Source organism: Barbus barbus (assembly GCF_936440315.1).
Source record: "Barbus barbus genome assembly, chromosome: 32".
NCBI lineage: Eukaryota > Metazoa > Chordata > Actinopteri > Cypriniformes > Cyprinidae > Barbus > Barbus barbus.
The window spans coordinates 7,585,375-7,705,305 of NC_136760.1; the positions used below are offsets into that span (position 1 = coordinate 7,585,375).

The 119,931-nt window shown below is 37.2% G+C and overlaps 8 protein-coding genes across 16 annotated transcripts; 4 read left to right on the forward strand and 4 right to left on the reverse strand.

Moving 5' to 3' along the window:
- Positions 1-1,309: 1,309 nt before the first annotated feature.
- Positions 1,310-10,564, forward strand: LOC306851906 (vacuolar fusion protein CCZ1 homolog). Of its 3 annotated transcripts, none has more exons than XM_079388407.1 (17): positions 1,310-1,401; positions 1,988-2,063; positions 2,167-2,263; positions 2,478-2,575; positions 2,660-2,753; positions 2,895-2,975; positions 3,548-3,595; positions 3,715-3,798; positions 5,025-5,200; positions 5,968-6,049; positions 7,065-7,126; positions 7,770-7,881; positions 8,319-8,352; positions 8,489-8,606; positions 9,182-9,340; positions 9,573-9,700; positions 9,863-10,564. In XM_079388407.1, exons 2-17 carry the CDS (start codon positions 2,050-2,052, stop codon positions 9,916-9,918), a joined length of 1,443 nt encoding a protein of 480 aa, XP_079244533.1. In that variant the 5' UTR covers positions 1,310-1,401; positions 1,988-2,049; the 3' UTR covers positions 9,919-10,564. The 3 variants fall into 3 exon arrangements, with proteins under 3 accessions (XP_079244533.1, XP_079244535.1, XP_079244534.1); XM_079388409.1 differs by having other exon boundaries at positions 1,326-1,524; positions 9,863-10,355; XM_079388408.1 differs by having other exon boundaries at positions 1,331-1,444; positions 9,863-10,355.
- Positions 10,565-11,064: 500 nt separating this feature from the next.
- LOC306851899 (disks large-associated protein 5-like) lies at positions 11,065-19,221 on the forward strand. Of its 2 annotated transcripts, none has more exons than XM_079388393.1 (20): positions 11,065-11,175; positions 11,847-12,067; positions 12,141-12,322; positions 12,407-12,463; positions 13,053-13,086; positions 13,197-13,277; positions 13,455-13,529; positions 13,606-13,683; positions 13,825-13,853; positions 13,987-14,162; positions 14,250-14,489; positions 14,740-14,828; positions 15,023-15,183; positions 15,276-15,374; positions 15,462-15,702; positions 16,357-17,080; positions 17,157-17,205; positions 18,222-18,396; positions 18,501-18,538; positions 18,903-19,221. In XM_079388393.1, the coding sequence occupies exons 2-20, from the start codon at positions 11,848-11,850 to the stop codon at positions 19,005-19,007; spliced, it is 2,853 nt and encodes a 950-aa protein (XP_079244519.1). In that variant the 5' UTR covers positions 11,065-11,175; position 11,847; the 3' UTR covers positions 19,008-19,221. The 2 variants fall into 2 exon arrangements, with proteins under 2 accessions (XP_079244519.1, XP_079244520.1); XM_079388394.1 differs by having other exon boundaries at positions 16,357-17,062.
- LOC306851901 (radial spoke head 10 homolog B-like) lies at positions 19,029-25,028 on the reverse strand. Its single transcript, XM_079388396.1, has 18 exons — positions 24,733-25,028; positions 24,578-24,653; positions 24,052-24,120; positions 23,731-23,904; positions 23,569-23,654; positions 23,324-23,444; positions 23,043-23,219; positions 22,856-22,976; positions 22,462-22,589; positions 22,187-22,376; positions 21,987-22,080; positions 21,837-21,916; positions 21,523-21,668; positions 21,333-21,440; positions 21,138-21,266; positions 20,833-20,887; positions 19,662-19,812; positions 19,029-19,411 (listed from the first exon to the last, which is right to left on the reverse strand). Exons 1-18 carry the CDS (start codon positions 24,963-24,965, stop codon positions 19,315-19,317), a joined length of 2,235 nt encoding a protein of 744 aa, XP_079244522.1. The 5' UTR covers positions 24,966-25,028; the 3' UTR covers positions 19,029-19,314.
- A 148-nt stretch (positions 25,029-25,176) lies between these two features.
- On the reverse strand, positions 25,177-31,216 carry LOC306851900 (mismatch repair endonuclease PMS2-like). The gene is made up of 15 exons (XM_079388395.1): positions 30,660-31,216; positions 30,357-30,496; positions 30,188-30,274; positions 29,471-29,573; positions 29,126-29,309; positions 28,878-29,045; positions 28,634-28,731; positions 28,389-28,488; positions 28,197-28,281; positions 27,668-27,820; positions 26,751-27,585; positions 26,496-26,663; positions 26,308-26,408; positions 26,047-26,216; positions 25,177-25,877 (listed from the first exon to the last, which is right to left on the reverse strand). The coding sequence occupies exons 1-15, from the start codon at positions 30,671-30,673 to the stop codon at positions 25,734-25,736; spliced, it is 2,550 nt and encodes an 849-aa protein (XP_079244521.1). The 5' UTR covers positions 30,674-31,216; the 3' UTR covers positions 25,177-25,733.
- Positions 30,948-38,846, forward strand: LOC306851902 (eukaryotic translation initiation factor 2-alpha kinase 1-like). 6 transcript variants are annotated; one of them, XM_079388401.1, is made up of 17 exons: positions 30,950-31,334; positions 31,652-31,807; positions 32,098-32,218; positions 32,342-32,509; positions 32,700-32,836; positions 32,944-32,981; positions 33,541-33,640; positions 33,731-33,811; positions 33,915-34,011; positions 34,132-34,192; positions 34,272-34,626; positions 34,732-34,825; positions 36,828-36,934; positions 37,625-37,754; positions 37,973-38,052; positions 38,176-38,409; positions 38,546-38,846. In XM_079388401.1, exons 3-17 carry the CDS (start codon positions 32,164-32,166, stop codon positions 38,663-38,665), a joined length of 1,857 nt encoding a protein of 618 aa, XP_079244527.1. In that variant the 5' UTR covers positions 30,950-31,334; positions 31,652-31,807; positions 32,098-32,163; the 3' UTR covers positions 38,666-38,846. The 6 variants fall into 6 exon arrangements, with proteins under 6 accessions (XP_079244524.1, XP_079244527.1, XP_079244525.1 ...); XM_079388398.1 differs by lacking the exon at positions 32,098-32,218 and having other exon boundaries at positions 30,948-31,334; XM_079388399.1 differs by lacking the exon at positions 32,098-32,218 and having other exon boundaries at positions 30,955-31,334; positions 31,729-31,807.
- A 2,481-nt stretch (positions 38,847-41,327) lies between these two features.
- LOC306851898 (ubiquitin carboxyl-terminal hydrolase 42-like) lies at positions 41,328-50,749 on the forward strand (the record flags this gene model as incomplete). Its single annotated transcript, XM_079388392.1, is given in 19 exon segments — positions 41,328-41,367; positions 41,370-41,558; positions 41,680-41,889; positions 41,977-42,087; positions 42,381-42,480; positions 42,624-42,691; positions 42,910-42,980; positions 43,068-43,150; positions 43,414-43,525; positions 43,771-43,911; positions 43,989-44,089; positions 44,177-44,330; positions 44,436-45,074; positions 45,191-45,270; positions 46,937-47,845; positions 48,095-48,351; positions 48,978-49,144; positions 49,395-49,445; positions 49,534-50,749. Coding segments are annotated over 18 exon segments (3,453 nt in total). The 3' UTR covers positions 49,416-49,445; positions 49,534-50,749.
- A 3,506-nt stretch (positions 50,750-54,255) lies between these two features.
- On the reverse strand, positions 54,256-58,270 carry LOC306852358 (cytohesin-3-like; the record flags this gene model as incomplete). The annotated part of the gene is made up of 4 exons (XM_079389102.1): positions 54,256-55,475; positions 56,511-56,665; positions 56,804-56,875; positions 58,226-58,270. 4 exons carry the CDS (start codon positions 58,268-58,270, stop codon positions 55,403-55,405), a joined length of 345 nt encoding a protein of 114 aa, XP_079245228.1. The 3' UTR covers positions 54,256-55,402.
- A 676-nt stretch (positions 58,271-58,946) lies between these two features.
- LOC306852359 (cytohesin-3-like) lies at positions 58,947-96,005 on the reverse strand (the record flags this gene model as incomplete). Its single annotated transcript, XM_079389103.1, has 11 exons — positions 58,947-58,988; positions 65,023-65,099; positions 65,488-65,599; positions 65,702-65,850; positions 66,768-66,880; positions 68,088-68,168; positions 69,140-69,258; positions 69,373-69,439; positions 69,551-69,615; positions 69,849-69,931; positions 95,867-96,005. 11 exons carry the CDS (start codon positions 96,003-96,005, stop codon positions 58,947-58,949), a joined length of 1,047 nt encoding a protein of 348 aa, XP_079245229.1.
- Between the last annotated feature and the right edge of the window lie 23,926 nt (positions 96,006-119,931).

Consider the following 119,931-nt stretch of genomic DNA (forward strand, 5'->3'; position numbering starts at 1 on the left):
CACATGTTTAAATATAGCAACGTTAGCATTGTTTCACAAGCAACTTTCAGTTTTCAAGCCAATATCTGTAACCACTGAGCTGGTGTGTTACTAAACTGATCCAACATGTAAAATTATTGCTGAGGTATTCTAACACATTCTGCAGTTGGATGGATATTCCACATCAACAAAAAAGTATAAAAATATGATACAGATTTATCATGAAAGACCATTTTGATATTACAAGAGAAAGAACGTATACAAAGAAGGTTCAGTAATGAATTATGATAACCAATCTATGGAAATCAATGAAAAACAATTCATTATCTTCAGTGAACTCAATCAATACAGTATAGGGTCATGACAATAGTCATGATACTTTCCAAGAATCAGCTCTAGAGGGTTGTAAGTTTCAGCATTTTGACTCATAATTTCGATGGCCTTGTCTGACTAACCATGATATTAATCAGGTTAATCTCAAATTTAAATTTGAACTTAAATCATACAAATATTGCAAACCATAACAATACCCAACACAGTCGAAAGTCAATTAATATATGTCTTGACAATATATTATTTAGACAAAATTTTGAAAAAATGAAGAGGATACTTGCAATAATGTGTTCAAAATATTGACCACAGAAAAAAACAACATCATGCTGGCCACATGATGATGTGGTAAATCATTTTTGATTGTTCAGTCAGTGACATAGCTGACAGAATTTTTGCAGACATAAGAAAAATATTAGTATTTCCTTAATTTCCAGAAAATTACATTTAAACTCAGCTTAAAAAATCTGCTTGAAATAATGTTAACTGGAGTATTTTCCTCGTTATCTCAGTGGCAAAAAAACTGCCCAGATTTACCTGAATTTACCCCTAAACATAATATGATTTATTAATTGTTTATTGTTTATTTAATATTTTGAGCTTAACACCCAAAAAAGGAACAGGCAAATTAAAGGAAATTAAATAATGCACAAATTATTTGTGTGAGCCAACAATATGATTTTCCTTAAATATTATGAAAAAAATATGATTACCATCAATGGACATGAAACGCACCCTAAACGATGTAATCATTCTGTATTGGTTTTGAAAACAGAATGCTTGCTTGATAATTAATCGACTGAAATGGTGTGAAAAAAACTTTTTTGTGTGTGTGAGGATTGGGTAGTAGTAAAGTAGTAAATACTATGCTTACCTGATTTAAAAAATCCCTTCAAAGTGCTTTTTTAAATTTTCTTTTAACGTAAAACGTTGTGAATCATGAGGTAAATACTGAGTGACAGGACTAATCGTGAAACGGAACTGTGGATGAAATTTACCCGATCGCATCCAACTGTAACACAGGCGACTGTCAGTGTCAAGAGCAGGAAGTACATCTTTTCCATTGATCTCAGCTCTGTTTTTCCTCATGAGGTAACAAATCAAGCACTTTGTTTCTGTTGTTATGCTGTAACAGGTAAGCACCAGTTGGTTGAACACTCTTTGAAACATGGCATGAAAACAGTCAGATTAACGCTGTAGCTAACCAGCTAGCATGTAAGTAATAGGCTAATTTTTCTGACTACCGTCACTGTTTTTATGGAAAGTGAAATGCTTTTGGTTCCTTTTTTTGTTTATTTGCCTCAGTTATCAAATTCACGTTTCTAGCTATATAAGTTAGCTCATGTACATAATTATGTACCTTTTTTGTCTTGTTCACTAGTCTAAGAAACTGCTTTCCATCAGCAGTTTATATGAAAAGTATAAAAGAAGGAAGTTACAGTTTATTCGCTAACCTAATAAACTAAGTGTTAACCTAAACAATTAAATTACATAATTTTAACAAATGCATTAAATTTAACTGGTGTCCATAATGTAAAACGTAAACATTGTAGCTTTTACAGTTTCTATATATAATCTAAAATTAGTTAAGTGATTTAGTAGGTATACTTTTATTATCTAAAGTTTCTGTTTCTGTTTATTCTTGAAAATGTTTTCACCGTGTTTATTCTGTGTACAGATCAAAGGCATGCACGCCAAAGTCAATGAAAAAAGAGGGAACCGTAGACACAGACCACACTAATGCTGATGATCAGGTATTTTTATCAAATACCTGGGGTCTAAATATGATTTATTTTTAAATCAGACGTGATGTGTTAATTCTCTGCTTTTTATTCCCATTTTATACCATCTCATAAGCCCAAGAATGGCATCTGCAATGCAAGAGAAACAGTACATGCCATCGTTGCTCAGTTTTTTCATCTATAACCCTAAGTTTGGAACACGTGAGGGCGAGGTAAATCCTCTTTATTTAGAAAATGTTAACAACTAGTGTAATTGTTTTGCAAAAAAAAAAAAAAAAAAAAATCTCCACACCAAATGTATAAAATGTCTACAAAATCTGTCTGGGCATGATAATAATCTGCAAGGTGAACTAATGCTGGCAGAAGTCATGTTTTGGTTACTGTATGTTAATCATATGTTTATAGATCTGTTATTGTATTTTGTAGGAGGAAAAGAAAATCTTGTTTTACCATCCCATTGAAATAGAGAAGAATGAAAAGATTCGCAATGTTGGACTCTGTGAGGCCATCGTTCAGTTCACCAGGTTAGCACTTTACTAATGATGGGATAAAAAAAAATAAAAAAACATAGAGAGACAGGCATAAATGAGAGATTTTCTTATTTACAGAACCTTCTGTCCAACAAAACCAGCCAAATCCCTCCACACTCAGAAGAACCGACAGTTTTTCCATGAGCCAGAGGAGAGCTACTGGATGGTCATGGTACGTCTATGCATCAGTAATGTTTTGTAGAGATTTATTTTCAATCCAAATGTTAAACAAAAGAAGACAGAATAAAAACGAACTAGCCTGACACAGTGATGCTAATGTATATATTAAGCACCTCTGAATTCCTCTCTCAAGGTTGTACGGAATCCAATGGTTGAAAAACCCAACAAAGATGGTAAACCACCCACTGTAGAATACCAAGAGGAAGAGATTATTGTAAGTAATGTATGAAATGATAGTTGAAAATATTTAATATATATATATATATTTTTACATGATACACACCCTACAGAAAAAAAGAAAGATAATATTCAGGCTGGGGTGCATTTCCGTTCAAATGTTTAAGCTCCATAAGATACTTTTATTCAGCAAGGATCCATAAAACTGATTAAAATTGACAGTAAAGACAATATTAAAAAAAAAAATAGTTGCAAGTAAATGATGTTTTGTGTCTACTCTTTAATAATAATAATACTTGTTTTTTGAACACCATATCAGCATATTAGAATGATTCATGTGACACTAAAGACTGGAGTAATGGCTGCTGGAAATTCATCTTAGCCATCACAGAAATATAAATGACATTTTTCTAAATATTATACATATATATAAAAAAATATATAAAAATGATTAAAGAAATGTAAATTATATATATTAAAAAATACTGTTTTTACTATATTATTAATCAAATAAATGCAGAGTATAAGATAATTATTTAAAATAATCTTATCAACCCCAAACTTTTGATTGGTTGTGTAGACTAAGTTGTTCCCCTCTTTGTGTTCTAGGATTCAGTTTATGGGTCTGTATTACAACAGTGCTACAGTATGTATAAGGTAAACACTGTTTATATTTATCAGTTTTCTCATTTTTAATAATTATTATTTCCTCATTATTTTTACAAACAGCTGATGCTTCTAACTGTTTTTTTTTTCTCATTGTTGTTGATCTTTAGCTCTTCAACGGCACATTCAGCAGGGCATTTGAGGCTGGTGGAGTGGAACTGCTTACCCAAAAGCTTGAAAAGTTCTTTTACAGGGTAAATAAAGTATTAATTAAGAGAACTCAATCCTTTAATCAGATAAAAGGTAGACAGTGTATACCTTTGGTCTGTTTGATACATGCTTATGCACGTTTTAAAAGAAACAACCATTAATTTTAGGCTTTGAATATTGCTTTTCTTTATAGTCATACTGTTGCCCTGCTATGAGAGCTTCTTCACTTGACTTTTTAAGACGTCACTGATAATCTGACCACTTGAAATTAAAGTCCCACAGTTAAGGACTAAGATAAATTGCAAAGATATTTCATAGTTCAAAACTGTAGAGATATGTGGTGTTCTTCTTTATTTCTGTTTTTATATTCCACATATATGTGTAAATTGAATCCAAATGGCCAATGTGAGACATATATGAAAAGGAGGCCTGACAATCTTATTTGTCCGTGTTTGCCTTATTGGTTCTTCGGTTCAGATTTCCTTTCTGAGGGCATCATGCTTACTCGCCTGTTTGAATAATTCAGCTTAGGTCAAGGGAAACCCTTCACGTCTCCCCCTCCCTAACCTGAGCTGTGCCCTGATGCTCTCAGTGAAAGTGCAATTTGTGGCTTTGGTTAAATGTCACTGACTGCTGGGCAAAGTCACACCAGGGCTGCATCTCAGCACATCAAGTTGTCAAATTACATTACGTCAGCCTTATCAGGGAAGCTTTGGTAATTTCATCCATGTTTGAGGTAGGGCTGTGTAATTAATCGAATTTGATAATCATGCGCATCTAGTCAGTAAAACCGGTTTCTTGATTAGTAGTTAATCGCCATCACCTGCTTTCAAATGGAGCGGGAATTACTACACAGAACCGTAGTTCACTGACAAACTAGGCAATTTGGTGTTCATAATCGAAGGCGATTCGTCTGCGATTATGAACACGACATTGCCTATCTTGTCGGTGAACTACGGTTCTGTGTAGTAATTCCCGCTCCATTTGAAAGCAGGTGATGGCGATTTACTGCCAATCACTGAACCGGCTTTACTGACGAGATGCGCATGATAATCGAATTCAATTTAATTGCACACCCCTAGTTTGAGGGGATAGTGTTGTTGTACAGTTTTTTTCTAGACCGTTCTTGATCAGCAAAATGTCAGTCCTGATATTAATCTGCACTTATTTATACTCTGTTATTTTTTTATCTGATAATTGAGAAGATTTTTTTCAAATATATCTTTTAAAATTACATTTTTTCAAGTTGTTGTTGTATGCTTTGTTTTAGTACCTGCAGACACTTCATCTCCAGTCATGTGACCTGCTGGATGTCTTCGGGGGAATCAGCTTTTTCCCTCTTGATAAGATGACCTACCTGAAGATCCAGTCTTTTGTCAATAGAGTAGAAGAGAACCTGAGTCTTGTCAAATACACAGCCTTTCTCTACAACGACCAGCTGATCTGGTGAATGTCAATCTATACACGCCTCTGAATAGTTTAAAGGGATATTTCACCCCAAAATTTTAAATTCTGTCATTTTTAACTTACAAACCTATAAGTCTTTATTTTGTTTGTGGACAGAGAAAGAAACTATTTAGCAGAATATTCATGCTGCTCTTTTCCATACAGTAAAAGTGAATTTTGATGAGTGGCTGTCAAGCTCAAAAATTGTTTAATATTAATTTATGTTAATGATAATTAATGATTGTGTATTCAGATCACACATTTAAGAATTCCTGTATGTTGATTATAGCTTTAAATTATATTTTGTTGCATTATCATTTTGAAGGAATTTTCACTAATACTGCAAATGCATGATATGAATGAGGGTTTACCTTAAATAACTGCGTGCCATAGAGGACATGAAGTCTGAGAGATGAGACTGCAGGGACTCAATAAAGCGGCACAGCCAAAGCTTCTTAATCACAAACTGTCTGGCACAGGGATCCAGATAGACTTTAAATATGACTTTTAATCCTCTTTGTTGAATTCACAACATGACTTTCATATCTTGTTTTCAAAAATTGCTTTCACAGAAGTGCCTGTGTTTATGCCTGTTGAATGTTGTTTGAATGATTACTTGTTTAAATTAAAGTTTCGCATTGATAACACATTACAGCTACCAAGTTTTGACATGTAAACAATTCACATTATTATTGAAACACTTTCTTGTATTTGAATGAGCAAGTTTGTCTGAGTTTTAGTCTTATGTTCTGTGCTGTATTTTGTAGGAGTGGTCTAGAGCAGGATGACATGCGTATTCTGTACAAATACCTGACGACCTCACTGTTCCCGCGGCACGCTGAACCTGAGGTGAGACAGAGACTGAGCACTACTACATTGTACTGTTATATTGTTAATGTGTAAGCCTTAGATACATAATAGATAGAATTAGCTATTTGAATCATTTCCCTTTTTACCCTAGTCTACCACTTTTTATACAGGGGTTCTTTTCAGTGTGTCAAATTGGCCCCATTAAAATCTTAATATAAATTTTAAAGCATTTTAATTCCCTATCTGTCTTTAATTGTTACATTTTTAATTCTCAAACATCATCTGTGTCAATTAATTGCTATACGTTTTGTTATACACTGCCATTCAAAACTTTTTGTAAAAACTTTTTTTTATTTTGTAAAAATGTAAAAAAGCAAAATAGTTTTTTGGAAAAAAAGTCTCTGCACCAAGAATGCATACTGTGTATTTAATGAAATATACAGTAAAACAGTTATGTTCAATAATATGAAATATTATTTAAATTTAAATGACATTTTATGAAGTTTTCTATTTAAACATTTTAAAATATAATTTATTCCTGTGATCACGTGATCCTTCAGAAACAGTTCTAATATGCTGATTTGTGCTCAAGAAACTTATCAATGTTGAAAATAGTTTGCTTATTCAATATTTTTGTGCAAACTGTGATACTTTATTTCTTTGATTTAAATTCAAAAGCATTTATCAGAATTTATTTACAAGCCTGGTTGCTACAGCAAAGCCAGCTTCTAATGTTTATAGTCTCTGACCTACTAATACAATTTTTTGTGTTTTGTGTAACTGTACGTATACAGTTACTAACAGTATGTGTGACTTGATTTAGCTATTTTAAGATGGTGTGTACATTCTGTGCAAATTTGATTTTCATACCAGTGAATTTCAGTTAAATGTATAGTAGGATACAATCATTTTGAGGTGAGACACAGTGTAACTGATGTCATGTCATAATTCAGTGTGTGATTTTTTTTTGGAATGTGCTCCAAAGATTTGTGCCATCTACAGCTGTATTTATGAATGAATGATCTGTATGTTTGTGTGTGCAAACATTCGGCAGCTTGCAGGAAGAGACTCTCCGCTCAGGACAGAGGTGGCTGGGAATCTGTTGCACTATGGGAGGCAAGTATCCAGATATTTCCTGCTTTAAACTCAGGGCTGGAACAGCGGGCTCTTGGCCTTCTGCCTGCCTGCTTGGGCTCAGTGCTTCAGGGACACAAGCAGCCAAGCGCAGCTCTAAGACAACACAGATCAACCAACACTGCTAAATATCAGATTGCACAAGGGTAATTTAATTGCTTTAGTGGCAAAGAGAAAACAATAAGCCTAACAGACTTCGCAATAACCTGGCTGGTTGTTCGACGAGTGGATGATGGCACAAAGGGGTTACGTTGGACTGATTCCAGTAAGATTTATAGATTATTCTGTGAGATCGATCAAGGAGAGACTGATAAATAATTTGGAGAGCTTCTTTGTTGGTATGTGTTCAGTGTGTAATGTGGGTAATGGGAGCATACTCTTCTGAGGGTCGTCTGTGGGCCACCCCATGGAGGTTAGCAGGACAGCGTAGCTGGTAGCAAGCTGTTAGGACTGAGAACTTGGCACCTTATTCAGAGGCATGGGAGATGATCACAGATTGTTCATCATCTGAAAAAGATATTTGTGGACCGTGGATTTTGGTGCCTTCTTAAGAAGTCAGTGAATATTTGTATTATGCATGAAAAGTCCAAAGTTGTACTAACATCATGTTATATTATGGAAACAGATTTTTAACAGGACCAGCAAATCTTAAAGATCCAGATGCAAAATTCAGATTTCCCAGGATATTTGTGAACACAGAGGACAGTTACGAGGAGCTACATTTGATTGTTTATAAGGTGAGAGAAAGAGTCAAACTCAGTGTTATTCTTTATGCATTTTAATCTATAAGCTTAACATGATATTAATTATCTAACATTCATGTTTTTAATTATTTATCATTAATGAATGAATAAAGTATATTGTTAATAATAATAATTTAATTTAGTACATCTGTGCAAATGGAAACTAACACTAATTCAAATAAGATACAACATTTGCTTATTTATTTAGTTGCTCATTCTTATTAAAAGTGATGTGTGTGATTTATAAATTAAAATACTTAAATATTGAAGCAGTGACTCCAAAGTTGTGGGTTTTCTGTAAGAATCTGTTAAACAATAAGTGCTCAATTATGGTTAATCGTTTTGTTTCTAGACAAATAAAAGTAGATTTTTGATTGAAATAAAGCATATCTGCTGATTTCATATTTTTATAAATGTTATTCCTTACCCAGGCTATGAGTGCAGCTGTATGCTTCATGGTAAATGGTAAGTGTCTGCTTTTAAGTAATTGTAACTAATTTTTGTTCTTGTTTTGTTAACAGTTGATTTAGTAATCATATTATCAGGAAATCGGTCAAATGTTAACTTTTCTTTCAAACCCTGCTTCCCCTTGTGCACGTAGTGGCAGTGGATTTGAATCGTGAGTTTTGTGAACAACTAGACAGCCTGGTTGGTCCCCAACTCACCCTGTTGGCCTCTGACATATGTGAGCAGTACAACATCAACCGAAGGATATCAGGGTCAGTATTACTCCAGAGCTTCACTTCAACTGCTGAATGAAGAAAATCTAATGTTTGCAGAAAAAAACTCAGTGTCAAGTCATGAAATAATATCATAAATGCATTGTAAGTGATTTTTTTGCCACGCTTAGGCACTGAATTAGCCCTTGACTATTTTATTTGTGGTACAGCACTTTTAAACTATTTATATTTATGTTGAGCTGTCACTGCAACTATCAAGTTAGTCCTGCTTCACTGCTCGTAAATGCATCGATCTTAAATGACTGGGTCATCCTGTATATTGACAAGGCTTTCACTTACCTGCATGCCGAATACAAGTGTCCACTGTATCATCTCTCTTCGAGTAGCAGTTACCAGAGCTTATTCATTAATCATATCTAAACAGTGTGTTCTTATCATACCTGAGCTCTATGTGGTGTGCAGTATTGTTTTGTGTGGTACAATCCCTCATATCAACTTACATGCCACTTATCACACTTTAAAGACACATAACTGCTTTTATTCTTCCATGCATGTTACATTGGGCGGGAAGACTATACCTCAGCTTCACTAATTCTCTCAAAATGTTGTTGTAGGCCAGAGAAGGAGCCTCAGTTTAAGTTCATCTATTTCAACCACATGAACTTGGCTGAGAAAAGCACCATCCACATGCGCAAGACGACCAGCGTGTCCCTCACATCTGTCCATCTGGACCTCATGAAAATCCTTGGAGACATCAACTGCGATTTTGCAAGGTAAGCAATCCCACTGATCTACTGTATTTGGAATAAATGTATATGTAGGACCAGAAATGAGCATCATTTCCCAAACAATGTTTATTTTCTGGTGAAATAGAAAATTGAATTATTAAATTATTATGGAGTAATAATTGCATGCATTATCCGTCATTACATGCACACGAGAATTAGTGTGCATATAATGATGGAAGTTAGTGGATGAGACTTGGTGTCTGTGCATGTTTTGTAGGGTTGATGAGGACGAGGAAATCATTGTTAAAGCGATGACCGATTACTGGGTTGTTGGAAAGAAGTCTGATCAGAGGGAGCTGTACGTCATTTTGAACCAGAAGAATGCCAACCTCATTGAAGTGAATGGTATGTAAAAATGAGCTGACCAACACTGAGGTGATCTAATGGTGTGAAGTTATTAAAATCTACTTGTTAACTTTTGATCACAGTTGTTTAGTTCATTTACATGTAGCGTTATAAAAACATTTCTGTTGATCTAAACTCACCAAGATTCTGTTTGTGTTACAGAGGAAGTGAAAAGGCTGTGTGCAACACAATTCAATAATATTTTTTTCTTGGACTAAAGAGATATGATGGGCATGGACTACTTCACTACACTAAAACTGTCAACTGTTCAGGTTTTACTGACAGCATCAGTGTAATGCAATAATTGTATTATAAAAAATGATTTTTCACATCATGCTATTTTTTAGATTTTTATTTAATCTATACAGAAATGTGGTTGCTTCCTTGTAATTAATTTATAAAATCTGAATTTTACTGCAATTACCTCTTTTCATTTGTTTGTATGTACATGTTTAATTGTCCATCAGCTATCCTCTCTTTTGTGTTTCATTCCCATTGTTCAGATTTGTTTTATCACATACAGATACAATTAAGTTGACATTTAGGATATAAATCTGTCAAGCTATATTTTTCTCTTATTTTAAATGTTGTCATGTCATCAGTATCGTGGTTTAACATACATTATTTCACAATAAATTCCAGTTTTCATTAAATGAAGGTTGCTGTTCTCGTTCAACTACACTTCACTCTTAAAATTATATGATCTTGAATAACTTTGCTATCATGCTCCACTTTTAATATGGATTTCAAGCCACTGACTGTCTCATGCTGATCAAATTATGACAAGTTGTGTGAAATGTATCTGATTCAGATTTTCCTTACATATTGAATTAATGTATTGCCGCCTTTATATAGCCTTTAAGGAAAAAAATAAACAAAACAACTTAATACTTATAATTCAGAGCTACAACCATTAATGTGAATGTTCCAGAATGAAAATGATTAACCTTACATGGCTTGGGGAGAATAATATGCTAATTGCATCATAAAGTATGATTATATCCGCTGGACATCTGGTCAGGGTGATCCACCTTGACTTTTATCCTCAGTAAGAGGCTTATCTTTCTGAACACAACCATTCAAAATATTACCGGACAGAGCAGCATGTAGCTTATATGATTTATGTATTTAAGTTTGGAGTGATCGGATTAGTTGTTTGTAGCTGTGCCTAAAATAGAAATATATTTTGAAATGTCTTAGACAGCTGATGAACAGTCACCAGCGTCACGGTGACCATGTTAGGATTTGTAAGTGGGCGGTGCATAAGGCGTCACCCGAATTTAACCAATCAACGGAAGGTTCTGCAGAGCAGAGCAGCCAATCAGGAGAACGGTATTCACTTTTCAAAACCTGCCCGCCATCTTGCATGCCGTACGCGTTGGGCAGGTAAACGTTACAGAATATAAATATTGCGAATCATTTTGTGGCTGGATATAGCATTTTTTCAGACTTCCGTGACCCACCTTAATATAAAGGTAAGGAATATCTCCTATTATTTCAAACAGATGGATAGAAAATAAACTCTGTGTGTTAAATGTGGCCTCAACGCGCATAAAATGTCATTGTGTAACTTACAAGTGCAAAAGACGTAAAGCGTCTGGTTTAGTATAATTGCGATAATATGTTGCTTTGTTGATTCAGGCATAATCAAATTTGAATTTTTTTATTATAAATGTAATATGAATAGCACACATCAGTTTGAAGGATTTGGTTAGGAATTTACTTTTTACAAGTGATATCAACAAAATTACAACTCTTTAAGTCCAACCTTCTCCTGTAAGAAATCAAGATTTATTTATTTTGTTTGTTCAACTAAAACCAACCCGTTCTGTGACTGCTCAGAGAAAAAGATTTACATGAAGTCAGCATGAAATAAATAAAAGAACACAAAAGGTTACAGAGACATTATCCATGTTTTTACCAGGTCACCAAAAAAGAAGTCTGATTGGAAACACAGACTTGATATGATATGAAAGCGTTTAATCTCCTTCTACCTGTTGATAAACTGACCTAACTAAGCAAAATTATATAGTTTTACAGAGTTGAATTATTACATTAAAATAGACCTAACCTTAAGCCTATTTATAGAAAAGCGGTGACCTCTCTGCTTTAAATAATCATGTTCATGTTGTAAAAACTCTTATAGGATGGACTCTCGCTTCGCTCACCTGTACAAGCGGGACAGCAGTGTGTCTATGATCCGGCTGAAGATGTCCAGACGCCGGTCTCAATCTCAGAAAGAGAACCGAGAGAAGATCCAGAACCTGCGCAGACACCTGGGCAATCTGCCGGAGATCGAGCTCTCGATGGATGCATCCAGCCTCATGGCCACCCAAGACAGAGCACCAAAAACAAAGGCAGCTAATGGTCAGCATCATAGTTATTTTTGTTTGATTTTGTTTTGGCATGGCCTTTTTTTTCAAGTAGTTGTACTTAACAGATATAAATGCTGCTGCTGAGGAGAGAAAGAAGATGCTCGCTCGTTACAAAGAAAACAAGATGTTGCAGAAGGAGAAGGAGAAGCGGGACAAAGAGAAGAAAGGCGTGTTTAAGGTCAGCCTGTATAAGCCACAGCCGCTCGGGTATCTGCCTTCAAACACTGTTGCACAAAGCAGAGGCAAGGTGAGTGATGGGAATAACTGTTAGAAAAATCTCAGACTTTAATAAAGAGTTTCTAATTTCCCATCTCATTCCTCATCATGACAGATCACCGAAACGAACCAGTCCACACGAGTGACACGCTCAATGATGCAGAATCAAAAGGTATCATTTAAGAGCTGAAGTGTCTAATTTCTGCGTCACTGCCATCACCAAATAAAATGACAGAAATAATGTCTGGTTTCCAACATTATCAACATCAAACAATGTCCTAAATATGGGAAAAATGCACACATCAGCTTATCTTTGTATATTACCTTTCAAAAGTTTTTTTTTTTTTTTTTTATTTTTTTTTTTAGAAATGCATACTTTTATTTAGCAAAGACTTTGTAATGTTACCAAAATTATTTTCTATTCAACAAAGAATCCTGGGGGGGAAATCACTGTTTCCACAAAAAATATTACAGCTGTAGCACAAGTGTTTTCAAAATTGATCATAATAAGGAATGTTTCTTGATAACCCAAACAACTGGTTAGAATGATTTCTGCAGGAACATGTGACATTGGAGTAACGGCTGCTGATAATTCATTTAAATGTTTCAAAAACATAAAAAAAAATGTACCAACCCCAAACTTCTGAACCATATGTGTTTTGTCGTCATGTAAATATGTGCTACAGCATTTTCTTGTGTAACTTCTTTATTCATGGTTTTAAATCATGTAAACTTTATTATGTACCTCTGTTAAATTACAGCCAGCAGCAAACAGACATGCTGTTCAGAAGAAAGGTTTGTTGTGCTTAACTTCTCATGTTTTTGTATTGCCTAATGCGAATCATACAAATCAACAAACTGTGGTGCCTTCATGTTGTTGATGAACAATCTTTGTGTTTGTACAGTTGAAAATGTATTGACCACCAGAGCTTCAGCCAAGACTAACTCAAAAGCTGTGAATACCACCAAAACCAGAGCAGCTACAGGTAAAATTTCCTTAATTTTAGGAAGATGTAAAAGATGCAGTTGGATGTAGTTAGAGGTTAATGTTTTCATTTCAAAGTTCAATGAGAGCTTTTTTTACTGACTCCTACCTTTTGAACAGTAGTATACTCTTGAATTAGGACCCCATACAGAGCATGATTGTGCATGAACTTTTACAGTTGAACCATCTGTGAGAGCGCCAATCACCCGATCAGCTGCTAAAACACCAGCAGCTGTGGTTAAACCGGTTACTAGTGAGTTTTATTATAACATTTTAAGCCTTGCTGTACTTGTGTTGCATGCACAAAAGCCACATTCTCTGTGATTTAGATTCAAGGACTGCAAAAACAAGATCAACTGTTAAATGTCCTGCAGCACCCTCTTCAGGCAAAGGGAAAGACGTACAAGGTAAGAAAGATACAGCTATTTTCTTCTGATATTGTACATTTATATTGCCATAGTGTTGCTCAGAAGGCAATGTTGGATTATTCTAGCTTTATTTGATAAATGTGTCATTAATCAGTAGATCTCTATCTCTATCTTTCTCAGGCAAAACAAAGGCAATTATTGAAAATAAGGTGAGGTGACTTGTCGTGTCTTCTTGGCTTTTACATTTTTTTTTGAAAATTGCAAATTACATTTTATATATATATATATATATATATATATATATATATATATATATTTATATATATATATTTTTTTTTTTAGACTGCTGAGAAAAAGGACACTGCAGTTGATTCTTTGAGACCTGAGAAAGAGGAACCCAAAGCTGCTGCCCCCTCATTTGCCCCTCAGGGGTTCGTGTTCCAGCCTCCTGTTGGCCTAAGGTCGTTCGAGCCTGCACCCCTCTCTCCACGTTCAGCTGGCGCCTTCCTCTCACCGAGGTACCTTTAGAATTTACTCCAACAAACTACTTGATAATTCTATACTTTAAGTTGGTTTGAAATACTGTTTGTTTTTCTTTTTAATAGCTTTCTTTCTGATGGCAATGTGGAGCCCACCTTTCCCTCTCCCCCAAAACCTGCTCTTTCTGCTTCTTCCCTCTCCTCCCCTCCACCACCTCTGTCAACCCCTCCATCAAATCATCCTGCCAACCCTCCCTCAGTGTCCTCTCCCCCTCTTGCCCCGTCCTGTCCTCAGCCGTCCAGCTCTACGGCACCATCACCTCCCTTGTCCCCCTTGGAGCCTCAGCATGATGTTGCCTATTTCAGGTGAGGCAGATCTCTACTATTCTTAATGGAACAGAGTTGTTAGTATGGTATAGTACTTTATCATGATACATTTTTCTCAGTATTCTTAAACAGAAAGTAAAAAAAAAACAGCATTTATTTGAAATAGAAGTCTTTTGTAACATACATGCCGTTACTGTCACTTTTGATCAGTGCTTGCTGAATAAGTGACAGTTCCTTTCTTTCAAAAAATCGTTCAATCTTTAAACAGTAGTGTATGTTGTTTCATTAGGGCAATGATAGCCAGCGAGACTGAGCATTTGACTGGACTCTCTGAGCTGTGGAAGTCACGATTTGATGATACTTCTATCCCGGAGGAGAGTAAGTCTTTTGTTTTGACCAGTGTTTAATTTGAATCTGTCTTAATTCAAGACTAACATGGTATTCTAACCAGGTTTCCCAGAAAGGCTAATTTATTTTTATTTATTTTCTGCCAATACTGAAAGTGACGCAATCTCATCTAATCGGCATGTTTGATGTTTACAGTTATTTAGAGTAAATATATTTCTGTGCAGTGCGAGACCAGATGCGTACGGTTGTGGGCCAGGCCAGATTGTTGATGAAAGAGCGATTTGGTCAGTTCAGCGGGCTGGTGGATGACTGTGACTTGGGCCGTGGAGAAAAAATAACAACGTGTACTGACTTGCAGGGCTTCTGGGACATGGTGTACTTTCAGGTGTGCTGATGTTACGTTTTAAAAGTGCTCAAATTCTTTCCAAGCCTTGTTTTAATGATGCATTTTATTTTAATTTAATTTATTTTTAATAGGTGGAAGATGTTAACAAGAAATTTAATGCCTTGAAAGAGGCAGAAGCAAGGGAGTGGAAAGAGGAAGTCAGGCCTGTTGCCAGAAAAAAAGTGGCCAAAGTAAACAACATTATCAGCACCATTTTAATGTAGCATTTTAAAGAGGTGAATTGTGTAACTCTCATATCCTGTACTTTTATCCTACAGAAGCCTCCTGTTGTGGGAGGGAAGGCTGGAACAGGTGCCGGTGCTGCAGCTAAGAGTCGACTGGCTGCTGTAAAGGCCGCCATGAGAGCCAAGCAGGCTGAACAGAACGTCACCAAGACTCCAGACAACATCCAGGATGACTCAAGCTCTGTTCCTGCAGCCCCTGCCATCACACTGCCTGCACAGACTGTGGTGTTTAATGGAGGCTTCTTCCAGGTGGAAAGTCCAGTCAAGCCATCAGGTAAGATCGAAATACTTGGGATGAGATCTAATAACTGGCCCCTGCAAGTTTCAGAGTAAAGCTATGTGGTGTTTTTTTTGTTTTGTTTTTTTTATATATATACACATGTGACCAGCTGATCATCCAGTGTTTTAAGTAACTCAGAGCAGCTTGAACTCAAACAAGTGCTGTGGTTTAATTAAAACCTCAAAAGCTCTATAATTTAATCTTTCAAAGGCAGCCATAAATAGTAAATTTTACTGTTCTGTAAAATAAAATGTTACTAGTAGTATTGTTATTAAATACTTTGTTACAGTATAATGGTATTGTTGCAATATTATTTTATTTCTTTTAATTATTTTAATAATACTAATTATTATTATTATTATTATTGTATAGTCATGTTCAACTAGATAAGGAAAAAAAACAAATGTTTCTTTTTTTGTCCTTTTGATCACATTTCTCATTACTGCCTCCAGCTATAAAACTACAGGATTAAACTAGTCCAGGCCTACTAGAGTTATAGTAATATAATATTTATACTTAAATATTCCTTTTTTTTTTTTTAAGTTTAACTTGTTTAATTGCTTAACTTAATTAGCCTTTTAAACTAATTCAGTATCCTTTTTTTAATGTTGTCTTTGTTTTTAATATAGATAATTCTCTTGTTTTTAGGTGCTGTTAGAAGATCATGTCGAACCAGTGCAGTTTCTTCACCCTGTGTTTCTAAGTTCAGCACTCCAGGCAGGCAGTGCAGATCTACTGCAGTTTCTCACACTTCCTCTCTACTCAGCATGTCTGCCACACCTCCTCCAACCCATCAACCTGATGTATTGCCTGTTTCCACTCCTCTACGAAGTGCTGAGACCCTCCCACAGTCACCCAGAACTCCTCAAATTGGTCCTGACCACAACCGAAGTATTTCGCCGGACACCGAGACCTGCTGCAACAGCCGTATTAATTTTGATTTAAGCTCTACTTGTACCCAACACACCCAACCAGATATCAGTAATGGACCAGAAAACAGTCCAGTAGCCAAAACGCATGGCTCACCCAGCCAGTGTGAGCTAGCTGTTGATTCTTCAGAACCTCAGCATGAAGACTGCATTCCAGAGTCTATGCTCAGTCCTTCTTCCCAAGAGGAACCACAAGAGAACATCTCTTGTGAAGTCTCTGAAGAGAGATTGCATGTCCAGCCTGGAGCAGATGCTGATCTAGATACTCCATCCCAGGGCTCATCTCATAGCTCTTCAGAACCAGTGGAAGCAGAACCCAGTGTCTGTGCACCTGCTTCCCCTACCCCGATGCCCTCCACACCAACCAAAGATTTCACAGTTTCTACAGCTCTCTGTAATGAGGTCTTCGTTCTGGCCAGTAATGGGTGCGCTACACTTCACGTGTATGTTAGTTGTAGTATGAATTATGTCACGTTTTGTTGTTCATAATCTTATATACTCTTTCCTCTGTCCATACAGATCTCCAACCAGTATGGATGTTGAAATGACTGGAAATCAAGATGCTGAGGTAATTATCTACAAAATCTAACTCTAGATGCACAATATTTGCTACCAAATGGGTAATTAATTGATGTCATTTAAAGTTGATCTTTTAAAACCCCTAATAATTTAATAACACTCTTAAATGTAAACTGCACTGTACATTTTAATATTGTGGTGCCTACATTTTAAATCAATTGCACCATTTAAATGATTGATTGTCAGAGTCTCTGTTGCTGTTCATCCCAGAATGGATATAAATATTAGGGGTCGACCGATATGTGACCCTGGACCGCAAAACCAGTCAGAAGTAGCACAAATATATTTGTAGCAATCTTTAGGATATTAAGTAAAGATTATGTTCCATGAAGATATTTTGTAAATTTCCTACCATAAATATCAACTTAATTTGATTAATAATATGCATAGTAAAGAACTTAATTTGGACAACTTTAAATCAGATTCCAGATTTTCAAATAGTTGTATCTAAATATTATATTGTCCTATCCTTATTTATTCAGCTTTCAGATAATGTATAAATCTCAATTTAAAAAAATGGACCCTTATGACTGGTTTTGTGGCGCAGGGTCACATTTGATTTTTAGGGCCGATACTGAATATTACAGATCAAGTAGCCTGATAACTGAGATTTTGCATATACGTATGCATGTAATAATTTTCAAAATTAAGAATAACAAGGACAAACTCTAGAAATGGTTTTAAAGCTGACAAACTCTAGAAATGGTTTTAAATTATTTTATCAGCAAATCTGTTTTGAAAATGACGATAACCATAAAAATGTGTAATATCGGCACTGATAATCGGTCAAGTCCTTATAGCCACACAGAGGTACAGAGTCGAAGCACAAGCAAAACATTGTTCCTCTGCAAGAAGCATATGGGTTTAACCAGTAGAGGGCCACATTTTCATGGTGTAGCTTTAACCTATATTATATATTCCTAAATCCTACTCTTATCTAAAGTGAGGTTTTTTTTTACTTTGATTTGATAGTTTGAGAATCATCATCTGATGCATTTTTCCCAGGGTGCTACTGGTTTGGACATTGAGCGTTACCTGCAGCCAACAGTGAAATACAGCATGTCTCCTGCACAGAGTCCTGCAGCAAAGAGGTTCTCTCTTGGGCCAGTGGATATTGAGATGGAGAGTCCGGGGACTCAGGCAGAGGAGCGCCCACATGATGTCTTGGCAACACCTACAGGTAGTTTATGTCCCTGTCATCACTTCACAATGTTCTTAATGCTCACATGTGGTTTATTGGGGGCACGTGGGCACTCACACTTCTTTCTTGCACTCCTGTCTCAGCTTTTCACGGAATGATGTTCTCACCCCAGATCAGTCAGGTGAGTTAAATCTTTTCTTTATGAACTCTCAATTCCCTCTTTGTCTTTCAGCAGGGTTCCCTACAGTTTTCCAGTCATGGAAATTCACAAACATAGAGCAATTTTGATCCAATAAAATATCTTGCAGCTGTTAATTAATTTTATTAATAGGAACTAGTTTCATTTAACTACGAATGAGATTCTATTAATTTCCTTAAACTTTTTTTTTCAGGCCTAGAAACCACAATTTTAAAATTATCAGGTGTTTCTAGGTTTTTCTATGACTGTGGGAACTCTTTCAACCACTATATCACAACTTATTAAATTTCACAATTTTAACTGTAGTATTTTGTGTCTATAAACATCTTGTTCTCTGGTGTTTCAGATGTCGGAGAATCTGTTGCTGTTCTCCCCAGAACGGAAGGAGAAAGTGAGACAGTCAGTTTGTGAACATGACCTGATCACATTCACACCTCCCACGTACAAATAAAAGCACATCCACTCACTGTTTGGATGTGGATCATTTTATTTAGTTTTTTTTTTGTACTTGAATTAGATGGGTTTTTTTTGTTTGTTGTTGAATTGGAGTCCTTTCATACGCAATTTGTTTGCTACTTTTTGTACTTTATAATGAGCATATTTAGATACAACAATATTTCTATGCAGTTCTGACCTCAGAAAATGTATTTTTAAGGCTTTTAATTAAATAAGAAAACAATATACCATTCTGTGGATTTACTACTTTTTCTTACTACCACTGGTGACTGACTGTTTTGAAATGACAGATGTGGTGGAGGTCATGGGGTAGAAGGCGAGCAATTAACAGCATTGTTTGGAACCTCTCCGTTACCATCTTTCTTTTGTTTTTCCTCAGCCTCCAGCTCTTCTATAAATCTGAAAAAAGGCATTTTGTTAATAATGATTAAATGGGCTTCAGAAGGCCAGTCCACATTACACTGACAGACACAGACAGCCGACATGTCTCAGACATTCCACGAGCCAATAAATACCGATTTAGTATGTTTAATCTGCAAAAACATGTTTAGACCAACACACTGATCAGACGAATGTTTGTCAGCATCTGTCGGTGCAGTGTGAATTAGAACTTTTCTTGGAATCAGGGAAAGCACAAATTTTGAAATACCTTGCATTGTCAGCCTCTGCAAGAGAAATTCTCTTCTTTTGTCTCAGCCTGAATCTCTCCTCCTGTAGCTCCACACTGCGCTCATATGCAGGGAAAAATATCTGAGTGAAGAACTGCTGTGTTTTCTGCATCCAGTCCTTCAGTTTTGTCTCTGAGGATATGAAATTAGCCCACTATTAGTCATAAATCCGAGATGGAGAAATGTACTGTTTGTGGACGAAGTATATGAAGTACTAATATCAGTATAACTATACAGTAATCTGAGACTATCTAGACCAGGGGTGTCCAAACTCGGTCCTGTAGGGCCGGTGTCCTGCTGAGTTTAGCTCCAACACTAATTAAACACACCTGAAGCAGCTAATCAAGCTCTTACTAGGTATACTAGAAACATCCATGCAGGTGTGTTGAGGCAAGTTGGAGCTAAACACTGCAGGACACCGGCCCTCCAGGACTAAGTTTGGACAGCCCTGATCTAGACCTATAGTAATGTAGTTACTTTACACATGATAATGGATTGATCAATATAGTGTAGTGGTTCTCAACCTTTTTCAGTGCAAGGCCCCCTAGTTTTATTTTCAAAATGTTTTTTTTTTTTTTTTCACTCCCCCTACAGTTTCAATATAATTGTTTTGGACATATAAAGTAATAATAAAAAAAAATATATATATATATATAAAAATACCTTAAAGGCTCTACAAATGAGCATGTAAAGCAAATATCTTTAAAAGAAATTCCGTGTGGAGCATGCCCCCGAATGTTCTCACCTACTCTTTAACCAATGAATTTATATCACTCTTCTAGTAGTTCATGATTTACTAGGATTTTTTTTTTTCAAACTCAAAGATATTTGAACTCGATTTCTGATAAATATTTCAGAGTTTCACACTAATATAAATTTGCATGACTTTTCCAGGTCTAGAAATTACACTTTTAAAAAAATTTTAAAATCTCATAAATCCAAGTTTTCAAAGCCAGTGAGAACCCTAGTTCTTCAAAGGAAACAACAGTTGTTGAGGGGGTTAATGAAAAAAAATGTAATGCTTGTTTTGTTATTTTTGATCATTTAAAATCATCTTGAGGCCCCTTTGGATGTTTGCTGAGGCCTCCTAGTTGAGAAGCACTGATACAGTAACAATACTGACCATCAAGAATTGCATTTGTGAAGTCAAACCTTTGAAAGCAAGCACAGGACTTTGGCTTCGCTCGGTCTGTTCAGATAGGGATGACTGAAACATTTCAAAAGATGAGAACACCTTAATGGAGACAGTCTGGTTAGCTTTAAACTCAAGCTTGAGATAATGATCCACTTAATGTGAGACTGAGTCATATCTACAAATCTCAAAAGACTTTGTACTGTCAACATGGGAGAAAATGCTAGAAAGGGATGATTTCTTTCTTAGAAGTAATAAGAAAAAATCTATTTAAATGATGTAACTATAATTAGTGAACAAGAACAGCAGGACAGGTGGCACAGACCTGAAGTGAACTCAGAACAGTGTCATCCTGATGATTTGTGTCAATCTGGCTCTCAACATCAGTTTGGATTCTCTGGCCTTTCACCTCAGCACAGCCCAACAATGCCTCAAAAAACTCCAGAAAGCTCATCTACAACCAAATTCATTTATCAAGTCAAATCAAAATATCATCAACCAAATACCATCAGCTACTGACCTCCAGGTCCAGGTTGCTGTAGGTTCCATCATAAATTGCAGGACTGTCCACAGAGAGGATCTCTAACACTTTAGACACAGTTAGCTCACTGCCATACAGATAGAGGTCCTGTGAACAGGACTCTGCATAAGAATCATGTATGAATAATTCTTAGTAAGCTGAAACTAGATTAGAGTAGGAGGCCTGTTACCTTAAGCATCCAGACAAACTGCCTTACAGTCAAGATTGTGTCAGACTGGATTGAACTGGCTTTACACAGAGCCTGGTAAATTTCCCAACATCTGTCTGAGTAGTTATATGCAACCGCAGCATGGACAGGATGGCAGAACAGAGGCCCTAAAAAAAAGTGTGTGTATATATATATATATATATATATATATATATATAATAAAATTAACCATTGTAATAAAAAAATAATATGTTAAGTATTAATTATAAAATTTATTAGAGTTTATAAATAATTTTATACAGAAAATGAATTCTCTACGATCTTTGTCTCTCTACCTTTTACGTGTTTTGCATTGGGAATGATGTTCTGCTTCATGAGCTTCGAAAAACATGCTGCGAGTATGTTGTTAGAGGATCTAAAATATGACAAAAAAATTGTGACTTGAAAGCATAAAAAAAACTTTATTATGGTATGAATGTACTCACTCAATATCTTTGTGGCAAATATGATATGCTACAATGATAATATAGCTGATACACTCTCTTGGTAGAATGGCAGCAAAAGGAGAATGAACCTCATCTAAATTCAGACAATGACAACAAGCAGAACGTTTAATTATGTGTAATAGATTTTGTGACAAGAGAAAAGCATCATCACTTAACATTCTTATGCTCAAAGGCGTTACCGTTGATAAGACGATCCATTTGCGCTAATGTGATTCCATGCTGGTGAACTTTACAGTCCATGAGAAAGCGAGAGAACTGCAGGTGGGTCAGTGGGAATATTTTGTCAGAAGACTGTTCATGTCCAAGGCAGCTGTAGAAGTTGTATATTTCCCTTAACAAACCAATGTGTCTCACTACCGCAAATTCCACCTAAACAGATGTAAATAAAATAGTAGTTACACACAGATTTGGCCCTGGATTTACCTTAGGATTCATCTCAAAATAGGACAAAAACCTGTTTAAGTTCTTGATCTCTGTGGGCCTTGGGTAATCTATGTAACAGGGCTTGAATGTTCAAAATCATGTCAGATCCAAGCGGCGATGAGCTTGTGCTCGACTGTGAAGCTCTGTTTGATGAATCATCTAATGTACAGAGATAAACACTGTTAGATTAAAGACGGACATAAAAAACTAAAACTCTGCCATCCTGTATGTAGGGGATATTGCACTGTCAGCCAGCCATTTTTGGAAACTAAACTCTGTCAAAATAATCAAGACTAGTGTGAACCAGTCGTCTCATGACATCCTGATGAATTTTGTTGTAAGAATGACTGACTGTACATTATCTACTAACAAAATAAATGGACATTAATTATTCCATTGTGTTTAATACATTACATATTACTTACTCTCGTCTGGAAAAGGAGTCGTAATTCCACTTAGGCCAGGAGTGAAGGCAGGAAATTCAGCCATGCAGTCCTTAATAAACTCCCCTTCATATACCCGTCCGTTTTCAAACGTGTACCTTCCCTGCAAAAGACCATCTGCAGTGTTGGAATCACAAAACCATCTCAGATCATTTGAAAGGTGGTTTACCTGTCCATGTTTTTTGTCATGTTTCCACTTTCCACAATACACAGCCCCACTGGCATAACAGAACTGTCCTTGACCATGACGCATGCCTTGAACGAATTCTCCTGTGTACTCGTTCATACGTGGGTACTGAGAGCACGGAACTCTTTTACGGAACCACGTGTGTGTTCCTTTTCCATCCTACATTAAATAAGAAACTTCTGCTAGAGTTTCCGTACAAAATTATATGAAATCAGACATAATACAGGCAATGACCCTTAAAAAATGGGCAAAGTTAAACAGACCTGGATGCCTTTTACCCACTGCCCACTATATTGCTGCTCCAACTGAACCCATCTCATTGTTCCCTCTCCATGCCGAACATTGTTCCTCCATTGTCCCTCATATACATTTCCAGACGGGTAACTTTAGTGAAACAAAAAAATGTAGTTCGTAAGGAGATATCGAGCAGAGCTTAATAATAAACTTAATTTGAAAGTATTTTTTAAATGAAAAAAATTATAAAGAAATGTGCATTAATATCACATACCACCGCGTTCCCCAGCCCTCTCTGCAATTGTTCGCCCATTCTCCTTTGTACCATGCTGTGGCTGCTTGGTTATAGTACATTACCCCCTGTAACCATTACAGGACACCAGTTTAATAATATTTATTATAAAAGTTGTGACAATGGATGTGTGTACGTACATACCTGACCCTGTCTTTTGCCCAGATACCACTGACCTCTGTACACGATAGAGGTTTTGGCACATTTATACACTCCGACACCATGACGGACACCTTTGTGTACCTGTCCCTCATAAGTGCTGCCATCCAGCCAGGTGTAAGTCCCATGTCCCATGAGAACATTTAATTTGAAATCACCCTGCCAAATGCAACAGGAGGGAATTTTTGTAATTATTGGCGAAACTCCAGAAAGTGTATGTGTAAGTAAAAAACACTGGGGTATTATGTGACTTGTTTAAAAATGTACATGAAGATGAAGCACAACTTGCGATAACTTTTTACGTACCTGATACTTTAAACCATCTGACCAGATATATTCACCATGGCCATGCATTAACCCGTGTGAAAAACTACCCTGAAGATTGCAAAATGTTAGAAATCAGTTGACAAAATACTTCTTTCAAGCAGACATTTGAAGGAACCAATGACAAGAAAGTGTATTTTATCAGCAAGAATGAAATACAAAAAAGTTATTTTTCCTCATTTCTAAATGTTTTTTTTTTCTACAATTACAATGTACTTAGATATTAAACAGTTGCTATTCATAGTTTATCTTTGTTATAAAAAGTGATATACAAATAAATTATAATGTAGGCTAATTGAAATTTTCCATTATAGTGTAAACTTCAGGGGGTTAATAGAGAATGTATAAAAGTATACAACTTACATTTTCAGACATTTCTATTTACACATTTTAAATCGTCTAACTAAGATCTGTTGAGTAATATATAATGTAAAGTTAGTAATTTAAGTCAATGAAAGTTATCATTTTACTTAGATTAGGTTTATACTGGGGTCCCAGGGTCAGTCACCTTGTAAATGTGGCCACCTTGAAAATAAGCGACACCTTCTCCATGAAACATGTCTCCGCTCTTATCACCCTCATATCTGGGAACAAGGGACCAAACAATTTAAACACTATTAGTCAACAAATTGTTATAATTTTTGCAAGAATGCGTGTTTTCACCTTTCCACGATTATATGAAGAAGAATGGGAACTTTACGGCACTGATCGTGCTCGTGGTTCTGTTGATGGTCAATCGTAGGTAGAGATGCGGAGCACACAGTGGAACTCGCTGAGTTTTGCACATCGTCAGGCTCTGACAGCAAACTGGACGTGGAGGACTCTCCTAACACTTTACTTAACGTTGGTTCTGGTGTAGATCTGTTAGAACTTTTTATTTTGTATCCTTTAGCCATCGTTGGTGGTGCAGAGAGGTAGAAGTATTCGCTAATACACCGACTAGCTGGAATCCCAGTGGAGTGTACATAGTAACAAGCTATCGGTTGCTAGGGAATGGTAAGTACGGCAAGTAAGACTTGCCAAAATAATTAAGAGGGCATGTTAAATACAAATATTAAAATATAACCTGGAAAAATAAATATTTATCATAATAGTTTTTATTTTTTTGAAAGCCAGCTTTTGTACAAGCACATTTAAAGGGACAGTTCACTCAAAAATGAAAATGTTAATATTTACACACCTTTTTGTCGTTCCAGTTACTTGGTGTGGAACAAGGAAACGAATATTTTCAAGAATGTTGTTCAAAATTAAAACATAATTTATTTCTCAAAAGTCTTATATTCCACCAAAATAAAAAGTCACAGGTTTTGAAGGACACAATGGTGTGTAATCCATGACAACTTTAATTTTTATACTAAAACTAATCCCTTTGATGAAATTATTCAATCATTATTAATATTCTGTAAAACACATGCACTAGGAGGTTATGGATTTGAAACTTTAAAATCTACCCACTTTAAAGAAATAATAAATACATAGTGAAACATGACATTACAGTTATGCAATTACAACAAACACTAGTGCAAACACGTAATGAAAGACTTACTTTATTATTAAACAAAATACAAATAATAAAATGCTTTATTAAAACAACAGTGTTTGATAGACAATATAACATTTGAAAAAAATAATAATAATAAATACTGCAAAAACAAGAAGTTGCTTCAGTCCTGAGAAACCATATCCAGATTAGCAAGGTGTCTCATGGTAGGTCTACCATGTGGACAATTCCAGGGCTGTTCAATTTCCCCCATGTGGAGCACAAGTTTCTTCATTTCACTGGTGTTCAGGGCAGTGCCAACCATCACCTGGGTAAACAGACACGCATTTACAAACCGTACAAGACAACAACACAAACATGCAACAGCTCAATCACACATTCTGTTAAACCTTGCAGGTATTTATTTGGTAAAACTGATAAATAGCAGACAGGCAAGTTAGGTTATTTTGACAGGAAGAAAAACCTACTGCACTCACCGATTTGCGACATGCTCTGGATGCAAACATCTGCCTAACTCGAGAAGGTCGACACATGATTCCAGGACTGTCGCTAAGCATGAAGATGAGTTCTTCAATGTCACTTGGGCCAAAGGACCAATTCTTGCTTGTAGGTAAAGACACCAGCTTTACCCTCTGCATAACCTGAGCTGAAAAACAGAACACCATCCCACGTCAATCTGGGGGAAAAAGGTGCCATATAAGATACTGTATGAAACACTACTATAGTAGATAACTCACCATCCTCATCAATGAGGAAGTCAAAACCATTCTTTCTGAAGATTTCAAGGTTTTCCATGAGCACAGTTTCACTGATAGCTGGGAGGTGGAGACTTTGTGGACTGCATATTAAGAAAGAAAAAAAATAAGTTAGCTTTAAAATAAATACCTGCTTCCAGTTTCACTTATCTCAGCAGAGTGTGACTTACACTATGAGTCGCTGTCCCTTTAAGACCGTATTCTGTTGTAGCTTCTCAAAATTGTACTTTTCGTCTGTGGCATGCTGGTCAATTATGAAAAGGTCGGATTTCAGCTTGGTGATAATAAAACCCAAGTTGAACTGACCAATGATTTCCATATCCTTGAACATATCTTTGCTGCAAGAAAAAGTTGAAATCTTGTAAATGGCATATAAACCACTTGATTTTGGTAATTTAAGAGATCAATCTAAACATCAGTGTAACCTTATTTCTTTCTTAAGCTCATCCTCAGCACTCTGGTTTTCACCAGGGTTAATATTCGCCCTGAACCGTCTATATTTTGGCTCTTGATCATTGTTCTCTGTCTTCTGAGCCTTTAGCCTCTGCATCCTTTTAGAAAGTTCCTGTAGAGAAAACTGCAAAAGCAATGTTTTCTTCTGAATGCTGACAGGTGAATCCAATTGCAGAGAAGCATTCTTGTGTTTGGAATCCACCAAACAGCTTCGTGCTAGAGGTTCAGCTTCATGTCGAGCTCTTTTAGCTTCAGGACTGGAAATTCTGTCCTGGTATTGTTCTGACTTTGTCTCTGGCTCCAAAGGTTTATAACTCCAGAACTTCTCACCTACAGGTTCATCAAGAGTCTCAGCTTTAACATCAGTTTCATTTATATTAGGGTGTAAAACTGAATCAGAATTGTTTTCATATAGAATCTCTGGATCATCTTCAGCTGAATTTTGGTTTGTAGCTACAGAATCTTCAGCAACACTATCAAAGGTACTTTTATATTTTGCTAGACAAACAGTTGAATTTTTTATGGAAGAAAGGGCAGAGAAACTTGGAGAGGACTTCATAATGTCTGTCATTTTTTTAGAGCAGCTCACAAAGGAAAACATCTTCTTCTGAGAAGGACCAGCACAAGCAGCTTTATGACTAGACTGCTTTGAGCCAGTTCCAGGAAACTGATGTTTAGAAAATGCTTCTTTAAGTCCAGCTAGATTGATGGAGGTCTTTGGGGGTCCATCATCTGGAAGTGCTTCAGAGACAGAACCTATATCCCGATCTTCTGAACCACCACTTGTCTCGGTTAGTCTGCACAGGTCTTGAATGAAAAACAGCATCAACGTCTGTAATAACACTTCAAGACAACATATGATATGTCTTAAAAAGTCTGAAGTACTTACTGGTAATTGCTGGAGTAATGTGATTGAGACTGATTTTATTGACACCGGCCTCAAACATAGCAATGAGTGAGCTTTTCAGAATTGCCAGCAAGAGTTTTTCCTCTTGTAGAAGGATCTGACGTTTGTCTGGAGTTACATTCACATCGACACAGTCTAATGTGAAACACAGAATCAAAACAAAGGGATACATTTTTTGAAAAGTATTTTTTACACAGTTTTTATTATATACTCTACCTTTAAAAAGTTTGGGGTTGGTATAATGTTTATGTTTTTGAAGTAAGTTTCTGTTTTTCACCCTGACTGCATTTATTTGATAAAATAGTAAAAATAGTAAAATTGTGAAATATTATTAAAATTTAAAATAACTGCTTTCTATTTTGATTAAAAAAAATCTGTGATCGCAAATCAGAATTTTCAGCAGCCATTACTGCCCAAGAAAACAGCTGTTTACATCTTTTATGAATCTGTGATATATATATATCTTTTATATATTATAATTGAATTTCTTTATTGTTCTGTCAAGTCTTACCTGAAGCAACAGTGATGTTTAGAGCGACAAAAGGGTATTGATGCCGATTGTACATGTGATAAACCTCATTTACAAGCTTAGAGACCTGCAAATTTTACAAAATAAATGAAAAATAAATGAAAAATGAGGATGTCATACTTATTCCATATAATTATGGACACAATAAAGCATACTTAAATAAAAAGACCACACCTTTACTGGATCACAGGGTCTTTTATTGATAAAGAAGAACTGTCTATCAGTAGCACTTCGACCAACACCATGATCAGCTTGTGACACAAATCCATCAATGCTAGAATTTAATAATATCAATAACCATCAATTTACACAGAAATATTCCAAGTTATAAAATGGTTTTCATTACCTTATTTGCAAAAATTGGTAATAAGTGAATCTTAAGTGGACAAACAAATGAATGTTTACACAGAAAAACTCACCTGAAAAGGTCTTTAGGAACATCTACCCCACCGAGGCCATAGTCTTCCTTAATTGATTCATCGGGAGATATTTGTTGGAAGGGAATCAAACTTTGTACCTGTGAACAAGTCAAATATAAATAATGATAAATAATAATACATGTACTTTAATATGATAATATAACAAAGTGTGTTCTGTTTGTCAATTTTGGCATCAGAATTTATCTTCTTAAATTATCCACTACAAAGAATAGGTCATTCTCACCTGTTTAGGTCCAAACACAGCTCCAATGTTGTCTCTCATGCTGTTACTGTCACTGGTGCATAATACTGTGGTGCGCTTGCCTTGTCCCATCTGGTTGGTGCATGTAATACGCACACCAGTGGAAATGATGCAGTAGGACTGCAAGACGAAAATCATCTTGGAATATTCCTGTGAAGAAACTCTAGTTACTTAAACTCTAGTCTTTAACATGTGTACAATCCCATGTTCCCAAGTATCTCCCAGCTGACCTTTTTGATGTTGCGTTGGAACTCCTTGTGTCGAACAGGCAATGTGGAGAAGAGCTTCTGCAGATTGACAGTAGTGCCATGCTGACGGGGATGTGGCACACGCTGAGTGAGACAACCATCATGGTCATACACCAGCCGAGCACCGATCTGAGCGCTCTCATGGCAGGTCACAACACTAAGATCACTGCAATCAAATAAAACAGGGTAAATTAACAAAGCACTAATAAAGAGATTAATAAAACAAGATATCAAAGCATGAACAACTGTGATATCATTACTACAATATTATTATCATAATACTTATACTGTAAGATTTAAGAGGACAAATCCAATGTAAAGTGTTACCTAAGAGCACAAAGTGAGCTCAGAGCTTCACCACGGAACCCAAATGTCTCCACATGTATCAAGTCAGAAAAATCTCTTAGTTTAGAGGTATGATGTTTTAAAGCTGCAGAAGTTGAAAGGACACAAATAAGTTACTACCGGTCAAAAGTTAAAAATCATTTAGATTTTATTATGTTTTGGAAAGAAGTCTCTCATGCTCACCAAGGCTGAATTTATTTGATAAAAAATACAGTAATAAAAACAATAATATTGTAAAATTGTATTGCAATCTAAAAGAACTGTTTTCTATTTTAATATATTTAAACCATAAGTTATGCCTGTGATGGCAAAGCTGAATTTTCTGCAGCCACTACTCCAGATCGTCAGTTTCACCGGATCCTTCAGAAATCATTCAGGTTTCCACAAAAATATTAAGCAGCAAAAACTGTTTTCAGCATTGATAATAATAATAATAAGAAGAAGAACAAATGTTTCTTCAGCACCAAATCTGTATATTAGAATGATTTCTGAAGGATCGTGTGACACTGAATACTGGAGTAATGGCTGCTGGAAATTCAGCTTTGCCATCACAGGAATTAATTAATACATTTTAAAATATATTAAAAATCTAAATAAATTCAGCCTTGGTCAGCATAAGAAACGTCTTTCAAAAACATTTTGACTGGAAGTGTAAGCATACCACAGTCTATTATCTCTGATGTTCAAAAGACAACTTACTTAGCCCCTCAAAGTTTTGCTCCTCAACGCCTTTTCCGTTGTCGGAAACTTCCACCAACTCTATTCCATTGTCTTTAAGCTTGACATCTGTATGAAAACAAAACACTTGACCAAATGTAGCATAACCTCAAATGCAGTGTTTCCTCATGCCGTCATCCCTTGAGCTCACCGACATGAGTGGCACCAGCATCGATGCTGTTCTCCACCAGCTCTTTCACAGCTGTGGCCAGACTCAGCACCACCTGTCCAGAGCAGATCTGATGCACAGACTGTTTGTCTATTGCCTTTATAGCTCCAGCAGAACCTATGCTAGGAATGTAAAAGACAGAATATGAAAGGAAACAGTAGTAACAGTACTACTGTACAATACTATAGTAAACAGTACGTCCAACATAGCAGATCATCTCACTAGTCTATTCTTTAGTTTTTTCTCGTTGTTATAATGTAGCAAACTACTGAAAATAATACTTACCTTGAGTCTGACATTTTTTCTGGAGCAATATATATGGTATCAGTCACAGAAGCTTAACTTGAGAGTTGCATTGTGGGTGTTTTGATAGCTTTTGCTCCCTGCGGTATTCAGGTCAAACAAGGAGCGGTAATATAATGTGTTTTCATTGCTCAGTGTGACAAACCAATGCTTCGACAAGGGAGTAGTTCTGATAAACTATACACTTCAGTGTTACTATTTCACATTGAATAGCTCTCTGCCGCTCTGTGGACGTTTCCCGCGGTGTGACGCATAACGTCAGGTCACCACGTGTTTTGCGTCGCACGTGTTCAACAGTGTACAGATTACTGTTTACGGTTTCGCCTTTTCGTTTTATTACTGTGTACAAGAAGCAAGTTTTAATTTTTACCAAATGCGTATTATTTTTTCTTTGAAGTCTCTGCTCGGAATGACATTTTCCACACATAGCTTGATATTCTCATTGTTTATTGATCGGTTAATTTTATTGACGTATCAGATTGTGAAGCATTGTAATAAAACTAAAGCACCGATTTTAATGTTGTATTTTGAAACGTTTCATCATCCTGCGCGTTGTTGGCTGAGTAGGGACTGTGTAAAAAGTTCTTATGTAGTATTAGCCAAAAGTGACACAACAACATTGTTAATATAATTTTCTTTTAACCTGTGTTGTTTATGGTGAGAAAAACATGTAAAACTACAATCAATATATACAATGATTATTGCTGATTAATGTTTAGATGCATAATGTCATGAGTTGTTCATCACATCATTAAATTATAGTAATTTAGAGATACTTCCTAACTCCTGTCCGTAGAAACATGGCAGGTTACTGTCGGTTTACAGTGGTATTTTTATTCGGCCAGTTTTAAATCTTGTAAGTGAGGTTTGCCAAATTAAAAGGGCTGGGTTTTTATTATTTATTTTTTTACTTTGGCTCTTCTGAATGGCATGAACAGAAGTGTCTTAGCAAAACGTCATGTTTCACACTACAGAGAGAGTCATGGCAGAAGAAAGTTCGAGTAGCAGTGTAGTTTCTACTGTTAACAGCCGTAGCTTTCATATCCGACAGGGCCTTTCCACTCAAGACAGAGCACCAAGAGGAGGGATATTCGGCCTGACAGATACGGAGGAGGACGTCCAGTTTGATAGTGAGTCCACTGCAATATATTATTGTGCAGCCCCTTTCATTCATGAGCGTAGTCATGGCTAGAATTTGGTTTTGTAAGCCAAGTATGAAGGTAATTTACTCTTTATCATGTGGACAATCTGTAAAAGTAGTATGTCCAAATAACTAAATTGAATTAATGCAGTTTTAAGATGTCCCTCCTCCTCCCTAATATTTCTTCCGTGGGACTTCTTAGGGGTGTGGGGGGTAACTTGAAAATGTTTTAAGCTGATAAGTTACTTAGACCTTACCCACCCCTACTGTACACTCTAGATGGAGCATTGGTATATTTCTATTTGCTCAGCTGTTAAGTGAGCACCGTAAATGCTTGGTATCTAAATGGAGTCAGAGGAAAATGACATTATGGCTTTAATTGCCAAAGTTATTGCAGAAGGTAAGTACTCTCTATTTCAAGTCGTTTTAGACTCAGTTTGGTTAGCTTTTGAGGATTTGATATTCAAAAATAGTCAAACATATAGGCTAGTATTCACCTTTTTTATTTGTCATATAAATGTAGCCTCGGACTCGGACAATAACTGTGAAGTGCTGCTGGCGGGGAGACAGTATCCATTGATCCAGGAATTTGCTTCTGTCATTCCCAACCAACTGCTGCTGGGATCTCTACTGGAACACTTGTGCTTTGTTTACGAGCATGATCCTACACGCTCACGCATGCTGTTTAAGGGTAGGTTGAGACTGATACTGATTTTTCTGTTATTTGTCTTACAGTTTTTTACATTTGCTTTTTTTGCAAAACTCTAAACACATTCTCTCGTAGATTAAGTCCTCCTACACACAGTGATGGTTTCAAGAAATGTGTTTTAGCAATTCAGAAAAACTGTAAATTTTGTTTTTTTGAACACCTTCTGTTTCAGTGATAGGCCAGCGTTTAGCTGCCATGAACCTCCTGTCTCCACTGGCTATCAGTAATGAGTTTAGTACGGTCCGACTACAGCACAACCGGGCATTCACAGAGCTCCTACATGCGACTAGCTCATCACTCTTCCCCCAGGTAATCCAACAGAATTCATCATCGATTTCATTTTTTTAATGAGTTCTATCCAGCTGTTGCTTTCATGAACAAAAACAAAAGACCTGTTTATCTTTTGGACTCTGCAGGAACATAGATACTTGAGTACAGAAGGCCAGAACCTAAGGTGAAACCTTTACACTTGTAGCAGCTCCACTTACATTGCTTTGTAATACAGTACTGTTCAAAGGCTTTGGGTCAAGTAGGATCTGTTTTTTTTTTTTTTTTATGTTTTTGAAGGAATCTCTTATAGTCACAAAAACTGCATTTATTTGTAAATTAATATGTTTTAAAATGTAATTTAATCCTGTGAAGGCAAAGCTGCATTTTCAGCAGCCATTACTGTAGTCTTCTATATCACATGATCCTTTAGAAATCACTCTAATATGCTCATTTGGTGCTCAAAAAATATATCAATGTTAAAAAAAAAATCAAATGTGCTTCATAATATTTTTGTGTACATTTAAATTTTTGTTTAATTATTATTTTTTAAGTTCAAAAGAACAGCATTTATTTAAAATAGAAATTATAATTTGTAACATCATAAATGTTTTTACTTTCACTTTTGATCAACTTAATGCATGTATAAATATGTTGAATAAAAGTCTTACTGACCCAAAACTTTTGAATGATAGTGTACAGTACATTAACATTTAAAATAACTGGGATATACTTATGTTTTCTAGAACCAAAGATGGTCTTTTCCAAGCACAGACATCCCGTTACCTTAGTGAATTTGAAGAAATTGCAACACTGGGTAAAGGATCCTATGGCAAAGTGTTTAAGGTAAGATGATGTTATGATCATATTGTACTCCAAATATACTAAATATATGACTTTGAAAGGTGCATACTGAAAACAGTAACACTGTTTTAGGTCACAAACAAGCTCGATGGTCAGGAATATGCAGTGAAAAAAATTCTCATCAAGAAAGTAACAAGAGATGACTGCATGAAGGTAAAATATGTCAGATTCAGTTATAATAATAGCAATTTACCCACCAAATCTGTATGATTTAGAAATAATATACCTTATCGCATCTGTTTTTATCTCCTTGCAGGTTCTTAGAGAGGTTAAAGTGCTCTCCAGCCTTCAGCATCCCAATATTGTTGGATATCACACAGCATGGATGGAGCATGTTCAGCCTGCAGTGAAAAGTAAGTAGCTGTATTGATGTGCAGATATAGCCATTTGAATCATCCTTTGCTTTTATTCAGTATTTTCTGAAGCATAAAAAAATGATACAAGCATGTACAGTTTTCTGTTTTTCTCACTAGATCCAAAATCCCTTGTTTCACAAACATTTCCAGGATTAGAGAAACCTTTACAGAAAGATGGGTAAGATGGTTTGAAAATTTTCTCCCCAACTAATGGTAACATGTTTAAAATAGCATATTGAAAATGTGTCTTGCTTCAGGTGCACACAGGAAAACACTGACAGCAGCAGTGGGTCGTCCATTGTTTTTGAGCATTCTGAACAAGCAGAAGCCAAAGAAAATCAGGTTGCATTAGAGAGCCTCTCAGTGAAACCCTCAACTTCAAAAGAAGAGATGGGAAATGCTGTTTGCCCAAAAAATGTCCGCAACCCACAAAACTTTGTTCCATGTGTGTTTCTGGGAAAGCCTCGTGCTACGGTGAACAAATGCTCTGCAGCTAAATGGGACAGCTCAACACTCTCAGAGGATGACCTCAGTCAAAACAGACTGGAATTGAACAATAACTCTTATATTGATACAGATGCTCCTGAATGGTCCGAAACGCAGGCACACGAGGTATGTGGTTCGTTAAACCCTGAATGTAACAATTAATCTAAATGAGGAATAATTCTTTTGTAATCTTTTATGTTTTTCATCAGTTTTTCTTGTTCCTGTCTATAGGTTCAGTTCCACTTAATGCTTTATATACAAATGCAGCTGTGTGAGCAATCTTTGAAAGACTGGATACAGGAAAGAAACTCGAGGATGTCAGTAGGTAAGATCACTTTATTCATATGAGTTTACATTTAGTCATTTAGCAGATGCTTTTATCCAAAGGGACTTACAAATGAGGACAATAGAAGCAATCAAAACCAACAAAACAGCAATAAAATGCAAGTGCTATGACAAGTCTTGGTTAGCCCAATGCAGTACACGTAACAAGGTTTTATATATATATATATCAAGTCAAGCTGAGCTTTATTGTCATTCCGCTACATGTGGGGACATACAGTGGAACGAAATGTCGTGTCTCGCAGGACCACGGTGCTACATAAATACAGACATACAACAATGAAGTAAAAAACACTATAAACCTATACACTACTAACCTACTGACAGATTTAACTATAAGTATACTATGTATAAGTATTTACCCTATACAAACTAAAAGAATAAAGGATAAAAAATACAACTATATGAATGCTTCACATAAATATTACCCTATACAAACTAAAAAATAGAAGATAAAAAATACAAACTATACGAATGCTTCACAAATACTGTACATGTGCAAAGAGATATATATATATGTATATATGTGTAAATATATATATATATATATATATATATATATATATATATATATATATATATATATATATATATATATTGTGACGAGTCGGCTGCCACGCCGCCCTTCACCAGGCTCCCGATGGGAGTGGGTGTGTGAGAGAGGAGGGGCGCTGAAACAGCCAAGGCTGGCGGCGTGTGATGAGGCGCAGCTGATCAGAATAGAGCCTCATCACCGCCGCCGTTTAAATGCCGAGCGCGCCTCTCCTCGGGAGACCGGTCTCTTCCCCGTGCATGCACGCTGGTGTCCTCGTGGGTCCAGGAAGGGAGCGTTGAGAGGATTCCCGCACCGCCAAAGACGCAAGCTGCCAGACCCGCAGTCCGGATAGAGCTGAGCACCCGTGAGACGGCTGACGGGCCAGGACACCGGGCCGTCGAATCCCTCGGAAGTGCCGAGGACGGACGTTGGACGAAGCCGCTTAGGAGAAGCCGCCGCCACTCGACCCGAGAGGGGAGGGCGTGCCGCCACCGGACTCCGCCCCTTCCCTGGACCCTTCCCTTCCGAACACTGCCTCTCTTCACGAACCCCGCAGCACGACGAGGACACCAGATCCCCTGTTTATTTTGGACACTTTTACCCCCTTTTGGACACTTTCTTTGATTATTTTGTTTAATAAAAACCTCTCCGAGGCCTGACGCCACACCCACTGTGTCTGTCCTATGCTCCTCCCGCCACAATATATACACAAACACACCCCCATTCATATATATATATATATATATATATATATATATATATATATATATATATGCATGCATACTAAGAAAACAAGTAGGTGGTGTTAGAGTTTATTTATTTTTAAGAAAAACAGGAATTAGAATAGAGAGTGCAAGTGATTGAGGGTCAAATAAAGATGGAAGAGATGGCTAAGGACTGAGGCTGCTCGGATTGAGTTGGGTTGGTCATTCCACCAGGAGGGAAGAGTTAATGAAAAAGTCTGTGAAAGTGATTTAGTGCCTCTTTGGGATGGCACAATAATGTGTCGTTCACTTCCAGAACACAAGCTTCTAGGGCACATAAGTCTGAAGTAGTGAATTAAAGTAAAGGGCTGCAGAGCCAGTGGTGGTTTTGTAGGCAAACATTAATGCCTTGAAATTTATGTGAGCAGATATTGAGTTATTGAGCTATATGAGTTACTATAGTTTACAGGAGTTTGCACTTCTTTCTTTAAATGCCATTAAATAGGTATTTTTTTGGAAGTATGTCTTATAAATTGCTTAGATTCCCTTCCTTTATATAACATTTATAGTAGTCACTTACATAAACCCTTTTCTTGTTTTTGCATTGGCTGAACAGGAAAGACAAGAAAAGCTGATTTCCAGAGTTTTTGAACATACAATCACAATTTTAAACAATTTTCAGTCACAGCATATAATTGTATTGTTGGATTATTTTAATATTTTTTAACCAATACATTGATCCACAGATCCTTGTGAGTCAGTTGACTCTGAACACGCATTGAAAATTTTAAAGAAAATACTTGAAGGTGTGGAGTACATTCATTCCCGTGGTATTATGCATAGAGACCTTAAGGTATGTGTACTTATTTTGTTGGTTTGCATAACTTGGTATTGTTCACCACACATATATCTACTACTTGTCTGGCTTGGAACTGTATATGCATTAGTCTACATGGGAGGAGGCCTAGTGTTTTGCTAAAATAAATTTTGCAAAGCAACAGATAATCTCTCTCCTGAGGTAGTGAGCTTGTTGATGTCTGTGACATAATATAGTAGGCAAATGGCTTGTCCTTTCCACCATTTTAAACCTTGTTCTTTGTTTACAAATCCATTTTGTAATGCTTAAACATTTATTAACTTTTTCCAAATAAAATCACAAACACTGTTATTGTCCCTTATAAACCAGCTCTTTATCTGTTTGTCACAGTAAGGCAACAGTATTTCTCATGCATCTCTTCTGGATACTTTGTCGTATAAGCATGAATTGCTTTCTCAGAAGTATTTTTAATCTATATAATATTAAGCCTGAATACCACTTGGATCTTCACACGTTTTTTTAATAATCAAAAGGCAAGAACAGATACTTACCTATGAAATTCCAAAACAAATGTAATGATTCTGATGTGATTAATATGTTAAAATGGTTTAAAATACTAATTTTGGATATTTATTACTGGGGATGTTCTTTTTGTGTAGTAATAAAAATATAAAAAATGCTTTTAGTGTCTGTTTGTTGCAAGTTAACATGTATATATATTTACAGCCTAGAAACATTTTCCTTCATGGACTTGAGTGTCATGTGAAGATCGGGGACTTTGGATTGGCTTGCCGGAACTTAATAATGGACGAACATGAGCAGCTGGCCTCCAGCACTCAAGCAGGTGTAAACACAGGTGAGACCTCTTCTGTATTCACAAGATTAAATGACAGTTATTTTAGTTATTACAAATTCTGAACTAAAATTCTTAAATACATACATTTTTACTTTGATTATTCTCATTTTCCCATTCGTTGGAAAACTTCTGCTGATTTATTGTTAGGTAACAGTAGAGGGCAGCAGTGATTTAATGTAACCTTGCAACATAATTTCTCATTGCACTTTTTACACTAGACTCAGCTCACACAAGTGGAGTTGGAACTTTTGTTTATGCTGCCCCAGAACAACTTGAGGGTTCTCACTATGATTCAAAGGTAAGGAAACTGTAACGTTACAAACTGTTATAATTGTAAAGTTCACTGTTTTTTGAGCTGTATTTCAGTTTGTGGCTGTTGCATCTTAGGCACATATGCTCAGTGTTTGTTTCATTTGTGCAGTCTGATCTGTACAGTATAGGAGTGATTGCGTTTGAGTTATTCCAGCCATTTGGGACCGAGATGGAGCGTGTGCACACACTTGAAGAACTACGGCAGGGAAAGATCCCTAACATGCTGTCCAAAAACTGGCCACTTTTGGCTAAGTATATCACCCTACTGACGAGCACTGATCCTTCAATGCGACCGAGTGCATCTCAGATACTTCAGGGTGACCTCTTCAGCACCAATGACATGGTATGTGTAGCTCTAATGTTTTTTTTACCCCCAAAATGGAACAAAAACCAAATGTCCATGTATATTCACATTTTAGTTACTTTTGCTGCTTAAAAAACAAAACAACATTTGACTTTGTTTGCATTCTTTATTTTAGGTTATTCATAGTTTGAGACGCAAGATTGAAGAACAAGAAGAGGAAATTGTTCAGCTCAGGAGACAGATCAGTGAGCTACGGATCTCTCAAAATGCAATACACAGAACAGAAAAGATATAATAATAGTAACTCTTTTGAACTGCCAGAGGTACTCAATATTTGTACATTATGTGAATTGTTGTTTGGAGATGGTTGTATGTGTGAGGTCCGCTCTGCCTGTATGTATATAAAAGAGTGCCATATTTAACTTGACAAGAGGTTTTGTAAAATAAAGTTCCATGCCAATGGTGCATTAGTCTCCATTTATCTGACTCTGTAAAGCTGAGTAATATTACCTCAAAAGTATTCTTAATATTCATGACAATTATTGCGAATATTAATAATACCCAAAGGTCATAGATAACTAGATAAGGCTACTAAACTTGTTTTAGCAAGAAATATATATATATATATATATACACACACACACATATATATATATATATATATATATATATATAAAATAGACTGTAAAAAAAAAAATATATATACACTAATGAATGTTACTACAGAAATATATAATACTAATATGTAACACAAAAATGTACTTACAATAATTACAATGACTTCATTACATTTTAAATTTAATTATTAATACATTTCAGTGCTATCATAACACTAAAATAACTTTTGTAGCCTTATCAATGACCTTGGTATTTTTAATATTCATGGTAAAGACACAATATATGATACTGAAGCCGCACAATTTAAATTCTAAATAACACAATGATATTTACATTAGAAAAAAAAATAATGTTCACGGTGGATACAGAGATGCCACAACCTACCGTACGATCCACCAATACCCATTACAAACTTTAAAACGCCTCTACAGTAATATAAATGTGTACGAAACGCTACTCTGAATTTATCCACGGAAACTGTTTAAGTCGTTATAGTAAAAGCGAGTCTTTCTTGGTCGACGAGTTGACAGCAACAAAGACAGTTAACTGCCTTGACGGCCGCGTTCAATAAGGCCACATCTACATAACACTGGGTTGGCTGACATTACGAAAGTACCCGGATGGATCCGTGGGGAAACTACGTCATTGTTCACCGCCGGACGCTCTTTGGATTTTAGAATGGATAAACTCATTTAAATTAATCATAAATTTACAGGTACGTGTATTATTTGATTTAAATATCACATATGATTGCTGCCGGTGATTTTTTTTGGAGAGCGCGTGCTGTGGGGTTGCGTTCATTGCGTGGCACGAAATTGAAAACACCGGGTTTCGCAACGAGTCTCTCGGCGTCGTTGCCTCCTCGGCCAAGACACCGGTGAATTTTAAATACCGTGCCCCTCCTTTTTACCTGTTTTCGAAATTCGGCTAATTACATTTAGTACTGTTGTATTGTTTGTTAGTGAAGGGACAAACCACACATATTAACATCTTCTTGATACCCAGACAGGCTTCTGGAAGAGCGTGACCATGTTCAAGCCGCGTTCCATCTGTATTGTTACGTTTCGCCGTTACCATGGCGTTTGTAGCTACAACACAGCGCGCTTTAAATCAGTCCTAACTTCTCGCGCCAACAAAAAAGGTGGCTAGCCACGTTAGATTTCACTGACAAGTATTTCGCATTCTTTTAATACCACTACAAATACATTTATTCATAGTGTTTCGTGTTTAAATCACGAGCGGCAGAGGCCTATCTCGCACGCGAAGCCTTTAGCCGAGCACGCCAGACAACAGTTGGCGGACGTGCGGAGATAGTGTGTACTACAGGACCATTTCCTCATGCAAAGTCACACACGGAACCGCCTCTGTAGTTGTTGAACTGTTTTTTTTTTTTAAGTGTCATAGAGTCTGACGACCTAATCGAAGGTACACACATTTGTCTGAGGTTTTATTGTGGAGCGTGTTGATGTAAACTATAGCTATAATGAAGTAGCCGAGACCACGGGCCCATGGCATGCTCCGCTCAGCTCAATAGATCAACACACACCGGCTAGTACACCAACACGTATTTAGCTTAGTCGATCAAATCTTGGTTGGCCGTTCACAAGGAAAGAAATATGTACAATGTTGTTTTGCGTCATTATGGTCATCTAGTGTGTTTGGAGTTCAACGTTCACTTATTTGTTGTACTTTCAATTTGGCGCGATGTCTTCTCGGGCATTTAACGTAACTCATTGTCTTAGCCGCGTTATTTTGTGATATTTAGTCTTTTTTTGCACTGCATTTACTTGTTCCGAAGTTATGTGACTATATATCTTTTTATGAAGGAAAATATAGATTTTAAATTTAAAAATGGAAGGAATACTATTTGTTTAATGTCCCGAAAGGCAGTATTATTTTTTTCTTTAATGGCGTTACTGTAAACATAATAACAAAAATCTATTAAATTGTATAATTAGCAAATATCCGTGTTGTTTACATTACCCTGTGCTGTAACGTGAACAGCGATTGATGTTTAATATATTATTGTTCTGACATGTTTGGCTAAATAATTTGTTGTGACATTGTTGATGAATATATCCGTTTGTGTTTAAAACTATATATTTTATTAGAGGAAGGGAAATTCAGGCAGTTTACACTATAGACATCTTAACTTCTGAGGAGCAAAGCAACTTTGTGCTAGAGTTTTTTCCTCTCAGGTACCTGTTGCATTTGACACTAAGACTAGCTTTACCTGAACCTGTGCCTTTAAAACCACTTCACATGCAAATGAAAAATCTGTCTGTCTTGTCAAAAATTATTGAATTGACGCACGTCTGTTTTTCCACAGAAAATGGATAATGACCATAGTTAACAAACCTCCAGAGAAACCTGACCTGGAGTCAAGCACTCCAGCTCCCTGACACCTTTCTCCTCCAGAGACATGGAGAGCAGTAATTCGAGCTGGAGTGTTGGCCCTTCTGCCACTGAGCTTTCAAGGGCCAAGACTGCCTGTATGGCCCCGACCATTGGAGTGACTGTGAACGGTAGTAATAACACAGCACTTCAAGTCGAAAGGCCCAGAGAGCAAGGCGAGTGCTATTCTTTACTGTTGATGTTTAAAGGTTGTATCATCACTTTTAAAGTACAACAGTATTTTATATTGTATTGTTTGTGTAATATATGTCTATTTTTCTTTTTTGGACTTTGCAGTGGTCATGACCAGTGGGGATGGCATTGCTCTTCCTCAGAAAGTCCTGTTTTCTCCAGATCGGCTTTGCTTGAAATGGAACCAGGGCCACCGCGTTGGAGCTGGTCTCCAAAACCTGGGCAATACATGTTTTCTGAACTCTACCCTGCAGTGTCTGACCTACACGGCTCCCCTTGCCAACTACATGCTGACCAGAGAGCATTCCAAAACATGTAAGTGTGCAAGATTTTTGCAACATTGCACATAATGCTTGGCATGGCTTTGTTCTAACAATGTACATTCATCCTCTTTATGTGCAGGTCATGAGCCTGGGTTTTGCATGATGTGTACCATGCAAAATCACATCACCCAAGTTTTCGCCAACTCTGGAAATGTCTTTAAGCCTCTCGGTGTGCTTAATGAGCTAAAACGTGAGTGCTCAGTTTAAGATGTAATATTTGCTTAGAAATCATGTGACAAAATTACAATTTACCCTATTAAACTAGTAATAAACACTCAAGTGCTATATAAAAAGCACAATTCCAAATATGGTGCCAAAACACTTTTAGTGCTAGATAAGAGTTGAGGGTTTTGACAAGATAATTATTAAGGTTAAACCTTGAAGTTTGTATAAAAACAAGCGACACAGCCACAGTGCATTTTTGCTGGAGTTAAGCCATAAGGAATGGTCCATGGACCACTGATCTCTTGTTCTTATTCTCAGGGATTGGAAAGCATTTCAGATTTGGAAGTCAAGAAGATGCTCATGAGTTCTTGAGGTACACAGTGGATGCTATGCAAAAGTCCTGCCTGCCTGGAAACAAGTGAGTTCCCACAATGCATCTTTGTTTGCCAGTTTATTAGCATAAGGCATGAAATAAAAATGTCTTCATTCATCAGTGCATTAACTGTAATGTCTGCACACTTATATCCAGTCTAATACTTCATTATTTAAATTTATTGTCAGATTGGACAGGCAAACTCAGGCAACCACTTTTGTACATCAAATATTTGGGGGTTATCTGAGATCCAGAGGTAGGTCATAAGATTTATGTTTGTCTTGATTTGGTTTAAAGGTTAATTTTATTATTTCTGAATTGCACATACAGTATTATTTATGAAAAACCTTTAAATTTAGTGTCTTGAAGTTTGATTTATTTTATATGCATGTTTTAGACTTTGTGCAATGATGGAATATTTAATCTGTGCTCCAGATACATCTGTTGGTATATTAATGCACATTTCTTTTTCAGTCAAATGTTTGAATTGCAAAGCAGTCTCAGATACTTTTGACCCATACCTGGATATTTCACTGGAGATAAAGGTGACCGAAAGTTTTCTTGACAAACTTATCTTATAGCTGAAGCAAGTAATTTTTAGCATGGCTTCAATAGTGATAATTTTTTTGCAGGCGGCTCAGACACTCAGTAAGGCTTTTGAACAATTTGTTAAGCCTGAGCAACTTGATGGGGACAATGCTTATAAATGCTCCAAGTAAGTTTTCTGCGCATATTAACACCACATCATTATATTACTTAAATAAAATTTTTGTGTGTGCAGTTACCATACATTTGAAGTCATGCATTTTCCACTCTTGACAAGGGCCTTCTTTCAGTTGTAACCTGTTTTATGACTTTCATTTCTTCAAAATAGATCAATGCATTTAGAGACCAAATCATGTGTCCATGTGGAATTGTTTTATTTTAATTTTTTTCACTTTCACTCAAGCTTATAGTAATATTCTTTTGTCTTGGAAGATGTAAGAAAATGGTTACCGCCTCAAAAAGATTCACCATTCATCGCAGTTCTAATGTTCTCACCATCTCACTGAAGCGGTTTACCAACTTCAATGGAGGAAAAATTACAAAGGTACACTGCATAAAGGTCATAATACAAAAGTTAATTTTATAGCTGCTTGCTAAGATACTGGACAAACTGGTGTGACCAGATCAATCATTCATATTTCCGAGATGTTGTCTTGTTGCAGGACCTGTAATAGGGCTAGGTCGATGTGCTTAAATGTATTAAATACATTTTTAACCGCATTTAAAATGTAATGAGCTAATGCATTCATTTTGGCAGCCTTAATTATAATGATTCTTAATCCTTCACAGGATGTGAGATACACAGAGTATCTAGATTTGCGCCCATTCATGTCTCAGTCTCATGGGGACCCACAAATCTATGCTCTATATGCTGTGTTGGTTCATTCTGGCTTCAGTTGCCATGCTGGACACTATTACTGCTACATTAAGGTAAGTCATTAAGTACAGACCTGCATTCTCTTTATTATGTTTAATAAATGTATGATTAATATGATATTCTATTTCAGGTTAGCAATGGGCAGTGGTATCAGATGAACGACTCATCGGTATCTCTCAGTGATATAAGAACAGTGCTTAATCAGCAAGCTTATTTGCTGTTCTACATCAGGTAAAGGTCTTAATTCACTTCCCATGACTTAAATAGATAAATTGTGTTTTTGGCGCTATGGGTGAGTCTCATCTTATTTTCATTTAGATCACCTGATGTGAAAAATGGAAATGATTTTAGCCAGATGAATCATACTCCAGGCCAGTCATCTCCTCGACCATCCATTCCAGTCAAGATGAATGGGCCTCAGTACACCTCCACATCCTTCATTGGCCCTCAGCTGCCACCTCATATGCTAAAGGTACTGTAACACATTCAAACAAATTATAATGGTTCAGCAAATTAGCCTTAAAGCTAAGCTAGGTTTGCTGCTTCTCTTCACCTTTTCACTCTGTGTACTTTGCAGAACTCGTCATACATAAACGGGAATGGTTCTTCAAAGGAATACCATGGTGGCTCCAAACCCAACAGAAGTTTCTGTGGTGTGACCAAATTAGGCTCTGGTCTATCTCATACGTCCTCTTCTGCATCTGCATCCTCTTCTACTTCACTTGTTCGGCCCATGGGCATTCCTGACTCATCCAAGAGGCCGAAGTTGACTTTTATCATTGGTCAGAACAAGCCTGTTAGACCTACTCGGACCCAGTCAAGCCCTAACTGCTCTTTATCTTCAGCCTCTCACCCTCAGCCCACATCTTCCAGCACCTCAGATTCTACCTCAGGCTTCTCGCAGGTCAATGGAACTCACACTGGAGCTTCTTTCTTGGTTCCCTATGGTCAGGAATCATCTGAGGAATCTGACCAAGAGGCTGGAGCCTTGGAAAACGGATCAGTTAAGCCTTATCTTGCTCCCAAGATAACCAATGGGAATGGGGTAAAGGATGACACCCAGTCCCACAATTCCAGTTCACTGCCTCAGCTTACCCCGAAGACAAATGGATCTAATAGCTTTCCAGAGTTACATGTGCGAGAAAATGGATCAGGACCTGCCCACAAAACCCAGAACGGCCTTCCCAAAGCCAATGGTTTTAATCATGCTGATAAGGTACATACTTCAAATATAATTTTTTGGCCTGTATATTACTTATAAAGGCTCATATTTCCCTCTAAATTTTTTGTTTGTTTGTTTTTGCTAAAGAAAACTTTTCTTCCTTTTTTCAGGTTGTGGGTGCACCACATTCTTCAGATTGTTATAGTTCAGACATGCAATTCTGCTTAAAACCTGGAAACAGTGAGTCAAGGTGAGATGCTCACACCACATTCTGTTTCTTTTTTTTTTTTTTTTTTCTGCTGTTGTTTGATCTTGTAATGAATATACGTTTCATAATGTTCACAGTTGTGATGCCTAAATGTACTTGTAGCCAGTGTTATTTTATAAATATTTACTATTATAGTATTTATTAATACTTTTAGCTTTTATTTTTAGTAGCAGTTTTAATAAAAAAAATTTTGTAATTTCTGTTTAGTTTTTATTTCAGTTTTAGTCATTTTAATAACTTAAGCTGTTTTTTTTTCAGGTGGTTGCCAAGGCAACATATCTAATTTGAGTTTTTCATCTAATATTTGTTTTATTTTATTTTAACTTCATTTCATTTAACAAATGTAATTTGTAAAAGTTTTCATGATTAACAATAATGACTGCTTGTAGCATTTAGAATGATCAGTTTTAGTTTTTATTCCCCTCAAAATACAATAGAATTTTAAATTAGGGCTGTGCTGGTTATAACTGCCCCACCACCACAGAGTACCACCGGCTGTGGTACTGCAAAACACATTTTTGGGCATATGAATATTTTTTTGTTGTTGCCGTGAATAGTAGGTCAAGAATGACGTACAAAACCTTATTTACAAAAGAAATAATTGGTTAGCAGCGAGATGGTACATGTGACACACAGCAGCCACATTGTTTTATTTATTTTTTCCTTTATATTCTAAACATTCCCAAATGCATTAACTATCACAAAATATCTCGATTCTCACCTTTATAAATTGTTAGTTGACCTATAGTGGGCGCTGGTCAAAGTAGCCTAATAATGTAGTCTATTATGCATAAAAACCTGTCTGTTTACTTAAGTAACAAATATGGGTGTCATGCCATAACATTAATACGACTGACTTTATATTTAATGTGAATGAATATTTAATGTGAATAAAAACATTGTAAGTTAGGCCATTTATCATAACACTTTCATTATACAGAAAGAGAGCAAAGAACATTCACTAAAAGTCTAGAGTTCAAGCACTCTCAAAAATCTCATTAAAGTCACTGAAGCTGTTTACACTATGAAATTAATATATTCATTACAGATTCATACACACATCTGCACTTTGTTGTTTCTAACGAGAGAATTCACCATAAAGAGGTATACCTATATATATATTGTCAGCGAGTGAGTGAAGAAAACACCGGCACTTAAGGATGACTCATCGGAACACCTCTGATTGGTTATTGCATTCATAAGCTCAACAGCATTGTGTGTGATTGGTTATAATGCAGCGCTGTACAAACGCGTCTGTTCTGGCTCAGCGCCAGCCAGCGAACACAGATTTGAATTTAGCAGCTGATGATAGACGCACTGAACAGTTTAATCATGCCCGTGTGATTGTATCAAATATAGAAAATATTATTTGGCTATTGTTTGTCATTTTGGAACCTGCATTAAAAATCCACTTGCTCAAAAATCTGAGGAGGCACGTGCCCCCTCGCTTTCAATGGGCATGACGCCTCTGGTTACAGCCTATGGGCCATTTATGGTTTTTGGCCATAAAATAAAAAGTGCTTAACCGTATCAGCCCTAACTTTAATATCAGTATATACCTAGTTATTAATTTTTAGAATTTGCGAATTTCTGATGGACTAAACCTTCTTTGGGTTTTCTTCATTAATTCATTTATTCATCCATCCAGCAGCTCCAGACCACCAAGTACTGATGGCCAGCCATGTTGCTCACCTTTAAGAAAAAGGATGAACCCTTCTTCAGAGTCTTCATCCCAGTCTGCTTCAAAGGTAAAGTCTGCATCTTCATCTGATGCATCATTGGTCTCAAAGACTACGGACACTGACCTTCATGCCCAGACAGCTTCAAAAGATGAGCCGATTCAGGGCCATGACATCCATGCAGAGGCTGGCATGTCAGATCTTCAGGTCAACAACAGTCTCAGCCTCCATGTTGGTGATGGTCACACAAGTCCACACAGGTTAAAGGAAGAGTTCAGGTGCAGTGAAGGAGAAAGCAAAGAGTCAAAGCCATCACACTTAGACAAGTTTGGCTCTGGAGATGGAAGGAGCGAGGACCGGAATAGGGTTTTAGAGCGGCCACACTTTTCTTCAACTGTGAAAGACAGGGACAGGCACTATAGGGAATACCGAGAAAGAAGCCGGAGCCGCTATGGTCATAGCTATCGAGAGAGTCATCCCTTTAGAGAGCGTTCCACCAGTAGAGACCGGCATCACAGAGATCACTGGGACAGATTCTCACATCACCGTCGAGAGCGCCGCCATTCCCAAAGAAGACCCAGAGAGGAACGCGACCGGAGTAGGGATAGGAGATTTGTGAGTGACTCTTATCGTCCTTCTGGACACCATAACCGGGATGGATATTCCAGTCACAGTCATCGTGGGGTGGATGATGGCTATGGAAGGATGTCCCATACAGTGAATGGTTCAAAAGTAAAACCCTCATCTCCACGTTCTGTCAGCCCACTGCCCGGATATTACAAGCGGAAACGCAGTCCATCGGCTGATGCAAGACAAAGCTCTGATGAGTGCAGCGCGAAGAAATACAAAAAGAAAAAGAGAAACAAAGAAAAGCACAGGTGAGTCATTTTTTTACTAGAATTCGTTGTCGCTGCCTTCTTTTGCTCTGGATTTATAGATATATTCAAGTCATTTATTTCTAATTTCTTATAGAAAAATGTCAACAGCTGCTTCACTGCTTTTTAGTTTGAAAAATGTATTTGTCATTGACTATTTCATATTTGAATGGGTGAGAATTTAAAACCATTGAAAAAAAAAAAGAGACTTAAAATACTAGTCAAATTATCATTGTGACTTTCCACTTACAGGTATTCAGAGAAGGACCCATCTGAGGGCAATGAGGATAGCAGCTCCAAGAGACATAAAAAGAAGAAAAAGAAAAAGAAGAGGAGGGAAGATGAGGAGAGGCCTCACACTAGGAGAGATGTCACTCCGAGGCAGGAAGAGCATGATTCTAGAGCTAGGAATGGTGCAGAGAAAGGAAGTCTGCACCATAGCTCTGAGTCTCTTCACAATGTCCACCGAGACCATATGGAGGACCAGCAGAAGCTCAATGGACACAAAGGTGCTTAATATTTAACAGCTTATACTTGATGGCTTTTTTTGAACGGCAATAGCATACTTTTGTTTTGCACATTTGTACTCATCTAGGTCACTTTTCACACTTAAATCAAATGGAAAAGAAACCAAAGCATGATTTTAACGTTAAAATTTACATTGTGATGATATTTTCATGACAGCTAAACACATTTCCCCTGAAAGTTATCATTGGCATAAGTTGTTTTTTTTTTTTTTTTTCAGTGAGCAGCACTGCCATCTTGTGCCAGAAAATAAATGTTTTTGTGCTTCTTATAGAAGATATAAAAAGGGCCTTTTGAGTGATATGGTTTATCTTTGTGCCTTTTCACATTGCATGGGTCAAAGCTTAGTAGTCTCTTACAGATAGCAGTGTTAACACTGAAATGTTCAAGTAAGCTGATGGTACCTTCTGATACATACAGCATTAAATTGGTTGAACTGGTTTGCCAGTAATTGATTTACGATCGGGATTTTACGCAAACCCTCCCCAGGCTCACATACATCCAAAAACACACTTTTGATCTTGACACAGTATTACACATTCACACGTAAATGTAATTTGGGGAAAAATTAACTAATGTATTTTGTATAAATGTTTTTCTTTTTCTACAGCTAATGGCCTGAGCTGTTACAGTGCAAGTAAACTTGATCATACTGGGATGGATAAAGACAAATGCAAATATTTTGATCATTCTACCACTGTCAACGGCACAAAGACACTCTCAAATGGAAATGGAGATATGGACGGTGTATGTCACAGGACCCTTTCAGATGTTGAAGTTAGTAAACTCTATACATTTTATGACTCGGCCACAAAAATACTGGATTCTAAGCTGGTGTAGCCACATTTATATTAAATATATTTAAAATTTTGAAGTTTATGTAATTAAAAGTATATACTAAATTAGGAAATATAATTACAATTACATTACATTATAATTATAATTGCAATATAAATACATTCATTTTGTATGTATTTTTTATGGTTGTTGTAGTTGCACATCTCTGACTGATCTCTGGTTTTCACAGAAAGCCACACATCCTCACTAAAGGGAAGGTGATTTCTTGACCACACCTAAGGTAAGAAATTTTATTTTTGCAGTTTAAAAAAAAATAAATGAAATAAGCTCAGCTCTAATTGTCTCGTTCCCTCTCTCTTTATTTGAAGACTCTGAAAACCACCCATGCAAGCATGTGAAAAACAAAATCTACAGCTACAGTTTGTGACATGGTGCTTAACATTTAGAACATACTGTATTTTTACCACAAGATGAATTTTTTAAGTTTTGTTATTTTGTCTTTTCCGTTTTTCTTTATTTTTAAGGCTATGGATTTTATAGTACACTGTACATAAATGAACTTTGATCATGGAAAAAAAATTATATATAAAGTTAATATATGCGATTTAAAACAAAAGCCTGGAGCTTAACATCAGAATTGCTGCTCAGACATACAGACTCAGGATTTTCTCACTTGTGAAGATGAGACAAGCGCTCCCTTTAAGGAATCGAACCTGGGAACGACAAGAACATTTATATGCTGCATCGGCGGAGAAAGACTGCTTGTCTCTTGGCTTCAAGTTATGATGTCACCATTTTCACATATCGGTTGTGAGAACTGTCTCAAAGGAGCAGCCTTTGCTAATGCTACATGTGCACTTACATCACAGTTAACCTGGACACACTTGAGGACATAAGGTGTTTGCTTTGCTGTCTCTTGTCCCTCTTTTTTTAGCATCTCACTGTATTGCTCACTATCTGAAATTCCTCAATCAAACCTGTCTAGAATGCAAGTTCATTGCATCTTTTTTGTTTTTAATTCTCACTGTTTAGTTTTCTTGTATCCGCTTTGATTTTAGTCAAGATAATACTGTGAATTTAAGTTGAACTGTACTATCAGTTGTTTGTTTTTGGTCCTGTATCAGGAGTTCAATAGACACTTTCTGTAAAGCCACTCGTAGTGTAGACCATGTTCTCTGAACATTTGTCAACTTTTTTTGGATCCAAGTGGATGCTGGACCCCCCCCCCATGATTGTAAAGCGCTTTGGGTGTACAGCTATACACAAAGCGCTATATAAATTCATTCATTTTTTTCTTCAGCAAAATGAAACAGACATGAAAATGGTTATATTCAATTTCATTTTACTGTAGCATGTCAAAGTAAATGTACAGTGTACAATATGTTGAGTGAGAGGAAACAGCCTTAATGTCTGAAATTGTAATATTTTCTCTCACTATGTTTACAACATTTTGTTGGTGTGAATGAAACACGTATGTGACGATGGGAAGTGTTTGGTTTTGTAAAGGGTGGGGTTTCCTTTTTTCATATAAAGAATGACTTGTGAGATTTCTGTTTTGTGAAAAAAATATCTTAATTGATGTCGAAGTGCTGTGCTTTTTTTGTTTCAGCTACATCTCAGTAATCGTAACACATAGCTCGAGACAGACTTTAATTTGCGTCTGCCCTATACACCAGCAAACCAGGCTATAACGGTCATTTATTTACATCTCAATACCCAAAAAACCCTGTAGAACTGCACAAAATTATTAATTACTAGATTAGAGTGCACAGTACTTGCAAAGGAATAACATGGAAAAATGTTTAATCTTTTCAATACTAATGCAACATGGCTCCCTAAGTACATGAGAAAAATAAAACATTCATTCCCTCAGCTAATATTGGGATCCGTTATTAATATGAGCAAAATGGTTCGTTTAGTGATTTATAGATTCTATATGAAGAATTGATTGCATCCCTTACCACACGTTCTTCAAGAAGTCTCAGAACTCTAATCTTGACAAAAAGGTTGAACAGTATTTTTTTTATTTTCAATCATTTAGCTGTGATTGAGGGTGTGATTTTTGTGAGTGTTTTAAATAAAAGACTGAGGATAAACAGTAAAGACATTTTCCAGTCCGTTGGCTCATATTTACTACTTGTACAAAGATTAGTGAAGGAAACTGAATATTGCTTGGACAAAAAAACCCCCCCCAAAAATTATGGTGTAATTACAGCATCTACCATTTACCTTGATCCTTGGTGTACACCGCCTCATCTTTCCAAGTACAGTATATCGCACTGTAGCCTGAGGAGCCACAAGTAGGCGGTGACCTTCAATTTAGTGGAGTAAAATTGAGGGTGGAGGGCTGCAGCCATACCTGTTACAGTGAGATGCAGGACGGTACAATGCAGCTCAAGAATAATTGGAGAAATAGCGGTTATGTGTCCTCTTAATGAAGTCAAATCTTTGCAGAATCTCAACATAAAAAAGATTTTATTAGCTGAGGTCATGAGTTCAGGGCCAATGGCTTCATTGACAGTAATGACAAACCTGTTTCATCTGAGATATCTGATTTACTATTTACTGACACAAACAGGGTTCTGAAATACAGTATTTAGAGCATGCTGCATATTTACCATAGAAATGTTAAGCAGAACACAAGTGACAATATTTTACTTATTAGCTATTATAATAATATAATCCAAAAACTTTCCATAAAATTATACAGGTATTCAGATGGGTTTGGTTGCATATCGCTATAGTTTTGTCTATGTCTTAACAGGTAAACTTAGAAAAGGGGTCCTTATTGTTTCTTGAATTTATATGCGTCATAAATTGTATTCTCGGTAACACTTTACAATAAGGTGTCATTTGTTAACATTAATGTTTTAACTAACATGAACAAACAATGAACAATGCATTTATTACACTATTTATTAATCTTTGTTAATGAACTTCATTGTTTATTCATGTTACTTCACAGTGCATTAACTAATGTTAACAAACACAACTTATGATTTTAATAATGCATTAGTAAATACTGAAATTAACATTAACTAAGCTTAATAAATGCTGTAGAAGTGTTGTTCATTCTTAGTTCATGTTTACTAATGTTTTTAACTAATGTTAACTAATAAACTTTATTGTAAAGTGTTACCATATTCTCTATATTTCACTATGATTAGTATTTCTGTCCTACATGGAACTGGACAGTGATGAGTCTGATGACAGTGGACCGTAGTTAATTCAATTGAAATCATATCGATTAATAAATCTTTTCGCAGTGTATCTATGAGTATTTCCTTTACACTTTGCAATAAACTATGAGAAATAATGAGTTTCATCCCATACAGCCTTCACTTAAAAGATCTCAGCTGAATAGCTGTATAGAAAAATTGCATATACAGTGGCCTCCAAAAGTATTGGAACAGTGAAGACAAAATTGCTCTGTTGGCTGTGGAGTCAAGATATTTGCAAATATGATTAAAAGATGAATATGAGACAAAACTACAGAATGTCACATTTCATTATTAGCCATTTCAACACATACATGTTTTACCAAATAAAAAGAACAGCACTTTTAGAGTTCATCCCACTCATTGATGTGAGCATAAGTATTGGGACAGTTGAACATAAGGCAGATATAAAAGATTAAAAGCTATTATTTAGTTGCAGATCCCTTGCGCACAATCACAGCAGTGAGTCTGTGACCCATAGACATCACCAGACTCTTGCTCTCATCCTTTGAAATACTTTTCCCAGCCTTTAATGCAGCCAATTCCAATTGTTGCTTGTTTTGGGGAGTTTCTGCCTTTACTCTCCTCTCCAGCTGGTGAAATTCATGTTCAATCGGATTTAAATCTGGAGATTGACTTGGGTAATCTAAGACTTTCCATTTCTTTGCCCTCATAAATTCCTTGACTGAACTGGCAGGGTGTTTTGGGTCACTGTCCTGATGCAATATGAAGCACTTCCCAATGAATCTGGTGGCATTTTCTTGAATATTGGTAGGCAAAATGGTTTTGTACCCTTCCAAATTCATTCTGCTACTGTCATCATACATTAAGTCATCAGTAAAGTTGAGAGGGCCTGTTCCAGAGACAGCCATGCATGCCCATGCCATGACAACACCTCCATCATGCTTTACAGATGAGGCTGTTTGCTTGGGATCATTTGCAGTTCCCTTTTTTCTCCACATTTTTGCTTTCGCATCACTTAGATAAAGGTTCATCTTTGTCTCATCGGTCCATAAACACAGTTCCAAAACTCTTCTGGCTCACCTTTGTGCTTTTTTGCAAACTCTAATCTTGCCTTTCTATTTTTGGTGCTGGTCAGAGGTTTGCATCTTGCTGTGTAGCATCTGTAATTCTGTGTCAAAGTCTCCTGAGGACAGTAGATTGTCAGAGCATCACCCCAGCTTTCTGGAAGTTGTTGGTGATTTTATAAACATGTCTTTTACGATTCATTTTCACAGCTTTTATGATTTTTCTGTCATCAACTACTGTTGTTTTCTCAGCCAATCAGGTCGTTGTTGGTTGCTGGTGTCGCTGGTGGTTTACAAACTCTTGATTTCTCCATGCCCTTTGTTTTTGCTATAGCTAACTGACTTCCTCTTTTCTTTTAGCATCAAAATTGCTTGCTTTTCTCTCAGAGTCAGCTCCCTCATCTTCATCCTGGTTTGTGTGTGTCATCATCGAATGCAAGATTCAGAATACAGAAGTAATGGATATAACTGATACGACACATTCCCTGCATTTAATATCTGAAGAATTAATGCAACAGGACACAGCTGATCACTTAGAAACACCTGTGAGGCAACTGTTCCAATACTTGTGCTCCCATCAGATAGAGGGATGAGCTCTAAAAGTGCTGAACTTCTTAGCTGGTGAAACATCTATGTGTTGAATCACCCAATAATAAAATCTGACATTCTGTAGTTTTGTCTCATATTCATCTTTTAATCATATTTGTAAATGTCTTGACTCCACATCCAACAGAGCAATTTTGTCTTTACTGTTCCAATACTTTTGGAGGCCACTGTACATCAGTTTTTAGATCCATGGTGTTTCCAAAATAGTTCAAATAATAAAAATAATTATGGCTTTTGTGGTATTATTTGTGTGTGTGTTATTTACAAACTTTGCAAAAAACAAAACAATAGGTTCACATTGGCATTATTACATAAATACAACAAAATACTTATATTAACTTATATTAGCAACAATTTAAATCAAAATGTGAATACAAACAGGTGTAGAGTATAGAGTTTGCATTATTCTTAAAAAGGCATCAAATAATATTAGCATATTAAGAGAACGTCAGAAATTGATTTTTACAGTATTTAATATAATACTAGGCCTACTAAAGACCTTAGAAACATAATAAATATAATATGAATAATTTTCTACTCCAATTAATGCAACCAGTCCGGCTGATTTGGATGATAATGATATGACAGAAATGAAAATAAACTGCAATTAAGACAATATTTGATTTTATACCATAGCACTAAAAATTATTCAGCATGAATCCCTGCCATATCGATCTATTTTCTGTATCCATAGACTACTTCAGAATTGACATCACCAGCTGTTTGGTATACTTTACATACATTTCACCATATATAAATATTACCAGAGCTTAAATTTAGACTTTTGACATCTCCATGTAACTATACCTGGAAATTTGCGATAGCAGTTCCTGTTGTAAGCAGCAGGGGGCTACTTACTGTATATTAAGTGAAGTGAAGTGAAGTGACATTCAGCCAAGTATGGTGACCCATACTCGGAATTCGTGCTCTGCATTTAACCCATCCAACGTGCACACACACAGCAGTGAACACACACACACCGTGAACACACACCCGGAGCAGTGGGCAGCCATTTATGCTGCGGCGCCCGGGGAGCAGTTGGGGGTTCGGTGCCTTGCTCAAGGGCACCTCAGTCGTGGTATTGAGGGTGAGCGTATTAGCGTAGCCGAATCATTCATCACTCTTAAAGCAAAGTTCTTTCTGAATAAACACACATTCAGCATATAATTGTTTTCCCCATACAATCCATTTGGAGAGAAATATTTAGTACACATCCCTTACATTACCTCAGGACCTATACAGACCCATCATTTTAAAAATCTTGTCCTTCTTTATCCTCAGAGAGTTCATGTCTCTGTCTGTCACCCCCTGCAACGTTCAGGATCCCATGTGAAGGTTTCCCCTTGAAGAGTGATTATTAGAGCCGAACTCGAAAGATCTACAGCTCACTTTTTAGTGGCCACTCGCCGTTTCCTAGTAGCCAACATGTCGTAGAAAGGATCCCTGCTAATGCTTGCCCTGTAGGATAACAACAATAAAACAGAAACTGTACAATCACAGCATATACATCCACATAAAACAATAACAGTATCTTCTGGAAGCAGTCGACCTGATTATAAAACGATACAGGGTTCTTTTATTTAGGGGTTGGGTGGCACCGAGCTTTTGGCAGTCCCACAGGACATGCTGAGGCAGCGTTTGATGTAAAACACCAGGCTAAACTGACCACAGAGCAGTTCCACAAATCCAGCTGAGTCAGAGGACATGTGTTAACTAGACACTTACATAGACGCCTACAGTGCCACAGATTTTCAACTACTGTACACAAATGGCCTTCAGAGACCTACATAAGACCCGAACATACATATTCCACTTCATTTAAATCAAGTCTGTTTTAGGCAGGAAAACAAAGCCAGAGTCATGGCCAACAATAAGAGACTAAGTGGTCTTTGGCTTCCCTTTCTCCAGTGATAAATGCTGATTTATATTCAGGGAAGACCATTTAACCTTCAGATGATGTGCGGGTCACTCAGAATTCATTATAGTCTTGTCAGCCCTACAGGGTGAGGTTTTTATATGCACCACACTGCGATATTTTATCTTGTTTTCCAGTAAAAACATACATAAAGCAATTACATTTAATACAAATTGTGATACTAAGATTTTTTTAGAGTTTGAAGAAGAATTATTGATTTTAGCATACACTCAAATAATAGTATTTATCCAATTGTATTTTAAGTATAAACCTAAAAAAACTACAAATACTATAAATAAATTCAAGATATATTATCTGAAAACAAATCTTAATATCCACTGCAATTTAAATTGGATCAGATATTTTTACAGGACAAAAATATTTTTTTTTTGCAGAACACAGCCAAGGTCTAAAACACAGGAAACACTCACTTCATCTTATCAGCACAATGGCGATGTTCTATGATAAGAGAAGTCAATGTTCCACATCTATGTGTGTGTGTGTGTGTGTGAGCTACAACCAGCACACATCGGTTATCTGAGAAGAGAATAATGAGGGCTGACACGGTGAAGCCTTACTTGATGGATTTGATCCACTCTTCTTTCTCCTCCGGCGTGGGTGCGGATATTCTGTAAACCACATGATTCCCCTCCACCACCTTCCCATCAGCCTCCGTCTTGCATGCCTTAATTACCTGACCCTTATGACTGGGGTTGTAGAGCTCAAAGCAATTCTGAAAGGTTTAAGCATGAAACGGTCACTTTTACTTCTTCATTTCTTGATGACTAACTTAGGATGACTAAATATAGGATTCTTCTTAAAGACTGACTACAGAATATAATTTAACTGAGAGCTTGAAGTAGAAACATACTGGTTTTCTTGGTTCCTCCACCTCTCTTATACTAAGATTCTCCAGTGGAATGATCCCCCGAGGCTCTTTGTCCTGTGAACATATGGGTAACAGATCATTAATCCACATATGTTTATTTGTTATTAAAGCAATTAGTCTTAGACTTAATCAGGGCTGGACTGGGACAAAAAAAATCGGCCCTGGCATTTTGGCCCAGACCGGCCCACTGCATACGATCAAAATACTACCCATCTTTGCACGCTCTTGAATATGTATACCAGCTCCTATTCCATAAAATCACTAAAGCCATATAATAATAGGTAGGAAACAGTGAGAGTTGACACATTAAAAACTTCTAAAAAGTGTAATTTATTAATATAATAAAACTATAATCCACACTGATGAATCCTAAAACTATAGGCCTATATAGTTATGACATCCTGTGTATGTGTCTGTGTGTTTGAGGGAGAAAGGGAAGAGACATGATAAATTGTTGATCAGATGATCACCGTTTCCCATAGTACAGCATTACATAAACTGTAAACTTACTTAGTCAAATCTGTAAACTCCTTGGATGAACCTTTAAAAGCATAAGGCATCCTGTGTTTGTGTGTGTGTGTATTTGTGTGTGTGTGCATGTGTGTGTGTGTGTGTGTGTGCGCGTGTGTGTATGTGTGTGTATGTGTGTGTGCAGTGGTGTATAAAGTACCCGAAAGCCATACTCAAGTAAAAGTACAGGTATCTTACCAAAAAATGACTTTGGTAAAAGTTGAAGTCTTCGTTTAGAATATTACTTGAGTAAAAGTCTTAAAGTATATGATATTTATTGTACTTAAGTATGAAAAGTATTTTTAATGCAAAATGGAAAAGAAGCAAATAAATATATATAAATACAAATATTCCTACAGCTTTAGTAGCAAGATTGTGTTCAGTTTGAACTCTTTCTTCCATTTTGTATTTTTGGGTAAGAATAAGAAGCACTTCATCCGGTACTTAGTGTCTTTCATTCCAACATAAGAAAACATTTCTGGAATCTGCATCTGAAATAGCATTAAGATGTATTTATTTACACAGTTTAATGTATCTCACAGGGGACATGGATGCATTTAAACTGCAGTTACAGATGCATAAATAGGCCTAATGTTGTGTTTTTAACATAAAACATCGAATACTGATATTTGAAATAATTTAAAACATGAAAAATATTCGAAATGTGAAATTAAAACCACTAGTAGGTGACAGCAAAGACTTTGGTGACAGCAAGTGACCATTAAGAGGTGCCAAGATGGCGTCTGTGTAGTCGTACTTCTGTTGTCTCTTATAAACCTTCGTGCAAAACTTGATCTCTTTTGACCTTCCTTAATGTTTAGCGTTACTGATACTAATGTAAATATATTCTGAAGAATTCTGAGACATTTTTAAGCCGGAGCGGAACATTTTTACCTCTTTTTTGCCTAAAGAACGTGTGTTGCGGCCTTCTGAGCACATTATTCGAATCTCACGTGAGTGAAACATACCTAAGAAAACCTGTAGGAATGGCGGACAGTGTGAAGCGTGTGCATGACTATACTAAATCCACTCCTGAAGAAGATCCAAGTATGGATTGTGCGCCACTTTCAGACACCCCGATCAACAGCCCTCTTACGAAAGTGCGGCGCAGTCTTCCGAACCCTCAAACGCAGCTATCCTGGAGGCGATCGAGAGCCTAGGAAAAAAGCAAGATATCTTCATGGAGAAGTTACTGGAAATTGAAAGGTCGGTTGCTTCTAATTCGACCCTGATATCTGAACTTGCAGTCAAAGTTGATTCAGTTACCGATAAATCAGAGAGGGCTGTAGTTAAAACTGATGAGTTGGGTGTTCAAGTAGCGGCTGTAACTGCTGAAAATAAACAACTGTGGGAAAAAGTTGACGACCTGGATGCATACAAAAGACGATGGAACCTGAAAATCTCTGGAGTTCCGGAGGAGGCAGGAGAAAACGTGAAAATGGTCGCAATGGATATTTTCTCTGGGATTTCGCCGGGATTGAGGGAAGCTCTGCAGGCATCCATTGATGTTGCACACAGAATCGGTCCGAGAGATGCAGACGCGTTTCCACGGAGGATTATTGTGCAGTTTCTGTAACGTACCCATCGAGATCGCATTTGGTTGGACTCAAAAAACTCAGAAGTCCTCAAGCAGAAAGGCATCAAAATCACAGAAGACCTGACACAACGAACGAGAGAGGCAAGGAATAAACTGTGGCCGCTGGTAAATCAAGCCAGGAAAGAAGGAAAACGAGCAGGGTTCAAGGGCTCGTTTGCAATTATTGACAGAAAGAAGATTACAGTAGATAGCATGTGAATTATGTTAACGTTTGCCCTTAATCCGTTTGAGGAGGACTGGAAATTGACTTCGAATGTATTCTACAGGCACGACTGTGAACTGGCAAAAAAAGATTTTTGTTTTTGTTTTCTCATGGCACTTTCTGTTGAAATAGCAGGATGTAATTTTCCCTGAACCATTTGATGCTTAAGTGTGGAAGGTTAAAAAGATAGGTTTTGCTCTTAAATCCTTTCTTACCTAGTTATTTCCCTTGCCTTAGGGCAGATTGTTCTTCTTGTTCTTATTCAATGTACCTGAATTTTTCTTGTTTTTCTCTTAATGTTCGGGGGATTCGTGACCTTACTAAACGAAAAGCCTTATTTTTATTTTGTAGTTCTAAAAGAAGAGGTTTATTTTTTACAGGAAACTCACTCTACTGCTAATGATGAGTCGTTTTGGTCTGCACAGTGGGGAGGTAAAGCTTTATTTTCACATGGGTCTACTCATTCTGGGGGAGTTATAATTTTATTTAAATATAATTTTAATGGTAAGATTCTCGAGTCACACTTTTCACAAGAGGGCAGATGGATAATTGCTATAGTTCAATCTGGAGAGGCTGTCTTTATTTTTTGTAATGTATATGGCTTTAACAATTCAAATTTAAACCAAATTCTTTTTCAATCTTTATCTAATAAATTGGTTACTTTAAAATTAAAATTTCCTTCAGCAGCAGTTATTGTGGGGGGAGATTTCAATGAGGCCCCTGATCTGCATTTAGATAGATTCCCCCCGAGACTCAGTGTCAGTAATGTTAATTTAGTTATAAATGATCTTTGTAGCAGCCTTGATCTGCTAGATGTTTACAGACACGTCCATGGAAACAATGTCTCCTCATTTACATGGTTTAAAGCAGACATGTCACAAAAATCTAGAATAGACCTCTGGCTTATATCTGACTGTCTAATTCCCTTCATTAGTTCCTGTAACATTTCTCCTGCCCCTTTAACGGATCATGCTTGTATCGATCTTGAAATATCCGAGATGCATAATAAGTTTAAGAGACGTCCAGGATACTGGAAACTGAATACGGCTTTATTACAAAACTCTATATATTGGTTAGGTATTAAAAATATAGTTGAGAAATTTAAAGTTAATTCAGGCTCTGCTATTGCAAAATGGGAAATTTTTAAGTGAGTGTCGGAGATTCTCTATACAGTTTGGCAAACAATGAATTGATATTAAATGATATTTTATGTCTGTCCTCTCCTAGTGAGCAGGACAAGGAGTTATATTTATTGAAGGAAGATCTTGATGTTCTTTATGCAGAGAAGGCCAAAGGCGCATTTGTTAGATCAAGGGCAAAATGGTTAGAATTTGGAGAAAGGAATTCAACATATTTTTTTAATTTAGAAAAAAGAAGAACTTAAAAATAATTTCAGCCCTTGACGTTAATGGTATTCTCACTTCTGATGAAGCCAAAATTTCTAAATTTGTAGCTGACTTTTATCAGGAACTCTATAGTTCTTCTTTTCACTCGGAGTCATCTAATCAATTTTTCTTTGCGGTGGAACAGTTTATTCCAAATATAAGTGAAAACAGATCGTGGTGAATTATCAGAATCGATGAAGCAAGGCCTAATAACTTTAATACCTAAATCAAATAAAGATAACAAGTTTTTAGATAATTGGCGCCCTATAACCTTGCTTAATTCTGATTATAAATTATTAGCTTCTTTATTTGCAAGGAGACTAAACCTTGTTTAGAAGAAGTTCTCACTCACACAATCTGGCTTCATGAAGGGTCGACACATTTCAAATAATATTCGTCTTGTTTTAGATCTCTTAGATTACTCGGAGCTGGTTAATGATGATGCACTTATTTTGTTTTTAGATTTCTATAAGGCGTTTGATACAGTAGAGCATGCCTTTATGTATGAAGCCTTAAGACATTTCGGTTTTGGCCCTAAATTTGTGAAAACTGTACAGACTCTGTATAAAAGACATCACTAGTAATGTGTCTTTGTCTTCTGGAACGTCACCACGTTTTGCCATTGGGAGAGGAATTAGGCAAGGTTGCCCTATTTCCCCCTTCTTGTTTTTGTTAGTTGCAGAGCTTCTTAATCTTTATACAGTGAATTGTTCAAATATTGAGGGCATCCAAATTGTAGATCGAACTATTTTGATTAGTCAACTCGCAGACGATACATGTATTTTCCTAAAAGACAAAAGACAGGTCCCTATTATATTAGAAGCCTTAAAACTGTTTTCGCGTGCCTCTGTTAACCAGAATAAATCTGAGATTATGACAATTCATCACTCTGATATATCAGATGTATGTGGAGTTAAGGTAAAACAAACAGTTAGATATCTTGGTATTATAATTAATAAATTTTGTATGTTAACCCTAAAAGTCGTCGTGACGTATTGTCAAGTATGGTGACCCATACTCGAAATTGGTGCTCTGCGTTTAACCCATCCAAGTGCACACACACAGCAGTGAATAGTGAACAAATGCACACACACACACACACACACACACACACACACACCGTGAACACACACCCGGAGCAGTGGGCAGCCATGCTGCGGCGCCCGGGGAGCAATTGGGGGTTCAGTGCCTTGCTCAAGGGCACCTCAGTCGTGGTATTGAGGGTGGAGAGAGCGCTGTACATTCACCCCCCCCCCACCTACAATTCCTGCCGGCCGGGGACTCGAACCCGCAACCTTTCGATTACGAGTCCGACTCTCTAACCATTAGGCCACGACTTCCCCTAAAAAATGTGCTCAGATATTGACAGGGCTTTATTTAAGTTTATTTGGAAAAACAGAACTGAATATGTGAAAAGAAAAACTGTTATTACAACTTTTTCAGAAGGTGGGCTTAATGTCCTTGATTTTAGTACTCTTAATATTATTTTTTAAATCATTTGGATTAAACATTGCTTGGCCCAGAGTACATCTATATGGTTTCATATCCCCTGTTTGTTCTTTGAAAAGTGTGGTGGGTTATCCTTTCTACTATCATGTGACTTCAAATACAGTAAACTTCCCATAAAATTATCTATCTTTCATAAGCAATCACTAGAAGCATGGAAATGAGCCTTTAATCATAATTTCTCTCCACATTCATGCATACTATGGAATAACCAATTTGTGTTGTCTAAAAACAAGAGTAGCCTATATTTAAAAAAGAATGGTTTGATAAAGGGATTATTTCTTTCAGATTTATTGAATACTGATGGTGAGATTTATACTTATCAGCTATTTCTTTCTTCCTCAGGGATTAAATCTTCCTGTAGAGATTATAATTTGGTTGTGAAAAGCATTTCCCATAAACTGCTTCACCTTGTGAAAATACATCTCAGTTATAATTCAGCTGTCCGTCAAATTCCAAACCTTGTTATAGGAGGTGTTAATATAATGGCTATTAAGTGTAATAATTCACACATTAGAAAATGTCTTACTCGAGATGTCAGCTGTTACCCAAAAGCACTCATTAAATGGAAACAATTCTATTTCATTCCTTCCTCTGAAAAAATATGGTCGGCAACTAATAAATTTGTACTGCCAAATAAGGTAAAGGAATCACATTTTAAGATATTGCATAGGTACTATCCCTGTAACACTTTTATTAACAAGTTTAGAAAAGATGTCTCACCAAAATGTTCATTTTGTAACTTAGAAAATTAAACACTTATACACTTGTTTTGTAACTGTAAATATTCTGAAGACTTTTGGAAGCAGGTTTCTATGTTGGTTTTTGATATATTTTACAAAATATTTAAAATAGATGAATCTATGATCCTATTTTTGAACTGTAATACTGGATCGGATGTAGTTGATAACACTTTAAAGGTGATAATTCTTCTTGGGAAGTTCCATATAAAGCAAAAATTACATCGATTAGTCCCTCATTTAAGTGTTTTTGTAAAGAACTTAATATATTTTATGACTCATTGACTTCAATTACCAGAAACAAGAAATGTATAAAAACATCTCTCATATTAAAAAATGTTATTTGTAAAATGTAATGCTTTACCGTACATCATATATATTTGTTATATGTATCCCCCATGTTCTTATTTATTTTTGGTTGTTTTTTTTTATTTTGTGTGTGTGTTTTATATGTGAGTTATGCTTGAAGTTATGTACTTTTGTATAATTGAAAAAAAAAAAAAGCAAGTGACCATTAATGAGTGAGTCATTGAGATTCAACCGATTCATTCAAACGGCTGATTCATTCAGGAACAGAGCATTTGACTGTGTTAATGAGTGAATCACTGAATCATTTATTCAACCGATTCGTTCAAAAAGCGGATTCATTCAATAAGTACACCGTCCATTGCTCAGAGACGCAAAACAGTGCTGTGATCTTTGTTTGGAACTATTTTCTTTGGCAAAATTTAGCAAAAACAAGCAATACGTCTAAAATGTAAGTCACATATTGCTTACTAGACTTGATTATTAAATGTATTCATGCTGATATCTGCAGAAAAACGGTACTCTTTGTGTGATATAGATATAGTCCAGGTGATATGTGCAAAATTTAGAAGTGAACTATATTATATAAATATAAAAAGCATACAGAAACATTTTTGCCGTCTACAATTTAGAGTGCCTGGAATTGTTTAATACATTAATAAATCCGCGATTGTGCGCGCACTTGTTTGCGCGGTTTGCAGAAGAGCAAAGCTGTTCTAACTTACAAACAGACCACTGATTCTCAAACCTGCTTTCCTGCAGTCTGTGTTCTTCTGTGACTATTTTGTTACGAATATGCTTCGGGGAAATGTATCGGAGTAAAAGTAAAAGTTGGCTGAAATATAAAAACTCAAGTATTTTTTGGGAGTATCTGTAGCCTACTTAAGTACTGTAACGAAGTATTATTTCGTTACAATACACCACTGTGTGTGTGTGTGTGTGAGAGAGAGAGCCCAAAATGGGAGTTGTTTAAAGATGTGATTGGGTCAGCCCAAGTCAATTAAGAAAAAAACCAATCGGCTGCTGGTTAAATGTCTCATGGGCCGGTCTGTCTGGGGGGAAAAATCCTAAACCGACTTTCTTTGACAAATACATTAAACAGCGGCAAAGACCACAGCGCCGTCAACTATTTATGCAGAAAAACTATAGGCTGCTAAGAGTTTTATGGGCAGATCAGACAAATATGGTATGAGAAGATGTATCGGCCCGGCCCAAAAAGTACGTCGGCCCAGCGGGAAAATGCCCGGTCTGCCAGATGGCCAGCCGCCCCTGGACTTAATCCACAATATGTTTCCTTTAACGAGATATGGATGGTGGGGACATTGTGAGGGAACTAACTATGTGCACATTAAGCAGCTACTGTCTGTCCCTTAATCTAAATCTGGCACACAACTCGGGAAAAAAATGCATTATTTCCTTCCACTTTGCTGATGAGATGACACAGTGGGGAGGTTGTAACAGGGAGTGTTTTTTGGGTTTTAGACCAAGTGCATTCACTTTGAGGTCATATATATGCTAGTGTACTCATAAACACTCACAAAATTCATTTTTAGCATGTGTAGATATATAACGTGCTTACTGATGACATGTCCTGCACTACACAAATTTTTGACCAATCAAAAGCTCTGAATGTTCCTCCCTTAATTCCAGCTGAAACTAACAAATAGCAAATTGTGGCTAAAAGTTCCACCAAAACTTCAGAAATGCATCAACAGAGGAAAGAAAGTACTCAAGTCATTTCATGGAGTGTTCCTTCATTGTAAATGTGAAGCTGGTGAGAAGTGCTTGTGTCTGCTTGTGTTCTTTGCCGTTCACTTACTCTTTTTTTTCCCCTCACTTCCTCTTCTATCTGACCTCCTTTAACCTATATCTTCCTATCTGAATCTTTAATACATTTTATAGATAAACCTTAAATCTATTTATTGCCCAAACAGGACATATCGAGCAGTACTTACTGTTGTATATTCAAAGTAATACAGACAGTTATCTGTCAAAATGAACCACCTCCTCTTCCAAGTTTTTACTCTTCCCCCTGCAATTCAAATACAGATAAAATGCTTAAGAAGTGGCAGAACGTTTATGCTCTAAATAAATCACTGCATGACATGGGATTAGTGTAGTTCCAAAATCCATTTGATGCATAACAAATCATAAAAAATGCTTCAATGGTCTGCCAATAACAGCATTATCTGTAATCCTGATCAACACCGGAAAAATCTTTTAAAAGCTCTTTAATTACTTTGAATGATGTCACAGTAGCAAATCTGCTGTATGAGCCATAATGTAAAATAGTTATTGAGTGAGATGCTGGATAATACCACATTAAATCCAATCTATAATGAAATAAGAGGAAACTCATGGGTTTAAAACCATGAAAGAATGATAGATGGACAGGCATACAGATAGAAAAATTTACAAACCTAGTTTTAGCAGCCATCCCTCTCTGTCCGGATTAAAGAATGTGTGAGTTAGATCATTCCCATCGTCTTCAGGAATTTTGAAAGGCTCATTCTTAATGCTTTCATATAAATTCTATGAAGAAAAAAAAACAATATGCAAATGCATATTCTATCATTACATAACTTAGTGATGAGTGTGCAGCTCTCGCCATCACAGTATGACGCAGAGACTCACTCTAAGCAGCTCCTCAGGCAGATCTCCTCCCTCGTTGATCCCCCGATTCATGCATATGAACCTTTCCACCGTGGGCTTGTCTCTGACATTAGGGTTGTGCAAGCTGGTGTTGAGCATGATGACGGAGAACGAGAGAACATAGCATGTGTCTGAGGAGAGTGAGTCAGTGAGTCAGCTCTGTGGGTCCAGACTGGCAAATTAAGTGGAGAATGCATATAAAGATACTGAATGAAGAGCATGCAACTCTGTTTTCTCATTTTAATTTTTTATTAGTTGACTTCTAAATGATAAATTCTGAAAGCATAGATTTGATGCAAGATACAGTTGCAGTACCAATTTTTAATGTTTCTTCATCTTTATGTTTGTTAAAAGATATTAATGCTTTGGACATTTGCAGACTCGGTTTATGAATAAATAATCATTCCCTTGCGCTTTGTTTTAGTACAGCGTCCATTTCTGGGGTGCTGCATTTTATACAGTCTCTATCAGTGTGTGCCAGCATCTCCGCTATTTATCCCTGCAGTTATAAAGCTCAGCCCTCAGAGGACCAGATATCCTACAGATACTGAAAGTGTGTTGTAATTCAAGAGACTCAGCCCGGCATGCAAAAATTATTTCATTAATTACTCAGCCTCATGTTGTTCCAAACCCATAATGCATCTGCCATGTTCAAGGCCCAGAAAGGTAATAAGGACATCGTTAAAATAGTCCATGTGACTCCTGCGTCAGCAGCACCATACGCGTACATCGTGGTACTTTTGTGAACGCGCATATTTTCATAGCATCATAAAATTAATGTTGAACCACTGATGTCACATTGACCGTTTTAACAATGTCCTTACTACCATTCTGGGCCTTGAAAGTGGTAGTTGCGTTGCTGTCTATGCAGGGTCAGAAAGCTCTCGGATTTCATCATAAATATCTTAATTTGTGTTCCAAAGATGAACAAAAGTCTCAAGGGTTTGGTGAGTAATGAGGGTGAGTAATGACAGAATTTTCAAAGGGTTAAAACGAACCCTTTAGGGGTTCAGGTAGAAGTCAAATTTACTACTGAAAAAAGTCGTACCTGTGGATTGAAAGACACCTGGGTTACACTGGCAATATCGAGCAGCAAAGGCCTCCATCATTCGATCAATTTTCTGTGCTTCACCAGGAAGTCTGAAACTCCACAAAAACTGCCTGCCAGGGAGAAATGGGAATGGCACTTAAAATTATAATGGTTATTTGATGGACCTTTGCCTGAGGGAGTTATTGAGCATGTATGATTTTATTTTAATAGAGTAAGTAACAGAGTGATGCAAAGACAATGAATGGCTTGTGTCACTCACATAATGTTCTAATTATTGAATATTTTGTCTCATTTGATTTTTTTTTTTTTTTTTGAGATACATCAAACAAAACAAATATGGCTGAAAATCATTAAAATATTTCCGTCTTTAAAGACTGTCTTTCAAGTCTTTTATTTCAAACAATGCAATTTGTTGCAGTTATTCTAAATAGCAAGAAAGTAGTTCTCTCAAAGAACTGGCAGGGTTCTCTCAAAGTTCATTCTTCCAGTAATGTTAATAGAACATTCATTTAAAGTTAACTGATCTTTAATAACATTTTGCCACTTAAAGTTTGCAAAATGATAAAATGGAACATTGCCTTAATGGTTTCTCTAACATTTGTATAACCAAGAAAAACATTTTTAAAACATTTCAAAAGCTGGAGGTTCAGAACATTCAGAAATAGCATTTTCATAATTTAATGGGATTATTAGCAAAACATTCTTTTGTTGTTAGCTGGGCAACAAATATTGAAATTGTTAGTGATCATTGAAAATGAAAAGTTCTGCAGTTAAGTTCTAGATATACAAAAACTATAGCTTGTTGACATTTCTCATAATACCATTTCCATATTTAGAACATATGTGACTCTGGACCACAAAACCATTCTTGAGTCGCTGGGGTATATTTGTAGCAATAGCCAAAAATACATTGTATGGGTCAAAATAATAAATTTTTCTTTTATGCCAAAAATCATTAGGATATTGAATAAAGATCATGTTCTATGAAGATATTTTGTCAATTTCCTACCATAAATATATTAAAACTTAATTTTTGATTAGTAATATGCATTAATAAGAACATAATTTGGACAACTTTAAAGGCAAATTTCTCAGTATTTAGATTTTTTTGCACGCTCAGATTCCAGATTTTCAAATAGTTGTATCTCGGCCAAATATTGTCCTATGCTAACAAACCATACATCAATGGAAAGCTTTCAGATGCTGTATAAATCTCAATTTTGAAAAAATTACACTTATTGACTTGTTTTGTGGTCCAGGGTCACATATAGTGGTGTTTATATTTATAATGGATGGTGAAGAAAACATCTGTCTCACCTCAATGCTTGCACCAGGTTGAGATCAGCAAACTCATGAAGCTCCACGAACGCCTGCAAAACCTTAATGTTGAAATCATCTCTAAAAATAATGAGAAAATAAGGTTTAATCTGTAACAGCTATTTCCTCATTTGCTCTAAGCTCCATCTCCAGAGATACATGCACTCATTTTAGCAGAGGTCAATCAAAAAACAGTACAGACTTTATACATTTAGGAGTCAGTTCATTTGTTCAGTTTTCTACAACAGGGTTTCAGACCAATTATTATTATTTTTTAAAAGCATACAAGAACAATCATGTAAGACCACGTTTGGTGTATGGATATAAAACCCATCATTTGAATACATACAAGGGTCTTAAAAAAACAGAGATATGAACATAAAGTGTAATGAAGCAATGTACCACAGCATGCATGATTACACAAGCTAAGATAGAACCACATCTCCAAACTCTTTTAATCAGAAACACAATAATTACAGCTTCCAGCTCTTCCTCGTAAATACAATTAACAGTAATTGCTATGTATAGTCTATAACCACACTTTCTAGTACCAAATGAAATGGATGACTGTACAATTGATCTTCAGGCTAGAGCACAGCCAAGACAACGTTGATCAACTTGGACAGGATGCCTATGTAGACAAGGCTATTTTTATATCTAACAACTATTACACTGTAGATCAAGCTTCTAGATCAATGCCTCATGGGACAATGCTGAGCAACTACATTTTTGCAGACCTTTACGACTACAATTACACCTTCATTTGTCTCTATATTGACAGGTGTAGCACTGGGTGGCAATAATAATGTTTTCTATCTAATCCTGTGTTAATAGATGTCGGTAAGGGTGAGATAAGGCGCCTTCATGCTGTCTGGGTGATATGCTAAATATTGTTTTGGAAACTTGTGGTCATTTTCAGCTGATACAAATAGGGAAGTCATTTCCTGAGAGAGTAGGATCTTTTATGGAAAGGCCTTATCTGACAACACACATATATTTTACAAAGATAGCAAGACTGGTCTCGCTATACGAGCGAGAGCGATGTGACTTACCGTTCCCCTAAATAATCTCCTATGACAGTTTTGTTTAAGCCTTCGCCTTTATAGAGGAACTGTGCGATGTCCTCAGGTGTGTGCCGCAGAAGATCATTCTCCAAAAGAAATTGGATTCCCTGTAAGGATGTTTGAGATGTTAACCACTTCATGTTTGCTTAGGCTCGACGTAACACATGACTCTGAACATCATTTTATGGTATGGTGAATAAAGAAATTAGTAACAATAATACCTTTTTAGGATCCATATTGAATTTCTTTCTTCCGACAGCAATCTGTTTGTTCCTCTGAGTGCTTTTGCTGTAACGTGGTGAAAAACAATAAAGTTCTCTTTTAAAATAACAAATATGAACTCATACTATCTCAATGTTAAACAAATCATTTTAATCTGTAAAACAAAAAGAAACATACGTGTCTCTGACACACGTTAAATGTTCGATCTCTGTCATGACTTCTGAGATCTCAAACTTTAACCGCTGCAAGAATAACAGAAAAAGTGGTTACTTAAGTTATATCACTTAAGTTAATCAAATTAACCAATAATCTTTCTTAATATTCTTAAAATGCATGCAGTGTATAATAAAATACATTGTACATCCAATGACGTTCAGCCCCCATCAGGTAGAACTTGTGAAGGGCGATATGATAAATGTCAATCACTTAATAACTTAATGATTTTAAAAGCTAACGGCTACATTAAAGCTGATACCTCAATGTCATCTAACAGCTCTTTTTTCCTTCGTCTAATGTTGGACAGTTCATCTCTCTCTTCAAGTGAGAGATCTTCAGGCACTGTTGAGAAACAAATGCAATTAATGGTTCATCATCTAATAATAATAACCAAGAAAAAAGAGATTCAAGACATCCAAAGAAGCTGTATACTTCCTGACCTAAACTCAAATTGCTGTGCAAGACAAAAACATAAACAATTTAAATTAACCTTGGCAACCCAAAACCTAGTCCTTAAGAAAGAAGCTTTTCTTTTAAGCTGGCAACTGACTATTTTATGTAATTCCTTCAGGACACCTACGGTATGACTCTGAATGTTCAAGACAACTTGACCTTCCATGATCAAAGTCATGCTGCACCTAAATACGAGACTATAAGCTGATCCAACTTTACAAAATTAAGGTGCCCAATGAAACACAGAAGGTTACAGTAAAGAAAACATGTATTGAACATCACAAACTCCACTGTGGGTGTTATACAACTCATTTGTAGACATTTCAGATGCTTAATTAAGTCACAAAAGGACCATAATCTCCTGAACTGATTTTATCATTTTTCAAAACTTTCACAAGTAGGACAGCGTTTTGGATGAGGACCTCAGTTGCCTGTGGCTCATTGCTTGTAAATGTGGACAATATGAGTTCATTATGTAATTGCACCTTAGGCGCACCAGGATTAGACAAGAGACGGGCTAATAAGAGGGGCACAGGGGAATTCCCTGCGGTTGTCTGGTTCTGCCTTATGACAATGGAGAGGAAGTTGAGAATGAGTGCATGAATCAGGGTTCAACCTTAACAATAACACTATAGGGTGATTCATTGCAGTCATTCTGAGCTTTTATACTGAGTGCTGTGGTCTTTTTTCAGTCTTTGATTATTATATATTAATTTTTAATGAGGAGCCATTTGTTCATTACGCAACAGGGTCTGGGTATGGTCAAATGTAACTAGTATGGAAGAAATGGAGTAAAAATATAATATTCCTTCAAGATATGAACATTCCGTGCCTCTAACTTGCCTGTGGAATTGGCAAAAATCAGTAGAACAGAAGTAAATTCCCTTCTCATGAAATTAAGCCACAATGGCCTAAGGCTCATTGTGAAAATTAGTTTGTCTTCATCAAGACATTGCACAGAAGTTGCTTTCAATAATATTCATATAAACCGTAATGCTTAATTTTTTGGAAAAAGGAAAATAAGAAACACTGAAAACATCCGTGGCTAGTGATGACCACCACCCTGCACCCTGTCTTGGGAAAAAAGAAATGCTAAACTGTCAATTCTTAAGCTTCATTCCATGAGCATGAGTGACACTTTGCTTAAAAACTATTACAGCTGCAGAAGGGACTTTAAATTCAGTATAGCTTAAATTAGACAAAATTCAACTGAAAATCACATACATTTGTGGAGAAAGATGAGTTGGATATGTTAACATTCTGGGTGCGAATACAGATATTAAAGGGTTTGCAGCAAACACTGCATCCTGGTCTCAAACAGACTCTTTAATCTACACACTGGCCTTAATCCCTCTAACTATATTTTATCCTTATTCTCAATAGCTGCATGGACCGCCAGCTGCTCTAAATCCACAGGTTTACCCACTGATATTAACCACACACTCAGGTCAGTGCCCACAAGGAAGTCTGTTGCATACACAGATGTATCACTAACCTATCCAAACATAACAGTGCATAAAGCATCAATACAGGCTCGTGTGGGCTACTGTTTATGTTGGTCCATTGCACATCTTCAGTGCTGAGTTAATGTATCTGTCAATCATGATAATTCATATATTACAATAATATAGCTGACAATTAGACCTCTAGTACCACGCTTCAGAGATGATATGGGCCTGGTAGGCATGTTAGATTGTTTTTCTTAAACTGTTTTTGACAATGCTACACTTAATACCCTGTTTTTCAGAAAGAAGGATACTTACATTACTGTTTACCAGTCAGACAGATGGAATGGGCAGAGAGCTTATCTCTATTCCAAAGAGAAAAAAGGTTGCTTTCTGATCAGTATGTGATTCTCTTTATCCTCTTAAAGCCCCCTGAATGTGTTTATTTAGCAAATAATAGTATTTGCGAAGAAACATTTGGGATATACCACAACATCTGCTATTATATTCCCAGTTTTGGGGTGCGTTTTGATCAGATGAAGGTAACAGTCCACTATTGTAAAACCAACAAACCTGGACCTTTTTTGTAAGGATTATAAAAAAAAAAAAAAAGTATCACCTTTTAATAAAAGTTAAAAAGTTTGGGGTGAGAGTTTTTTCAAATACTTTTATTCAGCAAGGACACATAAAATCCCATATTAAAACATTCTGAACAAAACATATCAGGGTTTACAAAAGAAAATTCAACACTGATAATAATAACAAGTGTTTTTTAAACACCAAATCAGCATATTAGAATGATTTTTAAAGGATCATGTGAAGGATCTACTGCTGAAAATTAAGTTTTATCATCAAAAAAATCATTAAAATTACTGTTTTTATTGTGTTTCTGATCAAATAAATGTAGCCTTTGTGAGTATCAGAAACTTTACAAAAATCTTACCCAATCCAAATATTTGAACAGTAGTGTATAAAAAAATATAAAATATATGTAAAAATAAAGTTATGCTAACATATATTTGTTTTATTTTTTAGCATATCTTCAACATATAGGTGACAATGAAAAAAGACTCTCAGAATACTGATATTCAACAGAACATAAACACAATGTAAAAAGGCTCAGGATTCAACAAGCCAAATGATTCAATCATTAAACATACAGTAATTCAAACTGTAACAGTGACCAAATTTATGTTCAATCAAATCTATCTTATGTAATACCCACATCCTCTTTAATGTCTCTTTCGTTTAAACCTGCAAATGATAAGGAAGTAATACCCAAAAATGCACGGTTGCTGAATACTGCATTCCTGACATGAAAGAGATGGGGCTCTGGGACGGTCCTGACTCAGTGGGTGGGAAACTGGACAAGGGTCCTTTGTACTAGTGACTGTTTGTTTTTAAATCTCCTGCCGGGACAAAATGTTTTGACAACCCCATCAAACCTATTTAGGTTTTTAACGTTCCCTTTCACATTTTAAAACAAATATGAAAAGATTTACATTCAGATTTAATTCACCCTCCATTCATTCAACACTGTTCAACTGGTGCTATAGCTCATAAAGTATAGCTCATAAAATATCTTGGATGACTTAAGACTTTCTTCAAATCAATTCCATATGTGACACTTAGACTACAACAAACACACTAAAAGCTCTCTTTCTCATTCTTCAGTCTCATCCACTAACAATAATAAGGATGTATCCACATGATAAATGTTTGACACTATCTGTAATATTCACAGATTAAATCTCATATCAACATCAAACACAAACATCAAATCTGTACTCATTATGTCTCAGATCAATCAGTATTCAGAATGGATATTACACAGCAGTGAAATGAAAACACTACAATGTTTTTGATATAATAACATGGCTGACATTGTCTTGACCTTAAGCAGATTTGCCAGGCACGGTGTCCTTCAGATCTCTGCTGGTGCAGTCACACCATCTGAGGTTTTGACCACTCCCTGTGTCATGCCTGGTGCCAGACGGCTCCTCAGGAGAGCCTGGACCAGACACCGGTGGCATCAGACGCAGACAATGTTAACGAGTGCCAGGCCTCACTATCTCTCCTTTAATCAGTCTGACAAAGTCTGCCTCTTTGGACCTTATCTACGGACAACGCAATGTTTTAAAAATGTGAAAAGGCCATAAATTTGTGGTTCTGAATGAGACTGTTAAGAGGGCTGTCCTTGACATCCTATCAGTCTTTCTTTGCAGTCAACCATCTGCCACAGAAACGGAGGGAAAATGGTTTTCCATTTGGTTTTTCCCACGGTAAGATAAGACAAATAGCCATTGAGTCCAAGGCTTTGAAGTTCTCAGGATCATGATACAAACTGGAAAGACCTAGTGAGCTAACGGTACCTTTACAACTTTGTGCTTTCTTGCTCTTTACAATTGGTCTTTGTCAGATAAAGTGATTACAGCTGTAAATCAACACAGTAATGAAACAGGCTCAAAATTGCTTGAGATGTCTGGCTTTTAGGTATGGTTTCTGTGTCTGTGTTTTTTTTAAACCGATATACCAAAACAACTCTCAGAGCATAACAGCCACAAACTAAATCCCTGCACTACTACAGTTACTACCGTTATTTATTACTATTCTAAAATATATCAAATATCTCAAATAGTGTAAGTAGCTTTGAGAATATATATACATATACACACACACACACACATATATACACACATACACATATATATATATACACATATATATACACATATATATATATATATATATATATATATATATATATATATATATATATATATATATATATATATATATACACACATACATCATCTCCATCTCCAACACACTTGCCTAGAAGTCTAGCGAGTCTGAAATGAGTCTCAGGATCTTGAATAGCGAATTAGTGTTGGAGCTAAACTCTCCAGGACAGTGGGCCTCCAGGAACAGGTTTGGACACCCCTGCGCCAGGTCAGTGGTTCCCAACCATCTTCCTGGAGTTGACCCAACACTCCGCATGTCTCATTTATCAAACACACTTGATTCAGGTAATCAGCTCATTATTAGAGACTCCAAAACCTGAAATAGATGTGGCAGACAAAAGGGACATGCAAAGTTTGCAGTGGGGGGCTCCAGGAATGTGATTGGGAGCTATGAATGTCGCACAGAATGAATTCCAGCGTCTTGCCAGAAGTTGGCATGTGCAGCACACTCATTCAGTGAGCTATTTTTAATGGAGTGAACAGTACATGAGGGCATAGGAGGCGATTTTTGATACATGTTAAATGTTTATAAATGGAGCGTGCTTAAGTATAAAATGTAAAACCTGAAGTGTACCTGAAGCTGAGTGATCTTTTTGAATCAGCAGAAGAAATCTCTCACTCTGCTCCACTCATTTACTCTACTATACCAGATCAGTCTGCAAAGTGTCTTCGTGACAATGATCATTGTGGTAGCTTCTTTTGATTTATTTTATTTTTAAAGATATATACAAATTTACTGTTTTATCCCCTGAAACATCTGTTAATTTAAAGCAACATTACTCTCCCAATTGATGTCCTAACCAGGGGCGTAGCCATCATTTCAAAAGTGTGGGGGGGGCGGAATGTCTAGTGTTATACCTGTTTTTTTGTTGTTTTTTTTTTTTTCAGTTAACCCTTGTCTAATTGACAGGTTTTATTTTTAATCATACCTTTTTGCTTAATATGCTCTATGATTATATTATTATATATGGTTATAAAACAGAAGGAAAGAAAGATGGAAAAAAGAAAAAGAAAGAAATACACCAGCTTGTCACTGGGACAGTACCCTTAAAAGCACATCTTTGTACCTTATTTACCCCAAAAAGTTTCATAGTTGTACATATTGGTACTCTAATGTACTAATATGCACCTTTTTGAGTATAAGTTACAAATATGTTCTTATAAGGGTACTATTGTTTACATATTTCAGATTGTATTTTGTGAGTGTTGTATGTAAAGTACATGGCACACAGTAATGGATACTTGCACATTCACATACTCCTTTATTCTGTTCTGTTCTATTATACATTAGTCTGATTAGTCTATATTAAAATAAATATCTTATCATAGACAATGCTGTAAATAATCTTTACCTCTGAAGCCTCACTGAAACTTTCTGCCTCGTTCACTCTCAACTCTGAATTCACTTCTGCGTCTGTCTACAGCAAATAAAGCAGTGTTTGAAACATGTACATACAGGGAATAGTGACATACAGAACAAAATAACCAATTAAGTACACTGCTGGACAATAACCAATCATTTGTATCCTAAATTAATTTTTAACACTTTAGAATGATAAACACATTCACTATTAACTATGACTAAACTCTTCCTTTACTGCTTATTAATAGCTTGTAAGGTAGTCGTTGTAGTTGTTAAGTTTAGGATTATGGGATGCAGAATATGGTCATGAAGAATACAGAATTAATATGTGCTTAAGTGCTAATAAACAACCAATATGCAAGCTAATAATCACCTACTGTAGTTAAAAATGATAGCTAAGAAGTTGTTCATCATACTAATGTTATTTTTTATTTTTCTATATTTTACTAATTATGTGTTTTTTATGATTGGTCCATATATAATCCTACAAATGCTTGTGTATTAATAGATTTTATACAATGTAAAAACAGCCAGGTGTTAAAAGCCACTCTATCAGTTCTTCTCAGCTGTGAAGTTTGTTTTTCTTGTGTGTCATCCTGATTCTGCTCTAACAAACCTAGGCTGACTGTTTCTTGTTCATTCTTGACAACAGATAAAAACGTCAAATTAGTGCAATAATGACAGAGCAGCCCTAAATGAAGATCGGTCCTGTATCAGATCAGTGCTTGCATAAGTTACTTGATTGAAATACATCATGTAGAATTGGCAGAGTTAAACATGTCACAATGCTGCAAACGCTCAGTTCAACATTATCTTTATTCTTATTTGAAGGGTTCTGATAACATACATACGTGTTAAAATAAAAGACGTTACAAAAGAGTTACGGAAAAATACACTGAAAATAAGTGCATGTTTGTCCAGGCAGCTTTTTATTTCTCCATATAATGAACATCAAACTTGCTAATTATTCAACATGAGCAATAGGCAGAGTCACTGAACACCGTGCAACACTATTCGGATCCTACATGACAACTTACGCTGCTTGACGTTTTCGTAAAAAAGGAGTGAAGAGTTTCTTGCCGCTTTGAACTCATCTCGACCTCTAATGAATGATGGACCGCGGGCGCGAGCCTGGCATGTCGTGACGTCACAAACTGAGTGACTGATTGCCATGGAAACGTAAACGTCATGTATAAATTATCCTGTCTCTTTGAATTTTAAATCATTCTGCATTTATATACATTGCTCCATTAAAACCTCAACATGTCGAGAACACAACTGTCCAATGAAAAAGTGCGGGGGACGAATTTACTTTTTATAAAAAGTGGGGGGGACACGTCCCCCGCGTAATCTACGCCCCTGGTCCTAACTGAATGCCAGCACTACAGTAGAGTGCAGTATGGCACTCAATTGATACTGTTTAATTCTAAAAGTAGTATTATCTCATTAATAAAAACTGGTAGGCTAATTTAGACGGTGCTCTATAAAAATATACGACCATTTGACTAATTAAATGCCTCATGATACCTCTTGGCACCACAACTGTACTCATAAACATCTCGCGAGCTACTTCAAAGGATCTCACATCAAACAAACTGACGACCTACATATGAACAGCCATATGAACGGCTCCGGCAATAAAACTAAAGCAATGTTCAAATTCTCATTAAAACACAGTGACAACACATCCACTATAAGTTATTTCACGTAAAAATTAAACACCATTTATAAAAAGGAAAATGCTGGAATGTAAATAAAGTCATTTATCTCATCCAATCACTGATAATAGTATTAAAAGTAGGAAAAATGTTATACTAAAGTTTACTTTTTTCCTCCCCGTTCAGTACTGATGATTGATGAAATATCCTTCACAGTGACCAAACCGAGTGTGCTGTCTATCTAGTGCTGGGCATCAAAGCGCGTGCCAAATCAACTGCACGCGCCTGTTACACTCATAAATGCCGCCTAGGTAGGTTTTGAGACAAACCAGAGATTGACAGCTGTTTGTGCTTGCGAATAAAACAGAAACCTTACCTCGGTTGTCTTCATCCATGTTCATTCTGCGAAGGGACTTGATGTAAATAACGTCCTAGTCTTTATTATTACTACCCTAATAAAATAACAAAATAACACCGGTCTGTGAAACACAAAATTACTAAATCATATTAGGATACACACTGAGCTCATCGTAACCCAGTTCAGGGGCTGCTCTAAATGTCATTCGCATAATCCATAAACTGCTGCATAGATGAACATAAATCCTGGTGAAATAAATGAATACGCAGACCGTTCTCCCCAAGCTCCCACTCGCCTTCATCCATAGAACGACTAGTGAGAAGAAACAGCTTCATTTAGCCAACGAAGAGAGGCTCCGCCCATCACCATAATCTATGAATATGACTGATACTAAGTGATTGCATCCTGGTCTTTACCTCATCTAAATAAGTCATAGATCAGAAGAATAAAATGAAAATATTAAAATAAAAATCCGACAGAATGCATTGCAATTTCCTATTTCTAATGCAGGCTATTGGTGTTAGGTGAGAAAAACATGAAAAAAAAAAAAGAGTAAAGCATGTTTTGATTACTTTGTAATTATATAGGCTAATATGAATGATGTTATATAATTTGATTAATATTTCACAATTATAAAAAAAATATTACCATTCATAAAGCATGTGTCATTATTTCTTCATTGATGTATATATTTCTTATAATAAGTTCTACTGAATATAAGAGACCTGGAAACAGGCCCAATGAGGTAATATGCAATATCCTGAACTTCATATGAAAGATGTCAGCATTAGGGTGGAGAATCCCAGGTTCCTACAGAGACTGTACAGTGTACAGGAACTTGCCTGTTTTTCCAGACACCACATGTCAGTCAGTATTAGTCAGACTATTTTCCAGGTAAACTGAGGTCAATCCCTCCAAAATGACTTACCTTTTGTGTCATGAATTCCATCTTGAGTGCAAAGTGTTTTGCGGCTTTCCAAAGAATCATGCAAAATCCATTCAAAAGCTCAAAAAAGTCATTGTCACCTTGAAACAAAAACATCCTCTGATGTTTCACTTAATTTGCATGGATTTAAATGCCCCAGTATTACTTCACAGCAAACAGGTTTTGTATTTTGCTGATGGCATCATTCAGTCAAATTAACTTAGACTCCCTCAGTCCTATGAAACTGAGAGAATGTTGTCTCTGTGTCTCTAAAACTGACATTTAAAATATTTAAATGATCCCATCTGAGGATGTTATGTAAGGTATAACTGGATATGAGGAAATCAAAAGAGCAGAATGTATAATGTTCTGTGACCGCAGCACACAGCCAAGGCCCTGTGCGTGAGGGAAAGACTATGAAGTAGGTGCAGGGAAAACAGGGGCTTCAGGGTGGGAATGACATCCTGTGTGGGAAACATATCCGCTGAAGCTCAGGAAGAGAATGTTGTTTGTATTTTTCCTTTTTTCGAGGACAAAAAAAAAACTCTCCCATGAACTTCACTTGTAACACCCAGTTCACTCTTAGACCAAACAAAGATGCATTTGATTCAGTAATACAGCTCTAGTGCCAAATTGACAAATTAATGTTAATCTCTTGTCAAAACAGCTGACAACAGGTTGTTTGTAGAGAACCTGTTTAGCCTGTCTACAGTAGAGTGGAAATCTGGGATCTGTAGATTAGTATGAAACAGAGTGTACTTAAGCAATGCATTTTTGCATTGATATGATGTGCGCACCACACCACCAGAAAATAATAATGACCATCCATCCATTCATTCATATGTATATTACAGAGAGAGAGAGAGAGAGAGAGAGAGAGAGAGAGAGAGAGAGAGAGAGAGAGAGACTCAATTTCTATGTTTAGCATGATATGAAGGAAAGCCATTGAATGAAAACAAAAGAAACAGAGTATATTATATTTAATACTACATTTTTTTCAATATTGTCCCACTTTTTTTGAACAATTTGTTTGAGAATTAACCAATTTTTCCAGTATGTTATACAGAAAAAAATGGGTTAAATAATACTAAAAGAAAAACAGCAATTAACAAAAAGAAAGGGAAGAAAGAAAAAAAGCACAGGTCAGTTCAAAACACCACACAATAAGAGAAGTCATGCATACTTCGGATACAAATCATAAAACAAAAAGGGGTCATTTAGTACAAAAGAATAATGACAGACAGCTTAATAAATTGTGGCTGAAGGTGATAAAAGAATCATGTAAATCTTTCTCCCTCCTTCATTATATTACAAAAATATGAACGTGAAATAAAGGATATAAAAGGTTTCCAAATATTTTCAAATAAAGACACTTTACTTTTCAGAATATATGTAATCTTTCCATTGACAAACAAAAGGACATGTTGTTGATCTACTGCACAATGGGTGGTTTTTCTACTTTCTTTCAATACATAGCTATTAGACACTTTGCTTGTATTATACATATTTCAATAAGTTTCCGAGTGCTGCTATACAATTTCCTAAGGAAAATTCACAAAATTAAACTTTCTGGTTTCATTGGAAAATTTACAGATACCATCTTAAAAATAGGTATAACAACCTCTTTCCAAAACTCCTGCACCTGTGGACAATCCCACGTACAGTGCAAAATGGTCCCACTTTTTAACTTTTACAGACCGGCAGGTTTAAGAGCAAGACAATGTCACTGCATATCCTCTGGAAGCCACTTACACTTGTTTGCTGGTAGAAGCTGATAGCATAGAAAATGGACATAACCTTCATAGATGTTTATATAAAGACCCCACATACAGTGATGCCAACATGCAAATTAGTGAGACACTGTCTCATGGCTTTTCTTGATAGCATTAGTTAAAATTTTTTACATCCACATGATATTGACTGTAGTTCCCTTTGTTATAAGCTCGATTTTGCATTCTGCTGTTTATTACCAGCTTGCGTGCTATGGCAGTAGTACCTATAGAAGTAGATTCAAGTACCTTCAAATATTCTGTAATAGTACATAAATACAGTCTCTTTCAGTAGTATGTACTACTATTTTAAATCATAACTGCTTTAATACTTTTAGTTTGCTTGTTTGTGTAAACAGTATTTACACCTGTATTTTGAGATGTACAGTGTATTTTGAGATTCGTTTACATTGACCAAATTCTACTGTCGTGACAGTTTTCAGCCACATTGGGTTTGTAGTGTACATGCTTTTGCATTCAATTTCTGTATGTTTAAACAATACGGAAAGTCCATATCGAGGGGTGAAAACCAGAAGGGCGTAAGTGACATTTTTTGGTGAAATGGAGATATATATATCAAATGAAAGCACTTAATGAGCTCTTTCTACTGGCAAAAGTACTGTCATCCATGAGTGTACAAATGTTTATTATAAACAATTGAAATCAGTACACAAAGTCAGATCAAACTATGGTAAAATTTTTGTTTTGGCTCTCCTGTAAAGTTGGTGAATTGTCACTTACGCCTTTCTGGTTCTCACCTCTCGATATGCTCATCTCACACAACCCAATCAACATGGGTGATATCAACAGTGACACATATCATCTAAAGCAGGGCTGCCAACTTTTGAGTTCATCTTAGAGTGAGATGTTGGGGGCGGGGCTTGGTTGTGGGGGAGGGGCTTATGGAGGGGCGTGGCTTGGTGTGGAAAAAATACAAACAATCATTGCAGTAGCAGAAGTGTATTAGGTATATATTGATTGTCAAAGTATTTGGTATCTGTACAGAATTTCTTGGGAGATTTACATTACATTTAATTTTCACAAACATTTTACAGAAATAGGATTAACATGTGATTAACATGTTCACAGATTAACATGTGCTCTATTGTAAGTGCTGGTGGCTTAATCATCTCTGGGCTTTAATCTTTTGGCCTGGTCTCTCTTCTTTCTCTGAGGGCTCAACTGTCTCCTGCTCTAAAGTCTCAGATAGACTTTCATGTTCCTCCTGTGTCTTTTCCTGCTGCTTCTCAGGGTCACAGGACTTCTTGGAGGGCTGATAAGCTGCCCACATTGATACAAGCGTTCTTTTCTTGCCTGTCCCTGACACTTTAGATAACATCCTATAACAGAAAATTCTAATTTATCCATACTGACACCACCACCAGTCAAATATCTGGACATGATTGATGAGTTGTGATTGATATATAAATAAAATAATTTAAATATGGGCTGTCATTGACTTGACATTCTGTTCTTAGAAAACAATAATTAACATTAACTACTAGGCATATCCAGATATTTGTCATGTTTTTTTATGATAAAGTTATGTAAAATAACTGCTCAGTGCTGCAAAACAAACAACTCTGCTAATGCTAACTTAATTCTATATAAACTATAACAGCATATTAGCTACTAGCCTAAACTGGACGGAGACACGGGGCGCCCTGTAACTCACTGACCTGCCTGCGTTCACAATTGACACGGTGCAGATGGGAGGGAGAACGGCTGACTACACAGTTTATGGGAATAAATTGTGTATTTACTTACTTACTTAACTTTACTTTTGTCATTTAGCAGACGCTTTTGTCCAAAGCGACTTACAAATAAGAAAAAGTAACTAAAACTAAAAAGTTACAACTCTATAAATACTATCTACCCACATATTTAAGAAAATAAAGAAATTAAATAAAATTAACACATGCATATAACAACAACATTTCAATAATAAACATATCAATGAAAAAATTAAATAAAAAGCTACTACTATCCCTTGCCGGTGTCCCTGCCCGGTGGAGTCGCACGGTAGAGTCGATGGTCTTTACACTCTTTGGTCTTCACACTAAGAGGGCTTCACACGACGACTGCCGCGACCGCTGCCGCGGTATAATAACCTTTATTATACCAATCTAACAAATGATCATTTCAATTCAGCTGGACCCACTTTCCTGTTTATCAACTACAAATGGCCAAGCAAGTGCACACACTGACAAGATACACGATACAGTACGAGACCAAACGCGATTTCAGCAACTCTCATCCTAGTAAACAAAATAAGCGTTTCCTAGCAACGGCAAATGCGCTAAACACTGAGACAAGTAAATACACTTACGAGCTGATTTTAAACTTCCGCTGATAGACTGCTTCTCTTAAAGACCACTTCCATTACACTGCCTTCTGCTGGCGCTTGAACCCACTTTCCTGTTTATCAACTACAAATGGCCAAGCAAGTGCACACACTGACAAGATACACGATACAGTACGAGACCAAACGCGATTTATTCCCTCACAATTGTCACAAAAAACTCACTACACTGTCTGTCTGGTCTCTCTGCGCCTTGCTTTGCGAGATCATGCGGCGCGATTTTTTTTTTCTCACTGCTGCACGAGTCTGCGTGAGAAAAGGGGGGTGTGGCGTGAGAATTGGGTCAATTGCGTGAGTCTCACGCTGAATGCGTGAGAGTTGGCAGCCTTGTCTAAAGTTACACTAAAGGTGACCCTTCGACGGCGATGCAGGCTTGAGACTTTCGCTCTGCTCACATATTTTGTATGATCCTGTCAATAAAATTTGAACCACTTTGCATTGGACCTGTCATATGGGGGGTGCACCGTGCCATGGATTACCAACCAAAGTCGGCAGTCGTGTAGTTTTTACGTGTGAGAAGGAGTACGTCGCAACACAGACGCGTGACACCAACGCCGGAGAAGGAGTGCGTCGCAACACAGACGCGTGACACCAACGCCGGAGAAGGAGTGCGTCGCAACACAGACGCGTGACACCAACGCCGGAGAAGGAGTGCGTCGCAACACAGACGCGTGACACCAACGCCGGAGAAGGAGTGCGTCGCAACACAGACGCGTGACACCAACGCCGGAGAAGGAGTGCGTCGCAACACAGACGCGTGACACCAACGCCGGAGAAGGAGTACTTTGCCACCACAAATAAATTAGTATCTTACCCTCATGTGTTTTTTTCCCCAAGTTTTCTTACTTTCTTTATCAATCATTAACTTTTTTATTTTACTTGCCTGTGTTCTGATGACATTGACTATATCCTTGATACTAATTGTGTATTGCATACAAACTTGTATGTCATTGATGTCATCTCTGTACTTTTTACAAACATAATAATGAAAAAAAGACTTCATTTGCATTCTCTTGGAGATTAATGACAAATTATACACCATCAAAATCTCAATTTTATGTTATGTTCACAGCTATTTACAACAACTTCAAATATAAACACAATTAATAATTATAATCTATACACAAAATATTCTGGGATATGTCATTTTTTACTTTTGATGGTGGTAAGAATTTTAATTAACACAGCTGACTATACAATGTGTGAATAGCCTACATTAGCTGACGACTATATGCAATATTATTTTCAGGAGATTAAGTCATTTTAATAGCCTATTATTTTCAAGAAATCAACAATGGCAAAATATATGACAAAAATACTATTCTAATCACAAATTTCAAAACAATGCAGGTTCATTTTCAATTGTTTTAACTAGGGCTATCAGTAATGATTATTTTGTTAATCATCTGCTGAAGATTTTATTTATATATTTTTGGTAATTAAGATAAGTGAACAATATCTTTTAGTACCAATTAAATACATGTAATAAAGTGGCAATAATAATTGGTTGAAATAAAGTATCAAAATGTATAAACAATAAACTTACGTATTTTATGTATGATAAGAAATGCCAGCAGACGGCCTGACGATTGTTGTTAAACTTTACATCACGAGCAAACCACTGTTTATCTAATGTTTAATTGCATTTACTCTGTAATGTTTGGCCACATATTTATGATAGAAATACTACAGCCAACAGTTTAAAGTTTTATTTTGAAACCTTAAACATTTATTTATAAATATATTGATGCATTCTCATGTGTTGCTGGCTATGTTTTTAAGTTGCTACAAATCATTTCAACAGCACAAGTTTTGTCCGCATTCCCAAAAGCAAGTTATTGTAGAAAAAAGTATCAAGCATAGAATAAAATAATACAAGGATCGTAAATGGTTTTGCCTCAAACTCAACTCTGTTGAACAGAACAGTACCAGAGGGTTAAAGGGATAGGATTGTTTATATTGTCCCAAACAAGTATTTATTTTTCTTGCTTCTTTGGAAAATAAAAATTAAAAGGAGACTTATGGAAGACTTTTCCATGTCCCTCAAAAATATGATTATTGAGATTTCTTAAAATAAACAATGGTTCATTGCAGAGAAATTGTGAAAACTCTTGAAACCATTAATATTTACTGTACAGCTCAGCTGTACATATTTATGTTTTCTTGTGTTTTTTCCTATGTTTTTTCTTTTAAAATTGTAAATTGATATTCTCCTTTTGATATTGATATTCAATGTAGGCTATTAGCCTATGGAAGTTTCATCATAACCTGCAGTTTTTTCTTGAACACAGTGTACGCATTTTCCTGTCTCATGTTTTCTCATTTTTCCAAAGGTACTAAATGTATAATCAAATCTAAGTAAATATTTGAATCTTCCTTTCTATTTCTGCTTGTTACTCTATTTACCAGCATTTCTTTGGATGTTATAAAACCATTTTTTCTTTCTGCCATCTACTTTTCACATTGTTTTATTAACTTCATCTCAGTCTTACCAATTTACTTTCATGCCTATATATATATAAAACTTTCCTTTGGCTACCTTTTCACATTTACCTGCCAATGAATATATCCTTACTAACTCAAGAGAATGCATTACAGTAAAACAAAACAATTTGCTTTTAATAAAACAGTCATTAATACAATTTCTAGACAATTCTGAGCCAAACAGAACATGAAATAGATAATTAACTATTAATACTTGCATTAGGTGTTGAGGCAGTTATCAAGGTGTTCAGGGTTGCATGATAATTACAGACAGGTGTGTTGGAGCAGTGTTGGAGCTGAAGTCTGTAGTAGCTCTCCAGGTGCAGGGCCGGAGACCCCTTGTCTATACAAATTATGATATTTTTGGTTATTTCTTTCACCCACTGTTGTAGTGCAGGAGGGGTTCCATTTCATGTTTTGGAGTCTGCACATTTTGTATCTCTCCCTTATCTGACATACACCTTTCAGCACTCTCTATTTTTCCACCATCAAATATTAGTGATTCACATTTCACAAACTTACATGTAAATGGACTATATAAAACTACACTGTCAATACACAAGTTACATAAATCAATGCATTTATGTCCATTCAAAGTTAATACAAATTAATAATATTAGACTAAAACGATTCCTTATATTATAGCTCCATCTAGTGGACAAGGTTAATATCCAAGCCTTCAGGTTGCTGTTGAAATTGCTGATGATTTAGAGCAGTGGCTTTCAATCCTGGAAATAAGGGAGACTTGCAAAATGTGCAGAGCGGTGGGTCCCCAGGACCAGGATTGAAAACCACTGATTTAGAGCAGTGGTTATAATGCCAAAAATACCATTATAATAGTTCAGGAGGAGAACAGTAAATTCTAAACCAGGAGTTCTCAACTGATTAGGGTTGGAGCTAAACTCTGCAGGAAAGTGGACCTTGAAGACCATAGCTGACAACCCCTGGTTCAGAATTTGCTGTTCTCCTCCTGAGCATCAGAAATTCATACATCTATTATAACTGCTCCTCTTTTTGGTCAGAAGTTACCATGTTAGTATTAATTTGTTGTAACAAATTTAATAATAATAATAATCATAAAAATCCTTTCTACCATCAACTTTTTACTGTTTCACTTTTTGTAAACTCTTATTTTCCAAAATAGATAAGCTATATACATGAAACCAAGAATGTTTTCCCAGTATAACTTGTTCTGCACCACATTTAATGTTGAAGAAAATGTTAAAAGACTTAAAGAAAATTCAGGCAAGATCACGAAGGAACAAAAAAGAAAGAAAAATTGAGCATAGGCTCTTAGGGCCATAGCATCCAACTTAAAATAATGCCTTTAAATGTTCAAAACATGTTTAATTTATTCACTTCAACACTAACATAACAGCCAATACACACACACACACATACATAATACATGAAATAAATGTAGAATTCTTATGGATTATTGTCACTTGTTAGTTAACTAATTACTGTAAAATCTGTATGTATCAGGCGTCATGGAATGCGACGTACATAGAGACGACGTATGTATCAGGCGTCATGGAATGCGACGTACATAGTTCAGACGTACCAATCACACGTCATTTTTTATGTAAATTTCTCACGTACGCCGCCGTCACGTCGCCGCCTAAGATTGGTTCTACAGTGACGTCGCCGTGACGTCGCCGCGGGACTATCGTCTGCCCTCCCTATCAATCCCATTCAAAATTTGACACGGTCTGACGGCGACGGAAGGGTAGACTGCTCCTTCTCCTTCTCCTGCTGAGCCTTAGAACGGCACGGCCTGCCCCTCATACTGTCATGGGTGCTAAGGCAGACAAAGGGGATCGGAAAGAGAGATTGAGCAATCGCCAATGAAGAAAAAATTCAGAGATTCCGCCATCTCCAGAGAAGACCTCGACGATGCTATTGCTAGCCGCATCGAACTAGCATTTAAAGAGCAGCAAAACACGTTTAATTCGTTTGTGAATTTGGCAGTAAGAGAGGCGATGGACTCTGTGCTGATTCCAGCATTACGCGAACTGCGTGAAGACATACAAGCGACCAACAAGTCTGTTAAAGAGCTAAGCGAGGAGTTTGAGACCATAGCTACCGCGGCGAAGTAGACACGTGACCGCGTTGATTCTGTTCAAGCAGCTGCACGTGAGGATAGGAGGACAGTCACGGACTTAAGAAATCAGCTGGAGCGACTCACCGAGAAGGTGACGGATATGGAGGACAGGTGCAGGAGGAACAACGTACGACTGGTGGGGCTGCCAGAGGGGGCTGAGGGATCCGACGCGGCTGGTTTCCTCAGAGTTAATATTTCTAAGTGGATTCCTTCATTGAAGGGCCGTGACATTAGGTGCGTTCGACTTCATGCAGCACTTAGCAGACCGATCGGCTGCTGACTTGAAGCAGTGCATGCCGGTTAGAAATTTAGTCCGACTTGATCCGGCGCCGACCACACGTCACTGTCACGCGGTACATCAAAGTACCGCGATAGCGTTTCGAGAGCAGCCGGCTGACTCAGCCGGCGCAATTTCTTTTTTATTTTCTTTATTTATTTTTTTATTAATGCAATACAAAAACACAGAGTTGACATTCAAATAATGATTGTACACAATATACAAAGTATCATGAATATACATTATGTCAACTGAAATCAAGTACTACAGATTATAAGAGAAAAAGTAGGAAAGGAGGAAAAAACAACAAAAAAAAAAACAAAGACAAAACCATAAGAAGTTGAGGGTAAGACATTTAAATATCAATTACAGTATACAAATTAAAGTCATTGCAGAATGAAGTAGTTCTTCTTGCTTTCTTATTTTCTGACAATGAAATGGTATTTAGGTAATTTTTAGATTCTTTCAAAAAAACAATAAAATGCGGTTTGTTGTTGGCAAATTTACATTTGTGAATGTAAAATTTACAAAGAAAATTTTTTTAATTTATAACAAAACAAGCATTGCTTTTAGTAGAATCAGACTTATAATGCCCAAACATAATTCCTTTGAAAGTAATGGATACATTTTGCTGGATATTCTCATTAATAAATGAACCAATATGTTTCCAGAGTTGTACAGTATAATGAGTCCAGAATAAATGAAAAACAGTTTCAGAATGAAATTCACAAAATTAACATTTAGTATCAATGTTAGCCTTATACTTCTCCATAAAATGTTTAACAGGATAAAATTTATTAATTAATTTGAAAGAAACTTCTTTTACTTTATTAGTGAGGAAGTATTTCTGTTGTAGAGACCATATTTTTTTCCAATTCAAATTTCTAAATGAACTATTCCAGTAAGAAAAAGGCGACAAAGTAGTAACATTTTCAATAAAAAGAGATCTAATTTTATCATTTCTATCTTTTTTAGTAGAAAAACATATTTTACCTATAGTGGTATCTATTGGATCAGGAGAAGAAGCTTTTTTAATTGCGGAGTGATTGCTATTTTTGAAGAGCATACAAATTCCTGATGTTATTGCTCCTATAACAATGGCAAATTCCTTTGGACTAACTGGTATGTTATATTCTGAAATAAATTCTATATAAGTCATTAATAAACCTCTGCTGTTAAATAACTGACTTACTAAAAGCAAACCATTATTAAACCACTGATTAAAAAACAAAGATCTATTTTTATATAAAATATTTTGATTATTCCAAATAAAAAATGTATGAGGGGTAAAATTGTGTTTATAAATTAACACCCAGGCCAAAAGTACCTGTTGATGGAAATTTGAAAGCTTAACAGGTATTTTTGATATGTTATAATTGCACATCAATAGAAAATTAATACCTCCAACGAATGAAAATACTTGCTGTGGAAAAATATACCAGATTGAATGTTGATTTTTCAAATACTTATTAAGCCAATTTATTTTAAAGGCATAATTTAAAGAATTGAAATCAATAAAATTTAGGCCACCTTTATTATAGGAATTTAGTATAACAGACTTTTTCATATAATGGCATTTGTTTTTCCAGACAAAGTCTGTTAAAGTTCTATCAGTCAGTTTACACGATGGCTTATCTACATAGAGAGATTGGGCTGCATAAGAGAGATGCGATAGCCCCTCAGCTTTAGTGAGCAAAATTCTTCCTTTAAGAGATAAATCTCTTTGAAGCCAGCCATTCAATTTTTTCTTTGTCTGTGCAATGACTGGATTAAAATTTGTAGCACATCTGTTTTTATTCTTCGTTATATTTATACCAAGGTATGTTACGGGGAAGTCGTGGCCTAATGGTTAGAGAGTCGGACTCGTAATCGAAAGGTTGCGAGTTCGAGCCCCCGGCCGGCAGGGATTGTAGGTGGGGGGAGGGAATGTCCAGCGCTCTCTCCACCCTCAATACCACGACTGAGGTGCCCTTGAGCAAGGCACCGAACCCCCAATTGCTCCCCGGGCGCTGCAGCATGGCTGCCCACTGCTCCGGGTGTGTGTTCACGGTGTGTGTGTGTGTGTGTGCATTTGTTCACTACTCACTGCTGTGTGTGTGCACTTGGATGGGTTAAACGCAGAGCACCAATTTCGAGTATGGGTCACCATACTTGACAATACGTCACGACTTTACTTTACTTTACTTTACATTACTGTGTTTTTAACAGTTACGCCACAGATTGAGGAAACACAACAATTTTTAATGGGCAATAATTCACATTTATCTACATTTACATTTACATTTAGTCATTTGGCAGACGCTTTTATCCAAAGCGACTTACAATTGGGGAATACAAAAAGCGATTAATCTTGAAGAGGCAATCAGACAGAGGAAGTGCTCGTAACACCAAGTCTCCGTCATTGTTCAAATAAGTACAAGCTAGTAAGCGGAGAGAAAGGTTTTTTTTTTTTTTTTTGAGTTTAGGATGAAGTCAAGTACTGCCGAAAGAGATGAGTTTTCAGTTGTTGCTTGAAGATTGCCAGGTATCCAGTGTTCCGGATAGGGATGGGAAGATTATTCCACCAGCCAGGAATGGTGAACGAGAATGTTCTGGAGAGTGATTTTGAGCCTCTCTGTGATGGTACCACAAGGCGTCGCTCACTAGCAGATCTCAAACTTCTGGAGGGGATGTAGGTTCGTAATAGTGAGTGGAAGTAGGAGGGTGCTGAGCCTGTGGTAGTTCTGTACGCAAGCATCAGTGTCTTGAACTGGATGCGAGCTGCCACTGGTAGCCAGTGCAAGGAGATGAAGAGAGGTGTAACATGCGCTCTTTTGGGCTCGTTGAAGATCAGTCGTGCCGCTGCATTCTAAATCATTTGTAGAGGTTTGATTGTGTTTGATGGCAGACCAGCCAGAAGAGCATTGCAGTAGTCCAGTCTAGAAACAACAAGGGCCTGGACAAGAAGTTGCGCAGCATGCTCTGTCAGAAAGGGCCTGATCTTTCTGATGTTGTGTAGTGCAAACCTGCAGGATCGAGCAGTCTTTGCAATGTGCTCTTTGAAGGTCAGCTGGTCATCAAAGATTACACCAAGATTTCTGACTGAAGTTGATGGGGTAATCATTGATGAGCCTAACTGAATCGTGAAGTCATGCCGTAGAGTCGGAGTGGCAGGGAAGACCAGAAGTTCCGTCTTTGCCAGGTTGAGCTGTAGGTGATGTTCTTTCATCCACGCCGAGATGTCCGCCAGGCAGCCTGAGATCCGTGCAGCTACTGTTGGGTCATCTGGATGAAAAGAGAGATAGAGCTGCGTGTCATCGGCATAGCAGTGATAGGAGAAGCCATGTGCATGTATGATGGGACCCAGCGATGTAGTGTATGTGGAGAAGAGGAGGGGTCCAAGAACCGATCCCTGAGGAACTCCAGTGACCAGTTGATGTGGTTTGGATACCTCCCCTCCCCAGGCCACCCTGAAGGATCTACCGGTGAGATAGGATTCAAACCAGCGAAGTGGAATCCCAGTGATGCCCAGTGATGAGAGTGTAGACAGGAGATCTTAATCTACATTAAGATTTAGACCAGACGCTTTGGTAAATGCTTGGAGAATATTTAAAGCTACCGAGACTTGAGAGGAGTCCTTTAAAAACAATGCTGTGTCATCAGCTAGTTGACTGATAATTAATTCTACATTTCCAATTGTAATACCTTTTATGTTACTCCTTTTAACATACAAATTAAGAAATTGCACTGCAATTAAAAACAAATAAGGAGATACCAGAATCATCATTAAGAAGACACAAACTTGGGTTCAATTTGCAGTAAGGATGATAAAACCAGGTTTACATGTGTCCATAGACTGATAGTGATAGGACATTCCCAAAACATATGCAGAAAAGTACCTGATGATGTAGTATTACATATATGGCAGTTGAAATTTGATTGTAGTTTCATTTTGAATCTTTTGTAAGGAGTTATGTATGCTCTATGAATGACTTTGAAGTGAATAAAACGATGCGCCAGATTTTTAGATGTTAAACTGAGATTAGACCACACCCTCTCCCAGTCGACAGATAAATTAAGGTCAGATAATTCCCTATTCCAAATAGTTTTAATAGAAAGAGGTTTTATAAAGCAATCAAGAATCTTATTATATATAAAGGAAGCAGATGGTCGACCAGCAGATGGTGCAATCCAGTCCCGCATAGGATGAGAGCAAACGGGAGAAGACCAAGGAACGCCATACGCTTTGAGAGCAGAACGTAATTGAAGAAAGACAAAATATGCAGATGCTGGTAGACAAAATTTAGTTCTTAACGTCTGAAATGAACATAGGTCCTGGCTATCATATATATCACCGCACATGTTTACACCTAAAGAAGACCAAGAGGGTTGGACAAATGGGCGATTTCCGCATACAAAATTAAAATTGTGCCATAAAGGTGAACTATTACAAAATTTGAAGGGTCCTCCTATCCGACGTTCAACCGTTTTCCAGATTTTAATAGAATTGCCCACAACTGGACCAAATTTATAGTTATCCCCTTTTTTCCCTGTGCCAGTAAATAAAATGTCAAAAAGTCTATTTGGTTTAACCTTGTCAGCTTCAATCACTCTCCAAGAAACTGTAGATTGAGGATCAACCCAAGTATGAAGAGCCTTAAGCTGGAACGACCAATAATACAGATCAAAATTTGGTACAGCCAGTCCTCCTGCGCTATTAGGATGTTGTAATGTGGTAAGTTTAATTCTGGGGATTCTCGTTTGGCTCTCATCGAAGGCGGTCGCATTTTTCTTCCCTCCCTGCCCTTATCACCCCTGCTTGCTCTCTCCTGTCTTGTCCTTGTCTGACACTGAAGAGACTTTCTCCGCAATATTCTACAAAACCGAAATTATGGATCTGATCAACTGGTCTCTTAATGCAATTGACACCATCTTGGGATCGGGAGAACCCAAGTGTCCTGCTGGGACTTTCGCAGCTGGCTACACGATGGACGCATGGGAGAGGTGGCGGGTCGTGTGTCTGGCGGCTCTTTCCGTGGAGGACATTGAAGACATCTACCTATTCGGAACCATGATAACTGGGTTTCTGCTGTTTGGATTAGGTGTTACCCTGTTATCGGAGAATTCAGGAGACGGGAAAGCTGTCCAAAACCTCCCAAGGCTGCCCGTCATGATTGAAGCAGTTGGCAGCGGTCAACTCTGAGACAGAGACTATTAACCGCAATATGGATTCGATCACGGCTAAGCTCTCGGCTTTGGAAAGGAAAATTGATGGACAAGGAGATCAGAATGGACAATGAGAATAAGCTGTGAAATTAAAAGGCAGCTTTTCGCCCAAAGACCAAACAATCTTATCTCTTTCGGCTTCCCAAAACAACAGACAGCTTGGCAAGGTTGTTCTGGAATCTAACTCCCCGGATGAATACTGCAGAGAGACGCTCTTTCTTCCCTCCCCCCTCAACAAACACCTTGTGATTGTCGAGCGTTTGGGTTCCGGCCAAGGTTGTTTCCATGGCAATACAATCTGCGGACTGAGACAACTTGTCTGGAGTGCCAGCGTGGCGGATCTCTAGGCACACGAACTTACACATACACACATACAGATATTCACCTCCCTACCCCCATCCCACGCCTTCGTCGCTTCATCCCGTCAGTTGATAACGGGTCTGTGTTCGCGCTGTAATGGCTGCAGGCCGGATGGCTGTTTTCGTCTGAATTGGATTACTATGCAAGTTATGTTCCTGTGTTGACCGTGCTCTATGCTGAGGTTTTTGTCTGTTCTCACACTGCACTCTCGTTCAGGAGCGTAGTGTGAGGACTATTTTTTTCTCCTCTCTTTCCTCATGTTGTGCTGTATTCTCTTCTTTATTGCATTTCGTTGCCTTGTACCTACATGTGCAATGACAATAAATTGAATCCAATCCAATTTATCATTCCAGATAAATTTCGTAATTATGGAGTTGATCTTCTTAAAGTAACCTGGAGGGGGAGAAAGCGGTAGCATAGAGAAAAAAAAATTAAATCGAGGTAGCAAATTCATCTTAACAGTGGAGATTCTTACTTGGAGGGAAACGTTAAGATTCTTCCATCTTTGAATGTCATTCTTGACCTAAAATATTATTAAAATTGTCCCTGGCAATCTTATGAATGTTTTTATATATGGTAACACCCAGATAGGTGAAAGAGTCCTTAATAGGGATGAATGAGGGAATAGAAGAATTTATTTTATATCCTGATAAGCTACTAAAATCAAATTCCTTAATTATATTAGGGACTGAAACATCAAAGTGGTCTAAATATAGAATAATATCATCAGCGTATAATGAAATACTATGATTATGATCATGAATCTTAATCGATACTTCAGACTTCCTGATAGCTTGTGCTAAGGGTTCAAGAGATAGACAAAACAATAAGGGGGAAAGCGGACAGCCCTGCCTCGTTCCCCGCTGTAAAGGGAATGGGGGGGGGGGGGGGATAACATTACCAGTTATGACTGATGCTGCAGGTGAGTGGTATAACGTCTTAATCATAGAAATGAAGTGTTCACCGAAGCCGAAACATTGCAAAACTTCCCACATATAATTCCACTCTAGCCTGTCAAAGGCTTTTTCTGCATCAAAGTGAAAAGACTGCACAAGGGGTTGGGTGGGAGTCTGCAAAGTCAAGAATATGAAGGAGTCGACGCATATTATCAGATGCATTGCGCCCCTTGATGAAACCAGTTTGGTCCTCCTTGATCAGACTATGAATTACCTTCTCCATACGAGAAGCAAAAACTTTAGCATAAATTTTTAGATCACATGGGATAAGCGAAATTGGTCTGTAGTTGGAACAATCTAATGGATCTTTCCCTTTTTTAAGAAGTAATGAAATCAGTGATGTTTTTTGATCTCTATGAAATACCCCATGTTCAATTGCAAAATTAAATGAATTAAGCATAAGTGTCCCTACCAAATCCCAAATTTCTAAATATAATTCCGGGGGGAGACCATCTAGGCCCGGCGATTTGCCCTTTTAAAGGCTTTTTAAAGAGACATGGAGTTCCTCCAAACCTAACGGGGCCTCCAAAGATTCTTTATCCATCTGTGAGATCCGAGGCAGTTCCAATTTATCTAAATACTGCTTACAGATTGATTCATCAAAATCTGTTTCGGCTTTATATAGATTTGTGTAGAAACCTTTAAATATTTCATTAATTGCCACAGGGTTTGTAGTGACCTGCTCATCCGATGATTTTATTGCGCTAATCGGCTAATATATGCCTTAGACTCGCATTCTCTCAACCTAAGAGCCAATAAATGACTAGGTCTCTCCGATTCAAAATAATATTTTTGCCTAGTCCTATGTAAAATAATTGTAATTCTTATCTCGTAATTCTGAGATAATTAACTCGTTAATTCAGAAAAACAGAGCAAAAACTTTTTTTAATGAAAAATTATCTCGTAATTCTGAGATAATTAACTCGTTAATTCAGAAAAACAGAGCAAAAACTTTTTTTAATGAAAAATTATCTCGTAATTCTGAGATAATTAACTCGTTAATTCAGAAAAACAGAGTAGATTTTTTTTCCTCAAGTGAATGCAATATGCTTCCGTAACTGTCTGACTCATTCGGACCATAAATAGAGACCAAGGCTAACCTATTATTATATATTTTGCATCGGATAAAAACAAATCTACCCTTCTCATCACTACCAAGGTGTTCAATTGTTAAATTTAACTTCCGGTTAACAAGAATAAGCACCCCCTTAGTTTTATTTTGAGCGCAGGAAAAAGCTGCTAATTTGTAATACTTATTCTGAAAACGTGCCACGTCGGATTGCTTTAAATGTGTCTCTTGAATTAGGGCACAGGAAATAGATTTACGATGTAAATATTCTAACACACGAGTTCGTTTAACAGCAGAATTTAACCCATTCACATTTAGTGATAAAATATTTAGAGTATGCATTGAATATATAGCGTGTAAACGTTGATGTGTATTTTAGATACCAAACCTCAGATGAAAAATCCCTTTAGAAATAAGGTAAAATAAATAAAAGTATAAATGTCTGTTGTAAAAAGTAAAAACATGAACAACAGACAACCTTAAACAAGGAACAACTCAGACCGCACATTACCCAGAACATAGGTCTGACTGAGCAACAAAAAATAGTGATGGTTCGTGACCGATCCACTCCAACGCAGGACATGTCTCCCAAAAAGCTAATACTGCCAAATTTTTTTTTTTAAATTAAACCAACTCTCCATTAGTCCCCTCCAAAACAGAAAAAAGGGGTGTCAGTAATGAGATCGTTGTACCGGATATATACAATATCTCAGTAGTAGAGGGGAGAGAATAAAACAGCAAAAACCAAGTTTAGTCAGCGTCCATGTCCATTCTGCCATCATCCGCTCCTGAGCAGCTGGGGCCATGTTCATCCCGACCATCAAACTCCTCCCGCCGGGCTGGAGAAACAGCGGCCGCCGTTCCCCCGCGTAGAGCCGCGGCATACGTCTTCTACTGGGACAGGGAGCTAATAAAATCCTCCGCTTTCTGAGGGGAATCGAAGCTTTTCTGTTCCCCCTTGTGCCGTAGCTTGATTACGGCCAGATAGATGAGGAAGGGCTGGAGACCAAGCGCTGTCATCTTCTTCAAAACCGGACCAAATGCCTTTCTCCTGATCACTGATTTTTTCAAGTCGGGAAAAAATAGCAGTGTGACATTGTTCTGTGCGCATTTCACCGGATAAGCCTTTCCAGCACCCTTCAGGATATCTGATCTGTCATGCCATCTCAGTACACGGAAGATAAGAGTGTGCGGCCGGTCGGAGCCCCTCCCTCCGTCATACACGCGATGTGCCCGGTCAATCTCAATAGGTGCGTTCGACTTGAAGCACGGCTACAGACGGTGGTCAACGAGAGTAGCCGCTTGCAGTCAGGGGCGGAGTTGAAAACGGAGTCGTCAAGTCAGACACTTCTGGGCTCTCGTAGTTTGCTGCATCTACCTCAGTCATGGCAGATCACGTGGCGTTTGCTTGCTTTATCAGACGAACTGGAAGCTATAGAAATGCCGTTATTGTTGTATGAAATTGAGCACAATGAGCAACGAAAGTGAGTAAAGGTTCAATGTAATAAGTATTGTTTTTATATATCCAAAGGGACATGGGGCCATACCCAACACCAGTGTGACTCGTTATTTCTAATACTAACCAATCAATGCAATTACACTTAACAATTTTCATTAGAAGTGATTCTTTTTTTATTACTATGTTGGTTTATGTTTTAATAAACCTTTAAGATGTATGTAATATTTTGAAAGGGTGTCATCACGACAGAAACAAGTTTTAAGTAAATAAACAGAACATATTGAAAATTTGACTTGTGCAGATTCATTATGTGTGTTTTTGCTACTGCAACTTAATAAAAAATTATCTATGAAGATAATAATTGTATGTATTAAATGTGGTTTTCATTACAGATAAAAGAATTAGGATGTTACATAATTGTTTACTTATTTTACTATTTCTCCAGTTAGGTAAGCACATTTTAGTAAGACAAAACACCATGAACATTAATACGTGAACACCATGAACAGGCCTACGGATAAGCCCAATTTATTTGCCTTTCTATTATGATTTATACCAGCTTATGAAAGTGATCTGAATGTTGTATTAAGTTGACATCCAGCCAGAGTTGTTGGCAGTAATCACATGCAAGTGAAGATGGATGAACCCAGCAACTAGACAATTAGTATCAATCAGAATCCATGATGACCACATTATATTAAAAGTCTGTAAGATTGACATTTGATTTATTCCATAAAAAAATGATTATCTAAATAGGTTATACAGCTTATTAATACTGTAAAGGGTCTGTATGAAAAATGTCCAAAATTAACCTATGCACAAAACCTATAAACGAATTAACAAAAAAGTGAAAGTAAAAATAATTGTAATCTTTTAATAAACATGATTAACGACATGAAGATGACATGAAAAGTTAATTTATTTTTATATTAATTTTTTTGAAAGTCCGTATATGAGCATAGCGGGACTGAAGTTGTCAGAATAAACCCGAAATACACGTCGTTGTTGTCATGTGGTGAATTTGGCCAATCGTGAAACAGCTGTGTCGTCATCAGCGCTCCCGCAGTCGCTCTGGAGAAATTGCGCCGGCCTCCCATTACTTTAAAAGAAGTTGAAGCAATTAAATTATTAAAAGTAAATAAATCTCCTGGCACAGACGGTCTCACATCAGAGTTCTATCATATGTTCAGTAAAAATATAGCTCCCTTCTTGCTCAGAGTTTATATGGAAAGTATAAATAAATCTTTTCTTCCTCCTACTTTATGCCAAGGTTTGATTACCTTAATTCCCAAACCAAATAAAAATACTACTTTATTAGATAATTGGCGTCCAATAACGTTGTTAAACAATGATTATAAAATAATTGCTTTAATATTAGCCAAAAGATTAAAAGGGATATTACATTCTATCATTGATGAAACACAATCTGGCTTTATGCAGGATAGACATATATCTAATAATATAAGATTAATATTAGACATTTTGGATTATTCTGATATAATTAATGATGATGGTTACATTTTTTTTTTTTGACTATTATAAAGCCTTTGATACTTTAGAGCATGGTCTTTTTATTTCAAGCCCTTAAAGAAATCGGTTTTGGTGCTAATTTCTGTAAAATGGTTAAAATGTTATATAAAAATGCAAATAGCTCAATCAAGTTAAGCAGTGGTACTTCTCCAAGGTTTTTTTTAAAACTGTGGAGTTAGGCAGGGATGCCCTGTATGGTCTCTGTATAAGTTCGATGCAAAAGAGAATGTTGTTTGCTGGTTTTACAGCTGCGAAGAAGACAATAATACAGAACTGGTTTACACCGCATATGTGTGGGAAAACATATTGGATCCGTAGCCTCCTGCAAATAGTCTCCTGTGAATGTACAACAGCACGAATCAATGGGGCCAAGCCTTCTACCATTGATGCTTGGCAGTGCTTTCTCTTTGAAATACGTGACTGTATGGAGGAGTGACTTCCGTGGGTTTCTTTTTTCTGTCCTTCCTTTTCTCCCTCCTTTTGACTGGACTTTGAGATGTTGAGTATGTGTCTGTTGTTTTATTTTATTATATATATATATATATATATATATATATATATATATATATATATATATATAGTTTTTTATGTGTTATGTATGAAAAATAAAAATAAAAAATGTTGATAACAAAAAATAAAGTTACACTAAACAATATTTTTTACAAGCATGATCTATTTTCTGTGGTGTTTTCAACAGTGTAGCTCAGTTTGTAAGGAAGGTCTTAAAACTAAAATGGTGGATAAGCAGCAGTTGATGAAAGACTATTAAGAGACATCTTCATCATCTTTATCTCAATGATGAAATGGTTTTTAATATTAGAACATGTAGCAATAGTAATTTCCGAAGTTTTCATAGCCAAAAACATGACATATACTAAAAAACGAATGAAAAACAAACAAGGGACAGTCTGGTAAACGTTGTTCAAAAGCAAAACGCATTAAGTTTAGAATCACCTGTCAGATACCAACACACTGGACAACATTATCTTTTAGTTTCTAAGTTATAACAGCTTTTAGGCAATTCTACTACGCTCCTGTAGTAATGTAGCCTGTCAGATACCAAAAGATGTAAAAAGTGGCCACATGTGGCTGTGGGAAGAAAAGCAACCATGTCAAGCAAATGATCACTTTCAATGAGCTACAAACAGAGAGAGAATAAGGAAAATATATATTTTGAGTTCTGTTATAGTATATATTTATTCATTATAATTAATCTGGTGTTGGGAACCGTTGTAGCAGAGCTTCCTAGAGGTTCAAGACAGCCGACTGGGTTCCAGGGTACCCTTGCCCATGGCGTGCCGCCTCATTTTCAAAGACCTTGTTCCATTGTCTCCAGTCCCAAAGCTTCTTTTTTTGGCAGCTCCAGTCAACCCAGAAGTTCCTACCAATTCTGGTCCAGTGGTTGTCACCATTGAACAAGAGGTTTTTTGGCTGCCGAAATGTTTCTCTCATAGCCACAGAACCAGCTACAATTCCTGAGCTCCTTGTCATGGCAGCTTTCCTTCTTGTCTTGGCAGTTTGTGTTGTGGACAACAAGGAAGAGGAGCTCTTTGCTATGGATGCCTCAGTGCACACTATGAACAAAACATAAAGCAAGTCTTTTTCTTTGTCTTTGACGCATTTTAAGGATAGAGGCCATGAAGTCTTAACATCTGAATCCATGCTGCTATTAAAACAAAACGTTAACAATTATTAAAAAAATATTTTTGAAGACATTAGGCTATTTAAAGTGAACTGAAGTGAACATTGCTCAATAAAAAAATTAGCATGCAGTGACCACACACATTAAAACTTTTTCTATATTAAGAAGATTTAGCCCTTTAAAGAAATGACTTGACAAATCAATTTTTGATGACTTGAGTCAAATAAGGGGTCTGGGCCTTAGAAGTATCATGACAACATTGACATGTCTCTCACTCCATCTACTGGTGAGTCTACATAAATGCATCAGGTTCATTTTAAAGCAGAGAGAGTTTAGTATCAGGGCAGCCCTGGTTTTGAGTACTCTTCAAGCAAAAGCTTTTGGTCAGGGGTGGGCAAGTCTGGCCCTTGATATCCACTTTCCTAAAGAGTTTAGTTCCAACTCTAATCAACTCTAACTATAACAAACTATGAAGGTCTTCAGGATGTTAGTGGTGTTGAAATTCTGCAGCAAAGCGATGATATCTCAGATCATTATCTAGTCTTGTGTAAACTCCATATAGCTAAAATTCTACTCCTTGTAACGAGTATGGTAGAACCATCACTTCTACCACAAAAGACTGCTTTGTAAGTAATCTTCCTGATTTATCTCAATTCCTCAGCATATCCAACAGCGCAGAAAAACTTGATGATGTAACAGAAACTATGGACTCTCTCTTTTCTAGCACTTTAGATACAGTTGATCCTTTACTCTTAAGGAAGATCAAAGAAAACAGTCTGACTCTGTGGTATAATGAGCACACTCGCACCCTAAAGAGAGCAGCCCGGAAAATGGAGCGCAGATGGAGGAAAACAAAACTAGAGGTATTTCGTATAGCTTGGCGGGAAAGTACCCTATCCTACAGAAAAGCATTAAAAACGGCTAGATCTGATTACTTTTCGTCTCTTCTAGAAGAAAACAAACATAACCCCCGGTATTTATTCAATACAGTCACTAAATTAACGAAAAATAAAGCATTCCCCAAGAGCACAGCATAACTACTTATACTTCCAAGATCGATTCTATCAGAGATAAAATTGTAACCATGCAGCCGTCAGCTACAGTATCGCATCAGATACTATGGATGCACTATAGATCCCCTGAGGAACAATTCTCTACTATAGGAGAGGAAGAATTGTATAAATTTGTTAAATCATCTAAACCAACAACATGTATGTTAGACCCTATTCCATCTAAACTACTACAAGAGCTGCTTCCAGAAGTCATAGATCCTCTTTTGGCTATAATTAATTCATCACTGTCATTAGGATATGTCCCCAAAACCTTCAGATTGGCTGTTATTAAGCATCTCATTAAAAAACCACAACTTGACCCCAAAGATCTAGTTATAGATTTCAAATCTCCCTTTTCTGTCAAAGATGCTAGAAATGGTAGCATCCTCACAATAATATTCCTTCTTAGAGAAAAATGGCATCTGTGAGGAATTCCAGTCAGGATTTAGACTGTATCATAGTACTGAGACTGCTCTAATTAGAGTTACAAATGCCCTGCTTCTATCATTTGATCGTGGTTGTATCTCTTTATTAGTTCTACTGGATCTTAGCGCTGCGTTCAACACTATCGACCACAACATTCTTTTAAATAGACTAGAACACTTTGTTGGCATTAGTGGAAGTGCCTAAGCATGGTTCAAATCGTACTTATCTGACCGCCATCAATTCGTATCAGTGAATGAAGAGGTATCATATCGATCACAAGTGCAGTATGGAGTACCTCAAGGCTCCTGCAACCACTGAGATGACCTTCCCAAAAGGTAAATGTCAACAGTTTGACATCTGTTAAAGCCACCAATTTGAAACAACATATTAGCACAATCTTACAAGTTAGACTAATTATTATTCGTTTAATCTGAGGTTAGCGATGTTGCTAATAGCTAATTATTTGTTTTTCTTCTTTTATCTGAAGATACTAAAGTGAAGAAGAGCAAGAAGATCTGTGCATTCCTCCAAACAACATGGAAGGCTGTCAAAAAATCCTTCCAGAAAAATAGAGTGGAGCCTATTGGGATCTCAGCACGGTCTGGTCCAGAACCACTGTGTGTCCCAGGTCCTGAACCAGAACCTGAAGTGGATGTGGTTGCTGCAGAGCAAGTGCTTCTGAAACTCGAGTTACAACAGAGTCCACACAAAGAAAAGTGCAGCTAAAGGCTGACATCAGCAGCACTATCTCAGAGAATGGGAATGATCAGGGTGGCATGAATATTTCTCCTGCAACAACTGAGAAGACCAGCCCAAAAGGCGAATGTCAACAGACCATTTGAAATACATTACAGTGAGATGCAAACACAAATGTGGTCAAATTGTGTTTTTATTGATATTTAAAGATTTAAATGATCCATTAGTACACCAAATCTACGTGTACCATAGAGCAACGACTGCACGACTCTGTTAAATAAAATCACCAATGTCAAGCAGCACAATATTAGCACATTCTTAAAAGTTAGACTAATTATTTATGTTTAATCTGTGGTTAGCGATGTTTCTAATAGCTTTTTATTTGTTTTTCTTCTTTTATCTTAAAATACTAAAGTGAGGAAGAGCAGCAAAACCTAATTCCGAAGAAGATGTAAGGCTGTGAAAAAATGCTTCCAGAAAAATAGAGTGGAGCCCATCGGGGTCTCAGCACAGCCAGAGCCACTGTGTGTCCCAGATACTGAACTAGAATCTGAAGTGGATCTGGCTGATGCACAACAGTAGTGTGCCTCAGCTCCAAGTGGTCCAGAACCTCAAGTCACAACAGAAACTCAGGAGGCTTAAGTGACAACTGATTTATCAACGATACACAGCCATTTCATTGTAAACATTTTCCAACTGGAGTGTTGCATGCGCAAATGTAAAGTGCACTGGACACCTGCCACCAAGGTCTGGCCCAATGTCTTCATTGGAAAATGGAAATGAGTAACTCTGCAAAACACTGCTACCATATATAAACCGGAATCAAACAATAAATGTAGTTATATTTTTCTCACTGTAAGAGTTGTTTTATAGTTCTACCTTGTAAATCCTCTTTAATGAAAGACTAATCTAGGTTGTTATGTTTTTTTGTGCAGAGAGACATCAATGGACCGAGCCAAACTGAAGGAGATGGGTATTACTCACATCCTGAACACTGCGGCATACAAGGAATATACCTGCAAGGAAAGATCGATACAAGGGAGGAATATTACAAAGAAATGAGCATTGCTTACTACTGTGTGCTTGTAAAGGATGAAAACAGGTTTGACATCAGCAAGTACTTATTCCCTGCTTCAGAATTCATCCGCAAGACCCTGAGTAACACAGAAAGTAAGAGCTGACTCACACACACAATTTATCATCCATCATTTATCCTAAAGTGACAAACTGAGTATGGATGAATTTGTTTTAAGTGTCTTTCTTTTTTATTTCCCCAGATAAGTTGTTGGTGCACTGCATAGATGGTGTCAGCCGCTTCGCCACATTTTTTTCTGGCATACCTGATGATCCACCATGAAAGACTGCTGGAGGATGCCATTGACCACGTCATAGACAAGAGATGGATCAGGCCAAACAGAGACTTCTTGAAGCAGCTGACAATCCTTGATTCAAACCTCAAAAGTCAGTGAATACTACAGTTACAAAAAGAGTACAGTTAAAAAAAAAACGAGCAAATAAAAAAAAAAAAGAAACTTGCAAAGATAAAACTTTCAAAAGATCAAAATAAAACATTTTGTCTACATTATATTCAAATGCTCTTTATTTCTAAAGTACTGTGGATTAGCATCATGTTAGTAAATCAACAGAAATACACAAATAGTACTTATTAATAGAACTTATTTACAAAAAAATAAAAGTAACACCTTGCCTAGACAAAGTGTAAGTGCCTCTTTAAAAGCACATAGAACTCATTACAGTCATTATAGATGGCAAAAATTTCGGACTTACTCCGAATCTACTTTATTTAACAGGGCAAATGAATCTGGAACCTTTGACGCCATGCTGTAGACAGCTGCAAGCATATGCAACAACAGACACATGCAGTGTAGACATGTTTTACGAGGAGTCACTCTCTCTAACTCCGATGATGAAAGTGCTGCCTTCTCTTTGTCTCCACTGACGAAGTGAATTTAGTGAATATTGATGTGAATGGATTTTAGAAATCACATTTGTAATATGGACTGTCTGATGTTACATTAGTGATCTTAAGTACTTGCAATGATGCTGAAAATGTCAATAACGATAAACAATAAACTCTTTCTAATGGCAATTTGCTGCAATTAAGGAAGGGAAGCTCATCCTCCACATCTTTAATCCGCTTTCATTATAAAAACCTTCTTCATTGTCAAAGGAAAAAGTACTCACATTACACTTTATACGGACTGGCTGTTAGGAACTGCTTACAAGATGAATATTGTTTCCAATATACTTGCTACACATAAATCCCAATTGGCAGTCGTCAATAAATTTATCCAAACAAAGACTCAGCAAATACTGTATAATCGCTAACCTCCAATTTTCAATACTTATTGGGTCTTTCCCTGACTTTGGTATTGATTTTAATAAACTTCTCATGTTCTCCAATTTATTTTGTAAACGTTGTGGTGGGTTACCATTTTTGCTATTGTACGGCCTCAAATGCAGTAGACATGCAGGGCTATAGTTTATTTCTGTATGTTATCATTGATTTTCTCATCTAAACCATTTGTTTGAGGGTGGTAAACCGTGGTCACACTCTGTGTAATGCAGAGCAGGTCACACAATAAAATGAACAACTTAGGATTCAGGCCTGCAGTATCTTCTCTTGGAAGTCCTGAAGTATAGTATGGATGGATCCATAGTTTTGAGTACAGATCCATAGCATGGATAATGAATGCTCCTTATCCAGCTACCATGTGCACTATCTCAGCGATGTGGGCAACAGCACAGCACAGTTTCAAAGGTAGTGATGACATTGACTTTCACCCACATGCAGTCAGGCATAGGTTGGCTGCAACGGCCTGCTCAGTGAACAGCAGTTTGGTGTATCCCAAGCTGTCGGCCCTGTCAGCAGAGAGAAGGAGATGCAATCCCACAGCTTGGGTTTAGGCTGAATAGGGGAGCATAAAGACTGCCAGATCTTGTCTTGAACCTCAGGGAAAAAATGGTATCTAGGGGGCGGTGGTGTGGCCTCCTGTCACATTAAAACACAAAAACATCTTAGATAACCAAAGTAAAATGTCTTCATTCCATGTTTGCACATCATTTTAAACACATTTCAAAAATAATATTAATTTATTTGTGTGCAAAACTTTTACAGTTAGCCCAGAAGTTACTTATCATACAAAAGTTAAAAAAATAAAATAAACATAACTCATTTTGAGTTATGAAGACTTCTAATTATTTCATAAAATGTACTACTGTACATTCTGTTAGAAGAACTTAATTTGTGGCATAAACACAAATAAGTTGATTATTCAAAAGTTGCTCCAACTAATGGTATTGTGGCCCTGGAAATTAATCTTATATTTTTTTCAGTCAAATCAACAGCTAGCATAGCACATGCTACATGTAACTTATTTAACTCATAATTTAACGAACAAGTAATATTACTTGTCACTGACCATAGCACAGTCATTATTCATAAAGTCAATGTGTTTACCTTCATGTAGTCTACTCTTTTTGATTAGCTATTACTATAGCTTTAGTATCTACAAGTGTAACACTTGAATGATCTTTTGGTAAATTACGGTAGTCTCTTTTGCATTTATGCAGTACAGCATTCCTGTATGAATAATTAACATATGCCTAATTTATGGGCTGGGATTCTGCTTATTGTGAATGACCTAACATGCATTATCAGGCTCAGCCATTCCACCTGTTGATTTCACTTTAATTTGTATAAAACAATAAATTGAAAAATGATTGCAAGCCAGCATTCAGTCATAAACATCTTTGACAGCTTACAGCTATAAATTCAGTTACTTTAAACCCTTACTCAACTTGTAATAATGTTTTGTGTTTATTTGACTTTATTCAAAACAAAACTGCACACATCAAGGCTCTATGGGCCATTTTACACAGAACAGGTTTTGCTTTGAAAAACGCGAGATGCGGTTAGTGCAGGGCTGTCCAAACTCGGTCCTGGAGGGCCGGTGTCCCGCAGAAGCTCCAACTTGCCTCAACACACCTGCATGGAAGTTTCTAGTATGCCTAGTAAGAGCTTGATTAGCTGCTTCAGATGTGCTTAATTGGGGTTGGAGCTAAACTCTGCAGGACACTGGCCCTCCAGGACTGAGTTTGGACAGCCCTGGGTTAGTGGATTTGTATTTGTTTATTAACACGAGACGCAGAGCTGAATGGACAAGAATGCACATCCGTCTAGCGCAGGCTTTCTCAATCCTGGCCCTCGAGGGCCACTGTCTTGCAAATTTTAGCTCCATCCCTAATCAAACACACCTGAACCAGCTAATTAAGCTGTTCAGGATTAAGCTACAGGCAGGTGAGTTTGATCAAGGTTGGAGCAAAACTCTGCAGGACAGTGGCCCTTATTGTGTAATTCAGTAGTAAAATATAGAAATATTATTTTACTTATTTTACTAACATTACTAAGAGAATGTAGAATCATGAAAGTAATCAATACATTGAATAATGTGTTAAATTAGTCTAAAACTGAATATATGCATATAGACTGTGAGTTTACATGGGCAGAGATGGAAAGTTCCAGAACAAAAAAAGCCAGGGGAGGACACAAGGACATTGAAATCGCCTCCAGCCAATGGGAGGCCAGATATTTTAAAAAGGGCCGTTTCAGCAACATTCCACCATCAGATAGCAGACGGAGAAGGCCGCATAATATTGGTGGCAGGCCAAAAAGATATGGCCAATAAAAAATAGAAAGCGCCAACCTTGAGAAATTGATAATTAGAGGGTATAAAATGTGGCATCTGAAGTGAGACGGTGAATGTGGCGGCTGTCTTACTCGGCTTTGTTACTCTGTGTAATAAAGTCTTCCTTTGACACCTGAAACTCTGCTGTTTTGAGCCTCTCTGACTGCACTGACTGAGATCCAGACAAGCAACAACCTCTCTGGGTCACCACATAAACTTGGCGTCACGAACAGGATTGGACTGGGGCCTGGTGTCCTGGAGGGCCGTTGCGGGCGAGGTCCGGGTCAACACGCAAATTTATCAGAAATTACAGGCGCCTCAGGTAAGCAATTTTTGCTTATATATTGGATATAAGATTGTTTGCGTGGTTGACTAGGGTAGCGCCTGTGATGGTACTCTAGGGCGGGCCTCACCAATCGACAAATTCAAGAATGTTTTACATAAAATAAGTGGGTATAGATTGATTGAGTTTCAGGTGTCAAAGGATACGCCCATTAGTAGAATAGATAACACAAGAGGTGTTGAGTAGATTAGAAACTCCCGTGGTTACCGCCTCCAGAGTGCAGGGTCTGCTCGAACGGGTACTAGAAAATAGTAGTATATGTCCAAGAGGGACAACCCGTAGGGACGGGTATTTAAGTAGTAGTGTCCAGAGGGACAAAACCCGTATGGACCGGTGTCTGCAGATTTAACTGTTAGTCTTTGTTTGTTATCTGTGAGTGTTGATACACTGAAGCTTTGAATGTTTGCTTGAATCACTAACCCTGCTAGCAATATTGCGCTGTTATTGCTGGAAACATATAAATATGTAAATACTATTTGGTAGAAGTAGAAAGAAAGAACCAGTGTAAATAATTGTAAATTTGTTGAGGAAGACAGTATACTGAATGGAGTATGTTAATGGAATTATGAGAGTCGAGAGAACGAAAAATATTCCAAAAAATTGGCTTTGACATTTGGGCATTCTCCAAAGTGTCAGCGCTGTGATCCAAACCGTGAAACTCAATTGTTATTTAAAGAGAAAGAAGAATTGGTTGTTTTGTGTAACGAGAGAAGAGACAGATTGAGCGTTTGACTTCTCTCTGTTGAGCGAGAAGGAGAGAAAAGGTGGGGGTCGGCTGTGTCTGTGTGTGTGTGTGTGAGAGTATATGAGCTCATTGTGTGTGTGAAAGGATACATAAACTGACTGTGTGTGTGTATGTGCTCGAGCCGAGTGCAAGTGTGTGTGTGAAAGAAGGAGGGAGAGCGAAGGAGGGAGGAATAAAGGGAGATTTACCATTATTTTGTGCCTGTCTCATCCAAAGTAGTATGAAACGAACAAAGAAAAAGAAACACCTTGAACCAAATGAATTTGACAGTGAAAGACAAAATCAGTTTTCTTTGATTAAAAAAAACAAGGAATCCACAACCATTTTTGGTTGGAATCAAGTTTTGTTGATTTGGATGGGCAGGTACAAAAGTTGACAGAATTCAAGTAAAATAATTTTCTTAGAAAATTGATTAAAATTACAAATTTGAGAGAAAAATCTATTGAATGGCCAGGAATACTTTGGGAAGATGTGATGCATAAACCTATAACAATTCGACAATTGACAACTAATTTATTTAGGCTCTGTGCTCCAGCATCTTCCCAATTGGAAAATAAATTAAATGTAATTGACATTCCAGTTGATCTAGTTGTAGCAACTTATCTTAAACGCAATTGCACAAGCCAATGGGCAGTGCTTGAAAAAGGAGCTTCAGTCGTTGGCAATGTTCCTCTTAGAGTGTCAGCTGACACAAGAGAAGTAATTTGGACATCTAAAATCCCGTTTACATCACAAGAAACAGGGAACGTACAGCCACTTTATATGACTGGCAGAATTCTGAGACGTTTACTGGTGACAATTGAGCAAGAACGTCAGCCTCAGTATACACAGCATGTGTGGGTGGAGATTCACAAGGATCAGGAAAGAGCAGAGTCATCGCAGTTTGAAATGTTAAGCAGATGAAAGAGCCAAAAGGCTTTGGGTTACTTTTAAATTTAAAATTTTTAACCAGAAAACACATTGTGATTTATTTTGAAATTTTTGAGACAAACTAAGCAGATTCTATAAATAAGGTGACAAGTCCTCAGCCCAGAAAAGTCAGGGGTCGGATACTTTTAGTGGTCCTCGTCTGATGAGCTTGGTGAAGAATAGCTATTAAATTCAAATCACTGGGATTAAAGAGGTAAATCGCCTAATAAAAAGAGAAATAGTTAAGTTAAAACAATTTACCAAGCAAATTGATAAATAATTTCACAATGTTTACGCCAGTAGAGGTATTGGCCTCTGAGAATCCAGTATGTAAAGAAACAATAAGGGAACAAGAATTAGGGGTGTTGACCTTATTCAAACAGCATGGGATCAAATTATTAAAATTGGAAAGGGAAAATAAAAAGAATGAATTAAAAGAAGAAAGACCACCTCCATATGCTCCTTGCTGTGACCAGGTTGTTAACCAGATGCCTGTATTACAGGGAAAACTAGATATAAAAGGGCCCATAGAATTTGAGGGGTATGTACATGACACGAATCCAGAAGAAGAAATAGATGAGCAGAGCTGCACAGAACCATTGCCATTAGACTATAGGGAGGAAGAACATGCTCACAGGGCCGAGGAGGAGGGGCGGAGGACATCCACACCATTGCCACAATCCAGACGAGAGAAAGAGAAAACAACCTACAAAGAGGAGCCAAGGATTGAAAGAAGGGGGATCAGGAACTACAAAGAGAAAAAGAAATCAGGTGAGCCTCTCACACATCGTCATCTTACAGCAATGCTAGAAAAATTGGAAGAATGCCACAAGCAAGTGACATCAGCTGGCAGAGGCAGGGAGAGCTGTGAAGGAGAGTCTGATGACTCATCTGAAGGAGGAGCGCCCTCTGCTGACTCAATCCAGGAAGAACTGGCACAAATAGAGGAAAGATGCAACAGGACAAGAGAAAAGATCAAGCAAGCTATCGACATGGCAAGAGAAGGACATGATCAAGTAGAGAGATCACTACAACAAGACCTGGATGAATTGCTGCACCTTCGATCAATGCAACCTCACTCAAGTCATTACCCTGTCCAGTGGAAGCAGTACCCAATGCAAACTGACCCAAGCTGCCTGAAGGGGGAGCCAATGGGGGAAGCTGAGAACCCCACCACTTACATCCAGAAACAACTGAGACCATGGAAAGAAGAACTGGAAAGAGACCCAGAGCCAGATAGAGTACTGACAGCACTCTTCAGAACTGCAATTGTGGAAGCCATGCCTGCATCAGTAAAGCTGAAACTGGAAGATGTTGTAGGTCTGAATTCAAAGTCACACAAAGAATTCAGAGACCATGTGGTTCATGCTGTGGAACAATACAGAAAGCAAGAACTAATGATGAGAAACCAAGAAAAAGAGCTGCAAAGAAAATTGACTCAGATGCAACTTGAAGAACTGCTCAACAAGAAGAAAAAGATCCAAGCAGTACAAAAGGAAGACGCCTCAGCTGTTATGGCACCTGTCAATACTTCAATGCCTGTCAATCCACCAACACCAATGAATGTGGCTGCACCAGCAAATCAGATTGTGACAGCACAGGCGCCACCTGCTGGACCAAGCAATGCACCGCAAGGACAACCACCAGTGGTCATATATCTCAAGCCAGAGCAAGCAAACAACAGGAACTGGAACAAACAACAACAAGGAGGACGTGGCAGAGGCAAGTTCAACAACAACCAACAGAAACCAGGAATATGTTGGGGGTGCAATCAGCCTGGGCACCTCAGAAGCGAGTGTCACATCAATCCTTGGCCACAGAACCTGCCAATGACACCAGGAGTCAATTATGGACAACAACCAGTGCAGAATCCAAGATATGCCTCGCACCTCTCCATGTCTGGAAAATATATAAAGACAGTAGGATTCTCGGGGGTAACTCAGCTACTTCCTATGACGGCCCCTGTGAGCATAAGCTTAGAAGACACTGAAATAAGGTTACCAATTTTAGTTTCAGAACATACACCTGTCAATTTGTTAGGTAGGGATGCTATATGTAAATTGAGAATGCAAATATGGTGTACTCCAGATGGAATTTATATAAATGATAGGGCAGTGAGAAATGAATCTTACAGAATTACAACAAACACAAGAGCCATGTGCTAACATATATTGGTTAGGTGAGTTGAAAGAAGATGTAGAAAAAACACTTAGCAAATGGGGAAGATACATAAGAGAACAACTTTGTGAACTAAGTCTACCAAAAATGTAGAAAAAACACTTACCAAGAAGGGAAGGTCCATATACAGTTGAAAGCGCAACCCCAACAGCAGTACAGGTAGAAGGTAGTACAACTTGGTATCATTTAAATCACTGCACTAGAGTACCCAGACTGAGACCCAGAAGACGAGAAGAACAGAAAGAAGGACAAATAGAAAGTGATGAAGAAGGAAATGAGCAAGTAGAAGGAAATGAGCAAGTAGGAGAAGGAAATGAGCAAGTAGAAGAAGGAAATGAGCAAGTAGAAGAAGGAAATGAGCAAGTAGAAGAAGGAAATGAGCAAGCAGAACCTCCTGCAAGAGAGCAGAATCCTGAAGTTTATGAGACTGAGGAGGGAGAAGATGGTAAGTTTAATGAACCTCATTACCCTTTGAAACCAGAAGCTGTAGAAGGAATAATAATAAAAAAAGACAATTGAGGGATTAATGGCAGCAAGAGTACTCATTGAAACTAATAGCCATAGTAGCACTCCAATATTGCCAGTAGCTAAAGCAGATAAATTAAAATGGCGTCTGGTACACTGAGAGCAGTGAATGAGATTGTGGAGGACTGGCCTGCTGAAGTTCCAAATCCACATACGCTGTTGACCAATGTTTCATGTGTTGTTAATATAATCCTGATCTCTGACGCGCATGGTTTTGACCATTGCGCGAGGGGGAAGTGATTAGCAAGGTAAAGCGCCAAGGTTTTTGGTCTCCTTATTTGCAGGGAATACTGGTCAAGTGTGTGTATCTGAACCCCCCGTAGCTTATGTAATTGATTGCACATTAGACTTTGAGTGCTTCAGCAAGACAAAAGGGAAAAATGACCTGGGAAAATTCAAGGGAAATTGTGTAGTTATTTGGCATTTAGAAATGTATCAAGACCCAGAAGCGTTTAATTCAGACTATAAAGACAAACATGACAATCATAACAGAAACAGAGCAAAAAGAGCTTATGAAACAGACCCAGATGTGTATTTAGATTCAATTGGCCAAACTAGAGGGATACCAAGAAAATTTAAAGCGAGAAATGAGATAAAGTCTGGATAACCCCAAATAAGAACTTAGAATGGATCAATTATATTTACTACAATCAGCAGAGATTCATTAATTACACTGATGATGCCTTAAGTGCTCTAGGACAGCAATTAGGTCCTGTTGTAATATGTAATATGCGTGCTACGTCATACGTTCCTGGGTGTACCTGCGTGTACCGGAAGTTAATTTGTTTTATGAGCATGTGAGCACCGAGTAAAGATGTTCTCTTCAACTCGCAATGCTGTCGAGTAATACTTCATGGTGGCAGCGGTAAATACCTACAATGAAAACCGCATAAATGTTCATGACCACTGAAGCAGAAAATCATAATGCCGCGAGCCTAACTTGTGACTAATTGCTGCGCACAACGCAAGTCCCTTCCACACGCGATCTTGTGTACACATTGGGAGACCGAAAAGGAGCATATTGTCTATGTGATAATTGCTACAAGGTCCAGTACAACAAACCACGGAAAGCAAAAGACGGCTTATAACGTGAGTACAAAGAACGCAATAAAATGGCATCGCACTTACCAATGATGAACTGGTCTGACCCCGAACTAAGTGAAGCAATGTCCTTATTCAAACAAAAAATGAATCTGTATCTGGAAGATGAGGAGATAACAGATGCAGAAAAACAAGCTAGAAAAATCTGTAGAGGAATTGGAGATGAAGGACTGAAACGACTTAATGCAAGTGGGCTCAAAGACGCAGATAAGAGAAAACCTGACACCTTGTGGAATTTTTTTGAAGGACAACTCAAACTAAATGTAAACTTCAGAATTCACAGACTCCATCTTATGCAATACAGGCAAAAGCCAAACGAAAGCATTGATGATTTTGTGACTAGAGCCAGAACTTTAGCGCTAAAGTGCCAGTTCACAGACGATGAACTCAATGAACGTCTTGTCGAGCTTATCATTGCCAGTACTCCTTTTGATGCTCTCAGAAATGATCTGTACAGCAAGCCTAAAGGCCATCCCATTGCTGATGTACTAGCAGAGGGGAGAAAGTACGAAGCCTTAGCAGCCGGAAACGAACAGATACAACAGCTAAGCATGTCAAACACTGACAAGGTCCATACCATAGCAAGAGGACGAATATGTCAAAATTGTGACACGAACCACAAGCCAAGACAATGTCCGGCATACAATGATACATGCTCTATGTGTGGTAACAGAGGCCACTGGGCAAAATGTTGTAAAAAGAGCAGACGACAAAGACAGATATCAAATCAGCATAGTAGGAGTAAGTCACGAACACGCAACAGATACCAAAGCCACACCAACTCAAGAAAAGACTACAAACGTAAAGATGAGCCCTGCTTCAACGCTGTAAATACTACCAAAGACGATGATGAGTATGCATACCAAAAACACTTTTACTCCATCACCATCAGTGCAAAATGCATGCACAGTATCCATGTAAAACCACCCAGGGATGAAGCATACACAACTCTGAATGTTAAACCACCCTTTCTGCAAGGACATGGATACACACTTTGCCTGAAAATAGATACCGGGGCATCCGGAAACACACTTCCACTGCACACATTTAGACAGATGTATGGTACATCGACGCAAAGCATGGAACATCTAAAACCAGCGTCCAATGTAAAACTAACATCATACACTGATGTAATTCCCTGCTTTGGAATCATCAACATGCCATGCCAGTACAAAGAATCCAGATGGACTAATGCAAAGTTTTACGTCGTTGATGTACCTGGACCAGCTGTGGTTGGCCTACCCACATGTGAGCTCCTCAGCCTTGTGACAGTAAATGTTGATGAAATGACGAAACAGAAAACAAAGCAAAGGAGGGGAAACAAACAAAAGAGAGTACCCGACAACACGTAAAAAACATCAAAGAACTTAAAGAGAAATACCCAGACCAATTCGATAAAATTGGTAATTTCACAGGCACAGCAAAGCTCATTTTAAAGGAAGGTGCTAACCCATTCATTGACCCTCCACGTAAATGCAGCATCCACATCAAGGACAAACTTCATAATGAGTTAAACTTGTTAGTCAAGGAGTTTTGCGAAAAGTAGAAGAGCACACGGATTGGTGTTCTAGCCTTGCCTTCAGCACAAAAAAAGACGGGTCACTTCGGATTTGTTTAGACCCACAGAAACTAAATGCAAGCCTGAAGAGGTGCCCTCACAAAATTCCAACTCTGGAAGAATTAAACCCAAAGTTTGCAAACGCAAAAATATTCAGCAAGCTAGACGCAAAAGCTGGATACTGGTCGATACATCTAGATGAGGAGTCACAAATCCTTACCACGTTCCGCACTCCTTTGGCAGATACTGCTGGAGACGCTTACCATTTGGTCTCAGTGTGTCCCAGGACCTTTTTCAAGCTAAGATGGACCAAATCCTTGAAGGTCTTCATGGTGTAATCAGCATAGCAGATGACGTTGCAGTATGTGGAGTCGATGAAGAGGATCATGACAGGAACCTGATTAGCCTAATGGAAAGAGCTACAGAAACAGGACTAGTGTTCAACAGCGAGAAGTGTATCATCAAGCAACAAAGCATATCGTTTTTTGGCAATCTGTACACAGACAAAGGCATCAGACCAGATCCAGCCAAAGTCCGAGACATATAGAAAATGCCAACGCCACAAAGCAAAGATGATCTTCATCGGTTTATGGGCATGATGAACTACCTATCACCCTACATCCCAAAGTTTGCAGATAAAGCCCACAATCTGAGGGGACTGCTGAGAAACGACTCACAATGGGTGTGGGACACTGATTATCAAAAGTGCTTCGAAGACCTAAAGTTAACAGTAACTGTTGATGCCTGCCTAAAATACTACAACCCAACAACCACCCTCACGTTGGAGGTAGATGCATCACAGAGAGGCATTGGTGTAGCACTGGTGCAAGACAACAGGCCTATTGCTTTCGGTTCGAAAACACTGACTGAATGCCAATCTAGATACAGCAACATTGAAAGAGAAATGCTTGCTATTGTATATGGAATGCAGCGATACCATACATACTTGTATGGCAAATCATTCATTGTGGTAACTGACCACAAACCTCTCGTCACCATATGCACAAAGTCTCTACATGCTGCTCCTCCCAGGCTGCAACGAATGTTGATCAAGACTCAGGGATACAACTACAGCATCGTGTATCGCCCTGGAAACCAAATGATTCTCGCGGACACTCTCAGCCGCCTGCCAAACCCTGAAAACAATGAAGACATTGAACTTGATGAACGCATAGACGGATTGGATGCAGAATTCGAAGACCCTGAGCACCATACTGTTGCAATTGTAAACTTTTCTCCAAACAAACTGGAGGCTCTCAGAACGGAGACTGCAAAAGACCCCAAGCTCAGTGTGTTAAAAGAAATAATCCATCAAGGATGGCCAGATAAGATACAGGATCTGCCCACAGACCTCCGCAGCTATTGGCCTTTCCGAGATGAACTTGCCATTGAAGCAGGAGTTGTATTCAAAGGTAGACAAGTGCTAATCCCAGAGTCTATGACTACAGACATTCTGACTCAACTACATGCTGGCCACCAAGGTATCGAAAAAACGCGCAGGTTGGCCCGAGAAAGTGTGTATTGGACAAAGATAAACACAGATATCGAAAAAATGTGTAAGTCTTGCAGCACCTGTGCAGAACATCAAGATGCACAACCAAAAGAACCACTCATTCCGCACAAAACACCCACAAAGCCGTGGCAGTACTTGTCATCTGATCTGTTTGAGATTCAGGGACATCAGTACCTACTTACTGTGGACAGGTATTCCAAATATCCATTGGTTGATGAAATGCCCATTCCAGCAAGCAGCCATGCAGTTGCACAAAAAATGCAATGCTACATGTCTCTATTCGGACGACCAGATGAAATAATGACAGACAATGGACCACAGTACACAGGCCAACCCTTCAAGAAATTCATGGCTGATTGGGGAATAAAACACACCACAAGTTCACCTCACTACCCAAAAAGTAATGGATTTATTGAAAGACACGTCAGACACATCAAATCCATCATCAAAAAAACAATACAACACAAAGGAAATGTACAAGTAGCCTTGTTGCAGGTGCGCGTGACACCCATTGACCGTGATCTACCATCCCCTGCAGAATTGCTCCTTGGCAGACCTATTACCACACTTCTACCAAGTCATGCAGATCCAGGGAAACTAGAACACAGAGAATGCCTGGAAAAAAGGACAACGATAATGAAAACACATCATGATCGGTCCAGCGGTAGAAACTTACCACCACTGTTCCGCGGACAGTGCGTAAGAGTGCTGGACAAGGAAAGGAGAACATGGCACCCAGGGACTATTGTGGAAGAATGCAGAGAGCCAAAAAGCTACTTGGTTCAAACACCAAATGGAAACACAATCAGACGTAACCGGAGTCATCTTCGTGAGATGTGTGCGACACAAGCACAGACCCTCCAGAGAAGAGTGCAATTTGCCGAAACACCTAAGGGAGATGTGACTGAACAAAGCCACGAGAAAACAGTTGAAAGTAAAATCACTCAACCTCCTGAAACAAAAATATATGATACAGGCAATGAGACAACAATACCAACACGCACAAGGTCTGGACGAATCGTTATTAAGCCAGTGCAATATAAGGACTATGTGTAAAGCTGAGTGAATAGCTAAGCAGTAAAAAAAAAAAAAAAAAGAGTTCCAAAATATGGACTAAATGCTTATTTCAGCATACATAACCAGTCTATCACTGTTCATTACTGTTATAATGACACCCCATTGAAGAAGAAAAATCTTGCAATGTCTTTAAGAATATTCTGTTGCACAGTTATAGAAAGCAAGCAATATTGTTGTCATGGTTGTCTGAGATGTTTACACATTTATGTTAAACAGGGGGGGATGTTGTAATATGTAATATGCGTGCTACGTCATACGTTCCTGGGTGTACCTGCGTGTACCGGAAGTTAATTTGTTTTATGGGCATGTGAGCACCAAGTAAAGATGTTCTCTTCAACTCGCAATGCTGTCGAGTAATACTTCAGGTCCCACAAGTAAAATGGCTTGACAAAACAGACAAGCTCTGAATTGGCTCTTAGCCGAGAAAGGAGGAGTTTGTGTAATGTTTGGTTTTGACTGTTGTACCTATATCCCAAATAATACAGCACCTGATGGATCATTCACCCAAGCAATGGAGAAACTGACAAATCTGAGAGAGGAAGTGACCAAGAATGCTGGAGCAGATAAGCAGATTGGAGACTGGTTAAATTCAATTTTTGGGTCTTGAGGGGTGTGATTGATTAGAGTGGGCATCATAATAGCATTGCTATTGTTGTGTTTCTTGTACTGTTCTGTTGTGTTGTGCCTTTCATCAGATCCATGCTGGCCAATGCTGCAGCCAAACAGATGCTTAGCATATCGATAAAAACCAACTGGAATTGACATTGGGTATACCCACGAACACACTGTGGACCTGGACTGGACGAATTGGATGGCTTTGACCTGGACGATGCTGTGTAAAACCTTCCTGTATAACAACGGAGTGGTAGGGAAGAGGTGCCTTTTGATTTTTTATAATTTTTTTATTTTAATCTTTCATAGAAATATTAGAGAATTTGGATAGTGTAGGTAGGCAGTTAGGGGTACTATGTATTTTCCTTTGGCATATGCCCCTTCCTGAAGTCATTCACTACTTGTATCATTTATTTGAAATTATTAATTTACTAACCTTAAATGTATAATGTGATTAATGAAAGAAAAGGGGATGATAAAGAAATTAATTGCTACCAGAAAAAGGGCATGATAAAGAAAGATTATGTATTTTTCTCTATTTTAGTTCATTATGTGTGATTACATTGATTAACATTTCATTGATTACTATAATGATGATTGCTTTATACACTGGAAAATGTCATCTGAAAGAAAGAAGGAAAGAAAGGATCGACGAGCACCTCAGTGCTTAGCAACATGAGTAGATTCAACTGGAGGTTTAAAAACCCATCATCTACTCCAACACCAGACAGGGCTGGAGAAAGCTCCTCTGGCAACGAAGGATAACATCACCAGATAGCGCTCTAGGCTACCGGACATGCCTAGAGTTCCTCTGGCTACGTGGGACAAACCAGTGTTTTTAATTCTTTTTAATTAGATGTGTTAATTAATCATTAATATATTCTACATAACCATGATACCCATGGGCAAGGCTAGAACATTTTGTGCACACACTTACATTCACAATGATGATTGAATTATTGATCCCCAAAGAGTGAATAGACAGGAAGACAGATTCTTTTACTCTTCTCTAGTCAAGGGTGAGGAGAGATGTTTGGGTCTGGCTTCCTCTGGAGTGCAGTTCCATGAAGAAACCAATTGTTAAGAGGTAATGAGGGACCATTATTGGTTCATAGAAAGAATAGAAGGATGGGTGGACTCATGTAATTGCACTCTGGGTGAAGGATTTGATGGTGAGACTTACTAAAGTGTCATGGGGGGAATATATTGTGTAATTCAGTAGTAAAATATAGAAATGTTATAGAAATATTATTTTATTTTACTAACATTATTAAGAGAATGTAGAATCATGAAAGTAATCAATACATTGAATAATGTGTTAAATTAGTCTAAATCATGAAAGTAATCAATACATTGAATAATGTGTTAAATTAGTCTAAAACTGAATATATGCATATAGACTGTGAGTTTACATGGGCAGAGATGGAAAGTTCCAGAACAAAAAAGCCAGGGGAGGACACAAGGACATTGAAATCGCCTCCAGCCAATGGGAGGCCAGATATTTTAAAAAGGGCCGTTTCAGCAACATTCCACCATCAGATAGCAGACGGAGAAGGCCGCATAATATTGGTGGCAGGCCAAAAAGATATGGCCAATAAAAAATAGAAAGCGCCAACCTTGAGAAATTGATAATTAGAGGGTATAAAATGTGGCATCTGAAGTGAGACGGTGAATGTGGCGGCTGTCTTACTCGGCTTTGTTACTCTGTGTAATAAAGTCTTCCTTTGACACCTGAAACTCTGCTGTTTTGAGCCTCTCTGACTGCACTGACTTGAGATCCAGACAAGCAACAACCTCTCTGGGTCACCACATAAACTTGGCGTCACGAACAGGATTGGACTGGGGCCTGGTGTCCTGGAGGGCCGTTGCGGGCGAGGTCCGGGTCAACACGCAAATTTATCAGAAATTACAGGCGCCTCAGGTAAGCAATTTTTGCTTACATAGAAAATGAATGTTGGCTATGAACATAATTAACTTTTTAAATATATACCAAGTAAAATGCATTCTCATGTTGTTTCTGGGCAATTCTTTTCTTCATAATTGCAAATGTGTGAAGATGAAACCTTATTTTTCTGTTTTTAAAAGAGACTTTATTTATAATTACTTTCCATCATTATATAAAAAGGGAATATATAAAAAGTAAAAAAAGCACAGAAACTTGGAATAATAAGAGAACTAGAGACCCCTATTACACTTTTTTTTCTCCTTTTCTTTTCTTTCTCCAAATGTAAGTTCTTTGCATCTATATTATTGTATATGTGCCTTGCTTAATATTTATATACCCAGGAGAAAAACAAGTACACTTCCATAATGCACTTAAAGTGCTCTATTTTCGCGCACTAATTTTGTACTTAATATACTAAAAATGATCCTTTAGTACTCCTTAAGATAAACTTAAGATCATCTAAGTGTACTCAATTGTGCTATTTTGAGACACCATGAATATGAACTAAAATGCACTTGTAACATACTATCTTTGTATTTAAAAAATGTATTTAGCTACCACTTGTAGTACACTTGAGTGTACTAGTGTATGAAAGATGGGTTCAAGTGTACTACAAGTGGTAGCTAAATACATTTTTTAAATACAAAGATAGTATGCTAAAAGTGCATTTTAGTTCATATTCATGGTGTCTCAAAATAGCACAGTTGAGTACACTTAGATGATCTTAAGTTTATCTTAAGGAGTACTAAAGGATTATTTTTAGTGTATTAAGTACAAAATTAGTGCGCGA

Coding starts and splice junctions, on each gene's coding strand:
- LOC306851906 (XM_079388407.1), top strand. Junction 2,264..2,477: donor TTGGAACACGTGAGGGCGAG/GTAAATCCTCTT, acceptor TGTATTTTGTAG/GAGGAAAAGAAAATCTTGTT. Junction 9,341..9,572: donor ATCAACTGCGATTTTGCAAG/GTAAGCAATCCC, acceptor CATGTTTTGTAG/GGTTGATGAGGACGAGGAAA.
- LOC306851899 (XM_079388393.1), top strand. CDS start 11,848: ATGGACTCTCGCTTCGCTCACCTGTACAAGCGGGACAGCAGTGTGTCT. Junction 12,323..12,406: donor TTGCACAAAGCAGAGGCAAG/GTGAGTGATGGG, acceptor TCATCATGACAG/ATCACCGAAACGAACCAGTC. Junction 18,539..18,902: donor TCTCACCCCAGATCAGTCAG/GTGAGTTAAATC, acceptor CTGGTGTTTCAG/ATGTCGGAGAATCTGTTGCT.
- LOC306851901 (XM_079388396.1), bottom strand. CDS start 24,965: ATGGCTAAAGGATACAAAATAAAAAGTTCTAACAGATCTACACCAGAA. Junction 24,121..24,577: donor AAGGTGGCCACATTTACAAG/GTGACTGACCCT, acceptor TGCAATCTTCAG/GGTAGTTTTTCACACGGGTT. Junction 20,888..21,137: donor CTGTTCTGAGTTCACTTCAG/GTCTGTGCCACC, acceptor GAAATGTTTCAG/TCATCCCTATCTGAACAGAC.
- LOC306851900 (XM_079388395.1), bottom strand. Junction 30,275..30,356: donor TGCTGGTGCCACTCATGTCG/GTGAGCTCAAGG, acceptor GTTTTCATACAG/ATGTCAAGCTTAAAGACAAT. Junction 27,821..28,196: donor AAACATCACTGTTGCTTCAG/GTAAGACTTGAC, acceptor GTTTCACATTAG/ACTGTGTCGATGTGAATGTA.
- LOC306851902 (XM_079388397.1), top strand. CDS start 31,636: ATGTTTCACACTACAGAGAGAGTCATGGCAGAAGAAAGTTCGAGTAGC. Junction 33,641..33,730: donor CCTATGGCAAAGTGTTTAAG/GTAAGATGATGT, acceptor ACACTGTTTTAG/GTCACAAACAAGCTCGATGG. Junction 38,053..38,175: donor GTTCTCACTATGATTCAAAG/GTAAGGAAACTG, acceptor TCATTTGTGCAG/TCTGATCTGTACAGTATAGG.